Source organism: Wyeomyia smithii, chromosome 1 (genome assembly GCF_029784165.1).
Source record: "Wyeomyia smithii strain HCP4-BCI-WySm-NY-G18 chromosome 1, ASM2978416v1, whole genome shotgun sequence".
NCBI lineage: Eukaryota > Metazoa > Arthropoda > Insecta > Diptera > Culicidae > Wyeomyia > Wyeomyia smithii.
Window position 1 is genome coordinate 181880008 of NC_073694.1, and position 135780 is coordinate 182015787.

General features: G+C 40.3%; 7 protein-coding genes and 1 long non-coding RNA gene across 11 annotated transcripts in view; 5 read left to right on the forward strand and 3 right to left on the reverse strand.

Moving 5' to 3' along the window:
• LOC129718327 (early growth response factor homolog 1) overlaps window positions 1–832 on the reverse strand; it is a 1148-nt gene extending 316 nt beyond the window's left edge. Inside the window, exons 1-2 of the mRNA XM_055669005.1 lie at window positions 186–832; window positions 1–116 (exon numbers count right to left, since the gene is read on the reverse strand). The exon at window positions 1–116 is cut by the window's left edge and continues 316 nt beyond it. Coding sequence (XP_055524980.1) covers window positions 1–116; window positions 186–732 — 663 coding nt within the window. The 5' untranslated portion in view covers window positions 733–832. The remainder of the gene's footprint in view (window positions 117–185) is intronic.
• Window positions 833–27261: 26429 nt separating this feature from the next.
• Window positions 27262–63780, forward strand: LOC129728413 (probable sodium/potassium/calcium exchanger CG1090). Its single transcript, XM_055686854.1, has 5 exons — window positions 27262–27397; window positions 27573–27898; window positions 58832–59305; window positions 59370–60833; window positions 60902–63780. Exons 3-5 carry the CDS (start codon window positions 58858–58860, stop codon window positions 60910–60912), a joined length of 1923 nt encoding a protein of 640 aa, XP_055542829.1. The 5' UTR covers window positions 27262–27397; window positions 27573–27898; window positions 58832–58857; the 3' UTR covers window positions 60913–63780.
• Window positions 48622–49235, reverse strand: LOC129717388 (uncharacterized). Its single transcript, XM_055667265.1, has 2 exons — window positions 48956–49235; window positions 48622–48842 (listed from the first exon to the last, which is right to left on the reverse strand). Exons 1-2 carry the CDS (start codon window positions 49200–49202, stop codon window positions 48622–48624), a joined length of 468 nt encoding a protein of 155 aa, XP_055523240.1. The 5' UTR covers window positions 49203–49235.
• A 9665-nt stretch (window positions 63781–73445) lies between the features above and the next one.
• LOC129718028 (sideroflexin-1-3) lies at window positions 73446–76146 on the forward strand. Its single transcript, XM_055668407.1, has 6 exons — window positions 73446–73838; window positions 73898–74256; window positions 74380–74728; window positions 74796–74881; window positions 75347–75474; window positions 75527–76146. The coding sequence occupies exons 2-6, from the start codon at window positions 74099–74101 to the stop codon at window positions 75769–75771; spliced, it is 966 nt and encodes a 321-aa protein (XP_055524382.1). The 5' UTR covers window positions 73446–73838; window positions 73898–74098; the 3' UTR covers window positions 75772–76146.
• A 12511-nt stretch (window positions 76147–88657) lies between these two features.
• Window positions 88658–90968, forward strand: LOC129734055 (ran-binding protein 3). Its single transcript, XM_055695776.1, has 4 exons — window positions 88658–88814; window positions 89146–90119; window positions 90184–90279; window positions 90339–90968. The coding sequence occupies exons 1-4, from the start codon at window positions 88799–88801 to the stop codon at window positions 90561–90563; spliced, it is 1311 nt and encodes a 436-aa protein (XP_055551751.1). The 5' UTR covers window positions 88658–88798; the 3' UTR covers window positions 90564–90968.
• Window positions 90969–91004: 36 nt separating this feature from the next.
• Window positions 91005–92906, reverse strand: LOC129734054 (puff-specific protein Bx42). Its single transcript, XM_055695775.1, has 2 exons — window positions 92528–92906; window positions 91005–92468 (listed from the first exon to the last, which is right to left on the reverse strand). Exons 1-2 carry the CDS (start codon window positions 92748–92750, stop codon window positions 91042–91044), a joined length of 1650 nt encoding a protein of 549 aa, XP_055551750.1. The 5' UTR covers window positions 92751–92906; the 3' UTR covers window positions 91005–91041.
• Window positions 92907–93019: 113 nt separating this feature from the next.
• LOC129718160 (uncharacterized) lies at window positions 93020–93719 on the forward strand. 2 transcript variants are annotated; one of them, XR_008726814.1, is made up of 3 exons: window positions 93020–93125; window positions 93195–93317; window positions 93374–93719. It is a non-coding gene; the product is annotated as an uncharacterized LOC129718160 (long non-coding RNA). The 2 variants fall into 2 exon arrangements; XR_008726813.1 differs by having other exon boundaries at window positions 93032–93317.
• Window positions 93720–109749: 16030 nt separating this feature from the next.
• On the forward strand, window positions 109750–117592 carry LOC129717695 (TBC1 domain family member 22B). Of its 3 annotated transcripts, none has more exons than XM_055667791.1 (5): window positions 109750–110642; window positions 110709–111238; window positions 111284–111481; window positions 111548–111771; window positions 111831–117196. In XM_055667791.1, exons 1-5 carry the CDS (start codon window positions 110119–110121, stop codon window positions 111858–111860), a joined length of 1506 nt encoding a protein of 501 aa, XP_055523766.1. In that variant the 5' UTR covers window positions 109750–110118; the 3' UTR covers window positions 111861–117196. The 3 variants fall into 3 exon arrangements, with proteins under 3 accessions (XP_055523766.1, XP_055523764.1, XP_055523765.1); XM_055667789.1 differs by lacking the exon at window positions 111831–117196 and adding an exon at window positions 117208–117592 and having other exon boundaries at window positions 109752–110642; XM_055667790.1 differs by lacking the exon at window positions 111831–117196 and adding an exon at window positions 117208–117592 and having other exon boundaries at window positions 109753–110642; window positions 111299–111481.
• The last annotated feature ends 18188 nt before the right edge of the window (window positions 117593–135780 follow it).

Here is a 135780-nt window from a genome sequence, read left to right on the forward strand (position 1 = left end):
GGTTTGACAAGCGTATGGACGGATCCCGGTATGAATGCGCTTGTGGCGAGTCAGTTCCTCGTTTCGTGTGAACGTTTTCCCACAGGTCGGCTCGTCACATTTGAATGGTCGTTCGCCTAAATTATTAGAAAAACAAAATCGTTAGTTTTCTTCCAACCTGACTTCACTAAAAATTATCAACCTACCGGTATGAATTCTAATATGTCCTTTTAATTGACCATTGTTAGAGAAGGCCACGTCGCAGTGAGGGCACTTGAATTTCTTCGGGCGCTGTTTACGACTGCTGAGCAGTTTGGCTTTAGCGTCTTCGCTGAGCACCCGAAAGTACTCCTGTTCCATTTGCTCATAGGTTATGGGATCGATTGGCAATCCTGTAAGGTTGATGCCGGCCGGTAGAAACTCCATTCCCAACCTCTGCTGACTGCAGTAATAATAATACGACGCCAGTTCCGCTGGATGACTCAAAAACGCCCCAATAGTATCCAAATCGGGCGTGTCGGCTAGGGGAAATTTCACTGGACTCAACAGAGGTGACTTCGGTTCAGACGAAACAGGGCTCTCCATCTCCAGCCGTGATCCAACTGCGACATCGTATGGTTCCCGCTTTATCACTCTATCACTACCACAATCACTAGCCTTGCTAGGGCTGGAACTATCCTTTCCCTCGGAAGCATCCCAAGGACGAAACAAACGCGAATAGGTTTGCGGCGGCACAATCGACTTCGCAGACATTCTCTTGCACACAACCCTCACGAAGTTTTCACGAAACGGCACTTTATCAACGAATTCGCACTAACTCGAGTTCGTAAAGCGTGCGTTGTTGACACTTGGCTATCTGACTACCAACTGAAGAGTCTCGAGCAAAAATCAACAAATTTAACACAAAACCAAACAATATCTCGAAGGGTAGGAATAGGAAGGACCCAACAGACCAAAATACAATATCCTTTTCTCGTCGGCTGAAAAGATTTTTTGTCACATTCTTGTACGTCTAATTGAAACATACGCACAAGTCATGCGAAGGGACGAAAGAACGGATCAAAAAGGAAACCTCATGAAAACGCAACATCAGGGGTGAATATCGGTGGAAAGATAGAATTTGAGATAGCCGAGAAATAAGCGGAGGGTGAAACACGCCATTGCCTCCTCCCATTTTTTCGGCATTCTCCCTTGTCCCGGCTGTCCGCGTGCATCAACTGCACTGTGGAAGGGGCTGCTACGCTACGCGACTGGTACTGGTTGTGGTGAATTTGTGGTCAGAAAATCCATCCAGCCCTTCGTTGGGGTGGTGTGGTGGAACACGATGCAATTAGTTAACGCGTACGTTAACATGCGGTTCCACGGAAGGTAACAGTAAGTTTTACGCACTAATATAAAGTTATTATTATTTTACACTCTGTAAGCTGCAAAATTTGGATGCAACACGTGTGAGTTTGGTGGGAAAACTAACGATTGACAGTATTTTTCAATCGGAGCATGTATAGAGATTAAAGCTTATTCAAACTTATTTTGTTTTGGATTGCTGCCATTTTGATCACAGATTTTGTGAACCAATAAGTCGATGTGAGAAAAAGGCATAATAATAAAATTTACAATATTCCAAACTCAGTTCCATCTTCAGTTAGTTTGAAGTTTGAGTTTTCCGATCAGTAATAGAAGCATCCTGAGAAACCCAACGTGAATTTATTTAGGGAACCTATGTGAAAATATATCTACCGCATCTTAAAAGAGAATCGAAGTAGGTCATTACATTTGTGGCCATTAGACCGGCATTTGTGTACCATAAATTTGACGAATTTTGCACTTCCCAATAAGAAATATGCTGGCCTCTTGTCCTGTACTTTATATAACACAATTTCATTGCTGATGTGTAAATTCACAAAAGACGCATTCAAAAAAAACGCGTAAGAAACGACTTTAGTGTAACTGATATTTCCAATCCGTTTATCGGGAAAAATTTCAAAAATATATTACCAATTACGCTGTCGATTCTTTTCTCTTGATGCACTTGAACGTCGTTGAAAAACTTGAATGGTGAAATCGAATCACTGTCACTCCTGTCCCAGCTAAACTTCCGTGCTTCTCAATGTGCCCTACGATCAGCTGGTCTAATTCAAACCGCATTTCAACGCACATGCTTTGGTTTCTACGAGCCAGTCACTGCCACAATCATAACCTTTCTGAGTGTTTTAAAGATTTTTTGAGTTCGGCGAATCATCCCGAAAGTTTGTGCATAGGTTAAACCCAATCAAACATTTTGTAGAATTGACCCTGATTTTTTGTTATTTATTGAAAACTAGCTGTCCGGGCAAACTTTGTCCTGCCCTTTATTTAAATAATTTTAAAAATTCAAAATTGATTCCACACACATCCAAAGATTGACCTTACAACGTCATTTTAAATGATTGGTTTTATCGGAATGAAAACATCCTCTCCTTCTGGCTTCTGTACATCACCTCGATTCTCGATATATCCATATTTGGTAGTTTTCAAGAATTTTCAGCTATTTTACAGAAACAGGAAATAGTCAAAATGGCATTAGAAGTCAATTTCTGGCCTCTAAGCACTATTCTGGTTCCGGAAACACCTGTATTGTGGGGTATTCAGAGGCTGCTTTTTCAGACACCGAAAGCACCATCTTAGAATTTAAAATTTCTTCGATTTTTGGCTGCTATGTATAATCCCCCCCTGATCTCGAGGTACGATGCTGGCCTAACGAACCAGTTGTCGTAGGTTCGAGTATCGGCTCGGTAGAGACTGTTAGTGTTAGTAGGATCGTAGCGCTAGCCCCGCAATTGTCCTGTACACTTAACAGTTGGCTGCGAAGTCTGGGCACAATAACAGAATCGGAATGTAACACGGAAATGCTCATACGGATCGTAATTTTTGGCTGTTTTTCAGACGCCAAAGGTCGCCATCTTATAATCCAAAATGCGGTCTGTGATCGATTTTTTTACTTCTGTATCTCATTATGGTTCCGGAAATAACCGTACTAGGTAGTATTTGGTCACTTTCGGCTGTTTTTCAGAAACAGGAAGTCACCATTGGCATGGCATGTGGAGTAAATTTCTGGCATCTAGGCATTATTTTGGTTCCAAAAATACCGATATTTGGTGGTATTCGGTCATTTTAGGCTGATTTTCATAAACCAGAAGTTTCCATCTAGGATTTATGAGGTCAATTTTTAACAATATCCTTATCATATTGGGCTGCTTTCCGGAAAAATTGGTTGAAATATTTGTTTTATTTGTATGACATTCTAAGAAACAGGTCACATACCAGCCAACATCGGTATTTCCGGAACCCAGATGATCCCCGGAGACCGGAAGTAAACTTCAGACGCTGAATTCAATATTTATACAAGATATTCTATCGTAATCTCTGGGTGTGGTAAATCTACGTCAACTTTGTAGTCGTGACTCATACACTTTTTCTAAAAAATGGAAATCTGAAAAGTGGACCATAACATTCTGGGTTTAGTGACGATGTCAGCTATATTTGAGATACATTTGGAATAATTTCTTGTGTGGCTTCTTCATTTTCGTCTTGGGAAAGGTTCTTCAAACCTTTCAAAATTTCAGGTGGGTTAGCAGAGGTACTTAAGTTTCCTGAAGCTAATTTAAGTTTGAAATCAGTTTTGCCTTTAATTTCATCCATCTATAGAACCAGCAGAATTTTGACCTTCATACTGATGTCTACCATCGGCAATATCAAACACGCAACAACCTGCTTCCATTTGACACGGGAATGGGAACATTGTCTCCTCCAAGCCGCGTAACACGACACGAAACAATTTTATTTTGTTTTTTTTTTTTATATGAGAGCGCTATCGGTCCGGCTCAACAGAATGTCCACAAGAAATTATTTTTTGTACATCCGTATTACGAAACTGGGACAACCTGTGGGAACTTGAAATAAAGGCGGGGCTATTCAGAAGATAGCTCCAAACCAGAATGATATGAGATTCATTTTTCGTACATTAGTATTGCGACATACGAAATAAAATTTTCGAACGTTAAAGAATGGTATAAATGGAAATAAATGTGTGACTTATTTATTATGTCAGTGCGAATACCGTACGCGATTCGACCACGGCGCTATTTTTCGAACGTTGAAGAATGATATAACTGGAAAGAAAAAAGTCACGCCTTTATTTCCAGTTATATCACTCTCCACCGTTCGAAAAATTAATTATGTCAGAGCGGATATCGCACACGATCTGACCATGAAGTATTTATGCGATAATTGGATGGAAATTGCAATTGCAGTAATCGGCCTTTTTCGAGGCTACTACATGTATTTGGAAGAGCATAATGAATAGTTATTATTAAACTGCAACTGTGATTTGATGCTGCTGTGAATGCACAGCAGTGTGATGTTTATTACGATCCTTTGATACTGTGCATAACCGGCGGTATATACAAAACAAATCCCATTTCAAACAGAAAAGTTCGCACGTTTTGCTCACGGTTCATAAACAAGGATGTAACGTCTTGAAGAAGACGGTTATAGTTTGACATCACATCAAAATTTCGACCTTCATACTTGGTGCGTATCCATGTTAATGGAAGGCCTATTTGTTTCGAAGTTGATACTGGTAGCCCAATTAACGCTTTTTTAAAAGAATCTATACGATCAGATGTTTTTTTCACTAACGTTGAACACTGATGCAGAAGAGGAGTTTGTTTGCTATAACGGATCCGGATTCAGCGCAGTTGGCACATTCATGGCTGAGTTGAGATACAAAAATTATGTATCCAAAAAATTTACGTGTTCGAAGGAACTAAACAACCGTTGTTAGGGCGGCAGACCATGAGCCGTTGGAATTTGAAAATTGACTTTTGTCATGTTTCGGAAAAGGAGCCTGATTACAAGATTCAGTTGGAGCAGTTATTGAACAGATTCGCTGCAGTTTTCGAAGGTGAATTGAGTTGTTTCAAACATAGCAAGGTTCATCTGTCTTTAAAGGATGAAGCAGTTCCGAAGTTTTGTAAACCCAGAAAAGTTCCATTCACATTCAAGGAGAAAATGGAAGCGGAACTGAACCGGCTAGAACAGCGGTTCTCAACCTGGGGTACGCGTACACCTGGGGGTACTCGAAAGCCTTCAGGGGGTACGCAAAAGAAAAATCAGTAATGGCGGACAAAGCAATTTTTCTTTAAAATTCTTAATACGTTGCTCAATCTTGTTCTTAACTGTAGCAATCAAACAAACCATAGTTCAATTTGAAACCTAAACTAGACTACCATAACATGATCTACCACTACTCTCTCCTACTCAGCGAGAACATTACAAGCGAGGGGGTACAATCGATATAAAAAATATCGCTAAGGGGTACGTGGACAAAAAAAGGTTGAGAACCGTTGGGCTAGAAGAGTTGGGCATTATTTCTGTGGCGCCATCATCAGAAGCCGAGTGGGGCACACCGCTGGTCCCTGTTCTTAAGAAGGATTCATCATTGAGACTGTGTGCAGAGCAGATTATCGTATCACTGTCAATCCGTTCCTGATGGACAATCGTCATCCATTCCCTGTTATTGACGAGATTTTTCGCGGCGCTGCAGGGTGGAAAATATTTTTCGTGTTCCATCTTTCAAGCGACATTGGAGAAAGTTTTTCAAGGCTGTCGTGGTACAATCATCTACCTAGACGATATTCTAGTTTCGGGTGCAACCGTGACAGAGCACTTGGAAAATCAGAATTAATACCTTAGTCGTCTTGGGGAAGCTGGATTTTTACTCAACAAACGAAAATGCGAGTTTTTTAAGCAAGAAGTGAGCTATCTTGGTTGCATTATTGATCAGAATGGTTTACACAAAGATCCAGAGAAGGTAAAAGCAATAATGGATGTCAAACCCCCGAAAGATGTTAAGGAAATTCGAGTGTTCGTCGGTCTAGCAAACTATTATGCCAAGTTTTGTCCAAGTTTGGCGCATTGTTTGAAGCCGATGTACGAACTTTTAAAGGACAACACGAAATTTTCTTGGACAGACAATCGGCAGAAGGCTTTCGAAGCGGCAAAGAAACTAATTTCGGAAAATACAGTTTTGGCTCATTATGATCCGGAATTACCGATAAAACTCTACTGTGACGCATCCAATGAAGGCATCGGTGCTGTAATTGTGCACGAGTATCCTGACAAGACTGAGCGACCCATTTCATTTACTTCAAGGGTGTTTAAAAAACGTGAAGTTGGATACTCGGTGATTGATAAAGAAGCTTTGACAATTTATTATGGAGCTAACAAATTGAAAAATTATCTGCATGGCCGACATTTTAAGCTTATGACAGACCCCAAACCTTTGACCAGTCTGTTCAGCTCTAAGGGTGTACCAGAAACGGCATCTGGGCGTTTGCAGAGATGGGCGGTTTTCTTGTCGAATTGTGACTACGAAATACATCACGTGAAAGGAATCCAGAACATTCCAGCAGATTTCTTGTCACGATATCCTATTGAAAGCAATGACGGTAAAGAGGACCAAGATTAATCCGTAAGTTTCCTAAATTTTATCGAAATTGAAACTCGATCATTAGTCGAACGCAAGCAAATTGTTGTTGAAAGTCGTCGTGACAGATTGCTGCATGTAGATCATTGTTCGTTCCGTGGAAATGAATATTTTGTGTTGGTCGATAGCTACAGCAAGTGGATCAAGACGTATGCAATACGCTCGTTAACCTCGGGGGAAACTATCGAGAAAATTGCGGAGTTTGCAAGTAGATTTGGAGCCATTGGAACACTGGTATCCGATAACGGAGCTGCGTTTTCATCAAAGGAGTTCAGAGTTTTCTGCACGAACCGAGGTATCAAGCATTTGACAACAGCGCCATATAGTCCCTGTTCCAATGGTGCTGCTGAAAATGCGGTAAAAACTGTGAAAAACGCATTTAAGAAGTTATCATCAGATTCAGCATTCAACCGAAAGTCAGTGACGTGGCAGCTGAACTCATTCCTGGAGATGTATCGTGCCACTTATCATGCTACAACCGGGGAGAGCCCGTACAAGCTAATGTTCGGTAGGGAGATGCGAATCCGGTTTGATAAGCTCAAGGTTAATTCTGAGAGACGACACCGTGAGACAATTGAAGATCTCAACGTTAAGAAGAAGAAATTCATTTTTGAATTAGGACAAACGGTTCATGCTCGAGACTACCGTAATCCAAAAAAACCTATATGGGTACGAGCAAAGATAATTAAGAAAATTGGTGCTGTACTGTACGAGTGTGTTTCGGATGAGCTAGGTATTATCAAGCGAAGGAGTCATCAGTTGTTGAAGTACACTTTCGACGACTATGAAAACGACGCAAGCAATTCTATTAAAGCTGATGCACATCTCAATGACAACACGGGCATTGTAACGAATGACGAGTCAGTGGATGGATCAATCGAAGAAGAGTAGTAGCCTGTTGTAAGACCTGGAGCATCCAACTTGTACGTAACGAGGTGTAATCGAGTTGTGCTACCGCCAAGTCGCTCTGGAGGAGAGTAGTTGTGGCATATTTCATTCCTGCACAGTGATGCGTAGCATCAAAGAATATCGTAAAGAGCGTGGCGTTGAAGCATGGCGTTGATTTGAGCTGACTAAATCGTAGCAAACGTAGTTAACCCGTAAAGAACCGGAACGGAACTTGTTTTTTGAAAATGCTCATTCTCAGCGATTTGGGAAAACTTGGAATTTAATTCAAGAGGAATAGTAGCTCTTAGTTTTGATAAAGGTGCCACCCCCGTTTTTGTGAGACGCAAATATATCTATGTTTTTTTTCTAATTTTTCAAACAGATTGAGCAAACACTGGGAATTTTCATACGTATCAATCGCTCCATGTTTTAATACATGTCAGGTGGATGAAATATGGTTTGTAAGAGTGAATTTTGGAGTTTCCAAATTATTTCAGTATAAAAACTACGTATTTTTACAAAAATTCAAACAACAAAACCGTTCTTCAAATTTTAAGCATACATTTTTGATGTGAGGTCTCCTGAATCAATACACGATGAAATATCTATTTTAGCATGCAAATATTTTGAGCAAAACGAGCTTAAATTCACCAAAGTACATATTTTCATGGAAACCTGATTTTCTCAGTCTACCACAGTAGGTTTCACTTTAGCTCTTCAATTTCCAAGCTCTATATTTCTAGAGCGACGTTTTCTGAATCCAAAGATGCTAAAAGATTTATTCTAGCATGCACAGATTCAGAGAAAAACGAGTTTGAATTCACTAAAGTACGAGTTCTTATGAAAACTTGATTTTCTCCAAATCTGTGCATGCTAAGAAAAATCTTTAACCATCTTTGGATTCAGAAGACGTTACTCTAAAAATTTAGAGCTTGAAAATTGAAGAGCTAAGTTTCTATTCCCCTTGAACAAAATTCCAAGTTTTCCCAAATCGGCCATTCCAGTTTTAAGAACGAGCATTTTCGAAAAACAAGTTCCGTCCCAGGTCTTCACGGGTTAAATAAATGTTTAATAAAGATTCATTCTTATTATAGATTTCAATAGAACTCTTTTAAAATACCACAATACTCATGTCTACCATTGCCAATATCAAACACGCAACAATCTGCTTCCATTCGACACGGGGACGGGAACATTTTCTCCTTTCAAGCCGCAACACGACACGATACATGTTATTTTGTTGCCTTTATAAGAGCTCTGTCGGTCCGGCTCGACAGATTTGATTTGATTTGATTTTTGCACGCGATCATGTAGCATTTATGAATTAATCAGTACAATTTCTCTTCATTTTTCTTTTTTTTTTCAACTGAGTCAACTTAAGCACATCGACTAGTGCGCTTTTGAAGTAGAATTACGTCTTACGGCAACATATCTAGGGGTACAAATTGTAAAACCGAAAACATCGAGAGTGTCACGAAATTCGCCCACTTTCAAATGTTTTAAACTCAGTCAGTTTCCAACGGATTTCGTTCATTTTTAAAGCAAAAATAATAAACGAAAAAAAAAAACGAAAAAATATATCGCTTCAAACCATTAAGTTGATTAACCCCAATCGAGTGTATTTCCAAACCTATTGCAAAAAAATTATTGACATAAGACAGGCTGTCGTAATTCTACGTTAACCTTACGGATCTATCTTATGAACAACCTCTTCAACTATTTTTTTTTCTCTGATCTCTCACCGCCTAGAACAAAGAAATTAGAAGATCCAAGAGATGCATTGGAGGCATACATATGAAAAGATCAAAAAAACTCCAGCAACCGCCAGGCGGCTAAGAATCCTTGCGAAAAATCATCCGAATGAATTGGGTATTCTAAGGAAAGAAGATGGTTCTTATACTGCTAGCAAAGCATTAGAGCTAAGGAAAAAAACATACTATCGTGGGTCGACTCAAGTGAGAACTGGAACCCTTGTAAGCAGGGCAGAAATTCACGAAACAGTTAACACGATAACTGATATAGATAGAACAGGGATGATGCAATTACTTTGACCAGTCAAATTACCGTAAGTTGAGTTGAATGGGCAATAGACTCCTCTGAACCCTCTATGTCACCTGGTAGGGACGGAATCTATCCGGTACTACTACAGGAGGGCAAAGCCGTTCTAATACCCATTCTAGAACAACTCTTTCAAACTAGTTTAATTCTAGGTTATATTCCGGGAGTGTGGTGACAAGTACAATTTTTATTGCTAAGGCCATTCATAATTCATTTCATGACTCAATGGCAGCTGCAATGCAGAAACGTGGTTTCGACAATTGCATCATTCATTGGATCAACGAGATATCAAAAAAAAGGAATATCAGCGAGCCTTAGTAGCTCTTATATAAGTGTTAAATGGCGCCCGCAAGGAGGAGTGAGATATCACTACTGTGTTCAATAGTAGTTGATGATCTTCTCACAAAAATGATAGAAAAAGGTTTTGAAATAGTTGGATTTTCTGATGAGATATAGTTATAATTGTTCGTGGCAAGTATGATGATATCATCGGAAACCGAACGCAAATTGTCTCATCGTGGTGAGATAGGGAAAGCCTAAATGTAAATTCTTTAAAAACCACCTGCTCAATGATATCAGGGCTAAAAGGTGGTAATTCTTGACAAAAAACTTAACTGGAATACGCGTCTAGAGCAGGTTGTAAATAAAGCTACAAATACTCTATGCATATGTAATAAGACTTTTGGTAAACAGTGGACAGAAACAAGGGAAAAAGGTGCTTGAGACAAATTGGAAAAACTTCAACGGCTAGTCACTCTCTCAATAACGTGTGCAATGAGAAGCACACCTACCAGGGCATTGGAAGCTCTACTTTTTATGCTTCCACTGCATCATATCATAAAGTTAGAAGACGAAAAGAGTGCTTTACGGCTCGAAAGATCATTAAAACTCGTTGAGGATGACCTAACTGGTCATCTAAATATTCTGGAATTTATTCGTATCAATCAGGGCCGGCGTCACATTATTTTCCCGAGTGGGTAGTGAGCAATGGAGGGGGATTATTCCGTGTGGGTAAGTACCTACAGAGACATTTTCCGAATGGGTACTACTACCCACACTACCCACATGAACCGCCGGCTCTGGTATCAATCCCCTAGTAATCAACAATAAAGACTGAATAGAGAAATGATACAACAATTTCGAAAGATAATTTCGAATATTTGAAACTGAATGTGGTGTTTGGGAACGCGGTGGTCTTGATCTCCGTTCAGGATCAATCATTTTCTACACAGATGGTTCAAGAATGACAAATCGAATGGAAGCAGGGGTAACTGGCCCAAGAATAGACTTATCAGTTTCAATGGACCAATGGCCAACTGTATTTCAAGCTGGAGTCCAAGCAATACACTCGAACATTTGCATTATGTCCGACAATCAAGCAGCTTCAAAAGCTTTGAAGTCTGCGACATTCCAAAAACAAAACTTGTTTGGGAGTGTGCTCAATCACTTAAAACACTGAGAAGTAATAAACAAGTCAATTTATACTGGGTTTCTGGCCACTGTGGAATCGATGGAAACGGGGAAACCGTTGAACTGGCAATGCTTGTATCTTCTCATCACTTCATAGGACCAGAACTCTTCTGTAGCTTATCCACTTCTTCGCTCAGAATGGAGCTGAAAGCATGGGAGATGTTGAAGGTGGAGTCCACCCGGACAAACACGGACAAACACTTCCATTGGTAGGGAGTCACAGCGGTTCATCACACCGAACGTTTCTATGACCGGCAAAATACTGGAACTTTCAAGGAAAGAACTAAGCACATATACTAGTTTAATAAAGGGGGATTATCCGAGTCGTTATGATTTGAAGGTTATGAAAAAACTTCGAAATGATACATGTCGCGCTTGTAGTATGGAAAAAGAAGACTTGGAACATCTGTTAAGCCGATGTCCGACAATTAGACCGACGATTAAAAAAGAGGGAATATGTCACAAAATATAAACAATTAGTCACCGTGACGAAAATACTCAACACGGAAAAACCCATTTCGAGGTATCAATCAAAGAAATAGTTATCGGTTTCCGTTGGTAAAGAGCAAAGCGTAAATCCTATTTTTTTATTTGTAGTAGGTAAAAATGAAAATTTAGCACCCTTAATTGGAGTTAGGTAGGGAATTATGCGGTCGATTGTTTACCGTACCATGTTTGGGGTTTTTGGGGAGCAGATTGAATAGCCATGAGGGGTGATTACCTGCGTCTTTATTGAGAAGCGTGCATGAGTGTTGTTTATAAATTTCTAAACTTTCAGCTACGTCTAATTTCCATAAATTATTAACGGGGCGGAGGAGGTGAATGTTATCCGAAGTTAGTGGATGTTCCTCGTTAAAAATATGTTCAGCCACTTTTGATTTGAAATGATGTGGTGGGGCATTTGTTGAAACATTACTTGCTTTGGTCACTTCTGCGAAATGTTCTTTGAAACGTATCCCTAGGTTACGTTTAGTTTGTCCAATGTAGACCATGTCATAGTGACTGCATGCAATTTTATAAATTCCAGCTTTGTTCAGGGTATCAATAGGGTCTTTGGTAGACCCTAATTTTGTTTTGAGTTGGGTATTTCTACTAGTGTAGACAATATCCATCCCAAATTTTCTAAATTTTGAACGAAGTGGGCGTGTCAAGTTAACGTCATATTCAACGGCTACCCTTTTCAGATCTTCTGTTATTGGGGTGAGTGTTGTAAAAGATTTCCGAATTTGAGCACGCTTCTTTTTATCAACAATGGCTTGAATGATACTTTCATTGTAGCCATTAAGTTTAGCAATTTCGAAAATATATTCCAGTTCCTTTTGCTTGGCTACTTCACTTAGAGGTAAAGTTTCCATGCGGTGGATCATATGATGGAAGGATGCCATTTTATGCTGGAAGGGATGGTTTGAAGTGTTAGGTATTACCCGTTTTGTATTCGTGGGTTTCCGATAAATTTCAAATTCAAGTCCGTAGACTTTCTGACTACAACGACGTCCAAGAAAGGGAGTCTGTTGTTAAGTTCTTTTTCAATTGTGAAGTTTATATTTTTATGGGTATTATTAGGGGTTATGAAAAAAGTTTCAAGATCCGCCCTTTTCAAAATACAAAAAATATCATCCACATACCTCCACCATCGAATCGGTAAGATGTTCCTCATCTCTAATGTACTTTCTATATTTGCCATGAAGAGCTCACATAGAAAGGGAGAAAAAGGATTCCCCATTGGTGCCCCTTTAGTCTGTTTGTAAAATTTACCACGAAATGTGAAGTAGTTTTCTTTCATGCAAAGGCGTGAAAGTTTCAACAAACTGTCAACTTTCTTTTTCCAAGTATTATCAAAATATTGGGAAAGAAGCCAGTCCTCTAAAAGGTTTAAGGTTTCATTCACTGGAACGCTAGGAAATAAGGCCGTAACGTCAAATGAAACCATTATCTCATCAGATTGGATGTTACCCGAGGATCTTAAATTTTCAACGAAATCTCCGGTGCTCTTTACTGATCGACTTGGAAATTTATGGGGCATGGCTTGAAATTCTTTTACCAGCCATTTAGCCAATTTTTTGTGGGAGCCCCTACCGCTGAGATAATTTCTCTCATTTCATTTCCAGGTTTGTGAATTTTGGGGAGACCCTTTATTCGATGGTGATTCGATGGTGGAGGTATGTGGATGATATTTTTTGTATTTTGAAAAGGGCGGATCTTGAATTTTTTTTCATATCCCTTAATAATACCCATAAAAATATAAACTTCACAATTGAAAAAGAACTTAACAACAGACTCCCTTTCTTGGACGTCGTTGTAGTCAGAAAGTCTACGGACTTGGAATTTGAAATTTATCGGAAACCCACGAATACAAAACGGGTAATACCTAACACTTCAAACCATCCCTTCCAGCATAAAATGGCATCCTTCCATCATATGATCCACCGCATGGAAACTTTACCTCTAAGTGAAGTAGCCAACAAAAGGAACTGGAATATATTTTCGTAATTGCTAAACTTAATGGCTACAATGAAAGTATCATTCAAGCCATTGTTGATAAAAAGAAGCGTGCTCAAATTCGGAAATCTTTTACAACACTCACCCCAATAACAGAAGATCTGAAAAGGGTAGCCGTTGAATATGACGTTAACTTGACACGCCCACTTCGTTCAAAATTTAGAAAATTTGGGATGGATATTGTCTACACTAGTAGAAATACCCAACTCAAAACAAAATTAGGGTCTACCAAAGACCCTATTGATACCCTGAACAAAGCTGGAATTTATAAAATTACATGCAGTCACTGTGACATGGTTTACATTGGACAAACTAAACGTAACCTAGGGATACGTTTCAAAGAACATTTCGCAGAAGTGACCAAAGCAAGTAAAGTTTGAACAAATGCCCCACCACATCATTTCAAATCAAAAGTGGCTGAACATATTTTTAACGAGGAACATCCACTAACTTCGGATAACATTCACTTCCTCCGCCCCGTTAGTAATTTATGGAAATTAGACGTAGCTGAAAGTTTAGAAATTTATAAACAACACTCATGCACGCTTCTCAATAAAGACGCAGGTAATCACCCCTCATGGCTATTCAATCTGCTCCCCAAAAACCCCAGACATGGTACGGTAAACAATCGACCGCATAATTCCCTACCTAACTCCAATTAAGGGTGCTAAATTTTCATTTTCACCTACTACAAATAAAAAAACAGGATTTACGCTTTGCTCTTTACCAGTTCACATAAGCACTGAGGAAGACTGTACGTCACAGTCGAAATATATATATTTGCGGACTGAATTTCAATATTTATTTCCAAAAAATTTAGTAGAGTATAACGGAAACCGATAACTATTTCTTTGATTGATCTCAATCACTCTGCTAAGACGCTCGTTATAGATTTTCTACATTTCGAGGTAAATTACCGATTGTTATAATTTTGTCGCCTTCAAAGGTGATTTTACTCAGCTCGAAGTGAATTTAGAATTTCTATACTGCAGTTTCAAGCAACGTTGTCATATGAGCCATTGAGAGCAAAAGTGGTACATGTGCCATTTTTACACTTTTTGGGGTTTTTGCATAAATTGATAGAGAACGCAATAATGTACTAGAATATCCAAGAAAAACCGAGATCTGATAAGCTAAACCAAAGTTATAACCAACACAATTTATGGTAATCAACATAATCACGAATTCGTTGAGAGCAAAAGTGGTACATGTTCAGTCTGTGCATGTTAGATGAATTGTAAGTCGAGGATCTTAGGATATAAAACAATCATGTCTTCAGCAAAGTTGATCAGAGATTGAATACTTTTAGATGAAGATCTGTCTGCTTTGGAATTTTCTCATTACGTGGCGCTATTGTACCCGTAACTATTTTGTAACAGAAAGCATGTTGCCTATTTCAGTTTCAACTCGTATGCTATTACCAAATACATATACACTAGCGCCACGAAGAGACATAATTCTTTAACAAACAGATCATCATTGTATAATATTCAATCACTTGGACAACTCTGCTGAAGACATGACTGTTCTATGTCCCAAGATTAGAGAGCTATAATGCATCCTTCATGCTCACACTGGACATGTACCACTTTTGATCTCAACGTTTTTTGGTTGTCATTTTTTTCCCCATAGAACAAAAGTGGTACATGTTTTTCCATTGAAGTTTGTGTAAGTTTCTCAACCAATGCAATGATTGAGTGCAGTTATGTTGGAAAAAATTATTGAAAATAATTTACTATATGAGTGTTTTCGTTTATCGCGTCTCCTGAAATATTTACTTAATGGCACAGGTACCACTTTTGCTCTCAACGGCTCATATGTTCTACACAAACCCTATGCACAGTGGGACAGTTACACTCTAAAAGCTTTTTTGAGCTAAGCTAGCCTCGTGGGTTTGAAAGTAAATTCAAGTCAATTTAAGTTTGTTTGAAGTTAATTTAAACATGCTGGAATAAACCAAAGTGAAGTGAATTTTGTGAGTACGTGTACTTTTTTCGTTAAGTTACATTTTTTATTTTTTCTGCCAAAATGCAATGTTGACGGCCCCAAAATAAACAAAATAACATCAAAAAACCTAGAGATATGCGTAAGCACAAGAAGGTAGTTTTTACGTTAAATTTCTATTACGGAAGCATGACTGCTTTTTTTCATTTACATTTTTCAAGCTCTAGAACCTTTAATGTGCCAAAATACAACGCATGAAACGCATTTAAACCGCAGTCATATTCGGTGAAAAGCCTCCACCTAAGTTCTTGACACGCGGTTCCCGACGAGCAAACAAGAAGGAACCCCCGCGTCGATATTACAAATTACCCAATTGAGACTGCCACCACCAGCACCAGCTGCTGTCTGACAGCGCGCATCCGCGGCACAATCCCGCGTCGATCCTCCCGAGCAGAGTACTTCAATGATGCCAAGCCTCGACAATGCCTCTCCGCAAACCCAACCGCAATCGCTGCGATGGCAGGCCCCGATCGAACCCTCATCCCGGTACTCGGCGGAAAGCCGATTACAATAAATTAAAGCTCGAGCGATGAAAGACCGTCCGCCACTTCCCGCACCGTTGCGTGTTGGCCCAATGATAAATGATTAGTTTTATTCGATTCGTCCCCTCCCGGCCCGGGTCCCCGGGTGATGTACAGTGGAAGGGACATCACTTGAACATTAAACAAACAGAGCGGCTGCCAACGCTTTCGGTTGCATTTACTGGCCATAAGTGTGAAAAGAGGCTTTGTCAATGGCAACCCAAAACCATTCGGAGACCGTCCGTGCGTCTATACTCAAATGTATATTATTTATGGATTTCAAGTTCCAGACTGCGCTCCGTCATTGAAACCGCAGCCTAAAAGCGGACCCTTTCCAATCGCTGCCGAGAACAGGATCGGCAGTTCTTTTGTTGTTTCGCTCGCTAGCAGCCCGCAGTAGTTTTGAAAGTTCGATTAGAAACTATGACAATGACACTTCCAAGAAAACGCGCGCTTCTCGAAGCAGCCGTCGCTATCTTCTCCGCACCAGGATCGTGGCATGCTGCGATCGCGCATGCAGTTGCGTTGCCTCCGCTCAGGTACCAAACAGAAGGGGACAAAAAGGACGCAACTTTTCCATCCCACCTATCCAAGGCACTTCAAACTGATTGCCAAAAATTTCGAAAAAAATTCCACTCAAACTAGAGAAAAAAAAACCTGACAATTTATGATCCAATTTTTGATTCGCTTTCTGCTAAAAATGGAATTTCGACACAACAATAGAGACATGCGAACGCAAAAAGATTCATCGATCATTCGAAGCTCGTTCGACCCGAAAGGACAAAAGCCTCCCGTTCGGCTAGACAAAAAGGCAGCACCAGAGTGTCCTTTTTTCCCCTGTTCGCTGAAGCGCTTAAGTTGCAATAAAATCATCATTCGAGTCATATTGTCCGCTATTGGCCACAAAATTTCGAACTGATTTCCTAGAACCGAAGTGCTAAGGTAGTGGGTAGCGTAGCCGGGCATCGATCGATCAAAGCGTTTCGGACATATTACGGAGATGAGTGCAAAATGCAATCAGTGTCTAGTATTGTGCACTTGACGTAATCCGTCACAATTAGACCGAGGCGTCTGGAGGCTTTTACCTATAGCCGGTATGGTCTTGTGGGTTCCAGTCGCGCGCCTCAAGATGCCTGTCAAGGACTTTATGATGAATCTGGTCGACTTGGGCGCAATCATATTGTATAATATGGAGAATGATGAATGATTTCAATTGAACTTTGTTCGACAAAAAAACTGTGAACAATAAACTTCAATTCTATTATTCGCGAATGGCCGAAGCCAACGGAAAGGCCAAATTACACTAGTAAACACAGAAACGGGACGGAATCCAAGCATTATTTCATCATTGTTAACAGTATCAAATACCAATTTTTTGATAATTTTGATGCCATAAAATTCAACAGAATCATCGCAACTTGAACATTTCTATACGATGGCAGTGCTGTCAACACGGGTGCAAAATTTGACACACGCAGTTGACTTGAAACTAGAAAAAAGCAAAAACTGGAATTTTGCGCGGCGCTTCACTTTAGAAGCAAGTTTCAACTCATTTCGACCGATTTTTCGCGGGAATTAGTTACGATTGCGCTGTTTATTAGTGTAAAGAGAAAATTATACTTAGTGTTAGTGGTTACGCAACTCTCACGCGCCGGTATTTGTGGGATATGTTTCAGTCGCTACCGGCGCGAAAATATAAACAACACCGAGAGAGAAGTAATAGTGATGCGAAAAAGGGACGAATGACCGTTTGGGGTTAAAGTCTCTTCGAAAGAAATCAATCAATCAAATCGATGCGAAAATAGCAAGATTGAAACGTTTTAGCATTTTTTAGCATTTTCACAATAAATAATTGCAGGTTAGTTAAAAATTAATGGTATTCTATGAGCCATTCCAAATGTGGTAGTATGCAGGAAAAAGCCATCGGTCCTCCCATGCTTGGATTACGTCGCGTTTCACGTGAACCAATCATTTTAGCTTAAAAAGAGTTTTTTCGCAATAAAAATGTAAATAAATTTGATTCCATCAAGAAAATCAATTCAGTGAGATCTTCGAATGTTGAAAAAGATGGATCAAGCGAACAAATTGTCAAATAATTTCAATCCAAACTCCGAACACCTTTTAGGTTATGATAAACACACCGAAAAGAATATGAATCACTGCATTCAACTTTTGTTTTAACAAATACGTATTTGTATTAATGTCCACAAATGAAAAACACAAATAAAATTAGTGAAAATTTCGAAATAACATGAACGATAAATATCAATTTTTGGCATTAACCGTTAATAGAAAGTCGAAACGTTTAATATTAGCTATCACTTTTTACTAACACCTACTGTGTTAGTGGTTCGGAAATAAGAAGTTTCACATATCCAAGAAAGAAAAATTTCAATGACTTGTTTTAATAATGAGATTTTTTTTAAAAGTGTTCAAAGTTTTAATCGTATTCAAAATTGACAAAAATTCGCTCTTACCTTACATTAACTGTCAGAGTAATGATAGTTTGAAAATGGACCAAATCTCCTAGTACAATGTAAAAGTGATTTGTTATCCACACTAAAATAAATGGTTGATCGATCATTTTATAACAAGAGCAATTAGACGTCTTCAATTAAATCCACAAAACTTTAAAAAAGGGTTGTAAATTTATAAAATTATGATTGATCAGTTTAAATCAAATCACTTAAATGGGAACAACGAAGGTAAATATTATGGTAGGAAATAGACCAAATTTACTCAGCAGGGTGTCAGTCTATGACGTGATTGCAGAATGTTATGGGAACTGTTAGAACTCCTGGCCAGAGAAGAAGCTACCTTCTGGCGACAGATCAGTGCGGACAAATTGTTTCCCGAACAAATTTCCCAGCGACGCGTCCCGCTGCGCAAGGAAATAGACCCCGCTGGCGGCACTCTGTGCCGTCAAGCTGTGTCTCGTTTGCAACATATCCAAATATATGCGGTTGACGGAAGGATAGGAAATTAATTTGCACCCATCATCCGATTTTATTCCAATTACTTTTGTGGTTTATCGATTGTCCAATGCGAAGTGATTTATCTGCATGTGAAATCGAAGACGGAGGCTTTCGCAAGCATCGCCAGGGCTGGAAAAATTCCGTTTTGTGTATCTCTGCTCTTTCGTTAGTATGGATAACTCCGGCAAACTTTCACCCCACATGTTGTTGTTTATTAATTTACCAACATCTTGGTTCAGTAGCGGAACCTCCCAGCAAGCAAATGTTAGGGGATTTTTTCCACCCCTCGATTCACGTCCGCTGCCATGTTTATGCTAGAAGAATCCTTCATTTTGCTTGCAGTACCAAACTTGCAAATAACCAAACCGGCCCGATGATGCCAATCGCAGTTGGCTACGATTTGTCCACCTCAGCACAGCACATGTCAAATCAAAGTTATGTTTCCATTTTTTGCAGCGTGCATATTTTAATCTCTTGCTGGTGAGAGCATCAGAATAAGGCAAATCAAACTTTGTTTGACATTCAATTTCGTTTCGCATCTGAATTGCAGCAAATGCAAAAACACAGCACATGTCTGCCGGTTTCCCGATTCAAAGTCATGACCTGCTCTGCCTGTATGTGTGTCAGCAAGGTTTCAATTGTTTGCAATTTGCTTTTGCGTTCGCCAAAACCGGCTGTATTGATGTTTGCTCCTGTGGCCACTGCAGCTCAGCAGCAGCCAAGTAAGCTAAATTGAGGCCATAAAGTGTTTACTCATGAATAGGATTATCCGATTAGGACCACCTTCTCACGCCGGAATGAGCTTTCATTCACAGAACTCTAAGCACGGCCTAATGCAGCGCACATTCAGAAGTCAATTCTCTCGGTCTCTGCTTCCACTCGCAGTCAAAAAGATTTTCTTTTTTTCGTTCTGTCCTACTTTCGACAAGCCTCGGGAACGACGGCTGACACGAGCTATTGATTTACATAAACAGTTTGTTCCCGCATTGTGTTGGGCCTGAATATTTTATGCTCCGATAAGACTCATGCCAGCGGTTAATTGTTGACCTCTGCCGCCGGCCCCGAGGAGGGAACGCTCTTCCGATGTACACAGGATTAGATGTGTAAGCGGATTAACATATGAGTGGTAATTAAGTTAAACTTTTTCAGATAATTATTTTTCATGTTTATAATTGAATTTTTTAACTTTTTCTTTAAAAAAACAGTACCGCGCGAAAAGAGTAAAATCAAAAAACGATTTCTAGAAGCCTAACTTAACCTAATCTTACCCTAGCCAAACCAGCAAGCTGGAAAACAGTGAATGGAGAAGAGACGAACGATCCAAACCAGACAGAGCGTCGCTACACTACTGGTAACTCTGGCGCGCCATCTTTTCACCAAAAGGTACAGGAAACGATTGTCGGCTCTACAATTCCACAGTGACCAAAATATTCTCACCACTGCCAAAAGCACTCACGCGTACCCTAGACAACATTACTGAATGGGCGGCGGGCTGCCGTCAGCCAGCGCTATCATAGCAGGCGTCTGAAGTGAAGCGAAAAAAACTTTACTGCGCCCTTTTCAGTTCTTCTTGTATGCTGTGTGCCGTCGTTCGGAAGTGTCTGTCTCTACTGAGAGGACAAACAGTGAACATAATGTGGTTTTATCGGAGTTTTTAGCTTCATGTATCATCTGCATTCAAGGCTGATCCGTTTTAAGGACGCGCATTACCTTGAGCTTGCTTACTTGACATAAAAGTTAGCTTGCGAGGGGAAAATATTTATGACATTTTCCAAGCTTTCAACTCCTGATTTACTGCCACGATTTATCCCCGGCTGGTGTGACTGATCCAAATTGAACGCACTGCGGGAGTGGCTGTGAAGTGGGACTGGCTCAGGTAGGCCAACCAGAGGACACCCCTTTTGATAGCGACCTGATGAGGCTGGAACGCGCTAGGAATATCGAGATGCGATCCGTGCGTAATTGCATTAGTTCCACTCTGCTTCCACTGGAGGTCCACTAGAATTCCATTGAGTTATCAGGACAGTATGTCGTTACGGTTCCCGTAGGGGACCCTCCATTTATTGTGTATTAATTGAGAAATTTCGAAAGGCGTTGAGAATTGACGCTTACCTAAACCACCCAGTAGCAACTAACATGAGATGATCGAATGCTTAAGAAAATGGAAGCATAACTCAAAAACAGAAAAGAAATATAAGCTTTGAACTCTATGTGGCTTCATAAAACACACTCAATTTGTGTCTTTATTTTATAAGTGAAAAAATCACAATTTTTAATAAAACGAATTTAACGTGTCGTTTACATCTGTCAAGTTTCTTTATTTATGATTCATACAGTGTGCTCCAGAGGATGCGTAATTTTTTATTTATTTGGAGTTTATTTAAAAATAGTTTGGAAAGGTTCACCATCCGCTTCAAAAATGGGTCGAGTTCGTTCCGTTTCAGCAATACGACATTTCTTTTTCCCCAACCCAATATAATCTCGCGAGACTGAAGTAACTCAAAGTCGCCGAAACCTACGCGCTTTTTCTCGAAGCTTCACTGCCAGAATAGGACGAGCTGGAAGAAGTCCCTCTAAAGGCCTGCTGGAATACCGGCAGGTCAGCCATCAGCAGTGTAGCTCCGTAGACCCTTAGGCAGAAGGTTGAGCTGATAGCTGATAGCTACGCCATCTTTACCATCAACACCAAGCGTAGACAGTAGTATGTCAGTCAGCGAAGGCATTTGGATCCGGACCGATAAGCGAGACGAGCGAACGAGCCGTGGGACGGCGGAGGTTCGCTGAATTCCCCAATGGTTGCGGTCTGGGAGGAGGAGAGAAACGGAAACAGACAGAGGTATCGTCGGCGTGACGGCATTAGGTTACCGAGCTACAGAGCAGCCAGCATCGGTAGCAGAGTTCTTCCAAGAGATTGTATGTAATTAGCATGTGATTAGACCTAAGATAAAAATGCATGTACTTAGATTCAATTAAGTGTGCCACGTGGTATAGGAGAGTCAGGTTAAACCCCCCGCCCTCCTTTATCGTAAATATACAATGCATGTGAAACCCAACTGCTAGTTTCGTCCTATTGGCCGACCCTGAAAACTTCGATAACCTTGCAGGAGGTGTTCGAGAGAAAAAGAGAGACATTGCTCACCTGGTTGAGTAGCCGAGGTGACAAACGAAGACAGCAAACCCAGCTCTTCCAGAAAAAAGCGCCGCCAGAAGGAGGAGGAGTGCGACGAATTACAACAGCTGTACCGCTCTCACGAAACACGAAAGTTCTATCAGAAATTCAATGCATCCCGCAAAGGCTTTATTCCGCTAGCTGAAATGCGTAGGGATAAGGATGGAAGTATCTTGACAGATGAGCGTGAGTTGATTGAGAGGTGGAGACAACAATTCGGTGAACAGCTGAATGGCGTACAGGCAGGAGACCAGAACTCGACGCAGGAGGCTCTGTCGAAGCAGCAAGCGACGTCCATCGATGAAGAGAACAACAAGACAGCTGTGGAGGACGGTATCGGAGCGGAGCTTCTGAAGATAGAATCGGGCAAGTTGAGCAGTTGCCTGCATCGGCTGGTTATCAAGATTTGGGAAACGGAATGCCTACCGGAGGAGTGGAAGGATGGGGTTATTTGCCCCATCTACAAGAAAGGCGACAAGCTAGATTGTGAAAACCACCGAGCTGCCTACAAAGTGATATTCCAAATAATTTTCCAGCGATTATCACCACCTACCAACAGATTTGTGAGAAGTTACCAGGCCGGCTTCATGACCGGTCGGTCCACAATGGCTCTTTACTCTGCGGTAGATCCTCCAAAAATGCGGCGAATACAGAGTCCCTATGCATCATCTCTTCATCGGCTTCAAAGCCGCTCATGACAGGATTAATCGTGAAGAGCTATGGAGAATACTCGACGAAAAGTTTACCAGACTGATAAAGACGACGATGTAGGATGTGCAGTGTTGTGTAACGATCTCGGGTGGTCTAACCGACCCATTCGGATCGTCGTAGGGGACTTCGACAAGGTGGTGGTCTTTCCTGCCCGCTGTTCAATATTACGCTAGAAGGTGTTGTGAGACGAACGGGAATAGGCACGCGGGGTACGATTTTTTGTTAAATCCGGTCAACTAATCTGCTTCGCGAATGACGTGGACACTGTCGGCGGAACATTTCAGGAGATGGCAGATCAATACACCAGACTAAAATGTAAAGCAGAGAAGATTGGATTTAATATTTATCTTCAATCTCTAAAACAAACAAACATGCTAGCGGCTGGTGCTGGGCGCAACAGGGCACGCCTAGGTAGTGTTGTGATAATCAACGGTGATACGTTCGAGATGTACTTTAGCTCAATAGTCACTGAGAATAACGATACCAACCGTGAGATTAGGAAACTCCTGCCTCTGAACTCGAAGCTGAGTCTGCTGCATCAGACGTTCCTATGGGCTGCTTGAATCTGACATCGTTTGTGGTTTCTCCTGCAATGGTTATCTCTGCTGTAAGAAACTATGGAGGCATAACAAGCAGGCAGCGTCAAAGCTATTCGAAATAATCGTCAGTGATGTGATTCGTAGCCAGTCTATAAGCTACATCTCTAATGATCAGCACGGTTTCATGCCTGGGAGATCTGTTATCGCTAATTTGTTAGATTTCACCAGCACCTGTATTACTGCAATAGAAAACAAAACTCAAGTGGATGTCATCTACACAAATTTGAAGGCGGCTTTCGACAAAATCGATCACAATATACTGTTGGCCAAACTCTCTTATCTTGGATCTTCTTTGAGGCTGGTATCGTGGATTAGGTCTTACCTGACTGGTCGTGAACTTCGTGTTAAAGTTGACTCCTGTGTATCTTCGGGTTTCTGCAATTCACACTATTTTTCAACGACGTTGCTTCGAAATTGCGTTTGGGTTGCAAACTCATTTACGCCGATGACTAGAAAATATACTTGTTGATTCATTCAATTGCAGACTGCCACTGTTTGCAAAACCAGCTGAATCTGCTCACGGACTGATGCTTTCGTAACAAACTAATCCAAAATGATCCGTTCCATCACTCAAAAAACCGATTTTGTTTGATTATTGTATTAACGGGACTTCACTCCGAAGGGTTGAGAAAATGAATGACTTGTGAGTCGTTCTGGATCCAATCTGTCATACAACACTACTACATCTCGATAATTGGCAAGGCCAATTGACAACTTGGTTTCATTTCGAAAGTTGCCAAAGGCTTCAATGATCCATACTGTTCGAAATCCTTGCATTGTGCGCTGGTGAGACCAATTCTGGAGACCGCTTGGATTGTCTGGAATCCTGTTGATTCGTGCTAGATCGATAGAATTGAAGGCGTTCAGCGAAGATTTATCCGACTGGCTTTACGACACCTTCCTTGGCGAAATCCAAACAGATGCAAACTTTTGAACATGGACACACTTGAAAGAAGGCGTAAAATTCAACAGGCGTTGTTCATCGGGAAGTTGCTCAGTGGAAAAGTTGACTTCCCTCGACTACTTTCCATGCTGGATTTTCGTGTGGCTCAACGTCCTCTTCGGCACCAGTCACTGCTGCAGGAAATTTTCCCCCGTACTGTCTATGCATATGATGCGGCGATACCCTCGATGATCCGGACTTTCATGCTTGTGGAAGATCACTTCAACTTCAGTGAAACTTCTAGTCGTTTTAGAAATAATATTTCACGTTCGTTCAGTTCAATTTTGTAAATTTTTATTTATTCATTAAAACACTACTCATGTCAGAGGAAATACAGACAAATACAAATACAAATCTTATTTTTTCCATGTTTCCGAATAAATGGATTGGAGCATTATGCCCCGTGGGTGTTGTGTACCTGCTTACGTTAGCACCGTGTAATGAATATCAACACACCCGACATCATCATTGTGGGCAACTGTAATACAACAACCTATCATTCAATTTCGAATGCCGTCTATTCAAATTAAACTTTGCATACGTTTTTGATTTAACTGAAGGAGTATTCTCGGCGAGTTAAGAAATGTTTCACATTCAATAGTAGGCTTCTAAATGAAAGGTAGCATTTTTGCATGCACTTTATTCAAAGCGTTGTAGTTCGGGGATAATTGATTACATAGAAAAACTGGCTAAGAATGAGTTGCAGGTAGGGAACAAATGATGAAATTTGCTAAACCAAATATGTGTGCAAAGCTTTCCTAAAATGAAAAATGTTCGATTGAATTTTTGTGTATTTTTTCACTCAAAATATTTTTCACGTTATAATTACCGGAAAAGTTATGTGAATATTTTCCACTGTCATTTTCATGTAGATTTTACGTGATTGTCTTTTGAGTTCATCATGAACTGGTGAGATGATTTATCCTGTGAATCTTATTCAGTAGACATATGCATTTCATATGAGTTTCACGTGGAATTTAACTACCGGTAAACTGCCGCTATTCGCATAACAGTCCTATGTAAAAGTCCTATGTTTCCTTGTTTTTTGCCGAAATGGGTCTATTTTGGTATGCTCTACAAGAGTAGCCATTGCTGATTTTTTATTATTCTTCCTCACCAGGTATAAACGACATCATCTGACAAGAAAAGATCAACGCACAACAGTCGAACAATGGTTGAAACTGAATGCCATCATAAATTAAAGTCATCTAATAAACGGAAATCTCCTCTCGTGGTGACAACCCTCTGAATCGAAGTTTTCCTATTGTTAGAGCACTCAATGCCTCGGTGGATAGGCGGCGAAAAGTAAACGCAGAAGGACCTATTCGGGCAGGGGAAATGTTCGGTGGATCAAATCACCACGCGAGCAACCCTTTTGTCGGCTAAGGTTAAGGTGTGACTGCTGCATGTTTCGATGAAAAATCGGTCACCGCTAGAACTAGGTTCCTGGAAATTGATCCGAATTGAAAAATCCTGGAGCCCAATCGACGTCAAAAAGCGCATATGGACTGCGAAAGAAAGTCTTAGAATTTTGACAACTCCTCCCTTTTGCTGGTTCGGTGCGGAATCTGGTTGTAGTAGGCCTTTGTGCAGATGCCGAACAAACCAATCCTCGTCGGTCAAAAGGCTTACCCTCTGTGATGTGTTCCGCTCTGGTTGATTGTGATGTAAACTTTGTCGGGGCTGCTCATTGAAAGTTCGGTTCGCTTTGTTGTGTGATGAAATTGACTTTTCAAAGTCTAGATTACCTAGATGGCACTGCAAAAAAATAACAATCAACAAAAACTGTTGCTTTAACACCTATTTTCGCCTATTATTGTTCATTGTTGAGCTGCCGCTTTCCATTGACACATCAATGCGATCCAGAATCGCATCTCTGGGGGGTGAACAAAGGGAAAACCAAAGGCGGCTGGGCACAAAGCCCGAAACGTCGTTACCTATCGAGTCTAGGGAACCTGTATATTAGAGAAATGACAAGACACTCACCGTTAAGGCAACTGTCAACATCAAAACGGATAACGGCAATACAAAATTATTCAGCTCGCCCGTTTTGATGTTAACAGTTGCCTTAACGATGAGTGTCTCGGCGTCTCTCTGGTGTATAGGCTGACTAATCGAGTCCTGGCCGGGCCGCTTTCTTTTGTGTCACCCCCGAAAACGGTAGTGTGCAAAAAGCATTTGTGCTGTGTTTGTTTGTGTGTGTGTACGCAAAGGAACCTTAAAAGCGAAAATACAACCCCGAACCCTCCCCGCGGTGAGCAATGTCATTATTTATGTTTGTTTTCTTTTAACTTTTTAACTTGCTGCGCTCTTCGCTTTGAGTTTCCACCGACGACAGACGCTCAAGCCCGGGTGCTCCATAGGCCACTTTGATGTGGCTACGAATACATGTTATTATTTTTTCTCATGTTTGACCTTTAAAATACATCCGGAGGGTGATTCTATTTTTGTATTCATCCTTCAGAAGACGGCAATCATTCATCCATTTCCCGGAATCATTAGCAGTAAAACAACGGAGGAAAAACCCGAAAGCAAAAAGCTCACGTACAAGAAAATTGCAAGCAATTAATAATTTCAAAGACAAAACAGCATAAACTGTGATAAATAAAATCATTACACTTAAAAGACAGGAAGGTGAAGAAAAAGCGAATACTGCCTCACCATCATAATCTTATATAGAAGAAGATCACAGGTCTAACCGTCGTCATCGTTTCCGTCGTTAAGAGAACATCACATTGCGCCTGTCGATGAGGCAACCCGAAGCTGGAGCTCCACGCGGTGCTGATGCATCGCCCACAGTATACCGGACAGGCGCCCGCTTCTCTCGCGCTTTCGAGCGCGCTCGGCAGCGTTCGGGAATGTCACTCGCAGGACACATTCCGATAATTTTCGACGCTCGACGGGCGTTTAGTCAGTCCTAGAGCAGTCGTGGACGCGCCAAGGGTCATTTTCGGTAGGCTTCTTGCCCACGGATTCACCTCCCCGCGGTTCACCTCGCGCGCACTGGCCTCCTCGCAAATTATTTCAAAAAAACTGAAGGGCAATTTGCGGTAAAGTAAGTGAAAGATTGAAACGAAAATCAGTGGAATCGCGTTTCCATCCTGGTGCGATATTGGGGTGGGAGTTCGTACGGTGGAGTTTTGCTCCCTTGCAGTTTTCCATTCTCTTTCTCTCTCTTTCTCTCTTGCTCATCATCTGGCAATCTCTCGCGGTCTCGTGCTTTTCGCCAGTTCCCAGGCTCTTCGATACGGGGTAGTGTGGCGTAGGCTGTCTACCAGCCGTAGGAATAAGAACGTGAAAATTTGGTGATACGGAGTCCACGGTTACTTTCGTCTTAAGGCAAAAATGATGGGCCTTTGAAGAAAAGTTTTGTTTGAATGGAAAAACGAAAGTGTGAATATGCAACTGAGATAGCTGGTGTACTGGATAACTGAACGGCGAAACGAGCGATCAATTATTTTCAAGTGAAAAATTGGAATATCGAAGAAGAAAAAAAGAAGCAGTGCACGGAAATCGAGTGGAACAACGTTTCTTACATCATAGGGTTCGAAATTAGGTGAGCTTTTCTTTCCTCTCTGGCACACAACCAAGAGGAAATCGATTGAATGAAAGTGTTCGACGGGTGAATCGAACTCAAAAGCGGCTAATCAAATCGTTTGTTCAAAATAAAAAATCAATGACTTTTCCTGGAACCCGCTGGTTGAGAAATTAGACAGACACAACCGTTCATGTGCCTCGATATGTACTCGCGGATTTAGGTAAAGACTGCTACACAGTGTCGGGTAGCGTGTCGGTGTGTGAGTATGTATGTGTGCGTGTGGCAGGAACCTTCTTTATTGAGTGCTGGCGTAATATAACGCGGAAAGCACAATCGGAGTAGAAAAAAACGACGACGACGACGTTGACAGTGACGTCCTGCAGCTTACAGTCACACAACCCACCAACACGTCACCCGTCACGGATTGTGTTTCCACCATGCTTCGCAGCGCCTGAATGGAAGATTTTCCACAACCCACATTAAGAGCTGGTCGGCAGCCACACGAAAAAAAAAACAGGCCATCGAGCAACTAGAATGTGTGGACTGTCCTAGAGATTCGAATACGTTTTTTTTTTCTTTCATCAGACCGACAGCCTCCTTGCGGTGAAGTCTAATCCGATTACCGAGTGCTGGTGGAGTGGCAAGATTTGCGTCTGAAGTGCGTGCCGTGCATCGCAAACTTGATTGAGATTGAGAAACGTTTTGTCCGCTAGCTGCCCTACCAGTAATCGGTAGAACCGGTGAAGTGCGACGTCGTCTGGTGGCGAAAGATAAAAGCAAAGCGGTTGTGGGTGCTAAGCAAAAGTTCTCTATCAACTCTAATGGTCCCTGTTATGTTTTCGGTGTTCCGAGTGATAGCTACAAATATCTTCTGTGCTCTAATCAAATCGGCATGTTTTAACAGGTTGTTGGAGTAGTATACTTTTGCAAACCACTTGGAAGACATTTGTTGCAGTATTACTTTTGTTTTATTCTCGGTACGTTTGAATTATGGGCCCATTTATAGGGGCCGGTTGCTACTTTGTGCATGACAGTGGGAGTACTGTTAGTGAAGTGAACATACTATGTAGTTTTACTGTTAGTGTCTATGAAAATTAATGCTGGATGAATCGTATTCCTTATTCGATATTTCTCGATCGATTCGAATGAATCGAAAAATGCCCTAGCCCTTTTCTTTTTCGAATACTGTCTACTTAAAATTAGACCCACGACGTAAAATGAAAATTTTGACATTTATGACATTGTTGACATTTTTAACATCGTTTCTTTTTTCGAATGGTCAAAATTATTATCTAAAACTTTGCTGCAGACACTATACCGATCATACAAACCATTCTGGCTGTAAAAATATTTTTTTCAATAATAGTTATCGGATCAGGGAATACTCCCTGAGTTAGTTACCCGTTAGTACCGAGAACTTTGTGCTGACATATAATTCAAATTTACTGAACCGAGTGTCTGTCAATGATTAAAATATTTTTAAAGTCAGACTGGTTTGTTTGAATGATATAGTGTCTTCAGCAAAGTTGTAGATAATAATTTTGTCCATCCCAAATAAAAACACACTGTAAAAAAATTTAAAGCAAAACATTTGTTTGGAAGATTTTAATTTTTATATTTTTTTTTCTTGAAGTTCGACAACATTGTGCAGTGTTCGTAGAAAAAAAAGGTTTTTTAGAAACGAGTTTCACTTAATTTATAATGCTATTGTTTCTTTTCATTCAACTTTTTTTTCGGATTACGATGTACATTTTTCCTGGAACGATAAAACTACCAGCTACAACTTTGTCGAAGATATCTAGTAAAACATACCGTTGAGACATTTTCAGTGTTTATTTTTTCGGAAAGACAAAATAATTATCTTCAACTTTGCCTAAGACGTCACGACGATCAAACAAACCGTTCTTGCTCTAAAAATCAATCATCAATACATTTTTACATAAGCCCTTCTCAAAAATAAACCGTGATAACAAATGTGTGAAACTACACAGACGCCTTCACGAATTATAACATTGGTCGACAAAATGAAAAAAAAGTTCATTCCAAAAACTCAAACCGGAAAAAATAAAATATTATAGCTCTTCCACCATTTCTATGAACTTTGGTGCCCCTAGCCATTGTTAAGAGTATTTTGTTCGTCGCTAACGTCATGTTTACGAAATAACTCATTTAAGTCTCTGAAATGGCTAAGGACACCAAAATTCACACGAATGGTTTAATAGCTATAATCTTTCATTTTTTCCGGTTTGAGCTCTTGGGGTGCACCTGTGTTGATGTGAAGGTAAATTATAATATTCATATAATTGTTATTTACAGTGTTTTTGACTTATACATACACTACCCGCTTGAATATTACAGCATCCCGACAAGTTTAGCATCACCTGAAACGGGCAAATTTATATGTACTCTATTTAACTCTATCTTGTAATTTCGACAACCTAAAGAGTTGTGGTCTTCAGCAAAGTTGTTCAGGGGGTCAAGGGTATTGTTCGGTGCACCAATTTCGAAATTCGTCTACAATGCGGTGCTAGTGTACGTACAATTTCGAGTATTTTGGATCTAATTTATATTGTAAATCAGTTGAAAATTTGAGGATTTCAGCAAAGTTCTGATTGCTCTACCATTTGGTATGGAATTGAGTACTTTGAACTAAATTTCTCTCAATAACACAACCACTTAGAAAGCTGCGGTCTTCAAAAAAATTGTTCAGGAGGTCATTAGTTTTTGATTTATAGACAGTTTGGCTGGCATAATATCACTACGTGGCACTAGTGTGCGTTTGGTTAATGGCGCTTGGTTTTATTCCACAAAGACTTGGTTCAAAATTTACAAAAAAAAACTGAGCTATAAGTTGATGCGTCTTTGGATTTAAAATCAAAAACATGCTCCAAAAATAGTGAGAATAGATTTGAACTTGCTCTTGTTTTATTTTAAACTCCAACTTTTCAAGCCCGTTTTACTTGGAGCTAGGAATTTCAAGTTGCTCCAGTGACGCACGAAACCTACAATAAGGAAGGAAGGTTAGAATGTAGTCTTTGCTTTGTTAGAGACCGAGTATACCTTAGTATACGCATCCCTACAAAGACCACGAAAGGAATTTTTGTTAGTGGGGTGGGTTTTTGATCAGGATTCACTTTGATAAGTGATATGACCATATACATATATTGTGAGATTAATAAAGATGAATTCTTAAATACAGTCGAATCCCTCTATTACGACAATTTATATAGCGACAAATCTCTCTTTTGCGACATTCTCAATGCTCTTTTCTGCTCTATATTAATAAAAAATATACGTTTTATTGCGACATTTCTCTATCCAGCTTTTTACGCACCATAATGGCGGTCGCTATAATGCGTGTTCGTAATATGCGAACCTCTCTGCTCACGTCAGATTTACGATTTCTGAAAAATTGGCAACACAAATGTTGCCAGATATATTTTTCTTTCGATAAAATATATGGAAGACTTCGAACTGACGTAAGCAGAGTTGTCAAAAGGGTGGGTAATTTATTACGAACTTTGCATTATAGCGTCCGCCATTATGGCGCGTAAAAAGCTGGATAACGACGGTCCCTTGGCATGTCGCTATAAAGCGATTCAACTGTACAATAAGAGGTACTATGGCATGTTAAAAAAATCTCGGCCTTCAATAGCTGAAATATTTGAATTTTTAACGCAGAAAACGCCAAAGATATATTAAAAATAGATTCGAAAAACATATCGTAATTATCCGTCATGTTGTGCTAAAATAGAATAGATGAAGATATATTAGACATTTCAATAGTAGTTATTGTGCTGCTTTCGGCGGCTGAAAACAATTATTGAAATGAGTTATTAAAACGACATTGCAGCGCAACCATTGATAAGGTCATCCAAACATTGTAAATATGATCATGTATAATGTGAGATTAATAAAAATGAAATATAAAATACAAGATATATGTAATGAAGAACTCGGTTGACTGCCTTTCATAGCTAAAATTTTCAAATTTTTAAGGTGCAAAACGCAAAAAAAATAATAAAAACGAATTCGAAAAACATATAAAAAGTATCCGTTATAATGTGTTCCTAAAAGAATTGTTGAACTTTTTCTAGACTAATTCATGACATATCAATGGTTGTTGTTGTGCTCCGTTCAGCGGCTGAAAATATGAATTGAAATAGGTTATTACAAAAACATTGCAGCGCTTGCACAGACGTGTCGATCTTTTCTACGCCAATTCATCGCATAAAGTCATATAAACACGTCGAACTACGGACACTAATAATAAACTCTTCATTGAATAAACTCTGGGAGTCCACTGTATGAGAATAATATAATATTTTGCACGTTTTGCGCCGTGCTGAAGTACAAAATATATGGCTGTGATCGGGAACCTTCACACAGTTGAGAAAAATTCCATATCTATTAACCTATTTTAACTCAACAACATCCCAAACCGTCACGATGACATCAATCACCGTACTTCTCACATGTTATTGGAGTGCTAACTGGTTTTAATCCGGATATAAAAATACGATATCATTGACTGAACAAAATAAGAAAGCATTTACTTTCAAAGTCTAGACAACCTTTGTGTTGCCCCGACAGTGGGGAAATAAAGGCACTATGACAAAATACACTTAACCGACGTGATTAACCGGGCAAATGATTTGTTTAAGCCGAAAGCCAGCTGATAATATTGTGTATAATACTTCAAGAAATAGGTGTTCAAAAACCTTTCAGATAAAAAAAAAAGCATTTTAAAATCACATCTGTTATCGCTAAAGTATGTGATGCGGTCTAACTAGTCAGAAGTACACATCGCAACGCTCTATGTGCTCGTGGCAACTAATTTCCACACATTCTCTTTTTATAGTAACCCAGCAATCGGTCGGAAGTAAACGAAGGGAAAGCGAGCTTGTGATTGGTTGAATGTACACTAGAGTGGCCATTTTTGTAACATCATGCGATTTCGAAGAGCGCCGGGCGGAAAAAGTTTCCTTTTTACTCCAAAAATAAGCCATGAAAATTTGAAGTTAATCCGAGTTCATTTAATGGACCCACAAAACGCTTATATTAAAAAAATAGATTCTCATAAGAGTTGTTGTTTTTTATCTCTTTTTGAACTTTTTCGCCTTAGTTTCTTAAAATAGTTGTATATTTTGCGTCGAAATGCTCTTTTATTATAAAATCATATCATTAGGGATATTCACATATTACGTAACGCTAAATTATAGCAACTTTGAGCACCTCCCACCCCTAAATAACGCAATTTTGCATGGGGGTCTCACGCAATGGAACTCTTCGTTGAATATCCTCTTCTACTTAGTACGTTACGTAATAAATGAATGACCTCTCATATTCGTTAGAGGTTTTGAAACTGCCATTCAGTGATTATATCCTTAATCGCACTGCATTGCAGCAACTGCGTGAAGTGAACCGCCACAATCGGATTGGTGAAGAAAAATTATTAAAAGTATTAAGAACTTTTTGTATGGATTTAATGTTATTTTTAGTATTATTATTATTATTATTATTATTATTTTCTATGAAACAGTTCAGCACTAGTGATCTGAATGCACTAAGACGATGAATTTTATCAAATACGGTCGGTAGATTTCCTGTTGATGGAATAGCAATTCTCACGAGTTTCGATGGAAGTGCAAAGTTCTTGGGCGCGCTTAAAATTGATTCAAGCTACGGCAAAAATATCGCCTAAGAAGTTCATAATACGCTAGTGGATTGAAATATTTCGAAAAAGTTTCGAAAACCAACCAATATCACTGGTCCTCTTCATTTCTTTTTCGGATGTATGAGTGCTGTCTAATGTATTAATCAAGTTATGAATTTTCTACGTGATGCTTTCGCTTATGCCGAAATTGATAGTCGTCTCAGACGCTGTAACTGAAGAGATGAAGAATCGATTGTGGTATTTAAGCTCAGAATAAGTTGGATTGGTCTGATATCCCGTTTGAAATTAAACAAAAAATGATCAGGCGATTAAAAGCGAATGGTCCTTAAGGTGAAACGGTATTGAAACCACAAACAGCCAATTTCGAATCGGCATTTCCAATTTTTGGAAGCACAAGACTCGGAAATAGATAATGCATTCCCTGTGAAAACGCTATTTTATGTTTGCTTCACTGCAGCAACATGAAATAACGTTTTCCCAGGTGACGTATTAACTGTTACCGAGTCTTGGGCCTTTGAAAATTCAAAATGGTGACTGGAAGTCGGCCATTTTTGGTTTCAATACCTAATGTTAAATTTATGAAAAATTCTTACCGTGTTTCAACACATAATTAAGACGAATTTCAGTTTATATTGCATGTTGTTGATTTATACCGAAAAAATACACAGCTCATTCAAAATATAAACTTTTTAACAAACACCAAAAGTTATAGATTTTTTTTTATTTAAATTAGGGTGATAATATTACTGTTTTATGAGAATACAAGTGTATTTGAATAAGTTTATCGAGAGATATATGTTAAAAAAAGAAAAAAAAACTCCATATAATTTTCATGTCAATCGATTTCTCAAATATAAGCACTTTGTGGGTCCATTAAATAAACTCCGATGAACTTCAAATTTTCGTGGCTTATTGTAGAGGTCAAAAAGAAACTTTTTCAGCCCTGCGCTTATTAAGATCGATACTTTCAAAAACGGCCATATAAAATATGGCCACTCTAATGTATACAATTTTCAACCAAATTTTAACAAGTGTTGTAAAGATATTCCGATTATTACAACACAGTCTTCGGCAATGATTTAGTTGTCGATCAAGATATTGGTGTTTGATATCCATTCAGTAGTTGAGACACTGTAAGCATTTGAAAATGATATCATAACCTCTATAACCGCTACTGCGACGCGGTCTAACCATCGGCAAAGCAAAAATAATGAATTTTCGTAACGTTTCGTTTTCGTTTTGTGAGCTAGAAAGCCGCAGAAAACAAGCGAAGGGGAAGCAACTTGTAATTGGCTTAAAGCTGTAAAAATAAATTGGAACTAATGATTTTAATTCAACTTTAACTATTATACCAAATGATCATTGCGAAGAAGGCCAAAACCCTCAATCGGCAAATCGAAGCATTTGCTGCTACCGCGATGCTGAGATATATGCAGCCTTCTTCCGTTGTCTTGATTTTGCTGAAATTTCCTTCTCTACCTTCCAAACCCCTTGGAGAACTAGACTTTCTCTCACACAGAATAAGTAATTATCCACTCTTAGGCGCAGAGTATTTCAGTCGCAGTGTTCTTTTTCACTCTTGATCATCGCGTGTCAGGGGTAAACATTTGTTTGCTCTCTCAGTTTAAGAGGGAGTAGTTTTCGTTAGCTTCTCCTTTACTAGAAGAGAAGTTGGCCAAATCAAAACATTTAGGTTCACCTTTTTCGAATTTAATATTATAAGAAGATTCACAACTCACCATGGGTGCGTATTCTGCAGAAAGTTCGATTTTATACTGTTTTTGCCGCACTCCAGAGCGATGAGAACGGTAACGCAATGCTCAGTTGATCGCCGAGCAATTCATTTCACTTTTCTTGCGTGCGCGGATGAGCAATTCACAAGAGTTTCACTGGGTTTTTGCTCTGTCAAATAAGGAGCGTTTTTTCATCAGAGAAACTATTACTCTGCGCTCTCTCTACAGCAGATGGTGTGATGCACATTGAATGTAATCTCACAGTTGTTAAGAGAGAAGAAAACTGTTGTTAAGCTCAAAATATGAATTATGTGCTTGCACACTAACGCCACATAGTGGGAGAATTTCATACTAAGCAGCTACGCGGTTTTCTAGGAGATGGGAATCAAGAGATATGTTCAGGTCAAAATACGAAGAAATGCGTGCACACTAGCGCCACATAGCAGTGGAGTTCCGCACTGAACTCTCCACCATCCAGAAGCTCTTGAGCTTCTAAACAAGTTTGCTGAAGATCGCAATTTCCTGGAAGGTCCCAAACGAGAGTTAAGTTCTGTTCGAAGTAAAATGTGCTACACAACAGTGGAATTCCACACTTAACTGTTCACCATCCAGAAGCTCTTGATCTTATGAACAAGTTTACTAAAAATCGCAGCTTTCTAAGAGGCTGGACTCCAGAGATGAGCCATGCAGCAGTGAAATTCAGCACTGAACTATCCACCATTCAGAAGCTCTTGACATTTTGAACAATTTTGCCGAAGACCGCAGCTTTCTAAGTCGTCGGAAAAACTAGATATCTGCTTATTCCAAATGATGCCAATCTTTTTGGATTAGTGCTCCGCAATATTCACACTGGGTGTTGCAATTCTCAGTGAAGCGATTTCAAACTTACGGAGGGTAGTGTATACTGTCAAAAATGAGTGGAGTAGTATAGAAAATGTCGAATGAGTGTAACTCTCTCGTATTTAATTCCCTAAAGGTAGGCTACCATATGGTTTACTTGGGTTGGGATCTCAGGGACGTTATCTACCACGACAAACTGTTCACGGTAGTTAATAGATGCGAGTGGCTCTGAACTATCTTCTCAACTGGATAGGAAACTATCCATCACTAATCTGACAACATTAATGCGCGATCCACTGTGACAAGCATAGCTGAACGGAATCTTAAGATTATGCTCACAGGCCACGTATGCGAGGGTTCTAAACCGATACTCAAGCAACGAGGATTGTTAACCACTTTCTGGGTTAGGTGAAAGCGCAAAACAATTTCGAACGTGTATAAAATAACAAGCTTAGTGTATTATCTAGCTTGAACGACAATTTATCTTGACGGAGTGGCACTAAATTTTAGAACTCGATTATCACGTAATCCTTATAGAACTACTAACTTATGATTGGGTGAAGATTCGCAGCTTCTGGCGATGTTCTGATGGTGTAGCTTCTCTCCGTACTGTGAGGACAGGTGCTAAAACTTTGCTAAAATATGCTATAACTTTGTGAAGAGAAGTCCTAGAGATGCATGCTCCTTGGCAAAAACTTGTGTTTTGTGTACCACAACAACTCTTTAGCACAAAACTTCCGTGAAGAATGCAACTAACAAAAGTTGAGTACAAAAAAGACTCAATTTTAAGCAACTTCCACATAAAACATTCTATAGCTCTGTACCCAATGAAGATAAGGATTTTGTTTAATTAGCTAAGTATCATATTTTTACATGTTCTGAAATTTTGCCGAAAAAACTATTCCTCTATCTCTTAACACAAGGAAGTTAATTTTTTCATTTTTATAATAGAAAACTTTATAAAAGTTTTGACACTTTCAAATTATGCAGGCCATTTATATAAACTTATGCTTTGAAGATAATATCAAGCTAGAACGAAGAACAGAGACGCTATAAATTACATTCCACTTTTTGCCCTTTTGGACCACAGATCGTAATTTTCTGGAAAATGCGAATAGTGGGATAAATTATGGTCACAATACGAAATATTACGTTCACACTAGCGCCAAATAGCGGTAAAATTCCGCACAAAGCTATCCACCATCCGGAAACTCCTTGATCTTCTGAACAAATTTGCTGAAGACCGCAGCTTTTAAGAAGGTCTGAATCAAGAGATAAATTTGGGTCTAAATACGAATTACGTTTACACTAGCACCATGGAGCGACAGAATGCTGAACTAAATTATCCATCATCCAGAAGTCCTTGACCTTCTGAACAACTTGGCTGAAGACCATAGAGTTTTGTGTGCACACTAGCACCATATAGCGGTTTGATATCGTACTAAACTGTTCACCATGCAGAAGCCCTTGACCTTCTGAACAACTTTGCTGAAGACTGCAGCTGTCTAGAAGATCGGAATTAGGAGATAAGTTAAGGTCAAAATACGAAGAATTCTGTTTAAATTAGCACCATATAGTGGTGGAATTTCGTAGGATTGGGACCAATGCATTGCAATGGAACCTAAAACAATTTGTAATACTCGAGCTAAGCTTTAAAAAAGTATTGCGCTCATGCCTCCACTTGCTTCTTTTTATTCTATACGTTCCTTAAATTATTGAGAAAAAAAAGATATTTGAGCTTCTTTTCTCGATAACTTTTAGAACGTGTAGAGTTGGAGCTATAACTTTGTAAGGAAAAGTCCTGGAGATGTGTGGTCTTTAGTAAAAACGTGAGTTTTGTGGGCCCCAACAGTTCTTTACAACAACCTTGTAGAATGCATTTCCTTGTAAAATGCAACTAACAACTAAACCTAAATTTCAAGTAACTTTTATACAAAATACTCTATAACTCTGTACTCAATTTACAGATACAAATTTTGTCTATCCTGCAATGTTTCATGTTTTTACATATTCTAAAATTTTACCTTTCTGCTCTTTCGAACCAAAGCACGAAGAATTAGGTTTACTATAATTACTAAACTGTCTACCATCCAATAGTTCTTGACCTTCTAAATAACTTTTCAGAAGACTGCAGCTTTCTAGGAGGTCGGAATCGAGAGTTGTGTTAATCGACCTTAAATAAGAAGAATTGCGTTCATACTAGCGCCATGTAACAGTGAAATTTAGCACTGAACGCTGCAAAATATTATTCATCAACATTGTCCTCAAGTCCTTTTTGACATGTATACTGTCGAAATGAAGAAAAGTGATGTAGAAAATCTCAAAGAAATCATCGAAAGTTAAAATCCCCAAGAAAGTCAAGAAACCAACGAATTTGAAAAAAAAGGGAAGGAATACAAGAATATCATGGAAGTCAGGAAGATCAAGGAAAATCGAAAAATTTAATATCATCAAAACAGTTAAGATAGTTAAAATATCCAAGACAGATACAAAAAATCAAGATAATCAAAACTGCTAAGAGAATAAGGAAAGTAACGATATTTCAAGAAAATCAAGGATTCGAAAAAGTTGAGAAAGTCAGAAAATTAGGAAGACAAAAAACAGAAAAATCAATATCGTCAAGAAAGTTAATAAAGTCAAGAAAATCAAGAAAGTTCAAATTATCAATACAGTTAACAATGTCAATAAAATTAATTAGGTCAAGAAAATCGAATATCACTAAAATCAAGGAAGTCAAGAAAATCGAAAAAGTCAGTATCGGCAAAAAAGATTCAAAGTTGCCAAGGAAGTCATGAAAACCAAGTAAATTAAGGAAATAAGAAAAGTCAAAAACGTGATTAAGTCCAAGCAAAAGAAAAGAGCCAAAAAAAGTCAACACCGTCCAGTATAACAAAAATCCCGGAAGTCGGGGAAGCCAAAAAAAGTCAAGAGAGGCAATAAAGTCAAGAACTCAAAAAAACGAGATTGTCAGAAAGTCAAAAAAGTTAGAAAGATTAAAAATTTCAAAAAATCCACGAATTCCAAAAAAAAGTCAAAAGAGTGGGACTGTCAAAGAAGTCAAAAAAAATGAGAGACAAAAAACAAACAAGAAAGTCAATATTATCAAGAATTCAATGAAATCAAGAAAGTCGCGAAAGTTGAGATGATCAATACAAGATAGTCAAGAGTGTCAAGAAAATAAATAAAGTCAAGGGAGTTGAGAAAAACTCAATATCTTCAAGTAGGTTTCAAAATTGCCAAGCAAGTCAAGAGAATCAAGAGAGTTAAAAAATCAAGGAAATCAAGAACATGAGAATGGTCAAAAAAATAAAAATGTCAAGGAAGTCAGTATCGTCCAGAATGTAAAAAAATAAATCAAAAAAGTCAGCAGAAGCAAAAGAAGGTCGAGAAAGGCAAGAAAGTTAATATATATAAGAGAATCCAGAAATTCAAGAATTCAAGAATGTCAAAAAAGTCAAGAAAATCAAGAATACAAAAAGTAACGAAGCCGAGATATTCAATACAATTGAGAACGTCAATATTGATAACGTTTGCGGTAAAAAAATGGACTTTTTCAGATGGTGATAAAAAAAACTAAGACAGATAATTGAGTTGGATAAATTTCCCATGGAAAGTAATCATGTTGGCTTCCTCGCAAAAACGTATTACGTCCTTGCGTGCGGCCTTCCGGCAGTTAACCGGAACATTCGCCCTGGCGGACGAAAACATGCGTGTAGGCATGTTTTTAAGCTCTTTCTTCGTTTTTATACCAATTTCTCCTCCGTTTTCACGACAAAATTGTTGGAATAGATCTTGCGCTTCAAGTTTGCTCAGAAATTCTCGATGGGACGCAACTAGTGGACGTTGGGCGGATTCGCCGACTTCGGTACCACATCGATATTCAGCCAACGATCGCTTCCATCTCCTCCAACGATCGCTTCGAGTAGTGGGCTGACGCCAAATCTGGCCAGAATACCGTGTCTTCGCCCTTTTGGACGCAACTTCTGGCAGGCACTTCGTACTATAAATTTCCCCGTTCACGGCCAGCCCGGAGCGAAAGAAGAGCGGCTTTGACATCCCCTTCTCGCTGATTGTCAGTCGGAGCAGCCCCTTCTTGGGGATCTTAGCGTGTGAAATAAATTTCACCTCGGAGCTCACTTCCTTCGTGGGAGAAGTGAAATGCGAAGTACACTGCCATGTCAGTCGTTGTCATCCAGGGTAAGGTAGGTCTCGTCGTCCATCACCACTGCCACGTCGCGATTCGCCAGGAAAATCGACTTGACCATCTTATTCAACCGCTGTCGTTGCGTCATTGCCTGCAGCTCCGAGACCAGTGGATGGGACTGCCGCTTCCTGATATGTATGGCCATGTTTTGCAGATACTTTTTCACTGTTTTACCGCATGCACAAACCTCCCGGCCAAGTTCACGCAGCGATTTAGCCACTTTTCCGTCGGTCTTCCTCTTCAGCATCCTTTGAAGCTTCTTGTCGCTCAAGGTCGTTGGCCGTCCGGAACCGAGCTTTCTTTCGATGCTCTGATCATTGTCCAATAGTGTCAAGATGTTGTAGACGCCAGAACGGGCATACCCGGGGTTCACAAAGTGCCGCACGATGTCCATTTTTGACGCCGCAGGATACCGTTCTTTGAACGCGCACACTTCTAAACGGAGTATATTGCGTCAAGAAAGTCAAAGAAATCAAAAAAGTCATTATCGTCAAGATAGTTTTTAAATTGCCAAGTAAGTGAAACAAATCAAGTAAGTTAAGAAAGTTGGGAAAGTTAAGCACGAAAAGCAGGTTAAGAAAGCGAAAAAGGTCAAGAAAGCCAGTATCGTCCAGAATGAAAGAGAAATCAAGGAAGTCAGGATAGTCAAAAAAAGACAAGAAAGAGAAGAAACTTTAAAAAATGTCAAGGTAATCAAGAAATAGAAGAAAACCAAGAAAGTAAAAAAGCCACGAGAGCCGAGAATGTCAGGAAAATTAAGGAAGCCAATGAAGTCAGAAAAGTTCAAGATGTCAAAAGAGAGAAATTTTCAGTATGTGTTTTCAATGTGTATGAAAATCATGACTAATAATAAAACAATATCGCTTGGAAATCTCTATGTAAATCCCCTTTATGAGATGCGATATGCTTGTTCAGCTCTCATCCCACATTCCTATAGGTGGCTGCAAGCTGATAGCAGATTTTTGTTTGTTTTGTATCACGTTCTACAAGATATAAACGTTTAGATTATATATAATCTCGGAAGGAGACCAATTGCAATCAAGATGAAAATAGTATTCCGCTTATATTGATGCTTCCTCTACAGGGGGACGCCTTAACAGCCATAAAAAGATACTCCGCTTTTCTCCGCAAGGTTATATCATGAATTTTAAATATTCCTTCATATTGCTTCCAGTGAAGTTCCCGAATAAATTTCAACCGAGACAATCGATAGCTTTAAAATCTGAATCGAATCATACGAACAAAATTAGACACTCTTTCATCGCGACAAACCAAACTCAAGCTGAACGAGCGCACAGGAAGAGATGACATTCTGTCAAATTTCCTAATACTCAACATCGGTTCCGTCAGCTCCACTTCAAAATTCGTCCACATTGTCGTTTGCCTTTGTTTGCGGGGCGGTACACAATAGACCCTCCAACAACGTGTCACATGACGGTAAAACTGCATACTATAGCAGAGCACTAATGACAGCGGAACCGTATTTCATGAATTATTTAATTTCTTCTCGTACTCCTCTGCACCACGACGGCGGACGACGACACGGTGCAGGTTTGTTCCGGAAATCCATTAGTTTGAGCCGGCTGTACGCTGCGATGCTGTACGTACGTGCCTCATTGCTGCCTCATTTTCGCACGCGACAGAAGGGTCAAATGGAGGCGACCTTATCAACATAGTTTTAATACCAATTTTAAAATACCAGTACGGGTTAGCCCCAACAATTTCTACCCCGTGCAGACCCGGAATAGGGATATGATTAGTCATTATTCTAGCGAGAGACATAGTGGATACGCGTGACATGGCATAATTCTCCTATTAATCCGCCTCCGATCGCTTCGACAGACTAGATAATAGTAGTAGATAAACATGAATAAAGCATTGCATGTTTGACTCACGCTACATTCTAGTTTCATCCAGGCCCAGCCGGCAATCATGAAGCTAAATCAAGCGTGAGAATACGTCATGCAGGATTTGTACTACAATGTTAGGTGGAAATGACAATTAATATTGGGTTTTATTCTCTTTCTATTTTTTTTTTGTGACACAAACTAATCCAATTTACAATCCATTCGCAACAATCAAATCAGCTGTAAACGTATTGCCTACGTAGTAGGCGTTTGTTCGCTTCGTTGGAGACGCATGGTTGATTTGCTAACTAGAAATAACAGCATCGCTCCATCAACGCAATCTATTCGAAAATGTTCCCAGCACGAACTGGCGGTGATTCTTCGTCGCGTTTATTCGATTACCTTCCATTGAAGCTCACCCATTACCGACGCGAAGTCACGCTTGTCTTCCCTGAGGTTTGCCATCTGAACAGCACGCGGAATAGGTTTGCGAGATCTACGCGCGACGTCGCGTCGGCTGTCGCCTCGGTGGCGGTCGTCTGTTGGCTAGCTGTAATTGTATTACAGCGAACATTTATCTGTGCAAATAGTGTGAGCAGGAAACGAGATTAATTGTGATGATTATAACCTTTTATGATGAGTGGCATTCATGCTTGGTCTTCGCGCCGAGCATTTACCCTGCTTTCACAGTGCTCGTTGGAACCGGGTCACTAGTGATAAGAATTAAGAGGACCTTCATTTGAAGAGATCAAAAATTTCACACCAACTTGAAAAAGTCCCGAAAATAATTGACTTTATCCACCATTCTTTACAACAATAGGCAATCATTTCAATCGAAGTAGCGTAGTTGTCATGTCAGTTGTCAGATAAACAAGAACGTGTAAATGAAATAAATTTGCAAAACGTCGAGTACAAAAGCTATTTACGCTATTTGCGATAAGGTGTGCAGTCGGGATGCTTTTAAGCGAAGTTTCCAGTGTCGGTACTTTTTATAACAATAGTGTTTTATTATTAATGTATATTTTTGGAAAGAATATTGAGTGATTTTTGTGTTGATTTCTGTGACTTTCAACGTTGAATTTAGCTGCTTCAGCTAAATTCATCCAGGTCAGATCCTCTATAATTGGATTCAAAAGACTCAATATAAATCAAAGCTAAAACCATATCTTAACTATACTTCTTTCTCTTTAAAGCCGCAACTTTCTTTACTCAATCCAAATTGACAGTGAAATTTTCAGTTCAGTTTGTGGCAGTACAAAGATTGCCGGGTTTCTTTTTAATTCCACTGACCACCAAAATGCAAAAACAATTTTTTTATTTGGCTTCCGATTTTCCAAATGCGCTCTACCGGGCTTCCCACTCCACACTTTCTAGCAAATTTTGATGCTGAACTGTTTACTTAGTTTGTTTTATTTCTTGTTTATTGTCCATTGCGGATCATCGCTTGGGCCGCGCGTTTTGTAACGTGTTAACATTACGGTTCGTTGCACTGTTATGTATGAGATGTTGTCTAGTTTTTTTTTTAACATATGTGATGGTAAGGTTAGGTTACGTTTGAAGACACTTGTTTCTTTTCTCCATAGCTTCGGCATCCAGTTTTCGATTTTCTAATGGTCATGGTGTACTATGCTTATCTCAAACGATTTACAGCAAAATTTAATCAACAGAACACTGACTAATGATATGGTTTTCTTTGCCTAGTTATCGCAAATAATATAAACTCCACTTCATAGAATATCCAAAAATTTAACCGCATCGCTCTGGGAACGCTGGGTACTCAAGTCTCAACTATTTGAGATACTATGCAAATTTTTTTTCATCCCGTTCAACTTAGTCTGAACGACTATTCCTAGAAATTTTAAATTGTTTTGCGTGCTTCTAGGAAACAAACTAAGTTGAGCCATAAGTTCCTTCTCCTCCTCTTCTACGGGGAAACTTTTCTGCTCGGTTAAAGTGCAGCTTTGCGAAAAATTACATAATAGAATTATATTCACCCTTTCAAGTCCACACCACAGCCACTTTCGCACGAAAATATCGATTATCGCTTCAGCACTGCTCTAGCCAGAGTTAAGAACATCACAACCTGGCAGCACAAGTAGAGGGAATGCCATTCAGCCGTCAAGTGATCTTTAATAATGTAGGATTTGATTCGTCTTTTTGATTATTCAATATACATAAAAAAGTGAAAAATCAATTGAACATTGAACAGAGCATGTTGGAACCCACCATTTCCCGTTCGGTACATTCCGAAACGAAATGAATAGTTCCGGTTGCGGACCATCAGACGGTTTGCTTGCTTGCTTGCTGGTAGGCAGAGGAAGAATCTTAAACAAAAATAGATTCCGGAGAGCTATAAATATGTCATCAGCATAATAAACTAGTGCTGGGGGTTCGAGGGCACAGGAAAATCAGGACAATTTTCTTTTTACCAGCAAGGATTTGGTTCACCGGAGGCAAGAATATGTTCTTGAGAGGAAGCGCAAGCAAATGTGATCCAATTACATTTATTAAGTAGTGATCAACGTTGAACTTAGTTCATTCGATAAATTTTGTTTTAAGTTACCTCTTATTTTACCCTTAGATTCAGAATTAGAATCATTTTGCAATCGTTCCAAAATACAGAGTCGTTTTTGGAATAACTACTAAGAATAGTTTGGGACTATCAAACTGATAAAAATGATCGAGTAACTCTCACTGAAAACACTCCACTGGTGACAGGAGGTCTTTCAAAGAGGGGGCACAAGCTTAGCTTAGCGTAGCTTAGTACTGACTGTACATATCAATAGTTGCTAGTCTGTGATGGGTCCGAGCCATTCAAGATGCACAATGAATCACGACCGGGAGTGATAATCCCTTCTCAATGCGCATTATTCCGTTGACCAATAACGACCAATAACCATAGCTCAAATATTCAAATTTTTAACGTACTAAACGCAAAAAAAAATAATAATAAAAGATTAGGAAAACATATGGAAAGTGTCCGTTATGTTGTGCTAAAATAAAATAGATGAACTTATAAATCACGACATATAAATTGTTGTTGTTGTGCTTCCTTCTGAGGCTGGAAACGTGAATTGAAATAAGTTATTACAACATTGCAGCGCTTGCACAGACGTGTCGGTCGCTCTTTTCTACAACCATTCACCGCATAAAGTCATCCAAACAGATCATCCACACGTTCACGCATCTACCACGACCACGAACGTTATCGGCAAAAAGTGTGGAAATCGGAGCGACGATTCACAGGTCGAGCGAAACCGAAACGACCCTACATGGCTGTAGACCATGCTACAAGACGTTTCAGAACTCAATTAATGAATAAAACTTTAACAGAAAACATGGATTCGCTGGCATAACGCACGTAAAAGCAACTCCAACATCAGTAAATACCGTGTATCCTACCAGTTCGCAAAATGGTCATACACACCCGCTAGTGTATGTACGGTAAGCGTCACTTTTCCTCCGTTTGCTTACGCTTAAAGAATATATGATAAAAGTCGAAAAAAAAACAGGAGGAAGAACCTGATACAGCAATCCGCGACATTTGCCTATACTTTCATTGCGGCGTCGAATGTTTTTACTGAGCTCGAATATCAACACATAACAAAATCGAAACAATAATTTATACCTATCTTACTGAATCAATTGAAATTGTTGCATATTCGAGCGCCTCTACAGTCTGCAGTAACCACTCACCGCAAAAAAAAACAATGAAAAAACACTTGAAATGTTTTACTAAGCAGCAATTCACACGTGCTGACGATAGGCGTTCTGCCAGGGCCTCTTTCAAAAATAAAAAATCAATAGTTAGGAATCTAAAGTCAAAAATCAAAAGTGAAAAGTTACAAGTAAGAAGTCAAAAATTTGAAGTTAAACGCCAGAAGCTGGAAGCCAATATTCAAAATTTAAAAAAAAAAATAAAAAAACCAAATGTCTGAATATCAAAAATCGAAAGTCAAGAGTCAAAAATCAAAGGAAAAAGAAATGTGCAAAGTGAATTTATCAGAAATTAAATGTGAAAAGTCGAAATTCTAGAGCCAAGAGTCACGTTCCAAGATAGAGTCAATAATAAAAATTCAAAAGTCATAAGTCAAAATGTCAAAAGTTCAAAGTGAAAACTGAAAAGACGGATTTCTTCCCAAATCGTCTCAAGGATTGACAGCACCCTCTCCGAATTGGTTGAAACTTTTTGGGTGTGAAGACATCACCTAATTAAGCATCTCTGCATACTTACTTTTTCCAAAATTAGTCTAGACTGTCTTCTAAAGAGGGCGAAACTTTTTTTGCCGATTTTTTGTAAATCAATATAATTCGAAAACGGTAAATTGTACAAAAAAGTGTTCTATAAATAACTTGTAGGAAATTGTCTGAATTTTCTTAAAAAATATGGAAAAAATTATATACCAAGTCCTACACTGAAAAAAATGCAATTTAAACACAAAACATCGATTTAAAAAAATGGTCACCTTCGAATTGGCTAAAAAAAATTTTGGTGAAAGACAACATTTCGTTCATATATCGCAACTTGAGCATATTTAAGAAAAAAAAGTTATTCTCAAAAATCAAAAATCAAGATGCAAACTAAAACTAAGGTATATTATTTTTCAGTGTAAAACAACCTGATAGAATGAAATACTTGTTATGTTTTGATTATTTTAGTTTTAAACAATTTAGAACAAGTAAAACTCAATGCCTAATTTCAACATATTATGTGTATGGATGTACCTAAAGTTCATTGTATTACAGATGTGAATGCTTCTCACATCTTATGAACGTACCTGATAAATTTACCTATAAAAATGGTGTTAATATGGAAGCAGAAATCGATTTTACTTTATATTTCAAATGTTTTATTTTAAACATAATCACTTAGCATCTATTTCTTACTACTATTAAATACAGTAAACATTTTTGGGTATTTTCTGAACTAGAGTATCTTTTAATTGCTATTTGATTATTACTTAAAGGTACAAAACTATGAAATTTCTGTGTTTCAGTTATAGGTTTTACTTGACTGAGTAGTTTTTCTAGTTCCTCTGACATTTTTGTGTTACTTTGCATATGTAGCAGAAATTTAAATGAACTGCCCAGTCGTAAAGTTCTCTTGAAGTTTTAATAGTATTTCCGTAATCTCGGGCAAGACTTGCTCTCTCTGCTCCATTCGTTCGAGAGTACCTCCGATTGCGTCACAGGGACCTTTTCCATGTGATGTTGCGAAAAAGTGCCACTCTACTTCTAATTGATGCCTTAATTTGAAATCACACAGGCTCGCAATTTTTTTTTTGTTTTTGTAATGAGCAGCTGCTCCATCTGACATAAAAATATTTTTTGAGAAAATAATTTTCTGTTTCATGAAATCAATTAATTTTGATATGAATAGCTGGGCAGCCACAGTATCATGCGTCAAAACCTCTGATATTACAATGAAACTTACATTTCTTAATTTACCATCCCTCTTATAATAATTTTCAAATGGATGAATTGTTGCTTGAGAATTATTCCAATGATAACCCTGAGCTGCATTTTGGATAACAAATGAGTAATTTTCCGAAAAGTCGCAAATCACAAGAATTTCACCTTCAGCCAACGGATCTTTTCTGTCCTTAAGAAATGAAGACTGTTTTTTGTAGATGAAGTCATGAGTTATAAGCTTATCAATTTTCTCAACGAAATACGAAATAAATTCGTCAACAGGCTTTATAATGGTCTCCAAGTTGCAACGATCAGTGGGCACCCACTGCTGAAAAATAATATCTTCTTCAATACTTTCCTCTAATTGTGAAAGGAGTCCTTCTTCGACAGTTTGTTTGTAGGAACATTGCTTGCAAAAACGCAAATAACAATCCCAATAGAAATATTACACAACATTTTTTCCATTATTTCTGCCTGTGATACTACTTTTAAAGTGTTAGACAATAATTTAACATTTTCGTGTATTGTGCATACACACACGTTATGAGTTCCGGTACTATCAAGAAGTATGCAATGTTTGGGCCGCATCTGTGTAAATAAAGTAAACCAATTTCAATACCACTACATGTCTCTTGAAAAATCATGTACGCCTCTTTCAGAGACATAATTAAAAGACATTTTTGAACATGTTCTTTTTTGTCATTTCGAAGCTCAGACACAAAATCGTTAGTTCCTTGCATAGGTCTACTAATGTCATCATTGTCAAAAAATCTATTACCATTTTTTTATCAATTTCACTGATTCCACGCCCACATTTCCAATTAGGGGTACAACGTATACGCTGATCGTTAACAAGTGTTTTCATCTGTTTCACTATATATGGCGACGCATCGAATTCCTTCAATATTTTAGCGATGGACCACGATTTTGGTAGTACTGACAATATTTTTACCTGGTCATTCCTGCTTATAGTAGGAGCTTTAAATTTCTCCAATAATTGCATAATCATTTCATCATATGCTTCCTGCTTAGCCATGTCCGTTGAATCCGCCGAATATGTTTCGTCGCACTGCCTGCGTGATCTCCGTAGATTTTTTAACACGATAATCGGTACTTCTCATGCTCCTGGTCGAAATTGGGGAAACTTCCAGTGTTTGCACGATGCTATTAAATTTTTCCACATTGTACGAACCCTGCAGCTGATCCACTGACACGATTGACTGTAATGATGGAACTGACGGTACTGCTTCTGAAAAACAAAGTTTAAAAAATATTTATATAATAATACGTGCATATTATGATGCGTTAAAAATTAACTTATTACATTTGTTATTATTTCTTTAAAAGTAATAACGTTCTTACCTAGCATGTCATTAATGTCTTGACAACTTGTTAATGACTGCTCAGTATCAATTGTTGGTGGTTGCGGATTTTCACATGTTGATTCTTGCGGACTTTTACTTGTTGATGGTTGTGGATCTTCAAAATCTTGCGTTGCGTATTCATCCGTTCGTCGCTTTTTTTGTGAAACACTACTTCTATGCGATATTACAGCTTGACAAGAAACACAAATGTGCATCGATTCATCCAGTTGGTGGTCATAACCCATGGACCGTATTTTTTCTATTAACGTTGAGGAAAAACTGCGTGACCCCTTATGGCTGCACTTCTTATTGCCAACAGCTGCACAGCATTTCGAATATTTCAGCCGTGATATATCCTTTTGATCCATGATAACAAAACTTAGTCAAACTTCTCTTCACAATTGCCCTAAGTTGATTGAGTAGCGTTGTAGCAGTCAAAACACCAGCAGCAGCACTCCTCTCGGGAGAAAATTACCTACCGCGTTTGGGTTACATATGTTCTACAGCGGCCACGTGCTTCACGCAGGATTTTGCTTCCAGGGTCAAAAACACCACTCAACCACTGGTTCTACTATTACTTAATTTATTGACATTACACATTTACACAACATAACAAGTATTTCATTCTATCTATTTCTATTTCTATCTATTTCTATTCTGTTTACACAACATAACAAGTATTTCATTCTATCAAGAGATGGCTGAACCGATTTTCATAAAATTAGTGTCAAATGGAAGGTCTAGTTGCCCCATAAGACCCTATTGATTTGTTTTGCAATCAGAGTATTACTTTGCCTGTTATGTTTAAAAATGTGAAATCCAGCTATGTCAAGGAACATATTCCGAAGACTACTTGAACTCACTCACTTTTCTCAGAAATAGCTGACCCGATTTCCACAAAATTGGTGTCAATTAGTGTCTAACTGCCTCGTAACACCCTATTGAATTTCACTGTAATCAGACTGTAACTTCGTCTATAAAGTACCAAAATGTGAAAATCACGAAACTTCATTATCTCAGTAACTACACAACCGATTTGATTAATATTATTATGAGATGAGCGGGCTAGTTAAGGGTTAACTAATGAATTATGATTGAACACGTGGTTTCAAAGTTTGGCTGCCCTATACGTTCCCATTTCATTTCATTATAATCGAACTTAAGCAACCGTTATGTATTGAATTGTTAATAAAACAACGAAAGTCTATTATCTCAAAAATTACATGACTCATTTGAACATAACTAGTGTCATACGAACGAGTCATCTCTCAAACTTACAAATAACAAACTTCATAACAATTTGATATGTGGGTTAAAAAGTTACGAAAAGAAAAGAAATTCAAAGACTATTCAAAACTATACCTGCTTTGATCGATATATGTGGCATCAACATAAATTAAATGTGGTATCGTACTATTTGAACGTTCCAAATTCATTGATTCCTTGCGATGTGTTTAAAGTCTGCAAATGCACGACGAATCGGCCATAGGATATGAACAAATTCAGATAACAAATCGTTTGAAATGATTGGTTTTATCATGACAACATCATCGACTTTCGGCTTCTGTACATCACCTTAATCATGGGCGTAGCCAGAATTTAGATTAGGGGGGGGCAAGTTCTTCAAAATTTTAGAAGTAAAAAAATGGTATTTTGAAAAAAAAAATAGTAGTTAGTGAACAACACAGATTTGCTCGGTACTTTTGCCGCTACAATGTCCTAAGTGAATCAACTGAAAACCGGTGCAATTCCACGCAACATAGGGCAAGCATTTCAATCAATTGTTTTTGATCTGGCTGATACTTTACACTGCCCGTAATTCAAAAATTGGCTAATATGCCATTTTTACCAAAAGGACAAAACAGTTTTTCGTGATGGTAAACACTCTAAACAAGGTCCCTATGATTTTGGCTAATATCCAACGATTTTGGCGAATATCCAAAAAAAATGAGGAATTGGCTAATATCTAATATATTTCAACCTGTGGCTTGTACACGAACCAGTGTGTGTATTACTGCGATTTGTTTCGTCTAACTTTCGAAAGTGTGTGTGCATCAAATTTTGCTTTTTATACGAAGACTATTCGATGCACCAAGAATTTATTTGCAAAACTCAATTATCAAAAAACGTGACTGTTTCCTTCTGTCATAAATACTTACATTTTCAGAAATGCTATTAAGCTCTTTTATTACAAGTAATGAAGAGAAGAAGAGTGTATTCGCAGCTTTTGAAAATTACAGCGTGGTGAAGCTGCTTTTTTCCTAGTTTCAATAGCTCGAGCCTCACGTTTCCGCAACGGTCTAATTGGTTGCACGAAAGAATTGTCTCGTCGTCCTTCTCGTCCTCACTTGTGCTGCCGTATTGTTTCATTAACGTTTCTAACGTATGCGTTAAAAAATGGACTTTTTTCGGATAGTGGTAAAAAATAAATAGGACAGATAACTGAGTTTGATAAATTTCCTATGGAAGGTAATTATGTTAGCTTACTTGCAAAAAAAACTACGCTCTTGCGTGCGGCCTTCCGGCAGTTAACATGAACATTCGCCATAGCGGACGAAAACATGTGTGAAGGCATGTTTTTTAATTCTTTTTTCGTTTTATTTATCAATTTCTCCTGTAATTTCGCGACAAAATTGTTGGAGTAGATTTTACGCTTCAGGCTTGCCAGAAATCCTCGATGAGACGCATCTTGGGAACGTTGGGCGGGTTCGCCAACTTGGGTACCATATCGACATTTAGCTGTTCCATCTCCTCAAACGATCGCCTCGAATAGTGAGCCGACTCTAGATCCGGCCAAAACACCGTGTCTTCGGCCTTATGGTATTTTTCGGTGAACGACGCAACATCCTGCAGGTACTTCGTACTATAATGCCCTACCAGTCGTTGCCATCCAGGGTGAGACAGGTCTCGTCGTCCATCACCACCGCCACGTCGTGAATTGCCGGGAAAATCGATTTGACCATCTTATTCAGGTGCTGCCGCTGCGTCATTGCCTGCAGCTCCGAGACTAGTGAACGGGTATTGACCGTCCATGTTCGCCAAGCACTGTTTGATCGGTTGCACAGACCTCCAGGCCAAGCGCACGCAGCGATGTAGCCACTTTTACCTCAGTCTTCTTCTTCAGTATCCTTTGGAGTTTCTTGTCGCTCAGGGTCGTCGGCCGTCCGGAACCAGGTTTTCTTTCAATGCTCTGATTGGTGTCCAATAGTGCCAAGATGTTGTAGATGCCGGAACGGGCGTATCCGGTGTCCACGAACTGCCTCACGATGTCCGTTTTCGACGTGGCGGGGTACCATTATTTAAACACGCAAATGATTTTTTTTCTGATGACTCATGGTTTAGTTTCGTCAGTGCGTGTAGAGATAAACCCATGAAAAATTGACAACTTTTGTCCATTTTTTGGCGCAAACGTTATTAAAGTTATGGAAAATAAAATTCTGCTCCAATTTCAAAAATTAGGGGGGGGGGGGACAACGGCCCCCCTGCCCCCCTCTGGCTACGCCTATGACCGTAATTCTGAATATATTCATATTGGGTGGTATTCGGTCATTTTCAGCAAATTTTCTGGCATCAATCTGACACCGGAAATACTCATATTGGGAGGTATTTAGTTGTTTTGCTTGTTTTCCAGAAACTAACAGTGGTCGTCTTTAAATTCAAAATGGTGTCAAGGGTCAATGTTTGGTTTCTATGCATCATCTCGATTACGGAAATATCCATATTGAGTATTATTTGGTCATTTTCGACTGTTTCCTATAAGTTGCCATTTAGCGATTCAAAATGGTGCCTGTTTTTCACAAACCGGAAGTCACCATCTTGGATTTCCAAATGGTATTTAAGACAATTTCTGGCCTCTAAGCGTCATTCTGGTTGAAGAAACACCCATATTGGGTGTTATTCGATCATTTTCCGCTGTTTCCCAGCAACCGGAAGTCGCCAACCTAGAATGTAAAATGAGGTCTGTGGTCGATTTCAGCTGCTGTGTATCATTCTAGATCCGGAAATACTCATGTTAGACGGAAATCGGCCATTTTTGGCTGTTTTCCAGAAACCACAAGTTGTCATCCTACAATTCATAATGGTGTCTGAAATCGATTTGTGGCTCCAGTGCATCATTACGACTCCGGAAATACCCACGTTGGGTGGTATTTGGTCGTTTGCCGCTGTTTTTCCGAAACCGGAAGTCGCCATCTTAGAATTCAAAATGGTATCTGTGGTCGAATTCAGCTCCTGTGTATCATTCTTTATCCGGATATTATTATATTGGGTGGAAATCGGCCATTTTGGCTGTTTTCCAGAAACCGGAAGTTGCCATCTTACAAGCCAAAATGTTGCCTGAGGTCGATTATGGAACATATTTGTTACCACTAAAAACATTTACCTGCCAAATATGGTTCCATTTAGTTGATTAGTTCGCGAGATGTACAGAAATTTGTGCAGAAACATGTGCCTCCAGAAAACGGAGGGGCGTCGAACCATTATGGACAGATTTACTATCCTTTAAAACATCCACATGCCAAATTCGGTTTCATTTGCTTGGTTTGTTCTTGAGTTGTGCAGAAATTTATGTTTCATTTGTATTGGACCTCTCCTTTCCAGAAGAGGGAGGGGTCTCAAACTATCATAAGAACCTTTATCGGGACCAAAAACCCCTACATACAAATTTTCACGTCAATCGGTAGTTTTCGAGCCTATATGGATCAAACAGACAGACAGACTGACAGACAGACCGGACTACATTTTTATATGTATAGATTACAACATCAATATTTTAGAACCTAAAGAGTGAATATACATTTATTGGATTGAAGCGTTCATGTAAATCTATTTTTACAAATAAAAGTTTGAATGAGAAAGGCTGGGTCTGACCGCTAGGTGGATTAATTTAAGTTTTTTTCCTTAAATAGGCTCAAGTTGCGATGTATGAACGAAATGTAGCCATCCATTTTTTTTAAATCGATGTTTTGTGTTTAAATTGAATTTTTTTTTCAGTGTAGGACTTGATATATAATTTTTTCCATATTTTTTTATGAAAATTCAGACAATTTCCTAAAAGTTACTTATAGAACACTTTTTTTGTAGAATTTACCGTTTTTGACAAAAAATCGGCAAAAAAAGTTTCGCCCTCTTCAGAAGACAGTCTAGACTAATTTTGGAAGAAGTAAGTATGCAGAGATGCTCAATTAGGTGATTTCTTCACACCCAAAAAGTTTCAGCCAATTCGGAGAGGGTGCTGCCAACCGCGGGTTCATTTGGCGCGAAATCCGTCCATTACAGTACCGCTATCGAATACCCGAGATAAGCGAGTCAGAAAAGAACTTACTGATGCAATGAGGTATACAAAGGTGAGGAAGAAAAGACATTTGTCTGTATTAGTAACGAAAAAGAGGTAAACAGAAGCACGTGTTGAGGTCGTGACGTAGATCTCAAAAAACAAGAAAAAGCCATTCGGAATTGTGTTCCGCATTGTTTAACGACGCAGGTAGGCATTTTCAGCCGTAAACTGTCATAAAAAAAAATTCTTGAGAAAAATGTACCGAACATTAATTTTTGGGCATTGTTTTTTGACTTCAACGTCATCACTGTTAACAAAAAAAAGCCCTTTAAACCCGAGACTCAAACCACAGGGAGGCGACTACCGGTAAAAACCGGGAATATCAGGGATTTAATTTTTCGATCAGGGAAATCAGGGAATATCAGGGAATTTGAAAAGTCATCAGGGAAAATTGCAGAGGCTTGGGATTTTTTCACAAAGTTAGTTCTGAATTGAATTTATTTCAGAGCAACCCTACAACAACACTCAATAATAATTAGGTTACTTAATTTGCTGACTTAAACTATGCACTCGTACTTGGTTCAGCAAACTAAGTATTTGTTCTTGACAGATGAATTTTCCTGAACAGTAAATTTCAAGAAGAATGTATCTAGCATTGGCTTTATTCAACCCTATTCCTGCGGAGTGATAGGGTTTTTCCTCGATAAATGACCTACAAACTCTTCTTATTCAGCAACCACATGCACAATTTGCACAAACTTAAAGATCTGATCTCTAATTATTTCAAATAGTTCCAAAAATTTCAAGTATATTTGTTAAACTGTAATCAAAGTTCAAATTTCAGTTGATTTCACGCAGGGAATGCACGGGAACTTTCTGTTGTACAGTAAAACTCTCTAAGAATAAATTGCAAGGAACTGATGATACCTACAGGGATACAGGGATCGTAACGGTTAGACAATGCAACAGTAGTGTCAGTGACCAAAATATCATGAAAAAGTGACTTTAATTTTTTCGAAAAGTATCCAAACAGGTACTAACAAGTCATTCAGTAGTGCGCGCATTTTTTGCTAATTACTACTTTTTTTTCTTAAAACCAGTAATTAGACGAGATTATTTTCCAGTTTCTTGCACTTCATCATCATCACGTTTACAATTGCTACCGAACTATTGACACACCTTCTAACATCACCTGAGCAAGCTTCACTATCGCCATTGTCATATTCCAGTAATCAATAATGGTGATTATTTTCTTGCAACTAATTGACAGAAGACTCAAAGACTTGCTCAATAGTTTGAATGTGTTCATAACTCGGAATATAGTGAGTCCAAATAAAGACGAAGTCACACGTTGATGTTATCAAATTTTTATTAATTGGAATTAATTGGTACTAGCTTGAATGAGATTAAATCAATCATTAAAATTTTCAAAAGCACCTGGTGACATCTTTAAAGTTCTTCTTGAGAAATTGTAAGAAATTCCACTTTTAAAGTCGGATAGGGATTCAGCTGAGGTTTCAAGTTGTCGACCAATCAAGTTATGATGATACGAGCTAATAAATCTGAAGGTTATTCAAGTGGAGCTGCTCTTCTATACTTAGAAAAAGCATTCGACAGGATTCAGAATAAAGGTTTGATTGCGAAATTGTTAATTTCTTATTTTTTATAATTTTTACAGACAAGATTTTAAAACAATTATTCAACTGATCCAACCAGAATTCCAAATCGGATTGATTTTATTGTCAAAGTTGGTGTGTCTCAAAATAGTTAATTGCTTCTCAAAAAGTTAGTGCCCCTAGACGTTTCAGGAATGCTTCAAGTCTTCAAAGACTTCCATAGAGCTTTTCCGTAAGTAAACGTAAAAACGACGAACACAGCGAGTAATTACCCTGCGGCCTTTTGACGCACTTCTATTTTTACCAGGAGCACCCAAATGAATAGGAATGGTTAAAAAACTTTAATTTCTAGGGTACTTATTTGAGATTTGGGATATCTTTTTTTTTCACTTTTGTCGACCAGTGCAATTTTTATTTTCAATTTTATTGAACTGGACGAGTTCCTCAACAAAATATATTTTTGTTCAAGATTCAAGTTAGCAAAAGCGAAACTGAACTGTTTTTTTTATTACTAGTGCAAATTTTGGCAGGAACCAGTTTAGGTCTGATCCGTTTTAGTTTTGTGATTTAGGTGAAGAAACCTATGCTGCCGCTCATGGCAAGTCCGTCCCAATTGCATTTTTATCAATTTTGAGTTTATTTATGGAATCAATTCCTTTTTATATCTACTTTCGATAAAACAAATATTGTTGAATACTTCGTTCTGAGGAACCATGAAAAAAATAGCAAGTTGGTTTGTCCCATAGCAAAAGTGATCCCTAACCCCTGATGACCCTACAGCCAATGATGATTATGAAAAATGTGATATTTACCACAACTTATGATCTTCAGGTTTAGAATTGGAAGTCCCAAGTGATATTCGATAGGAGGTTTGATTGAATTTTACACGTTCTACATCGTGTGGCTCTAGCTGATAGTACAATGTTTTCTTCAAGACAAAGTTTCCACAAGTAGCTTCTTTCAGCTGTTGTTTGTTGACAGTGAACGTTTTAGGTGTGTTACTGTGTTGTTAGTTAAAGCATTCTTTAGTAAATACTGCTTTTCGTATTTTATCCGTATTTTATGTGAAGACGGGGTTGTGAATTGTTCAATTATTGTCGTGAATTTCGTTTTGAAGAATTTGTCAGTCATATCAAATCCTTCAGAACGCTACTTAGCTGTTTTTTAACGGGGCAATCATTTTCCTAAGCTATAGGAGTTTTTTCATATTTGCTTCCACTGCTACGTGGAAGCTGTCCGCCGTCACGAACGTGTGACCGCTCTTAGAAAAATTTAGAACAAGTTCCTACACCTCAACTGATTTTGAATTTATCAGTAGTATCAAATGTAAAAACAAAATCAAATTTTATTTTGAGTGCCGCAGTTGGTACATTGTGTTATGCTTCTCACAAAATGATTGTTTAATGAAGCACGAGAGAAGGTTATTTATGAATTGACCAGCGAGTTTCATTCCATACGCAAGCTATTAGCACCGCCATCGGTTTGGAGTAGTTTGTTTTTCATCACCGGTCGTAGCTGGCTATGGGACTAACTTGCTATCATTTTGGCTTCGTACCGTAAAAGTAATCGCATGTAAGTCCCAGCTTATGTTTTCAACAAATTTTAATTAAATTTCGGTGTTTATGCAAGTTTTATGATGCAAAAGTGTTAGATTGTCATTGCAGTACTAAATTCTGTTCATGGTCTTGATTGAAAAAGCATTTGAGTGCAAAATTTCACCTGAAGCGTTATGATTTTCAATTGCTGTTTTCTCGTCACCATCAAAACGTAAATGGGACGGACTTGCTATGAGCGGCAGTATGGTAGTCGTAGCTTAAATCAGTTTAAAATAAATTTGAATAGTCAGGGAAAAAAATTTGGAACATCAGGGAGAATCAGGGAATATCAGGGAATTCAATTTTGGAAATTGAGTCGCCACCCTGAACCATCTCCGTATCTTTCTATATTCCATTGTTCCTGATGAACCTCTCGGGCACAAAGGATCCAAACTGCTTTCAAAAAGGTTGTATTTTGAGCAATTCGTGATCTTTTTTTTATCTACTCAGACACATAAATATCCCTTTTGAAAAACCTCGGGTCACAAGTGGAGACGGTTTTCAGCGAAAATTGCTTTATTGAGAAAATAAAAAATTTTGTCAAAAGCTACAATACGGAATACGCTTAGCTTAGCTTACAAACTAAAGTATCAAACATTTATACTTTCGAATTTTGAGAAACAGGGTCAGAGATGTTGAATTGTACCCGATTAAACTAAAAAAGGGAACCAAGTAGCGATCTAACTAAATTATCTGTTGCCTGTTGCTATGAATCAGCAAATCACAAATCATATGCTGCACTGAAATATTACCTAATCAAGAGTGTGAAGTGCTTAAGCCTCAAAAGCAGACTACATTTTGCACTATTTTTCGTACTAGGTAATATTGCCACGGATACGTAACGTGAAGCACAAAATTTAAATTGTCAAAATCTTCCGTCGGTTCCTTCGATCCCCTGCCGTTGTTTACGGTGGCAGAAACCGCGAAGATAATATATAAAAAACAACTTTTCCGTTAGGTTGAATAGTGCAAAAAAGAGCAACTAAAACCGAAAAGGTTTCATTGTTTTCATTACAACTAAGTTTTCCATAGTTGAATAGAAGTGCTCTGCATTTACGTCGGCGGCATGATAAAAAACACCTTTTTTCTTCGCCCATTCGTTTGCTATCATTTCTATCACCGTTGAACGATATTTATCCTTTCAATAAAAACGAATCCTCTCAGTCAGCGTCATTTGCCACTCAATGGCATTCGCCCCCGCCGTAGCTTTCAACTCGGACGTACTGATTTATTTGCTATTTCTAGTACGATGATACCACTTCTCCATTTCTACTAGAGAACCAATCATAGTCGAGAAAGCTGTCATAAGATGGCACTAGATGTCATCGGATTGTGCGAAATACCCTCTCCCACGTGATGTTTTTTTTCTTCGTTCCTTCCCATTCCAGCTAAATAACTAAAAACCATCGACAAGATGAGACGGTCTCGCCGTGGACGCTACTGGCACATGGGAATCGTTTTCCTAATATACTCCAGCTATCGGGCATACTCGGCATCCACCACCGGTGGGAGCACCGGGTCCGATTTTGATGACCGAGAACTATCGACCGGACTGCCGCCAAATGTTTCACCGAATCCGCTCTACTTCACAACCGCCGAGAGTGGTGACTTCGAGGAGGAATCAACCACGGAACCAACCGCCAAAGAGGAAAAGATACACCATGGCCATCCGACGTGGCGACCGCGGCGTGAAAATTGTACGCCCCCGGCAATCGAACAGTTCCCCCGCCCCCTGATGGGGCCGAACGTACGCCGCCACGGTGGGCTGGTGATTCACGTCCTAGTCGCAGTGTTCACCTTCCTGGGGTTGGCCATCGTGTGCGACGATTACTTCGTTTCCAGCTTAGATAGAATCTGTGAAGGTGAGGTCGAAACGCTTTCCTCCCATATTGAATGTAATTAAAAATGGTTTTTCATTGCTTGCAGAATTGAAACTTTCACCCGATGTGGCCGGAGCCACCTTCATGGCAGCCGGCAGTTCGGCTCCCGAGCTGGCGACTGTCGTAATAGGTGTATTCTTCGCAAAGGACGACATCGGTATCAGTGGCGTCATCGGTTCAGCTGTTTTCAACATCATGTTTGTGATTTCGGTCTGTGCGCTCAGCTCCGGAACCGTGTTGCAGCTGAACTGGTGGCCTTTGGTGCGAGATTGTACCTTCTATTCGATCTCAATCCTCGTGATGCTGGCAGTAATTGTCAATGATGTCATCTCTTGGGTGGAAGCGCTTATCATGTTGCTATTCTACGTCGTTTACTGCGTCGCACTGCACTTCAACACTGCACTGGAGAAATGGGCTCATACTTTGAATCTTCCCATCAAACTTCCAACGAAAGAGGAACAATCGGCTCTGGTTACCTACAAGAATCTTCCAGACACGACCTACACCCAAGGGCAGCCCGGCATCGAGCAGCAGGCCCAGGTACAACCGGAACCACAGCAACAGCAGCAGCAAGCCGATCAAGGATATATGGATCCGAACGCAAGCTGGGATCCAAATGCGGCCTGGGATGGATCGGCTTCCGCGGCTGCTGCTCCGAACAATGCCTACGCTACGAACACATACGATCCGAACGCTGCCTGGGGAAGTGGACAGCAAAACTATGGCTATGAGGATCAGTACGGGCAGGAACAACCAAAACCACAGCAGCAGCAGGTAGCTGCGGTTCCAGCGGCGCAAACTACAACCGTCACAACCGGTGCCATCCAGCCGACTGCTGACGAATACTACAAACCGAAGGAACCCAGACAGCAGTCTGCGAAAAATCCTCTGGAAAAACCCGTAGATGGTGGTATCCTGGCACAAATATCCTGGGCCATCGTCTATCCTATTCACTACACTGCACGTCTCACCGTGCCCGATTGCAAAACGGAAAAATATAAAAATTGGTATCCATTCACCTTCCTGATCTCCATGATTTGGATCTCATTCTACTCATACTTCATGGTGTGGATGATAACGATTATCGGCTCGACCCTCGGCATCCCTGATACCGTCATGGGACTAACGTTCGTAGCAGCCGGAGTTTCCGTCCCGGACGCGCTTAGTTCCATCGCGGTCATCAAGGAAGGTTACGGCGATATGGCCGTCTCCAATGCCGTCGGTTCCAACGTCTTCGACATTCTCATCTGTCTCGGTTTGCCCTGGTTCATACAGACGGCAATCATCAAACCGGGCTCCCATGTTAATGTCATCAGCAAGGGCCTAATCTACTCCACGCTGTCGTTATTGTCCACCGTAGTTTTCCTCCTGTTTGCGACCCACCTGAACGGCTGGAAACTGGACAAACGTCTCGGAATCGTTCTGATGATTTGGTACCTGTTCTTTATAACCGTCGCCTCACTGTACGAGCTGAACTTCTTCGGTCAACTCAACCCGCCCGAATGTCCGAGTAAGTTGCACCTGAAATAGAATCTGCCCTAGATATGATGTTAACTCCTATTTTTTTAACTCTTTCAGGTCTCTACTAAACCGCTTACCGTTTGGTTTCCACTCGCCAACTTTCCGTTAACCCTGCACCTCCCACATTCATGCACCCCAGTTTGCGATGACCCCTCAAAGCGACACTCAGAGCAAAATAAGAAGACTTCACAGAGAAAAATACGGAGATATTAATCTAGTCACATTTAGTGTTTTATTCTATTTTTCTAGGAAATTATTAACCATCAATCGTTACCTCGTGGGTACAAAGTACGATTAACGGTATGTCCAATCTCGCAGTATAGCTTTTACGTTTCCTTTTCCTACAACCATGTCTTCAATCGGTAACTAGCCAGATAACGTTTATGTCGTTCCATTAGCTGAAATCTTTGCAACTGATTGCTCTTCCTTTAAGGACCAAACCTGTTATGTTATAGTACGGTTGTCCAGAACACAGCCGATCACCAATATGCACTGTTGTTTTGAATTGAACACCTTTCACCTTATTGTTTTGTTACGGTTCACGAGCATTATAGAGTTAGCAGTTAGCGGAAATGAAAAAAAAGGTAAACAAACGCCGAATGCTTCTGCGATACACCACCGATCGAAGGAGGCAGGCAGCGAAATCGTTGATGTTTACTAGGTTTCTTTCACACGTTTTAATTTGTACATACACCGTACTGTTCACATGGTATAATAAAACTTTAAATCAGAGTCGGTTAGATTCTCTCTTCTGTTTTGTATTCAATTGTAGTTTTTCAAGTAAGTAGCATTTAACAGTAGCTTATATGTTCCCTGTCACAGCACATATTTGCTGATCGGTAAATAATGCTGACGTTTCCCGCGCATGTAAAATACTATATTGAAAACGACAATACTTTTGTGTAGATTTAATATAAGTTCTAAGCCGTTGTCTACTAATAATAGAAGTTATACTTTTGATATTCGCTTGTGTTTTATTTATTTTACTATAGGTGATTACGACTCTGATTTAATCAATATCCAAAAAAAAACGAGGAACGTTTCGTAGCCTCAATCATAGGTAAACATACAACTAGTGAACCCAAAACAGCGAAAATTGAACAAAATGCAGAGAAGTTTTACATTGAATAGATAAAACAAAATATATTTACCAAAGGCAAATGAAAACGGCACTTCAAGTATCTTACGAGAATAATTATCTTACCTAGATCGTTAACATTCCTCTCCATTGTTAAGCAAACTGAACTTATTTACCTTAATTAGAACAAACCTTTACAACAACAACAAAAAATCAAAGTCAATCGTATCAATGTCAATGTTATATTTACATGCAGCCCTACTATCTTAATCTAGCTGTCGCTTGTTTTATACATATATCGTTTGTGAAACACACACACACATCCACATAAAAAAGGCTTTAAACAAAAGAATGCGTTGTACCGAAATGCCAGTAGGTCGAAATCCTAGTGTTCAGATAAGCTTCGAAGAGCGCAATTTTCGCATTAACAACACTCTACAAAGCGTTTCTAGTTCGTTCTCTTAGGACAAAATAGTGACTATAAATAGTTTGATTACATTTGATTACGTACTGATTCTGTTGATTGGTTCATTGATTGATGACGACGCGATGCACCGGTTCACCTGCTTAATCTTCAAACCGAAAATGGACGAAAAGTTCTTCGCGCCCAAAACGAAACAACAAAAAAATACATCCATTTCTACACACAGGTTTTAAGCGTCTAATGGCTGAATCAATCACACATTCACACACAGACACACATGGAGCGTAACTAACTTGTGCGATACATTTCGGTAGAAAATTGTATTAAATTTAAGACTGTACATAGAACAGAAATATTCAGTATTAATAATAAATAGAATTCAGCGGAAGTGGACAGTAGCGATATTTTATTATACAAAAAAAAAGCTATGCACCATCATTAGTACCAAAGCGGAAGCAGAAGAATAACGGCACCCCCCGCATTATTATCAACCAAAACAACAGTTGGCGGCCCAATAACCTTTACAGCCTAGGCTCTCGCTAGAACTAAACAAATCCTCTTTGACAATAGATGTCTACAACGAAAAGAAATAGCATATTTATTCTTTCTTTCGTGAAAAAAAAACTTTAAACTGTTCCACTTAAGGGCAAAGTATACACTAGAAATTACCAATGCCCTGAAGCGATTCCTCTATAATACTCTAGATATACCTAATTGTCAATTTGGAGTTTTTATGAAAAACCCTAGATTCAACTTGAAAGGTACTAAGCATAACCACAGTGTAGCCAAACTAACATCAAAAGAATCCAACGTGAAACGAAGTTAAGTGTCATTTTTTATTTTGTGTAGTAGAAACATACATCGCAAAACAAAAAATTCCGAGCACTTGTGTACTCGTTTGCGCATACCTATTATGTCCTAAGCTAGAGCAAAACAAAACAAACAAACAAAATACAAGAGTAAATAAACAACTGCACAACAAATAATAACAGCAACAGCACTCATACCTACCGGAAGATCGTGTATATTATGAATGCTAAGATTAGGAATAGCAAGGAGAAATAGATCTCGAAGAAAAGGCGACAGAAATAATCAAGCTTAATATGTGTTAGAATGGTGAGAACAATATATAGTATAAGCCAACTGTAACGTGAACAACAACCAAAAAATACGCTGAGAGAAATCTCCTTGCACCCTGCAGTTATCTGTGACCCGGCACCGAATACACCTACACTCACACATATATATGCGTACGAAAAAAAGCAAGCCAATGACAAACTTAAACATACACATAAACACACCCAGCCAACATCCAAACCAAATAAAATTACAAAAAGACATTAAAAACAAAAAAAAACAAAGAATGAAAATGCTCATAATAACATGAGATGTTAATTGTTGAGAAGTTAAATAAAAATGTATTGAAAAGCCAAACCCAACCAAGACAATGATTCGAAAATACCCGACGTTCTCTGTTAATCAGTTTTATTATTTCACGAATAATCGTTATAGCTTATAAACCCTGGAATGATAGTCTTAGTAAACTTGAACTTCTATTTTGGCCTTTCTGGCCTTTAAAAGGGGTTTTCAGCGGTGCTAAGCTAAATTTAAGATCATTTTCTATGTTGGCCTTTTCTGGCCTTCGGAAGCACTTTTCGGTGAATCTGATCTGAGCTCAATTTGGAATCATTTACTGTCCTGGCCTTTTCTGACCCTTAGAAGAACCTTTCGGCGATTCTGCGCTGAATTTGGGATCATTTTCTATTTTGGCCTTTTCTGACCTTAGGAAACACGTTAAGGCGATTCTGAGCTCAATTTGGGATCATTTTCTGGCCTTTAGGAAGGCCTTTAGAAGGGGTTTTCGGCGATTCTGAACTCAATTTGGGATCAATTTCTGTTTTGCCTTTTTCTGGCCTTTGGAAGGAGTTTTCGGCGATTCTGAGCTCAATTTGGGCTCCTTTTTTATGTTGGCCTTTTCTGGCCTTTCTAAGTACTTTTCGGCGATTCTGAGCTCAATTTGGGATCATTTTCTTTTCTGGCCTTAGGAAGCACTTTTTAGCGATTCTGAGCTCAATTTGGAATCATTTTCTATTTTGGCCCTTTCTGGCCTTTAAAAGAGGTTTTCGGCAATTCTGAGCTCAATTTGGGATCATTTTCTATTTTGATTCTCTCTGGACTTTGGAAGCGGTTTTCGGCGATTCTGAACTTAATTTGGGATCATTTTCTATTTTGGCCTTTTCTGATCTTAGGAAGCACTTTTCGGCATTATGAGCTCAATTTGGGATCATTTTCTATTTTGACCTTTTCTGGCCTTAGGAAGCACTTTTCAGGGATTCTGAGCTTAATCTGAGATCATTTTCTATTTTGACCTTTTCTGGCATTAGGAAGCACTTTTCAGCGATTATGAGCTCAATTTGGGATCATTTTCTATTTTGACCTTTTCTGGCCTTAGGAAGTACTTTTCAGCGATTATGAGCTCAATTTGGGATCATTTTCTAATTTGGCCTTTTCTGGTCTTAGGAAGCACTTTTCGGCGATTATGAGCTCAATTTGAGATCATTTTCTATTTTGACCTATTCTGGCCTTAGGAAGCACTTTTCAGGGATTCTGAGCTCAATCTGAGATCATTTTCTATTTTGACCTTTTCTGGCATTAGGAAGCATTTTCCAGCGATTCTGAGCTCAATTTGGGATCATTTTCTAATCTGGCCTTTTCTGGTCTTAGGAAGCACTTTTCGGCGATTATGAGCTCAATTTGGGATCATTTTCTATTTTGACCTTTTCTGGCCTTAGGAAGCACTTTTCAGGGATTCTGAGCTCAATTTGGGATCATTTTCTATTTTAACATTTTCTGGCATTAGGAAGTAATTTTCAGCGATTCTGAGCTCAATTTGGGACCATTTTCTAAATCGGCCTTTTCAGGTCTTAGGAAGCACTTTTCGGCGATTATGAGCTCAATTTGGGATCATTTTCTATTTTGACCTTTTCTGGCCTTAGGAAGCACTTTTCAGGGATTCTGAGCTCAATCTGAGATCATTTTCTATTTCGACCTTTTCTGGCATTAGGAAGCACTTTTCAGCGATTCTGAGCTCAATTTGGGATCATTTTCTAATTTGGCCTTTTCTGGTCTTAGGAAGCACTTTTCGGCGTTTATGAGCTCAATTTGGGATCATTTTCTATTTTGACCTTTTCTGGCCTTAGGAAGCACTTTTCAGCGATTATGAGCTCAATTCGGGATCATTTTCTAATTTGGCCTTTTCTGGTCTTAGGAAGCACTTTTCGGCGATTATGAGCTCAATTTGAGATCATTTTCTATTTTGACCTATTCTGGCCTTAGGAAGCACTTTTCAGGGATTCTGAGCTCAATCTGAGATCATTTTCTATTTTGACTTTTTCTGGCATTAGGAAGCATTTTCCAGCGATTCTGAGCTCAATTTGGGATCATTTTCTAATCTGGCCTTTTCTGGTCTTAGGAAGCACTTTTCGGCGATTATGCGCTCAATTTGGGATCATTTTCTATTTTGACCTTTTCTGGCCTTAGGAAGCACTTTTCAGGGATTCTGAGCTCAATTTGGGATCATTTTCTATTTTAACATTTTCTGGCATTAGGAAGTAATTTTCAGCGATTCTGAGCTCAATTTGGGACCATTTTCTAATTTGGCCTTTTCAGGTCTTAGGAAGCACTTTTCGGCGATTATGAGCTCAATTTGGGATCATTTTCTATTTTGACCTTTTCTGGCCTTAGGAAGCACTTTTCAGGGATTCTGAGCTCAATCTGAGATCATTTTCTATTTCGACCTTTTCTGGCATTAGGAAGCACTTTTCAGCGATTCTGAGCTCAATTTGGGATCATTTTCTAATTTGGCCTTTTCTGGTCTTAGGAAGCACTTTTCGGCGTTTATGAGCTCAATTTGGGATCATTTTCTATTTTGACCTTTTCTGGCCTTGGGAAGCACTTTTCAGGGATTCTGAGCTCAATTTGGGATCATTTTCTATTTTGACCTTTTCTGGCATTAGGAAGTACTTTTCAGCGATTCTGAGCTCAATTTGGGATCATTTTCTAATTTGGCCTTTTCTGGTCTTAGGAAGCACTTTTCGGCGATTATGAGTTCAATTTGGGGTCCTTTTCTTTTCTGGCCTAAGGAAGCACTTTTCAGCAATCTGAGCTCAATTTGGGATCATTTTCTATTTTGGCCTTTTCTGGCCTTAGGAAGTACTTTTCAGCGATTATGAGCTCAATTTGGGATCATTTTCTATTTTGACCTTTTCTGGTCTTAGGAAGCACTTTTCGGCAATTCTGAGCTCAATTTGGGATCATTTTCTATTTTGACCTTTTCTGGCCTTAGAAAGCATTTCTTAGCGATTATGAGCTCAATTTGGGATCATTTTCTATTTTGACCTTTTCTGGCCTTAGGAAGCACTTTTCAGCGATTCTGAGCTCAATTTGGGATCATTTTCTATTTTGACCATTTCTGGCCTTGGGAAGCACTTTTCAGCGATTCTGAGCTCAATTTGGGATCATTTTCTATTTTGTTTTTTTTTTTTCTGGACTTTGGAAGCGGTTTTCGGCGATTCTGAACTTAATTTGGGATCATTTTCTATTTTGGCCTTTTCTGATCTTAGGAAGCACTTTTCGGCATTATGAGCTCAATTTGGGATCATTTACTATTTTGACCTTTTCTGGCCTTAGGAAGCACTTTTCAGGGATTCTGAGCTTAATCAGAGATCATTTTCTATTTTGACCTTTTCTGGCATTAGGAAGCACTTTTCAGCGATAATGAGCTCAATTTGGGATCATTTTCTATTTTGACCTTTTCTGATCTTAGGAAGCACTTTTCGGCATTATGAGCTCAATTTGGGATCATTTTCTATTTTGACCTTTTCTGGCCTTAGGAAGCACTTTTCAGCGATTATGAGCTCAATTTGGGATCATTTTCTAATTTGGCCTTTTCTGGTCTTAGGAAGCACTTTTCGTCGATTATGAGCTCAATTTGAGATCATTTTCTATTTTGACCTTTTCTGGCTTTAGGAAGCACTTTTCAGGGATTCTGAGCTCAATCTGAGATCATTTTCTATTTTGACCTTTTCTGGCATTAGGAAGCACTTTTCGGCGATTATGAGCTCAATTTGGGATCATTTTCTATTTTGACCTTTTCTGGCCTTAGGAAGCACTTTTCAGGGATTCTGAGCTCAATTTGGGATCATTTTCTATTTTGACATTTTCTGGCATTAGGAAGTACTTTTCAGCGATTCTGAGCTCAATTTGGGATCATTTTCTAAATTGGCCTTTTCTGATCTTAGGAAGCACTTTTCGGCATTATGAGCTCAATTTGGGATCATTTTCTAATTTGGCCTTTTCTGGTCTTAGGAAGCACTTTTCGGCGATTATGAGCTCAATTTGGGATCATTTTCTATTTTGACCTTTTCTGGCCTTAGGAAGCACTTTTCAGGGATTCTGTGCTCAATTTGGGATCATTTTCTATTTTGACATTTTCTGGCATTAGGAAGTACTTTTCAGCGATTCTGAGCTCAATTTGGGACCATTTTCTAATTTGGCCTTTTCTGGTCTTAGGAAGCACTTTTCGGCGATTATGAGCTCAATTTGGGATCATTTTCTATTTTGACCTTTTCTGGCCTTAGAAAGCACTTTTCAGGGATTCTGAGCTCAATTTGGGATCATTTTCTATTTTGACCTTTTCTGGCATTAGGAAGTACTTTTCAGCGATTCTGAGCTCAATTTGGGATCGTTTTCTAATTTGGCCTTTTCTGGTCTTAGGAAGCACTTTTCGGCGATTATGAACTCAATTTGGGATCATTTTCTATTTTGACCTTTTCTGGTCTTAGGAAGCACTTTTCGGCAATTCTGAGCTCAATTTGGGATCATTTTCTATTTTGACCTTTTCTGGCCTTAGAAAGCATTTCTTAGCGATTATGAGCTCAATTTGGGATCATTTTCTATTTTGACCTTTTCTGGCCTTAGGAAGCACTTTTCAGCGATTCTGAGCTCAATTTGGGATCATTTTCTATTTTGACCATTTCTGGCCTTGGGAAGCACTTTTCAGCGATTCTGAGCTCAATTTGGGATCATTTTCTATTTTGTTTTTTTTTTTTCTGGACTTTGGAAGCGGTTTTCGGCGATTCTGAACTTAATTTGGGATCATTTTCTATTTTGGCCTTTTCTGATCTTAGGAAGCACTTTTCGGCATTATGAGCTCAATTTGGGATCATTTACTATTTTGACCTTTTCTGGCCTTAGGAAGCACTTTTCAGGGATTCTGAGCTTAATCAGAGATCATTTTCTATTTTGACCTTTTCTGGCATTAGGAAGCACTTTTCAGCGATAATGAGCTCAATTTGGGATCATTTTCTATTTTGACCTTTTCTGATCTTAGGAAGCACTTTTCGGCATTATGAGCTCAATTTGGGATCATTTTCTATTTTGACCTTTTCTGGCCTTAGGAAGCACTTTTCAGCGATTATGAGCTCAATTTGGGATCATTTTCTAATTTGGCCTTTTCTGGTCTTAGGAAGCACTTTTCGTCGATTATGAGCTCAATTTGAGATCATTTTCTATTTTGACCTTTTCTGGCTTTAGGAAGCACTTTTCAGGGATTCTGAGCTCAATCTGAGATCATTTTCTATTTTGACCTTTTCTGGCATTAGGAAGCACTTTTCAGCGATTCTGAGCTCAATTAGGGATCATTTTCTAATTTGGCCTTTTCTGGTCTTAGGAAGCACTTTTCGGCGATTATGAGCTCAATTTGGGATCATTTTCTATTTTGACCTTTTCTGGCCTTAGGAAGCACTTTTCAGGGATTCTGAGCTCAATTTGGGATCATTTTCTATTTTGACACTTTCTGGCATTAGGAAGTACTTTTCAGCGATTCTGAGCTCAATTTGGGATCATTTTCTAAATTGGCCTTTTCTGATCTTAGGAAGCACTTTTCGGCATTATGAGCTCAATTTGGGATCATTTTCTAATTTGGCCTTTTCTGGTCTTAGGAAGCACTTTTCGGCGATTATGAGCTCAATTTGGGATCATTTTCTATTTTGACCTTTTCTGGCCTTAGGAAGCACTTTTCAGGGATTCTGTGCTCAATTTGGGATCATTTTCTATTTTGACATTTTCTGGCATTAGGAAGTACTTTTCAGCGATTCTGAGCTCAATTTGGGACCATTTTCTAATTTGGCCTTTTCTGGTCTTAGGAAGCACTTTTCGGCGATTATGAGCTCAATTTGGGATCATTTTCTATTTTGACCTTTTCTGGCCTTAGAAAGCACTTTTCAGGGATTCTGAGCTCAATTTGGGATCATTTTCTATTTTGACCTTTTCTGGCATTAGGAAGTACTTTTCAGCGATTCTGAGCTCAATTTGGGATCGTTTTCTAATTTGGCCTTTTCTGGTCTTAGGAAGCACTTTTCGGCGATTATGAACTCAATTTGGGATCATTTTCTATTTTGACCTTTTCTGGCCTTAGGAAGCACTTTTCAGCGATTATGAGCTCAATTTGGGATCATTTTCTATTTTTGTCCTTTCTGGTCTTTGGAAGCGGTTTTCGGCGATTCTAAACTTAATTTGGGATCATTTTCTATTTTGGCCTTTTCTGGTCTTAGGAAGCACTTTTCGGCATTATGAGCTCAATTTGGGATCATTTACTATTTTGAACTTTTCTGGCCTTAGGAAGCACTTTTCAGCGCTTCTGAGCTCAATTTGGGATCATTTTCTATTTTGGCCTTTTCTGGTCTTAGGAAGCACTTTTCGGCAATAAAGTGCTCAATTTGGGATCATTTTCTATTTTGACCTTTTCTGGCCTTAGGAAGCACTTTTCAGCGATTATGAGCTCAATTTGGGATCATTTTCTATTTTGACCTTTTCTGGCCTTAGGAAGCACTTTTCAGCGCTTCTGAGCTCAATTTGGGATCATTTTCTATTTTGGCCTTTTCTGGTCTTAGGAAGCACTTTTCGGCGATTATGAGCTCAATTTGGGATCATTTTCTATTTTGGCCTTTTCTGATCTTAGGAAGCACTTTTCGGCCTTTTGAGCTCAATTTGGGATCATTTTCTATTTTGACCTTTTCTGGCCTTAGGAAGCACTTTTCAGCGATTCTGAGCTCAATTTGGGATCATTTTCTATTTTGACCTTTTCTGGCCTTAGGAAGCACTTTTCAGCGATTCTGAGCTCAATTTGGGATCATTTTCTATTTTGACCTTTTCTGGCATTAGGAAGTACTTTTCAGCTATTCTGAGCTCAATTTGGGATCATTTTCTATTTTGGTCCTTTCTGGTCTTTAGAAGCGGTTTTCGGCGATTCTGAAATTAATTTGGGATCATTTTCTATTTGGCATTTTCTGGTCTTAGGAAGCAATTTGGGATCATTTTCTATTTTGGTCCTTTCTGGTCTTTGGAAGCGGTTTTCGGCGATTATGAGCTCAATTTGGGATCATTTTCTATTTTGGCCTTTTCTGGCCTTAGGAAGCACTTTTCGGCATTATGAGCTCAATTTGGGATCATTTTCTATTTTGACCTTCTGGCCTTAGGAAGCACTTTTTAGCGATTCTGAGCTCAATTTGGGATCATTTTCCAATTTGACCTTTTCTGGTCTTAGGAAGCACTTTTCAGCGATTCTGAGCTCAATTTGGGATCATTTTCTATTTTGGTCCTTTCTGGTCTTTGGAAGCGGTTTTCGGCGATTCTGAGCTCAATTTGGGATCATTTTCTACTTTGGCCTTTTCTGATCTTAAGAAGCACTTTTCGGCATTATGAGCTCAATTTGGGATCATTTTCTAATTTGGCCTTTTCTGGTCTTAGGAAGCACTTTTCGGCGTTTATGAGCTCAATTTGGGATCATTTTCTATTTTGACCTTTTCTGGCCTTAGGAAGCACTTTTCAGGGATTCTGAGCTCAATTTGGGATCATTTTCTATTTTGACCTTTTCTGGCATTAGGAAGTACTTTTCAGCGATTCTGAGCTCAATTTGGGATCATTTTCTAATTTGGCCTTTTCTGGTCTTAGAAAGCACTTTTCGGCAATAATGAGCTCAATTTGGGATCATTTTCTATATTGACCTTTTCTGGCCTTAGAAAGCACTTTTCGGCGATTATGAGCTCAATTCGGGATCATTTTCTTTTCTGGCCTAAGGAAGCACTTTTCAGCAATCTGAGCTCAATTTGGGATCATTTTCTATTTTGGCCTTTTCTGGCATTAGGAAGCACTTTTCAGCGATTATGAGCTCAATTTGGGATCATTTTCTATTTTGACCTTTTCTGGTCTTAGGAAGCACTTTTCAGCGATTATGAGCTCAATTTGGGATCATTTTGTATATAAGTCTTTTCTGACTTTGGTAGGGGTTTTCGGCGATTCTGAGCTCAATTTGACATCATTTTCTATTTGGACCTTTTCTGGCCTTAAAAAGCACTTTTCAGCGATTCTGAGCTCAATTTGGGATCATTTTCTACGTGGGCTTTTTCTGGCCTTAGGAAACACTTTGCAGCGATTCTGAGCTCAATTTGGGATCATTTTCTATTTTGACCTTTTCTGGCCTTAGGAAGCACTTTTCAGCGATTATGAGCTCAATTTGGGATCATTTTCTATTTTGGCCTTTTCTGATCTTAGGAAGCACTTTTCGGTATTATGAGCTCAATTTGGGATCATTTTCTATTTTGACCTTTTCTGGCCTTAGGAAGCACTTTTCAGCGATTATGAACTCAATTTGGGATCATTTTCTAATTTGACCTTTTCTGGCCTTAGGAAGCACTTTTCAGCGATTCTGAGCTCAATTTGGGATCATTTTCTATTTTGGTCCTTTCTGGTCTTAGGAAGCACTTTTCGGCGATTATGAGCTCAATTTGGGATCATTTTCTATTTCTACCTTTTCTGGCCTTAGGAAGCACTTTTCAGGGATTCTGAGCTCAATTTGAGATCATTTTCTATTCTGACCTTTTCTGGCATTCGGAAGCACTTTTCAGCGATTCTGAGCTTAGAAGGGGTTCTCAGCTATTCTGTGCTTAATTTGAAATCATTTTCTATTTGGGTCATTTCTGACCTTAGGGAGCACTTTTCAGCGATTCTGAGAAGCACTTTAAGCGATTCTGAGCTCATTTTGGGATCACTTTCTTTTGGGATCACTTTCTTTTCCTGTCTGTAGAAAGGATTTTTAGCGGTTCTGAGCTCAATTTGGGATTATTTCCTATTTTGGTCTTTTCTGGTCTTTAGAAGAACTTTTCGGCGATTCTGAGCCTAATTTGGGATCATTTTCTATTTAGGCTTATTTAGCCACTAGAAGGGGTTTACAGCGATTCTGAGCTTAATTAGAGGTCATTCTCTATTTTGACCTTTTCTGGTCATTGGAAGCACTTTTCGGCGATTCTGAGCTCATTGTCAGACCTGTACAGTCCACGGTACAACACAGTTCAATTTTTATGAATATCACCTTTTCATCACTCTGAATAAAACTGTTTCTGCAGAATTTTTCTACAAAACTACTTACAAAACAAATCACAAATTGCCTTCCTTTCTATTCACGACATTCGTTTTCAATTATACCATATTTTTCGATTGATTATCCCGACACACTTAGCATTTACCAATCAAGGAAAAATCGTTTTCGGAGTTTTCAGTACAATCTAAGTACTGAGACTGCCTTTCAATACGTAAAGCGTATCTATTCTAAATTGAGCGATAAAAATCAAAGTGCAAAGTACATAGACTCAACATTGGAAAGTTATTAGTAGTCAAATGACAACGAATGTTTATCTTTCTTCATTGGTTCAAAGTTTAGTTATTAATATAAATTATACTCACTTGACATGAAAGTCCAATTTTCTCCTAATAAAATATTTTTTTCAATTATGTTCCGTTACTTTTTGAGTCAAATAAGAACTTCAAATGATTTCAGCATAGAATTAAATTACATTCAAAGTTAACAAATGTAACTTTCAAATAACAAATTACGTTAATAATTTCATTGTGTTTTTTTCTTCATCGACCCACTGTGTTTTCACCAGAGCAAAGAGAGAAAGAAGAGAGTCCGTCAAAAAAAAACACCAAAATGAACCCCTTTATTGATATCAATGACAAGGATGAACCTTCTCTTCTATCATGCAGAATACGTACACAGTCTCGTATGCCGAACAAAAAGCAATACCACAAACTTTATGTGCGTGACTTCCTCACATTGCTCTGTTGACCAGTGGTATTACTAAACGCCCAATACTTTCCGTCGGTAATTTAAGTACCCCGCAAATCCAGACACAGTGCTAAGCAAAAAACTTTCCACAGAACATGTCTAAAGTAATCGTCCGACTAACCACTTCGCTGCTCCTGCCGTGTTCAATGTGTTAAACTGAAATTATTATTGTAACGTTGCTCCCGGGCCAGCAGCCAGTTCGAAATCGCTTGTAATCGTGCAAGCTCTTATCAGTTTACAGTGTCAGTTCGCAAAAGCTGACGGTGCTCCTGGGGCGCAGACAGTCGTGAAAAAGAATCTCCCACAGGTGGTAGTTTAAATTAACCCGGCAGAGGCCTTAGAATTACATAACTTAATCTATTGCAGTGTTTGTACTGAAATTCGTGTGTGAGTGGCACTCGTTCCGGTGTCTGGTTTTGGAGCAACATTCTCGTTACAAAAAAACGCCATTCGGAAAGCAAAGGTCAAAATCACTACCGTCGTTGTTTACTTGACCTTGGGTTAAAAAACCCATACAGTTGATTAATTCAACAGTAGCATTTTTCGACGGTATAGTTACTGATCAACATGTCATCATTACCTGTCGTCAACCTGGACGCACCCCGATACGACCAGAGTACCTACTTAAATCGAGCTAAGCATTTTCTAATTGTAACCAATCCACTCAATGTGTTCGCCACCGAAGAACAGCTGAACCGAGCGGCTAGGATTGTCAAAGACTACCGGTAAGTCTGGGTACCCTCAACTGAATATAATATGAGATTCACGAACAATCTTCAAGTGTCATGATTTGATAAGCAATTGTTTTATAATCAGCGAATATTTATGTAACTTCATTTCCATACTAGGGCTGGTAAACCGGTGTCGGATGCAACAACGGTAGATGAATTATGGGCTGCAAAGTACCTGTACGACAGTGCATTCCATCCTGATACGGGTGAAAAAATGCTTCTAGTAGGCCGCATGTCCGCCCAGGTTCCAATGAACATGACCATTACCGGGTGTATGATGACCTTCTACAAATCAACACCGGCCGTTATCTTTTGGCAGTGGTTCAATCAATCGTTTAATGCCGTTGTCAACTACACGAACCGTTCCGGCAAAACTCCAATCAGCCAGGAACAGCTGCTGACATCGTACTGTATGGCCACCGGTGGAGCGCTTGTGACCGCACTTTCATTGAACCGACTTGTTCGGGTGAGCAGCAGATGGTAGCAAGCATTCGCATAACTCTTTTCTATGCACTCTCTTTTTGCCCTTCCAGAATGCACCGCCACTGGTGGGTCGACTTGTGCCGTTGGCAGCTGTTGCTGCCGCGAATTGTATCAACATTCCCCTGATGCGCATGCAGTAAGTATCAAAGTTAAATCATATGGCCTAAGTCGTTTTTTTTAGCGTAGTTAATGGTGCGAATCTCGAAGCGTGACGAACAATTATCACGCTGGTCCATGTGACCTTCCGATTTGTTTTTCATTTTCTTTGCTTCAGTTTTTTGCCACAACGCAAGTTTTTAAATTTAGATACGACGATGCTGCTCTTATTTTGACTTTTTCTTCGCCAACTTCATTCATAAGCTTCTAAGTAACTTTCCGTTAAAGTATTTGCGCTGTGAAAATGCAGCTCAAACTCGGGAGTACAATAATAAAACCTTCACGGCAGTAGAACAACAAACTCTGTAGTCTTATCAACATTCTCGAGCGAGGCCGTTACATGTACGCTACAAAGTTCAAGAGCAAAGTTTACGTTTTTGTTTCCATGTGTAGCCAGACCAGACGTAAAATAGTCACATTTCTTATTTTATTCTTTTTTTCGCAGAGAATTGAAGAATGGTGTGACATTGATTGACGCCGATGGTAAGGAACTCGGTGAATCAGTTCGCGCTGCGAAGGAAGGCATCGCCGCTGTTACCTTTAGTCGTATACTAATGGCTATGCCAGGAATGGGTATGTTATGTGTTACCACGGGAGTGCAAATAAATCTTTTTTAATTTTTCAGTTTTCACACCGGTCTTGATGAACTCTCTGGAAAAGCGTGGATTCCTAAAACGCTTCCCCTGGACCAATGCTCCAATACAAACCCTGTTTTGTGGATTTCTTCTAACCTTTGCCACCCCGTTATGTTGCGCGCTATTCAGCCAGAAAGCTTCGATCAGCGTCGATCGGCTGGAGGGTGAGGTACGCGAAAAAATTCGGAAGGAACGTCCTGAATTGGATGTAGTCTACTACAACAAAGGACTATAAATACAAAGGCAGCTGGAAGAATTCGTTCATGCAGGGACAATAAGGCAGTTATATGTTTCAATATTTACAATAGGAAAAAATGAGCCTGTGTGTTAGACAACCTAGATAAATAGGATACAACCTGAATGTCATCAAGTGTATTGCCTGGTGCACCATGACATGTGCCATGTTTTCCGAAGTTATCCCCGGTCCTCAAATTGTTCAATGCCAAAATTTCGATACCCAGTCCAGTGAGGCTTATAATCGCGAATGATAAATGTTGAAGGATTAAAGAGCTGCAACAAATCGATACTGGTCCGAAAACTCAAATATAGATAGCATTTAAATGTGAAATGTGGTAAAAATGCAAATAAACAAGAATAATGTGTAGCATTATCGCTCTTGTCTGATTTTTGGCTGAATTTTATATAAAACAACCTTGCTGACAAACAACAGTTATCATTTATGAGAATGTTTGGCGAATGGTGAAATTTACTGTTTCATACCCAGCGTTCCAGGCGCTCGTCGACCTCCTTCCAAGTCCATAATTCATGTCCGTAGAGCGCTACCCAGAGGATCAGAGTCCCATAGAATGCGTACGGATTTGTGGACTAGCTGGCTACGCAACCCGTAATAAGCCATATACGGTGCCGCAATCCGTCTCTTCACATCGCGGCTCACCTCGTTGCCACATGTCATGAGAATACCAAGATAAACAAATTCGCCGACCACTTCGTAAGTGTATCCCCATTCATCTCCACCACAGCACCAACACCCGCAGAACTACCACGCTCTCTGCCAGCTACCATCTACTTCGTTTTGACCGTGTTTATGGTGAGTCTAATTCTCGCAGCTTCCCTTTTGAGAGCCGTGAAAGCCTCCTCAACAGCTCTACGGTTAACACCAATTATATCAATGTCGTCCGCGAAGCCTAGAAGCATGTGCGACTTCGTGATAATGTTGTCGCTCCTCTGCACACCTACTCTTCGTATTACACCTTCTAAGGCTATGTTAAAGAGCAAGTTCGAGAGCCCGTCACCTTGCTTCAGATCATCCAATGTCACAAACGCATCCGAAATTTTCCCCGCTGTTCTGACGCTTGATGTGAAACCGTCAAGAGTCGCACGACTAAGCTCAATTAGTTTCGTTGAAAAACTAATATCAAGCATAATCTGCCACAAATCGTTGCGTTTCACTGAGAAGTACGCCACCTTGAAGTCCATAAACAGCTGGTTTGTCTACAAGTTTTGTTTTCGAAACTTATCAAGGATTTGTCTCAAGGTGAACATGTAGATCATAAACGTGCTAATGTTCACCATCAAAGGCTTCCTGCAACGGCCTCTGTCTATGAAACAGGATGCAAGAGAGTGTTGTATGCGGAAAGGGGAAGAGTTATGCCTCGATAGTTGATACAGTCGAGTCTGTGTCTCTTCTCATAGTTAAGGTATAAGTCCACCTCGTCCTCGTCCAAGGTTGGCGGATCCACAGCTTGTCCATCCTCCCTGATTTCTAAACTTTTCCCCTCGACGACTGTTTTACCTTTCTTATCGTTTAACAATACTCCGAAGTGATAGTTCCAACACCTGGCCACCTGCGACTTATCGGTAAGCAGGTTCTGCTCCCTGCTATTACCTATGGCAGGAACTAGAACGGTCTGGTTCCTGATTCCGTTTATCGCTGTATTGAAGCTTCTAGTGTCGTGCCTAGTGAGGCAGCTCTCCGCTTCCGTAAAGACGCGATCGCAATGTTCACTTTTCTTGTGGCGGTGAACCCTCTTCTCGGTATCTCTCCCGCATCTGCTCCTAACGTGTTAACGTGAACCTAGTTGTTTTCCTTCGTCACTTCTAGACAATCAGCATCAATCCACCCTTACCTTACCTTACCAAACAGTCCCAAGCCGTGGTGTGGCTTTTGCTGTACGTAAGAGTCGTCTCCATTCCACTCGGTCCATGGCTGCAGTTCGCCAGCTCTGCAGTCTGCGTAGGATCCGCAGGTCGTCTTCCAAATGATCGATCCACCTTGCCCGCTGTGCACCTCTCCGTCTCGTCCCTGACGGATTGGTTTCAAGAACCATCTTTACTGGGCTGTCGTCCGACATCCTTACGACACGCCCAGCCCACCGCAACCTGCCAATCCTAGCGGTGTGGATGATAGGTACCGACGAAGGTACGCAACACCTTCCGCTCGAAGACCGCAAGGACGCGTTGGTCTTCCACAAGCCTCTTCCTTGTAGAGGACTACCGGTCTGATCAGCGTCTTGTAGATGGCTAACTTGGTGCGGCGACGAATTCTACTCGATCGGAGCGTCCTTCGGAGGCCAAAGTATGCACAATCAATCCACCCACTGTGCATAACTCCTAGTGCCATGCCTATTACCTCTTGCACTGTTTCACTGACCGCGTTGTGGATATGCTTCCATTGTTCCTTCAGGTATCCTTCAGCTGGTTTTTTCGATCCGTTCATCAACTTTCCGAGTGTACTCTACAGCAACTCCTTCGGCCGATAGCTTCTGGATGTTGATATGTATCTTCTTGGTTTTAGTTTTCCGCAGAATGTTTCTCAATATAGTGCGGTTAGACGTAGTCCTACGTCAAAATAAGAAAGAAATGTTACCCAAAAAAAACGGGCATAGACCATTTCACGAGACGTTTCTGAACTTAATTCATGAATGAAATTTTGACAGAAAGCTTGGAACCGCTGACATAATGCACGCAAAAGCAACATCAACACCAGCAGGATCCGTGACACCTGTCAGTTCGTAAAATGGTCTATAGTGTTTAAGTAGAAGATTAGGAGAAATAAATGAATGTAAGAGCCCGTTCTCGAGCGCAACTATTATTAAACAGCAAGTAGGCCCACGAAAAAAAGGAATTTGAACAAAAAAATAATAACCGCTTGCTTTAGTAGGGATAGAAATTAAGAAGTGATACCATTCAGAAATTAATAATCGAGACGGAGCGAGTTATCCAGGAAGCAGCCAAGAGGGTTCCCTAGAAAATGCTCATTCACAAAGAGCGAGGAGTCGGGTGTCGACGGCTGAACGCTTCAAACAGCATGACGAGAAGGATGACCAATACCGAGATGGATGACGCATATCGAGAAAGCGAATTGTGACGAGAAGGAAGTCAACCACGACATGGCCAGCATCAACACAGTCCACGGTCTGGCCAGAAATAAACCGAATTATGAGGCAAAGTCTATTAAGTGAAGAGCAAGCACATACCCATCAAAACTTATGCCGCAATCACAAAAAATCCAACGAGCAAAACATCGCTACACAGTTTTGCATCGTTTTAACGATAATGTTTTTCCTTTCGCGCTGCTAATCGGGATGCGCGCATGATTGGAAGCTACGAGCAAGTTATTTGCAACCCCGTATAGTTGGCCAAGTCAAGCCAGCTGACTATCACCGTATAACGAAACCAGTGGCAATCAAGAAACGACTTCTGCCACTTGGTTTAGAAGAATGATTTTTCTGCGGGCTTGTAAAGAAACGATTATATAGCCAATACACTTTGAAGAGCCAGCCAGCCAATGGAGCCCACAACGGACGAAGATGAAAAGTTTATACATAAGGACCTTCGGACGTGAAGGGATCGAAGCAAGCTGTGATCAAAAACGGACGTGAAAATGTTTCTCGTCGGAATTTTTCATCGTTTTTTTCAAGTTTTTATAAGTTATATATTTTCTATCTGGAAAAGGGATGTGTCTACATTTATTGAATGAAGGCCGCTGTTGTTTCGGTGTGAATTCCGAGTGTTTGATTCGAATCGCGATGAAGTGTTCCGAGGGTTGTTGTGTACGGTTGAGGATAGTGCAATAATGTCGACGTATTTTATTTAGCCTTCCCGTCGCGTAATCGTTATATTTTAAGTGCAAAGGGTGGAGTTAAAGGTAATACGAAATGTGGCGGTTCCGTATTATCGGTGAGAGTGACGTCAATGTTGAAATCCGTTAAAGATTCGTGCAATTTTGTGGCTAATTTGTGAGAGCTGCATTTCTTTTTCGGTGGCGGAGCACGTTTCCTGCTAGCCCTTGCCTTGCCATAAGTGTGTGTGAGTAAGTGCAAGGTGAACAAGGGAAAGCGCGAGAAGTGCAAGTGCAGGACGACCGTTGCTCTTGCGTGCGGCACGTTCTCGCACTAGTATGATGATTCACAGAGGACGCGGGAATTAAAGGATAAGTATTAGTGTTGGTAACGTTTTGCCTGTGTTTTTTTTTTTTTGATTTGCATGGCAAAAGGGAACCACTGTTTTTTTTCTGCTTTTCACGACGCTGTTAGCTTCGTATCCTCTCCGGTATGGCATCGGCCTTGCAGTGCGTGTTGAGACTTGAGGGGTGCAGACTGTAGGATTGTCGTGAGTTTGTGATTTCTTTTGTTTTTGTGCAGTTTATATGAGGATGATATATATATATATATGTGTAAGGTATAGTTTTTTTTTCGCGTTCATCGAGCTGTCTCGTTATTTGTGTGCGCAGTGGACTGACGTCGCTAGGGATACTGTACATACCCTGCTTGCGTTGTCAGCCGTTTCTGAATCAATTGGTTTATTTATTTATTCATTTTTATTTTGGAAGATACATATCTGGTTGCATTGCTCTCAGTATATGGAGATTTGTTAAAGCGTGATTCATGGAGTCGCTTTGTTTGCCAAAGTCTATACTCAATAGACAGAATTGCTCCAATAGGAGGGATGTTTTAAACCTTTGAACACGCTGGTTTTTACATGACGGAATGAGTAGCAGTACAACATAATTTAGAAATTTATCTTTCGCGCTTCGACTGGACGGTTACGAATATTTTGAGCAGTTTTATGCCCTTGTTTTATGATTTTTCTAGCTTTTGAGTAAATACTGAAACACATAGACAACTTTTAATTTAACTAAGTAGAAATCTTGTCGGTGAGCATGGCAAATAAATTTTGACCGCAATTGTTTTGGCATTTTGTTAAATCTAATTAGTACTCGGTCTTCTTAGATATGCATATTTGCATTTTTAAAAATTTTCTAGCTATGAATGCCAGTTTTTTCATATTCAGTAGGTATCTTCGCTTTATTATTCAAGAAGTAAGTGGTAATCAACGCTAAATACCGTGTCTCCGCGCGTATGCGTCGGTAAGAGAAAATAGAGCGGTCGCGCATAACTTTCCGAAGTAAACGTGTTTTCGGCCCAGGTGAGCTTTGCTCAACTATGGATTTTCGGTGTGTTGTGACTTCCGAGGTGTACCAAACCATTTATTCGCAGACTGTCCACCCGTAGGTTCTTTTCCAGCACGCAGTGATTCGGAATAAGTTCCGTTCGTTCGATAAATATCGTAAATAATTAATCGCGACAAAACATCGTAATGAATCGCCACCAAATATCGCAATTATTTGCAATTAATATCAGGATTATACGCGACTCATCTGTCGAACGGCGATGGCCAAGCAAATAGGCCGTTTTTGAAGTTCTCTTGCTGACCGCTTGCAGTATGTGTTGAGGGCCTATATATTTACTTTTTTCTTATTTTTGGGTAATGCATATCTGGTTGCTTCGTAACATTGTGTAGTCAGCTGAGATAAATCAATGAGAGATACGTTTCGGTAGTTGCATAATGACTTCATAAACAGATTTTCGAATATTTGAGTGTGTCTTGATTAGGTTGTAGGTCCGGTATCCTCGCGTGCGCTTTTTTTTTGCGCTTTTTTTTGCGGTGTTACATCATCAACCGGAATGAGTTCGGATCGCGTTATGATTTCCGTAAAAGATATAATGAACTCGTACGCGCGATAATAACAAATATCCCGGTATTAGAACTCAGCGTATCGTTTACCAAAACGAAATCTGCTGCAAACCTTACCCTTTTCTCCAACATCCCAGTGATTTTTCGTGGAAGTGCAGAGGTGTTCTCGGCTTCCAATAAAGCGAGTATCACGTCAACATATTCCTATACACACTCCTTCTTTGACCTGCATTCGGATGCGGCCGGCGCTGGTATTGCCTAATATAAAGATTAAGGTCACCAGTTTTTACACATTGAGGATGAATGTTAATCCCAAGCGTCATCCATTGGTTCTCTGTGTAAGTACAGCTGATCTGGCAATAACGGAGTAGCAACCGCGGGCGGTCAATCATGCTCATGCTCATGCTCAAGGACCTTCGGACGTGACGGTGCGTTAACGCGTGCGTTTGGCAACAATAAGACGATTCCACCACCAGGAACAATAAGACGATTCTACAACCAGCTGATGAGAACCTTGTAGGTCAGACACGCCCCTCCCGTTTAATATCTCCCGCAACCCGGCTCGATGCATTGATTCGAGCGACGAGATCCTGCAAGCAACTTCACGAACACTACGTGCGACGATATGATGGAAAACCAGGAAAGATGGCAAAACCATTCCTTTTTAAAATTTTGTATTATATATAAGCCAGCAGCTGACCGGCGTAAGTCATCTCTTCTAGGTGACTCACGGCTCGTGAGTGGGAGGAGATGAACAGGTCTTCCAAGAATTAGGAGAACATTTTTTATTCTTGTAAAACTTTTGCATTTCATCCCCATAGACATGAATATTCTTGTATATGCATTTTCCTTGAATTAGGAATAAATCCGTTCCATATTCCGTTCTTACAGACAGGTTCTGAAATAGTAGCCGCGCATGTATGATTAATAAGCATTTTTAATGCACTTAGCAATTTTCACTTAATTCATGAGAACACTACTTTGTTATTCTTCTATAGCATTCGAACTTGAAATTCGACGCTCTGTTTCCACTGGGAATGAAACGATGACGGCCACATGGCCAAAACCTTAAAAAAAAATAGATACCGAACGTATGTGACAATCGATTAAGTAAATAACGAGCGTGTGTCCGCGAGTTAATTGAGCGAGACAGAAAAATACAAGTAAGAAGCTAAGTAATTAAAAGTGTTAGGATTGACAAGGATAGGACGAAGAATCGGACAAGAGAATTATTTCTCTCCGACTCTTTTGATGGGCAGAATTAAGTTGAGTTATTTTAATAAATTTAATCTTGTTTCATCAAGCCATGCGGAACGGTCGAATGACCATGCGTACAGGACTCTGCTGTTTTATTCCAATTTATCTCAAGTCCTGGCGGAGTCTACACGGGTATTCTCCGCAGTAGTCAAATACCCCGTTCACACTACACCGCATATCACCTGATATCAGACGATTCATGCTATCGAGGCCATATCACCATCCATATTACAGGGCCAGTAGCAAGTCACTTTTTAGTGACTTTGTCACTATTTTGAGCCTAGTCACTAAAAAGTCACTATTTACGCTAAAAAGTCACTAAAGTCACTATTTCACGACAAAATGGTCACTAAAGTCACTTTTTTAGCTTTAAATGTATAAATTAACTATTGTTGTAATGCAACATACTTAGAAAGCTTGCTTCTCATTTACAGAATATTTGGACAGTTCGGTTTGTTATTTTTGTTAAATTTTTCCATCATAGAAGTTTCATGCCAGGCAATGTTTTCAAATTTCTCATCCAAGTGAACAGTGCAGAATAGTTACGAACGAATTATCTAAAGCCTGTAGTACACTCTTTGACCGAGCGTCAAATGTTTGTCACTTTTTGACAGATAAAAATTTGGTCAAAGATAATTATTTGTCACTCTCCAATTTTAACATGGGACAAACACGGGCAAACAACAACCATGATGTCAAATAAATTTGACCATTATGTCAGAAGGTCAAATATTTGACCATTAGACAAAGAGTGTACTACAGGCTTAAGAGCTGCAAAGGAATATAATGGTTTATTCTACAAGCTACTCGCGTCTTAAACCAGTGTTGTGCGTGAAATTACGTTTGTAGTTTGATTTACTTGTCTCAAATCAACTGTTCCTCCTGGTTGAAGTGGATTCAAAAATTTCGAGCTTATATTGTGCATAGTCGTGTTTAGGTCTCAATTCGTAGGGTTTTGCTTTCATTCATCCGAACCTACCGGTGTTTACCAGATACCATTTCGAAATTCCATAATGATAACCCGTTCTACGCATATTTGTCCCATGCTCCAGATCAAACAACCGAGTGTTTAGTGGAACGAATTTGATTAGAAAATGTCAAGTGGGTTAAATATGCGTGGAAAATCATTGGGACAAACAGGCTTAGTATTGTTTTTGCAGATTTTCGGAACGAACAATGCTATTTTTAATATATTTTGAAAAACCCCTCCCTTAGATAGCTTAACCAACTTCAAACGCTTTTCGAAGCTGTCACAGGCGGCACGGATTCCCAGATTTTCTGGATAACCGCTTTACAAGTTGGAGATTTTGTAAAAAAAAGTTTATTGAGTTGAGATCAGGTGAACTTAACGGCAATTTATTTCTATTCAAAAAGTCCCTCGAATTGTCCCTATACCAACCTTGAGTCAAGTTCACAGTATGCGCTGATGCACCGTCTTGCTAGAACATATAGTAATTAGGTCTGAAGAGTTTTCGAAGCCACGGGGTAACGTTTTTTTTTTTCAGCATTAAATTCGGCGTCTTTGTAAATGAAAATCAGAGGAAGTTTACTCGCTTGCAAATTGCTCCCGAGACCATCACTAAAGCTGTACTCTGCAATCGAGAAACACGAGGTGATATCCGATATCATCTGGTATCATCTGGCGATATCAGGTGATATGCGGCGTAGTCTGAACAATGCAAAACGGTTTACGCTTTCCTCAGCCAACATTATTGTGCATGCAAAGAAAAATCGGAAGCGACGAGTCGCTCGTCTAACAAAGATTTTCCAGTGAATTTCGTAGTATTTTAATATAATGTAGTCTTTGATTCAACATTAAATGTCCCGAAATATGCGACTGTAATTTTTTCTAATAGTTTTGATTGTTTCCTAGTCGCAAAACTATGTCAATTTAATCAAAGAACATTATAACTGCATTGTATTGTGCGAGAAGTAATCATACAAAATGACATCGCTATAAATCTTCGCGTCGCTGGACTCACCAGCAAATAGGACACCTGAAAAAATGTCCAACAGCAAGAGATGGCGCTTTTTCAGTGGTAGTAAAATCAAAATTTCTCCGAGTATTTTGCTCATTGACCGAGAATACAGCTATCAAATGTCTTCTATACATTTTATTCTAACTTTCTGGTACTTACTTTCACTAAACGCAATCTGTTTTTATCAAAACACATGTTTTTACTATATAACTCCATTGCGTCTTATTACCATTCGTCCATGAGCCCGTGGGATTGATTTTGACGACGGCTCAATATTAGGACGAGAGCCGTGTGGTTGAAAGCGGGTGCGCACAATACTCATTATTGCCTTGTTCAGACTACGCCGGATATCACCTGATATCGCCAGATGATATCGGATATCACCTCGACCGTTCACATTAGAGTGAGCTGATATGATTTGACATTTGCTTTGATAATTGAACAGAGAAGAATACAAAAACAGGTCAAAGCTAAAACAAGACAACAAGAGCAATGGAACTAGGATAGAGATGTCAGCGAGTTGGCTCGCACCAACGCGAACTCTCATATGCAATTGTCAACATGTGCGGGATGAAAATAGTAAAAATATTTCCTTCCTTTTTTCTCGCATGCAACGCGAAGTTCGAAATTTGTAGGGTTGCGTCAAATGTCTGTTGGCCATGTTGCCAACTGCTTGAATTGTGGTTATTATTGGTTTTCGAACATGATATCCGCGATAGCATGTAGCCGAGGTGATATCCGTTGACAGCTCAATTGTATGGGATATCAGGTAATATGGATGGTGATATGGCCTCGATAGCACGAATCGCTTGATATCAGGTGATATGCGGTGTAATGTGAACGGGGTATAAGGTGGTTCAAGGTTGCAAAAAGCAAGCTATCTCCTAGAAATCCTCATACAAATTTAAAATGCAATTCGATAAGCGGAGTCAACCAGTAATTGACTGTACGTCACAGTCGAAATATATATTTGCGGACTGAATTTCAATATTTATTTCCAAAAAATTTAGTAGAGTATAACGGAAACCGATAACTATTTCTTTGATTGATCTCAATCACTCTGTCAAGACGCTCGTTATAGATTTTCTAGATTTGACAATGGCATCCATGCCAAATGAGCCAAATAGGTTTTTAAAGTTAAAAAAGAGCATTGCGGGTATCCACAAATCTATTTCCTTTCTTAAAAATTGTTTGAAATATCATGTCACTCCCACGAGTCATAGAGTAAAAGTTAAAAGTCCTATAGCCCCCTCCATTATGAAACATATGGAACGGGAGTGTTTGAAAAGTAGCATCAAGTTTCTTTATAGTAAACTTAGCTCCACAACTCTGGAATGTTATGCACTTCATTTAAAACTTGCCAAAGAATTTCCTTTTGAATTTAAAAATTTTCTAACTAAAGTTAAAGTAGCCGAAAAGTATGAAGGGGAAAGAAAACGAAAATTGGGATTGAAAAAGTTAAATCAACTGCTTCTACGAAATAACAGTAGTAGAAAGACAGCCAAAGTACACCTCATTGACGACTTTGTGGTCAATAGGTCTTCGTACGAGTTTTCACAACCCCAGCAAAATCTTCTAAATATGGGCCTAAATTTCGCAATTCCTTCACGACCCAATATTGAACAATCGATCATCGATATAGAAGCTGGGATGGACAGTTGTAAACTTTCCACAGAACAAACTGGTGAAGTACGCCAAATTTTTTAAAAATTACTAAGACACTGCCACGTCATTAAAATTCGGCTGATTTAAAGACAGTTGGGGAATTACGTAAAAAACCTGTTTTCTATTTAAAAGCAGATAAGGGGAACAAAACCGTCATCATGGACAAGTCTGACTATGATGAACAAATAACCCAAAAAATTGATAAAGGTCCATATTGGCAACTGCGACTTAATCCTCTTGCTGATATGGTAAAACGTGTAGAAAATACAATAAAAGAATGCAAACCCGTTTTGGGTAATGCGTTACAAAATCTTCGTGTTTCAAATCCAGTTCTTCCAAGAATAAAGGGTCTCCCCAAAATTCACAAACCTGGAAATGAAATGAGAGAAATTATCTCAGCGGTAGGGGCTCCCACAGAAAAATTGGCTAAATGGCTGGTAAAAGAATTTCGAGCCATGCCCCATAAATTTCCAAGTCGATCAGTAAAGAGCACCGGAGATTTCGTTAGAAATTTAAGATCCTCGGGTAACATCCAATCTGATGAGATAATGGTTTCATTTGACGTTACGGCCTTATTTCCTAGCGTTCCAGTGAATGAAACCTTAAACCTTTTAGAGGACTGGCTTCTTTCCCAATATTTTGATAATACTTGGAAAAAGAAAGTTGACAGTTTGTTGAAACTTTCACGCCTTTGCATGAAAGAAAACTACTTCACATTTCGTGGTAAATTTTACAAACAGACTAAAGGGGCACCAATGGGGAATCCTCTTTCTCCCTTTCTATGTGAGCTCTTCATGGCAAATATAGAAAGTACATTAGAGAAGAGGAACATCTTACCGATTCGATGGTGGAGGTATGTGGATGATATTTTTTATATTTTGAAAAGGGCGGATCTTGAAACTCTTTTCATATCCCTTAATAATACCCATAAAAAAATATAAACTTCACAATTGAAAAAGAACTTAACAACAGACTCCCTTTCTTGGACGTCGTTGTAGTCAGAAAGTCTACGGACTTGGAATTTGAAATTTATCGGAAACCCACGAATACAAAACGGGTAATACCTAACACTTCAAACCATCCCTTCCAGCATAAAATCATATGATCCACCGCATGGAAACTTTACCTCTAAGTGAAGTAGCCAAGCAAAAGGAACTGGAATATATTTTCGAAATTGCTAAACTTAATGGCTACAATGAAAGTATCATTCAAGCCATTGTTGATAAAAAGAAGCGTGCTCAAATTCGGAAATCTTTTACAACACTCACCCCAATAACAGAAGATCTGAAAAGGGTAGCCGTTGAATATGACGTTAACTTGACACGCCCACTTCGTTCAAAATTTAGAAAATTTGGGATGGATATTGTCTACACTAGTAGAAATACCCAACTCAAAACAAAATTAGGGTCTACCAAAGACCCTATTGATACCCTGAACAAAGCTGGAATTTATAAAATTGCATGCAGTCACTGTGACATGGTTTACATTGGACAAACTAAACGTAACCTAGGGATACGTTTCAAAGAACATTTCGCACAAGTGACCAAAGCAAGTAAAGTTTCAACAAATGCCCCACCACACCATTTCAAATCAAAAGTGGCTGACCATATTTTTAACGAGGAACATCCACTAACTTCGGATAACATTCACCTCCTCCGCCCCGTTAATAATTTATGGAAATTAGACGTAGCTGAAAGTTTAGAAATTTATAAACAACACTCATGCACGCTTCTCAATAAAGACGCAGGTAATCACCCCTCATGGCTATTCAATCTGCTTCCCAAAAACCCCAGACATGGTACGGTAAACAATCGACCGCATAATTCCCTACCTAACTCCAATTAACGGTGCTAAATTTTCATTTTTACCTACTACAAATTAAAAAAACAGGATTTACGCTTTGCTCTTTACCAGTCCACATAAGCACTGAGGAAGACTGTACGTCACAGTCGAAATATATATTTGCGGATTGAATTTCAATATTTATTTCAAAAAAATTTAGTAGAGTATAACGGAAACCGATAACTATTTCTTTGATTAATCTCAATCACTCTGCTAAGACATTCGTTATAGATTTTCTAGAATTGACTTCCGATAAGTTTAGGATTTTTGAGGGCTCAAATGGAAGCAATAAAATTTTGTTCTGGCTCTTTGCTATCAAGTTTTAACATTTCCATCTGACGATGAACCGCTTTAATACTCTTAGCCAAGCAACGACATTTTCGATTTCTCGATCCGTGTACGAATGGCTGTTTTAATGAGCCAAATATTTATTCGGTGTATAAGGCAATACCCTTCTGTCTGACAGTTCTGCTGCTCGTTCCATGATTTTTCCTTCGCCTCAGCGCCTTTACTCAACCCAGCGCAGAGGGCATACGAGAGAAGAAAAAAAAGCCAAACTTTCCGCACTACACAAGTCAAGTAATGGCGAATGTCGATCGTAAGTTTTGCTTGGCCTTTGATTTTGTTGTCTTGTAAGAATGTAGCTATGTGTTTCAGTTTTTTTTCTCGGTGAATGAAAAGTTTAATGAGTTTGTTTTAATTCAGTGCTGCAAGTGCTCTGTAATTAAACAATGGTTTTGCTTGCAATTTGTCTTTTGTTATAGTTTTGTTTATAGTTGCAAACCTTAGCGTTGGCAATCATTTTTTAAGAGCAAGTTTTGAATGTTATAAAAGTTAATGGTTTGCTGTTTAATCAGAATCGGTGTTAAGCTTGAGAAAGACGAGTGGAACGAATTTTGTTAATAATGGTTTCAAACCTTCACCAACAGGAGACAACATGCTAAACGAAGAACAAGAATCGTCTCAGTCGAATAGTTCCAACGGATCCGAGGCCATCCTACACCACCATCAACAGCAGTCTCTGTCTGGTGGGGGTTTCCAGTTGAAGTCGAGCATTCTTCGTCAACCAGCGACTTTCGGTTCTGGACCTGGTGCCGGAGGAGGGCTTGGTGGATTGTTTGGCAGCTGCTCTTCGTCTACGGGACCGATCAATAGTTTTAATCTAAAACCGAGTGTACTCAAACCGTCACACTTTGGTGGGTTCGGAGGCTTCGGGGGAGAGAAAAAGAATGCCGAGAATAGTCAAAACAGTGACAATACTGTTGCGTTGAATCCTTTCCTTAAAACACAAATCAGCGAAGAAGAGCCAGAAGCGAAAACGCAAAACGACGATAAAGATAAAGAAGATACTGCCGATCCACTGTCAAAGCTAAACCGCGCAACATTGCCGAAGTCTAATCTTTTTGCGAACGTGAAATCTATCAGCGAAAACACGGGATTTGTGTTCGGGCAAAATGTTCACGAAAGAGTTACCGGAGAGAGTGTCCAGACAGACGGTTCGAATCCTACGGCCGGGCTGTCCTTTTCGAGCACCGTTACCAACAACAGTAACGATTCGAATTCATCCAATCCGGCCGGGGTGGTCGGAGGTAATGCTGCGGCCGGCAATGCCACCTCCGGGAGCAGACTTGATGGATCTAATGACGAAAGCCTGGAGGAAGCCGCCCGCCGATATGAGGAAAGTAGAGGTGCCCTGAAGCGAAAGTTTGACGAGGTGGAAACCATAACCGGAGAGGAAGATGAACGGAATGTGGTCGAGATCAACTGCAAACTGTTTGCATTCGCCAAAAGCAACTGGGAGGAGAGAGGGCATGGCACACTGCGGCTGAACGACAAAGACAGCAAAGAGTCGCGAGTCGTCTTTCGACAGTCCGGTAATCTTCGTGTGCTTATCAATACTAAGGTGAGCTGGAAATAGATTGTTTTTTGATGGTATTCTATTTTATACTCACTCTTATCGTTTTCAGGTTTGGGGTGGAATGACTGCCGATCAGTCCAGCCAGAAGAGCTTGCGCCTAACCGCCATGGATACTAATGGCCAAGTGAAGGTGTTTCTCATAATGGTAAATGACAGTCTCCGTTGAGGATTTTTCGAACCTAGTTAAAACACGTATTCTTTCAGTCCCGACCGGATATAATCACTAAATTGCACAAAGAGCTCACCAAGCGCATTCAGACGGCTAAGGAGCTAGCCACGGAAATTGATCACGAGGATGGCAAGGAAAATAATGTGGAAAATGTTGCCACCGGCAAACCGAATGACGATGAGCCGCTGGACACGCCAACGAAGGACGAAACGGGCAATGAAGAGCCAAGTCCAAAGAAGCGCCTCAGCTCGTCGTCCTAGATTTTCTCTGAAATCTTCAACTTCTCTCCCTATCTTTGTCTTAGCCCTCGCTGGCACTGGTGTAGAAACAAAATCTCGAATGGCTAAGCCGGAGAGCCGTTTTTCCAGTCTGTACTCTTGATTGCAAAATTTCCCGTTCGGTTTTTGTCTCCGATAGGTGTTGTTATTTTAGATATTGAATAGTTCCGTAACGAAATCCATTTGGGAGATGACACCAGATCAAAAGCAATTGGAAGAAATCACACCTCATTCACCGTAAAATCAATCAGCGTCTTCTAATGAAGAGCAGTTGAATGTTAATCCACACATAAAACAAAATATGTACTATCGCAAAAATGATTCAAATAAAATGTGCTGCATTATGTACTGAAACTCATTTCACTGAAAAATACAGTTTCAAAAATATTTGAACTTTCTTTTATTAACATAGAAGAAAACCCATTAATCAAGTAAATCTTTATTGAAACAATTTCCAGCTCTAATCCCGTCTCTTTTTTCGATCCTTATCGCGATTGCTGCTACCTCCGGCCATGGCGTCTTCCTTGCGCTTCGGTGCTTTCTTGGCCATGTTCAAGAACTGATCCAAACCGAACGGATCCTCCTCCTTCTCGAACTGCACCGGTCCCTGGCGTGCGGCCGGAGCCGACCGATCCGTACCGCTGAACTCCTTGTCCGGAACGAAACGTTGCGTGCTAATGATCTGATCCAAGTCCGCCCCGTACGCTTCGTTGTCAATCGATTTACTCGGTCTGTACAGATGCGTGCCAAGGGTACCGGAATCACGCCACGGTTTGTCATACACATTGTACGCTTCATCGTCCCCATAGCCGGAGTCCATGCCCTTGGAAGTGTTAAACAGACGCTGATCGAACTGCGCCTCACCGGAGAGGGAAGATTTCGCTGGCATGCCCAGTGCGATCTGCTCGGAAATGTCACGTTCTCGCTCACGCTGCAACTTAGACCGCTTATCCGGTGCGGCACGAGCCAAATTACGATCGCGAGCACGTTCACGGTGTCGTTCCGCTCGTATTTCATCCCGCTCGCGCAGTTCCGCTGGAATGATTAGTGGATCGCCACTAGGACCTGCCGCCTCACCCGGATGACGAATGCCAGCGCGTTCCTCACGGGCACGTTGAGCCATTTGTCGCAACATATCCTCTTTCTTTTCCTTCTCTTTCTGCGCTAGTTTCTTCTCCAGCTGAGCTCGAGCTTCCACGCCTTCACGAGCTTTACGATCCGCTATGTACAGCGATTCGGCCAACTTTGCAAATTTCTCATTGATGTGAACCTGCTGCAGCCCACGTCCATCCGCCGCCAGACGCTTGTCCAGTGGAATAGTGTAACCTTTGGCGTTCTTCCAGTTGGAGATGCACGGTGGAACTTTCCACTCTTTTTGTTCCTTTACCGTCACTTTCCGGGTTGGTGAGTGCAAAACTGGAGCAGGCGGCGATGGCGGACCCCGAGGTATTTTCTTATTAATTCGAAAGCGTGGCGGTTCCATAGGATCCACCTGTGCCTCTACCATACGAATCACTCTCTGCTTCGCCCCGGAATTAAACGCATCGCCCTGCTGGGAAGGCGTGTATCGAATATACTGTGCCGGAGCTTGCTTCTCGGCTGCCCGCACTGGCATAGCCGAAACTATCTTTTGATTGGTCAATTTTTCCAAAGCTTTCCTAGTGTTCTCGGTTATATCGTTGATAGTTTCCTGGTCGGGAAGTTGCAATTCCTCAGCATCCTCCGCCAAAACTTCCGCAGGAAGCAACTGATTTATATTAGAGTAAACAATCTTATCCTTCGAGTGTCCTTGTCGAGCGATAGCGTCATATTTGACTTTACCACTCTGGTCCAGTTGCACGGCTAGTGCATTGGATTTCTTGCTCGCATTTCCCGGAGCACCCAATCCTTCAAAAAAAATATCATTCATTCCACATTCATCACTCATATATAACTTAGGAACTTACCGAGTGGATATTGTGCTACGTGGATTTCGGGAAAAGCACCACCATCACCGAAATCCGCTTCCGTTCGTGGAATCCATCCCTTTCGTTGGCCATACGGTGGGGCTGCAATCTTTGCACTCACTAGGGCACCCATCGAAGGAGTGCCCTTGGCAATATGTTTACGTTCATCGTCTCGATCCCAGACGGGATTCGACGGCGCGGGTAATATGCTAGACAGGGACATTATACTAACGGCATTGGTAATTTACCGAATAACCCGAATTAAGACGCACTTTACTTGATTCTAGCAGGAAAAATGCTCGCTTTACTTTTTGTTACTGAAATTCTTCTCTAGAATCGAGAGAGAAAAGAAAATGTCCACTTCGATTTAAACGTCAAACGGGGACGGGTGGTAGACAATTGTACCGACATGAATGAGGCCCAAAAGCACTTAACTGGGAACGTCATTTAATGATATTCCCACAATCCCACTATATTAACTTCACGCACAGACTTCACGTCTTTGCGAGATTCAATAATTTACTCTTCGCTGCTTTATTTTAACTCTAATCTGATTAGGATCTACTCAGTTTGGTATTCTTATGCAAAATGTCAAAAAGTGAGTAATCGAGTACTGGACAATTGAGTAACATTAACCCAAATTTTCATAATTACCATGTTTACTCAGTTTTGAGTTATTATCCATGATGTTTACTCACCCCTGAGTATATGTATATGTCAAAAGTTTTCAACAGCAATATTATCGGTTTCCGAAGAACAATTGGTGTCGCTTTTTATTCGTTGGCTAGCAGTAAGTATCTGATCTGTCATCAAATCAATAATTTCTTAATCAATTAATAATTTCAGCCCAACATCAGTATTGCAGAGGATTTGAAAACACCTAAAAGATCTCTTCAAAATGAACAACCGCATGTTGTATGTTCTACGATGCCGTTTAAAGCCGGACTTTTATTCGTGATAACAAACGGAAACATTTGTATTGATGTACAGTGCTCAATAATCGATGCAATTTAAATCCTTCACAGTATTAGGTGACGAATGATGACGGATTATCTGGCACAAAAAAGTAAGTCACAGTTCACGGGCAACTGTCAACCGGTTGGGTGCCGCATTCAATGAAGACACGGGAATGATTTAGTAAATTTTCTAATGTTTCGATGAAAAATAAATCTGTGTTTTTGATTGTTCTGAATTTATTTTATTCATTGAGTCAGATTTACAAAAAACAGAAATCATTAAATTTCCGTATTTAGGCAAACTGGGTAACTTGTACTCATTTTCGTTAATTTGTGATTTGCATGAACAGAGTAGATTCTACTCAGTTTTTGACGTATGACGCCCTTACTCAGAAGTGAGTAACCGTAAAAGTACCCTGATTAGGGTACCTCCACTTTTTTCAAAAGTGGGTGATATCTAACTCACTTTAGAGTAACAAAAAATGAGCTTGTACCGTAAAAGCAGTTAACTTTGTAAGTTTGTAAGTCTGGTCCAGAGCATTTCTTTGTTCCACCAGCTCACCTCGTTTTGACCTAGAAGCAACCTAACTGCTGTCAAAATTCTTCTTTATTAGGTCGATTTTTACCCAGTTTTGTCCTGCCGTGCTGCCCAAGGCACTCTTTAAAATTTGTCATCTTCAACCCACCACAGCACGTGCTAAGTTCGTAAACAATTATCTGGCATCTCTTTCTTACTTGCGTCGTAGATCGCGATGTCGTTGCTTTATTCCTCGGCAGTTTTGCCCTGACATAGTGGAATATAGATATTCACTATAATGTCGAAATTATTCAATTCATTAGGGTACCGTAAACTGGAGTGACTTTGATTACTTTTTTGAATGTATCTTAAATATTTTCAAAATATACTGAATACAATATTGTTTGATATTTTTAAAATAGACTTTGATCACTTCATTATTTAGATGAATTTGGAGTAAAACTTTGCTGCATCAATTAAATTCAACAGCCGAAACCGACCTAAATCTTCTAAACATATAAAAATGCAGCTCTGTCTGTCTGCCTGTCTGTCTGTCTGTCTGATTCATATAGGCTTGGAAACTACCAAACCGATCGGATCGAAATTTTGTATATAGGGGTCTTAGAGGCCGGGAAAGGTGACTAAGATAGTTCGAGACCCCTCCCTCTTCTGCAAGGGAGGGGTCCCATACAAATGAAACACAAATTTCTGTGGGGTCCCATACAAATGAAACACAAAACTAACCAAGCAAATGAAACCAAATTTGGCATGTGGATGTTTTTAGGAGTAACAAATATGTCCATGTTGGTTCGACACCCTTCCCTCCTCTGGGAGGGAGGGGTCCCATACAAATGAAACACAAATTTCTGCACACCTCGAGAACTAACCAAGTTAATAGAACCAAATTTGGTAGGTAAATGTTTTTAGGTGTAACAAATGTATCCATAATGGTTTGACACCCCTCCCTTTTCTACAAGGGAGGGGTCCCATACAAATAAAACACGGATTTCGCAAAGCTCGAGAACCAATCAACCAAATACAACCAAATTTGGTATGTGAATGTTTTAAGAGGTAGCAAGTATGTCCATAGTGGTTCGACTCCCCTCCCTCCCCTCCCCCTCATAACAAATGAAACACAAATTTCTGCTCATCTCGAGAAATAACCAACTAAATGTAACCCCTTTCTCTTCTATAAGGGAGAGGTCCCATGCAGATGAAACTCAAATTACGCACAGCTCGAGAACCAATCAAGCAAATATAACCAACTTTGGCAGGTGAATGTTATTAAGTGTAACAAAAATGTCCATAAAAATATCCAAACCAGAATGACGCTCACGGGTCAGAAATTGTCTCCAAATGCCATTTTTAAATCCAAGATGGTGACTTACGGTTCCTGAAAAATAGCCCAATGTGATCAAATACCACCCAATATGAGTATCACCGAATCCAGAATGATGCGAGGAGCTATAAGTTGACCTTAGCTGGTGTCTAAGTTGAAAAATGGCAACTTCTGGGAAACAGCCGAAAATAACCGAATACTACTTCATATGGATATGTCCGTAATCGAAATGATGTAGAGTAGCCAAGCACTGACCCTGGACACCATTTTGAATTAGAAGCTGACCACTTTCATTTTCTTTAAAACAACGAAAATAAGTGAAATGCACCCAATATATATCCGGAATAGAGGTCATGTACGAAAGCCAAATGTCGAGGATGTGGTTATTCCGTATAAACCAATCATTTTTAAACGATATAATTCAATCGCAAGGAATCAATGAATTTTGAATGTTTGAAATTATTAAATTAAACACTAAAATAGGCGGGACGAAGTTTGCCGGGTCAGCTAGTGAGTCTATAAATATGGAGAGCAATTTGGGGGCCATTCACATTCTACGTGAACAGTTTATGTTGACGAATGTCCAAGATTCATACAAAATTTTTAAAATATAAATGAATGAATATCCACGGATAAAAAAGTTGATCCAAAATCATCAAAAGCTAGTCCACGTGAAATATGTCTTATGCAATAGGGCAGCGGTTCTCAACCTGTTTTTTGTTCGGGTACCCCTTGGTGATATTTTTCATATCGATTGTACCCCCTGGCCTGGAATGTTTTCGCAGAGTGGGAGAGAGTAGTGATAGATCATGTTGCAGTAGTCTTGTTTAGGTTTCAAATTAAACTATGGTTTGGTTGATTGCTACAGTCATGTTTTAGAGCAAGATTGAAAAACAAATGAAGTATTTTAGAGAAAAATTGCTTTGTCCGCCATTACTGATTTTTCTTTCGCGTACCCCCTGAAGGCTTTCGAGTACCCCCAGGGGTACGCGTACCCCAGCTTGAGAACCGCTGCAATAGGGTGTTTTAGGGTTATTTATATTATTTTTACTTTTGATTAGAAATGTCAAAAGAAATACATATTCTACTGACTTTTCTTAATTTAAACAGCAAAACTATTGAAAAAATCGATTTCGAATTTTAACAACTGTAAGTGGTTTTAAGACATACCCTACCGTTAAGAAGTCATGACACAGGGAGGCCAGGTCATTTTTCAAATATCCACACTCCACAAAACAATGCCTTTATACATAGGAAATCTGTAAACACGGTCCCCGTTGAAAGTTCACAAAACTTTCAGTGACACATCAAATCGAGTGCGGTTAATCAACCGACTATTAGGCTTCCACTTATTCACACGCGCTCCAATGTTTTCAATATCAAGTCATGTCTACACATCTGGCATCCCTATCATGACACGTAAACCAGGGTTATATTTTCCATAAGCCAGCAGCAGAAATGTCACTTTGCTTACTATCAGAGTGATTTTCCCCAAAAGCCAGCAACAGCAATGTCACTCTGCGCACTACTTGCCAGTTAGTGAAAATTTAAAACAAATATATTTTTCAATTTTAAAATCAAAGAAAACTCGTAGATCATTCGTTGTTTTGCTTTCGTCTCGATTAGACGCAAATTGTTCATCTCCGTTTGAGTTTGCAAAATAACAATACACGAGTTATCGTACGGGTGTTTTTTTGTCGATTTGTTCTTGTGCTGCGCGATAACAATAGCCGGTAGTTTATCGGCAGAAACATCTTCTGCACACTGGTAGGGGCAGGCTACCCCGCCAGTGATCCGATACGCAGCTGATATATCAGCAAGAATAATTCTCCCGCACCGCTGTTACCCCGCTAGCAGCACGGACCACCATACGATCGAGCGAGTGGAAGTCAACTACAAGTGGCATCTACAAGGTCGCGTGTAGGATACGGCCACTGTGTCACAACACGAAGCTGGATCGTCATTGTTTGTTCTGCGGAGACGTTCGATTAATCCTACTATCAGCCGTGAGGTCGTGACTTAGACGTTCGGTGAAGTATTCACTTTAGAATTTTTATCATTATTATTAATAGTATTATTATTATTGTTATTATTATAATTAATATTACTATTATTATTATTATTATTATTATTATTATTATTATTATTATTATTATTATTATTATTATTATTACTATTGTTATTAGTATTAGTATTACTGCCTTTTTTTTATTTTGATCCATTGTAGTTTGAAAAATTGTTTTAAAAATTTAATAGCAACTACTTGACCCCCCCCCACATTCGAATATTTATCGTTTGTGTGCGGTAGAGCGTAACGCTCCCGCAAAATGGACGACATGCAGGTGCAACTATTCCTGGATGTGGAAACAACTGGGGAAGAGATTGAGATCTCCCCCATCAATTCCCCTCTACCTTCCCCGCTACCTAGCCCCGTACCAAGGGTACCGGCAACACGGGTGAAAGCTTACCCAGATGCTTCGAAAGGTCCGTTCGTAGTTTACTTCAGGCCCATAAAGAAGCCTCTAAATATAATTCAAATCGGCAAGGACCTGGCAAAACAGTTTTTGGACGTAACCGAAATTACAAAGGTTAGACCGAACAAACTGCGAGTTGTTGTGAGTAGCTTGAAGCAAGCAAACGCAATTGCTAGCTACGAGCTCTTCACGAGAGAGTACCGCGTGTACATCCCTGCCAAGGACGAGGAGATCGACGGTGTGGTTACCGAAGGAAGCCTCACGGTCGATGACATTTTGCGTCACGGGGTTGGCTGCTTCAAGAACCCCCTGATTCAAGATGTAAAGATACTGGATGTCAAGCAATTGCATTCAGTATCCATCGAAGAAGGGAAGAAGAAATTCTTCCCTTCGGATTCCTTCCGTGTAACATTCGCCGGATCCGCACTGCCGAACTACATCTCTTTGGACAGGGTTCGTCTGCCTGTACGCCTGTTCGTACCGCGGGTCATGCATTGCCAAAACTGCAAGCAGTTAGGTCATACAGCCACCTACTGCTGCAACAAGGCACGCTGCAGCAAGGGCGGAGGCAATCATGCTGAGACCGCTTGCAGTGAGGATACTGAAAAGTGTCTTTACTGCGAGGGAACTCGGCATGACCTTTCGGCGTGTCCCGCGTACAAACAGCGCGAGGAAAAAATAAAGCGTTCCCTCAAGGAACGATCAAAGCGCTCTTTCGCAGAAATGCTGAAGAGTGCTGAGCCACCCTCGACAGGAAACATCTTTTCCTTTTTGCCAACCGATGAGGGTACATCTGACGATCCCGTCGAAGGGTGTTCTTATGCCATGCCAGAAGGATCTAGGAAGAGGAGAATGATCAACTCTCCTAATCTTTCTCGCAAAGGTCGCAAGATAACCCCTAGCGGAATGACCAATAAGCCAACACAAGAAGGAAGCGGTGAAGAAAAACCGAAGCAAGTACCTCCCGGTTTTAATTTTAAATCAAACCAGGAGTACCCACCGCTTCCTGGGGCACCAAAAACCCCTCGTGCACCCATTTCTCGATCAGAAGATAAAAAAGAAACAGGGTTCATAAAATTTTCTGATATTGTGGACTGGATATTTAAAACATTCAACATACCAGATCCCCTACAAAATATTCTTCTTGCCCTTCTTCCTACAGTGAAAACCTTTTTGATGCAACTAGCAGCAACTTGGCCTCTCATTTCAGCTATCATATCTTTCGATGACTAATACGGCGAAAGAGGTTAGGAATTTTATCACTGTATTACAGTGGAATTGCAGAAGTATCATCCCCAAATTCGATCTATTTTCTCATTTAATAAATACATACAATTGTGACGCATTTGCGCTCTGTGAAACCTTTCTCAATTCAAACGATCAACTCAATTTCCACGATTTTAACATTATTCGTCGAGATCGAGACTCACACGGTGGAGGGGTACTTTTAGGGATTAAAAAGTGCTATTCCTTCTTCCGAATCGACCTCCCCTCGATCTCGAATATTGAAGTCGTTGCCATTCAAACGAATATGAATGGAAAAGACCTATGCCTTGTTTCGTTATATATGCCTCCATCCGCGCGGATTGAACAGAAGCATCTCACTGATATAGCAGAGTTGCTTCCTGCGCCTCTCTTGATATTGGGAGATTTTAATTCTCACTGTTCGCTATGGGGGTCGCTGTACGACGACAACCGATCTTCTTTAATCTGTAACTTGATCGACGACTTCAATATGACAGTTTTGAATACTGGGGAAGCGACACGTGTACCTAATCCTCCAGCACGTGAAAGCGTGCTTGACCTATCCCTTTGCTCGACATCACTAGCGTTAGATTGCCGGTGGAAAGTAATCAACGATCCCCACGGTAGTGATCATCTTCCAATCGTTATATCAATTGCTAATGGTTCAACTCCCCCGAACCCAATCAATATTTCCTACGACCTTACACGTAATATTGATTGGAAGTGTTATGAGTCTATTATAGCGCAATCTATCGAGACTCACGAGGAACTTCCTCCGGAGGAAGAATACGCGTTCTTAGCTGGCTTGATAATCGACGCCGCGACTCAAGCTCAGACGAAACCGATACCCGGGGTAACGATTAGACAGCGCCCTCCCAACAAATGGTGGGACAAAGAGTGCTCTGATCTGTACGCGCGAAGGTCCGCGGCGTATAAGGACTACCGGGAGTACGGCACTGTCAACCTGCTTCGAAAGTACGAGGCACTGGGCAGGCAGATGAAGAGCTTAGTAAAGGCGAAAAAACGCGGGTACTGGCGGCGGTTCGTAAACGCGTTGTCCAGGGAAACAGCGATGAGCACTCTTTGGGATACCGCCAGGCGCATGCGGAACCGTGACGTTTCGAATGAAAGCGAGGAGTATTCAGATCGCTGGATACTCGATTTTGCCAAAAAGGTCTGTCCAGACTCTGTACCGGAACAGAAAACCTTTCGCGACGCGTTATTAGTAACTACGGAAGAGCCTCCATTTTCGATGTTGGAATTTTCAATGGCTCTCCTGTCGTGCAACAATAAGGCTCCAGGGTTAGATAGAATAAAATTCAACCTGTTGAAGAACCTACCCGACTCTGCAAAAAGACGCTTGTTGAATTTATTCAACAAGTTTCTTGAGCTAAATATTGTTCCGCATGACTGGAGGGAGGTAAAAGTCATTGCTATTCGGAAACCCGGGAAACCTGCCTCTGATCACAATTCATATAGGCCGATTGCGATGCTCTCTTGCCTCCGGAAATTAATGGAGAAAATGATCCTCTTACGGTTAGACAAATGGGTCGAAACAAACGGGTTACTTTCAGATACTCAATTTGGCTTTCGCCGGGGCAAAGGGACGAACGATTGCCTAGCGTTGCTTTCTACTGAAATTCAACTAGCCTTTGCTCGAAAAGAGCAAATGGCTTCTGCGTTCATGGATATTAAGGGGGCTTTTGACTCTGTCTCTGTAGAAGTTTTAAGCGCGAAACTCCATTCGCAGGGACTTTCACCAAATTTGAATAACTTTTTGCTCAATTTGTTGTCAGAAAAGCATATGTATTTCTCACATGGCGATTCGACAACTTCCCGAATTAGTTACATGGGCCTCCCCCAGGGCTCATGTTTAAGTCCTCTCTTATATAATTTTTACGTCAATGACATCGATGAATGTCTTGCAAATTCATGCACGCTAAGGCAACTTGCAGACGATAGCGTTGTATCCATTACTGGTAGCGAGGCTAGCGATCTGCAAGGACCATTGCAAGATACCTTAGACAATTTGTCTGAATGGGCTCTTAAGCTGGGTATCGAATTCTCTCCGGAGAAAACTGAGCTGGTCGTTTTTTCTAGGAAGCATAACCCAGCTCAGCTGCAGCTCCTACTAACGGGTAAAACGATCTCTCAGGTTTTAGTCGCTAAATATCTCGGGGTCTGGTTCGACTCCAAATGCACCTGGGCTTGTCATATTAGGTATCTGACACAAAAATGCCAACAGAGGATTAATTTTCTTCGTACGATTACCGGAACTTGGTGGGGTGCTCACCCAGGAGACCTGCTAAGGTTATACCAAACAACGATATTGTCAGTTCTTGAGTACGGCTGTTTCTGCTTTCGCTCCGCCGCGAACACGCACATTATAAAATTAGAGAGAATACAATATCGTTGTTTGCGTATTGCCTTGGGTTGCATGCAGTCGACCCATACGATGAGTCTTGAAGTGCTAGCGGGTATTCTTCCGTTGAAACATCGTTTTTGGAATCTCTCTTACCGGTTGCTAATTCGATGCACAGTTATGAACCCATTAGTAATTGAAAATTTCGAGAGGTTGGTCGACCTTCAATCTCAATCCAGATTTATGACTTTATATTTTGACTATATGGCTCAAGATATTAATCCTTCTTCATACGATTCCTCCAATGTCGCACTTTTAGCTACTTCTAATAATGCTATATTCTTCGACACCACCATGAAACAAGACATTTCTGGTATCCCGGATCAATTGCGACCCCAAGAGATCCCTAAGATTTTTTCCAATAAGTTTAAACATGTTAGTTATGATAAAAGGTTTTTCACTGACGGATCTAATCTAGATGAGTCCACTGGCTTTGGTGTTTTCCACGAAAATTTTACCGCCTCCTACAAACTCGATGCTCCTGCTTCCGTGTACGTCGCAGAACTTGCTGCTATTCAGTACTCTCTTGGAATCATCGAAACCCTACCCATAGACCACTACTTCATCTTCACAGATAGTCTCAGTGCCATTGAGGCTCTGCGATCAATGAAGCCTGTGAAGCACACCCCGTATTTCCTGGGGAAAATACGGCGGTTTTTAAGTGCTTTAACAGATAAAAATTACCGGGTTACCTTAGCGTGGGTCCCTTCTCATTGCTCGATTCCGGGTAACGAAAAGGCTGACTCTTTAGCTAAGGTGGGTGCTATTGACGGCGATATTTATGAAAGACCAATTGCTTATGATGAATTTTATAGCATTTTGCGTCAGAGAACACTCAACAGTTGGCAATCATCATGGAACTCAGATGAACTGGGACGGTGGCTACATTCCATTTTTCCTAAGGTATCGACGAAAGCATGGTTCAAGGGGTTGGATGTAGGTCGGGACTTCATTCGCGTGATGTCCAGACTTATGTCCAATCACTACACGTTAAACACGCATCTCTTTCGTATAGGGCTTGTAGACAGTAATCACTGCGTTTGTGGCGATGGCTACCATGACATCGAGCATGTTGTTTGGTCGTGTACCGAATACTGTGGTGTTAGGTCTGAGCTTATAGATTCCCTTCGGGCCCGAGGAAAACAACCGAACGTACCCGTTAGAGACATTCTGGGAAGCGGTGATCTCCAGTACATGACACAGCTATACGTTTTCATAAAACACGCTGGTATTAAAATATGAAACTCTTCTATCTATTTGTTAGATTACCATTCCCGCTACACGCTGAAAGAAGATGATACACTAAGCTGGAGACACCCAAACGAAGACTCGGCATCTTCATGTTCACGCAGACACCTCAGTCCAAACTGCTCAAATAGAACATCACTGCTTAGCCATGTACAAATAAATAAATCGTATAACTCAATATAGTTAAAATCAAAATTGTAACTCCCCTCCTCTCACCTTAAATCCCCACTAGCTCGTAGTCGGCCGCGAGAATAAAGAAAAGGCCTCCCTCTTTTCCCTGCTAATTTAGAATTTAAAAAAAATGTACTTGGCTCAGTTAAACATAAATTGTATCGTGCCGTGTCAAATAAACTATTTAAAAACCAAAACTCGTAGACAAAGACAAATTACATAATGCCTACTGAATGGTCGGTTATCGATTAGTATAAGAAAAAGCAGGTATTTTTTCAAATTAAAACCCCCTATTGTTCAAATTTGCATGTTACTCGTCTTGGGTTGTTGTTAAGAAAAATATATGTAATACGCTGGGGAAATTATTGGGACAATGTTGACATTGCCTTCGAGAAAAAAAAACTTGCAAAAATAATAATGAAAATCTTCGTTATAATATTTGTTTATCTTAAGAACTAAGCTGGAAACAAAATAAAAACACTTTACGCGTTGCAACTTGTTGTTTTGAATCTCTTTGAACCGATTGTTTGTATGCAACGAAAATCCCCAAAAATACCCCTTATTTCCAATTAATATTTTAGCACGAAAAACACTTTTTAAATAGCAGGAAACGCATAAATATTAGCAATGTAGACATGTATCAACACAATCAGTGGAGATTACGACAAATCTCAAGCACTACGAGCGCCTTTTTAATACACTGTGAAAAAAATCACGTCGAAGTAAAGTGATTTGCTGTTGAACTCGCACTACTTGCCTAACATTTCAGAGTTGAATGAAAATCTTTCGAAATATATTAATGCAAAGAACGATGAAATCAACAGCAAATCACTTTATTTTTTGTTGTTATGTGATTCTCTGTTAATATGCTTATGTTTGAGATACGGAATGTCGATCAGTTGGATAATTATATAAATTCACAATAAATTCAAGAAACTTTTTTTATTTAAGATTTCTAATTTTTATTTTATTTTACATTTTTAATTTAATAACACGATGATCCTAGAGATGATCCCTGTCACTGTATCGATGTAATCGTTTTCAGGATCTGCAAAAGAGTCGTTTTATTGTTATTTTAATTTAAAAGATTCAATAAAACTTACGCTCAAATAAAATTTTGATCTCTAGGTTAGTGTGCTGCTTGCGCCGTTTGCCATCGTCACTATTTTTGTTTCGCTTTATGGTTATGACGTTTCCCAAGCAGCACGCATTGTTGCAATAAAGCAAATGCAACTCTCAATGCAGCATTCAAAGATTATAATAAATCGCATCCGTTACTTTTATTCAACTTGTTAATAACCGAAAAAGCGCAGGAGGTGGAGCCTAAATGCAACTAACAGTGCTATGTGAATCATCATCTGTCGCTGCAGTATAGGAAGAAAAGAGAGGAGAAATAAAGTTAAGTTTGTTTACCTTTACTGTCATTACTCTTCGGTGATGGTGTCGCGAAGTTTCATATAACTACATACATTACAAAAAACCTCAAGTATATCGAACTTTTTCTCTACTTACGCTTCTGATAGGTATGTAATTCTACCTGCGATTCAAAATTTACCGTGCAAAAAAAATGTTTTTATATCGTAATTATTCATGCGCCTTTTATAAGGTGTTGTAGAAGAAATTTTACGATTCAAACTCGCCAAATTATAAACAATGTTTTGGGAAACGATAGTTCAGAAAACCTTACTCAGTGGATATGCAGTGTTAATCATGCGGAATATGGAATAACAAAACCATATTTCCAACGATAATCATTTATCATTCATTTATAATAAAGATGGCTGTTTACTGTTTGGTAATTTTAGCAAATATATGGTTCAACAAGATGTTGCTATACATTTTCATCACTAGTTTGCTTTTCTTAGAAGAAAACATTTGTGAAACAGCAATATGCAACATCATGTGACATTATCGTTATTTAAAAGCATCATGAAATATGCAATTGGAAATAGATTGCAGAAAACTATTGAGCAATTTCTAGTGTTCAGTTACGAGAATGATACACGTAAATAACAAAATGTTGTGCAATTCTTCTATATTTCTTTAAAGTAACCGGAAAAGTTTCTTGCACCGTTAAAGAAGTTTTAAAACAACAAATATTGAGTAGTCTCATTTGAAAACATGTTGCAAGTGCTGCTTGGGTTGTCAATTGGAGTTGCAGCTGTAATTCAATTGATTTAAACAGTGGTGATAATACAAGAGATATTCATTATAATACAATGGTGATTTAAAAATGATTTTGCACTCTTTTTGGAGGAACAATGATGTCTATTGCAAAAATATATTCGAGAACATGACGTGTTAACTTATACAGGCACCTTGTGCATTTCCTTATAATCACATACCCCGAGATTGCGAGAGTTTACACTGAAATTGCGAATATCTTAAAAACGGTTAAATTTAACTCAAAACGGACGAAATTTACGCCACATAAGGGGAACTGAATGAAAAAAAATGGGTCCAGCTGAATTTTTCTCTGTGGTATAGTGGGGCACCGAAATGTCAAATTTTTTATACCAGCATTAATACTACCGAGGGGCTATACAACGATGCAATAGCATTTTTACTTTTCTAAGTTTTTACAACATTTAGTGAAAATTTTAGGAAGAACCCAAAGTCAAGCAATTGACGATAAGGCTAGTATACTTTTGACGTAGGACTACGTCTAACCGCACTATACCGAGATACATTCCGCGAAAACTAAAACCAAGATGTAACGACGGAATGAAAGATTTCAAACGGTTATACTGATGTAACCACATGATGGACCACAATAATCGATATGTCGTTGGATTGATAAAATGATGGACAATTTTGTGATTCTTCAATTTTCATTATCACTTCATTGTTAAACAGTGAAAATTGAATAAAAGTTTCAAGGTCGAATTTTCACCAACAATGTACCAATCATATGCGAGCACGCCTAGCACAGACTTCATGAATAGACACCAACTGCCTGCAGTGATATCCTGTATAGCAGTGGCAAATAAAATTTGACAGAATCTCCCCGTCCCAATAGGTTAACTTATGTTAGCTTCCATCAGCCTAGACTAAATTGATGTCTTGAAGGTAAAGCTTTTTCGGAAAGTTCGTAACCACCTCCACTACAAGACAGTTTTACGTTCTGCTGTTAACAAATATGTTAATGTTAATAAAACTGATGTCTTGAAGGAAAATATGATGGCACAGGCAACAGTACTGCACCAAGTAATGTATGAACAGAGCGCTGGTTACTCGTCGTCTATCAGTGCAGGAAAACTTGATATTCATTTTTGTGCAGTCAAGCCAAGTGAAAACTACATTGCCACTGTTGACGCACAGTGGGGCGTGGAACACAATCGAATTGCCGTTTGAATTGTCTTCTTCTTCTTCTTGTTTCGTATAGCAGCAAATATCAGAAATCAATATAATTTTTCGGATGTCGCAAAATAGGCTGCGCCGCCGGGGACAACAAAATGCGTTGTTTATTTTTTGACTCTACACTCTGCCTTTTTTTAGATTTATTTAAATTACTAAATATAAGGTATTTTAAAGACAATAGAAAGCCAAAATGCTCCGTACAGATCTTTGAATAGGTAGTTAAACGAGCTGTACTGATGATTATATTTTACTAGCTAAATGAATTTAGTCCAATATGACAATACTAGTTGCATCACGCGGCGGCGGTTTAGAGAAAAACCAAATTCATTTCATCTTGATATTAGAGTTCCGATGTAGTGTTTGTATTTTTCAATTGAAATTTTTTTGAATTAGCATTTGCAAGAAAATATTACTTTCCAAAACCTTACTTGTAATTGAACAACGCTATGCAAATTAATTAATTGCTGAGGCTAATGTTGTGCATCACTCTAGCCCAGTTTATTTTCGAAGATAACGGACATATAACTTTCAAATATGGTATCTTCGTTGTTCTTTGGTATCTTGAAACTGATCAAATTTTTTTCTGATTGATTCTGTATACTAATAAAATGTTTAAATTGACCTGAATTGAATGTTAACATGTTCATAAAATTCTATGTCAATTTCAAATTTTCTGTGAATATACATTTTCTACTAAAACTGTGAATCGTTATCGATATTTTTTCCACGAGCTTGTAATTACAGGAAAAAAATTTATGTGACATCTTTGCCGCTTTGTGATCGGTGAGTGAGCCAACTTCAACAAGACAAATAGATATAGAAGGAAGTTTAATTTCTACTAAATCGTACTCAATTAAATAGTTTATAGAAGGTTGCCTTTTCGCGCATTAAAGAAAATTCGCTGTATTAGAATGAAAGGTATTCATCAATGGTCCAGAAACCAAATTTAGGGGAAAATCAAGTATCTAACTTTTTTATTTTTGTAGATAGAAAACCTTGTTTTACAATTTTATAGCTCCAATAATTTTAAGTAACTTTGTAAAATAAAGTTTTTTTTTCTAAAACATTGCTATAGAGCTCTAGACCCAAATTTTCTCCTAAATTTGGTTTCTGGGCCATTGTGAATGTTAAAGAGAATATTTTTTCTTCTAAGATAGAGTGCTGCAAAGAAATAATCAAAATACAGACCCCGTTCGATTTTGGCAACACCTCAGAATTTTGTCTGTTGCCAAAATCGAACCATGCCAATAATGAACGGTTTTTTTCATGACTTTTTTGACTTTTTAAATGGTCAAAGACGACCTTAACAGTAGAAATGGCCACCGGAACCAAAACACCTTCCTTTTGGAAGATGTTGAGCTTAAATTGGTTAAAATAAATCAAGCAAACTACAAAAGTAAAACGAGCTCAAATCAAACATAGCTTCAAAATAAAATTATAAAATTATTGTAGTCCTACGTCAACTATGCGGTCGTGTCTTGGTTACCACCCTCCTACTATTTTTTATACTGTTCATACAGAACAGTCACCAGACCTGACTGCTTCTGTTGAATAAAAAACCAAAATCTTTTAGTTTTATTACGAGTGCGGTATAGTATGTACTTATATACGAAATGATAGTATGTAAGTATTTATAGCAACTTGGAGTTACATTTTCGGGATAACCATGACTTATTGAAAGGAACATTTGCATCTTTTTGAAAAATGAAACAAAAACCTGTCGAAACACCCATTTTTGGGTTGGCATGTAGTAGAAAAACAGTAAACCACACTGAATAAAGTAAGGAATACTTTGAGCCCAGTATGTTTTAAAGGTTTTGAATGATACAGCGATGTTCACACATAACACGGTTGTAGACCTTTTCAAACTTAATGAATTTTACGCGTCAGCCGCAGAAACAACACCAAAAGCGTGAAGATATTCATGCATTAAATACATCTTAGATTTTAATCTCCTAACAATATTTGTGCTCACTAAATTTACTTATCAAGATAAATTTATTGGAGAGTTAGAATTTTGGTTTTCAAATAAAATCTCAATTTACAAACATATCCGGAGTACTTCGTGATAAGGGCGAATCTAACAAACTGTAAACAAATAGAGATTTTACCGAAAACGTATGAAGTGAGCTACTATCTACCTTAAAACTTAGAAAGAAAAATGTATCTCTTTTCTAACTATTAAAAAGTACGATGTTTGTTAAGGGCGAAATCTACTTTATCTCAAAACGAGATAAAATGAGGAATACGCCCTTTTTGTTGTTTACGTTAGTAAAAGGCGAAACTTGACTTCGTCTTGATGAATGGGCGAAATCAAAGTAGTCAACAAAATAAACATTAAAAGCAAAGGGCGTATTCCAATACAATAACGTAAACACGGCGTATAGTAAAAGGCGATACTGTCGAGCAAATGAAAATAAGGCGCATAGTAAAGGGCGATACTGTCGAGCAACTCAAAATAAGGCGCATAGTAAAGGGCGATACTTTCGAGCAGATCTAAATAAGGCGTAAAGTAAAGGGCGATTCGCCCTAATCACTTCGTGTAAGATTCGCCCTAATCACGAAGTAGTCCGGATATATAGTTTTCGATGGTACTAGAGTTTCCAAAAACATAACCCTTTATTTTATTTCAATATCATATCACAAGCGGTACAAAAATCTAAAATCAGTTTTCTGTTCTCGGCAGTATTTTGATGATTAATCGATCAATTTATGGAAATATTTTTCAGCAAAATTATGTTATTGAAAAGCTGAAAAAAATCAATTTTTGCACCCCCCAGGCATATGTTTTGTTCTAAAATTGCTTACGTTAAAAATTAGACCTTTAGGCCCTCTGTGCCACCTCTAGAGCTTAATGAAATTCAACCAATTTTTTACATGTTGCTTATCCAGCTTTTTACGTCAGTTTGAAGTCTTCATACAATTTATCAAAAGAAAAATATATCTGGCAACATTTGTGTTGCCAATTTTTCGGAAATCACAAATCTGACGTAAGCAGAGAGGTTCGCATATTACGAACACGCATTATAGCGACCGCCATTATGGTGCGTAAAAAGCTGGATTGAACCCCAAGGAGGTCTTTTTGCCTGGGAAAACAGGTCCCGCGAACATATTTGAAAATAAGCCCCACCCTAGTTTTCATGATGAAAGTTAATGAAATTTTTAGTTTCTGCTTTTGAAAAATATTTTATTTTTGGTGATGATTTCGATATTTAAAAGAAACTCATCAAAATTAATTTGAAATGAGGCAAACTTTATAAACCGCAACACTGAATGCACAATCGGCTGTTTTTGCTATTCCAGTTCATACATTTTCAAGTTTCACTGCAATTGGCAGTATCTTTGAAAACATTGCAGAGAATAATATGAAATATAAAATTTTGACTAATCTCATCTCAATGTTCGTGAAATATTTCCACGTCACACAAACGTCGTCGCTGCTTGACACCTCGCGGCACCCTTTTCAACCCACATCCCGCCTCACCCCACCTCTAACCGCCTGTTGATGTGGTACTGTCAAATCTGTGAAAATTTTAATAGGTTTTCCTCTGTACGCTCTAAATTGCTGTATTTACCTCCTTTTATAGCACTCAAATTATTAATTTTATGTGATTCTCGAAGCTAAACTCGAAGATTAGGGGTTCCGGTCGACAGTGGAAGTGGTTTGACCGCTGCTGGGTTTTTTCCCATGCGATAAACGATGACCAACCCAAACTCGCGTTGCATCAATCTCGTCATCTGCAGTGGCAGCCGCACTTCGTCAGCTAATTATTAACTTGTTCAATTGTGTTGGCGTTTATGTTTTTGTTTAGTACCAGTGTGTTTTATGTTTCAAACCAAAAGTTAAAATCAAAAAGTTATGAACAGCAGCAGTAACGACGGAGGTTCTTCGTTCTGGAAAAATAATTCTGGCCGAATTCCGGGAAGACCCACGATGGCCACAAGAATGGCACCCGGTGGAGGAGTACGCAGTGGTTCAGGTGGTTCGACTTCCGGTGCAACCGGTAGTAACTCTTTCCAGGACTACCAGGAATCAGTGAGCGATGCCTGGGACTTGGGTGATGACGAATTTTGCATCATTTCCACCGTAGTGGACACACCCCGAATATCTAAGAAAGTTTCCCAATCGGCGGCGTTGAATGTCATCAAGACTCACAAAAGCGGTGGCGAGAGGAACCGCACGGGAGAGGCTGCGATGATGCAAAGATCTGCTGCTCCCGAGATGGAAAGTGTGGCGAATTCGCAAAGCAGCAACAGCACGGTAGCCGTAGCGGAAAATCTTGATAGTCTGAAAATAACTCGAAGCGTACGTGCGAATGATGAGCGGAATATAATGCAACAACAGCTGAAACAGACTGCGCTGAACAATATGAATGACCACAGGTAAGTTTTTTTGGGAAAGAAGTAATTAGGTTTAGATGCATCTATGTTTATCGTTTCATTGCGCAGACTGCGTCAAAGGTTTCATGCCTATCCAGGCCGTCCGCAGTTGCTAAAACTTTCGTCCAACGTAGCCTCGAAAGATGTGGAGTGTGAATCTAAGTACGAAAAGTTTACTAATATCCTCGACGCTCCTCTCCTGAATCTGATTGCATTGAAGGAGCTTAGCTGGTCTGGGATACCGCGAAAAATGCGCGCTGTCACCTGGCGTTTGCTGTCCGGATATCTGCCAACAAGCTTAGAGCGACGTAACACCGTCCTTGAGCGAAAGCGACTAGACTACCAAAAGCTGGTTCAACAGTACTTCCACGTGGACAATCGGGATGAAATTCAGCAGGACACCTACCGACAGATTCACATAGACGTTCCTAGAATGAACCCACACGTGGCCCTTTTCCAGCAGAAGCTGGTGCAGGAAATGTTCGAACGAATTCTTTTCATCTGGGCCATTCGTCATCCAGCGTCTGGCTACGTACAGGGAATTAATGATCTCGTGACACCTTTTTTTATAGTGTTTCTCCAGGAATCGGTCGGAGCTGGTAAGTGGGGTAAAACTAACGTTTTATATTGATTTTTATAAATAGATCACTACCAACTAGATAAAGATCTGGAACAGTGCCAATTGGGAGATCTTCCCCTAGAGCAGCGGGACATTATTGAAGCGGATGCCTTTTGGTGTTTATCAAAATTTTTGGACTGCATACAAGATAATTATATTTTTGCTCAGCTGGGTATACAGGAGAAAGTGAACCAGCTGAAAGAACTTATCCAACGGATTGATGGTAAGAATGGAGCTTCGTTTTTTAGTTAGAATACATATCAATGATGTCGTTTTTGTGTTTTCGCAGGAACCCTCCACAGGCATCTGCAGACACACGGAGTGGACTATTTGCAGTTTTCCTTCCGCTGGATGAACAACTTGCTAACCCGCGAACTGCCACTATATTGCACGATTCGGCTGTGGGACACCTATCTAGCGGAGTCCGACGGCTTTGCCGTGTTTCAGCTGTACGTGTGTGCCGCCTTTTTGTTGCACTGGCGCGAACAATTGCTGCAAGAAAAGGATTTTCAGGTGAGTCTCTCGGTTTAGTATGCACGTTAGTTTTTTTTGAAGTAGAATACTTCTCTCAGGAAGTTCGGCTACATAGGGATGTGAAATGAAAATCTAAAACCGAAAAAAGTGAAAAATATGTCCAATTTCAAATGCTAATACATCGGTTAGTATTCGATGGATTTCCTTCGTTCTTGTAGCAATAGATTGGAAAATCTTCCAAGATTCTCCCCAAAAGAAGATAATTGAAATTTTATTGTGGAAATGCGAGCTGCAACGAATAAAAAACGCGGCGTTTATCGAAAATCTTAGTTTATTATCTTTGAGCAATCAAACACGCGTCCGTAGCTTAGGGTTACAACTCGAAGACTGCTGCTCTCTCTTTCTTCTCTGGAGATGGAAATGTTAGTGATGGTTGAATTTATAGACTGGGAAAAATCTATCGCCACATGTGCCCCCCCAGTTACACCAAGAAACGAACACGGTGTCCACTTGGTGTGACTAATGTACGTCGATCGTCCTGAGGATGTTCTAGAAGGCTTTCAGCGCATATATGAGCCGGCTTAATCCGATTAATTGAAACCGTCACCTTTTTTCCCGAGATCAAAATATCGAAACATTTCTCGTTCCTCGCTATCACCTTGTAGGGTCCTTCGAAGGGTTGCTGGAGTGGTTTTTTGACAGCGTCTACGCGAATGAATACATGGCTGCAGTCCTTCAGTTTTGGATGCACGAACGCTTTTTCATTTGTGTGGCGAGATGCTGCGGGCGCTTTAAGATCCGCGAATGTTTTGTGTAGTTTAGCAGCTAGTTCAGTGCGATCGATGTTACTTGCCGGTAAATCATAGAATTCGCCGGGAACTCTAAGCGCTTGACCGTATACCAGCTCTGCAGATGAACACTTCAGATCCTCACGATAAGCAGTTCGAAGACCGAGCAGAACCAATGGGAGCCGATTATGCCATTCTTTAGCGTCGGTACACATGATGGCGGCTTTCAACGTGCGGTGGAATCTCTCCACCATTCCATTCGCTTGCGGGTGGTAAGCTGTCGTATGAATATGGTGGACTCCCAATAATCGAGCTAATTCCTTGAACAGCTCGGGCTCGAACTGTCGTCCTTGATCGGTGGTAATCGTTTCAGGGGTACCGAACCGCGAAATCCAACTAGCATAAAGCATAAAAGCGACTGTTGGTGCAGTCATATCGCTCAAAGGGATGGCTTCTGGCCAGCGCGAAAATCGATCAATTATCGTTAGCAAGTATCGGTAATTTTGAGAGGGCGGTAAAGGACCAACCAGGTCTATGTGGATGTGACGGAAACGTGCGTTAGGAGTCACAAATGTTGAAAGGGGAGCAACGGTATCACGTGAAATCTTTGAACGTTGGCATTGCAGGCATGTTTTTACATACTGATTGACATCTTTGTTCATTGATGGCCAAACGAATCGATCTGCTAACAATTTCCGTGTTGCTTTAGCTCCAGGATGCGCAAGGCCGTGTAGCTGGGACAAAATATGGACTCGGTGACGCTCAGGAATGTACGGGCGAACTCGATTTGGTCCTGAAACATCACAAAAAATCGGTTTAGTTAAATAAGGTAATTTTCTCGGTTCCAGCTTTAAGCCGGTAGCTGGGGATTTTTTTAATTTAAGCAGTTGCTCGTAATTTTCTTGATCCTGGGCTATAGCGTTATAGTCGATACTTGCAACAACGGTTTCTAATCTCGATAAGGTATCTGCTGCAATATTATCCTTGCCATTGATGTGGCGAATATCCGTGGTGAACTCTGCCACATAGCGCAGATAGCGCTCTTCGTGTGGCAAACGACTACTAGGGTCACTATTTATTGCACAAGTGAGAGGAAAATGGTCAGTGTAGATAGTAAATTGACGTCCTTCGATTAGATATCTAAAATATTTAACAGCAAGTTTCATTGCCGTTAACTCACGACCAAACGTTGAATACTTCTGCTGGCTTGACGAAAATTTGGTTGAAAAAAATCCTAGGGGACGCCAAGCGTTTCGATCAAACTGCTGAAGAACTGCCCCTGCTGCAAAATTTGAAGCATCTACCGTTAAAGCCATTGGCTTCGAGGCATCAGGGTAATGCAACAGAGCAGCGTTTGCAAGAGCTTGCTTGCATTTCATAAAGTCCTGCTCTGACTGTTCATCCCAGCTAATCTTTCTAATATCGTTTTTTTCTGTTATCGGGGATCAGGTTTCGAAGGTTTCCCTGAACTTCGACAGCGTGTGGTATGAAACGTTTGTATACATTTACTAGTGCAAGAAAACGACGCAGATTTTTTACGGTAACAGGAGTGCTGTATTCTAGAACTACTGCAACTCGTGACGGAAGCGGTCGGATTCCTGATTTGTTAATCGTGTAACCCAGAAATTCTACTTCTGGCTTTGCGAAGTGACATTTATCTGCATTTATCACCAGCCCGTTTTTCTTCAGTCGTTCCATGACTATGCGGACGTGACATATATGCTCTGTTTCATTTGCTGAAGCTATACAGACATCGTCTATAAACACAATGACGAAGTCCAGGTCCCCGAACAATTTATTCATGAAGCGTTGAAAAGTTTGGCTTGCATTGCAGAGGCCAAATGGCATCCGCGTAAATTCGTAGAGACTAAACGGAGTGATAACTGCCGTTTTTGCGATATCGGATTCCTCCACTGGTATATTATGATACGCTCTCACTAAGTCGAGAGTAGTGAATGTTGCCTTACCTTCAAAACGATTAAGCAGATCGTGGACGTGAGGTACTGGGTATCTGTCTGGAACGGTCGCTTTGTTCAGTCGTCGATAGTCTCCAACACAATGAAGTGGGCTGGCCCAGCTACTACTCGATGGTCGGCATATCCCAAGTTCACACATTGTCCGAAACTCCTCTCTGGCTGCTCTCAGCTTTTCAGGATGCATTCGCCTGACTTTCGAAGCTATTGGCGGGCCTTTTGTGACGATATGGTGCGTGACATCATGTTTTACTTCACGCTGAACAGTAGATGGTACGAGGATTTCGCGATAGTCAGCCAAAATATTCCTCATTGGATGATGCGCGTCGATAGTTTTAATTCCGTAAACTTTTGCCGGCACAAGATCTCCAGTCGCGCGAATCTTGGTTGCACCATCCACCATCTGCCGATTTTTCAAATCCACCAAAAGACCAAAATGCGATAAAAAGTCGGCACCGATGATCGCCTTCGTTACGTCCGCAACTAAAAATTTCCAAGTTAAACGACGACGTAAACCGAGATCGACTGAAATATATTTGCTAGAGTATGCGTTGATTTTTGTTCCATTTGCAACGTGCAATGAGAACGGAATTGGTCCAGACAGTTTTTCATGCCGTGTCGCTGGAATGATGGAAACGTCGGAGCCCGTGTCTATGAGAAACCTGGTGTTGCTTGTTCTGTCATAAATGACCAAACGACGACTTTGCATTATATCTTCACCCACTTGCGCCGATTCAAGCGGGTGTTCCCTTAGTTTTTTTGACGATGAAAAACACACGGTTCGCGGCAATATTGCGCACGAGCGCCATAATTACGATGATACCAACACATAGTTTCTGTTTCCGTAGCATTCCTGTTTGGAACGAAACGACTCCGGCTTCTTCGCGGGCCTGTTTTGAGGCGGCGAATTTCGGCGGATAGGACTTCGATTTCATCCCTCAAAGTAACGATTACTGCAGCTGAGGTAGCCGATGATGACGCGTTCACGATTTCGACACTGCTGGACGACGAATCCACCATTTTATCCGCCATCTCTGCCAATTTCAAAAGACTGCCATCACTTATGCTTAGCACAGCTCGTACGCTCACGGGCAAACGCTTCAAAAAAAACATTTTTATTAATTTTTCGTCTACGTTAAGTCCAACGGCTATTTCTTGCATTCGAGCGAGCAAATGCGTTGGTCGCAAATCTCCCAAATCACACGATCCAAGCAACTGTTCCAATCGAGCTTGGGAGGAAAGAGCAAAACGTGCAATAAGGCGTTCTTTTATAGCGTTATACTTGTCTCTAGCTGGTGGATTTGCGACCAGATCAGATACATTGCATATCACACTTTGATCGATCTTGGCGATGATATGCCAGAATTTCGTTTCGTCTTTAGTAATTTGTGCCAAGTAGAACTGAGCCTCTGCTTGGGCAAACCACATGTGAGGATCACTTTTCCAGAATTCGGGCAGTTTTACAGCGACTGCGGCTGCCGCTTGCGGCAATTGTGGTTCGTCTTGTTCAGAATTAGACATTTTGAGGTTATAATCGTGAAATGACGCTTCCCGTTTTTGTTGGAATAAACCGACGATTTTATCGATTTAGCGATTTATAACTCGCGTCGGGGTCACCAATTGTGGGAATGCGAGCTGCAACGAATAAAAAACGCGGCGTTTATCGAAAATCTTAGTTTATTATCTTTGAGCAATCAAACACGCGTCCGTAGCTTAGGGTTACAACTCGAAGACTGCTGCTCTCTCTTTCTTCTCTGGAGATGGAAATGTTAGTGATGGTTGAATTTATAGACTGGGGAAAATCTATCGCCACATTATTATTCGCACTATTGTACCATTGAAAATAGTCAAGCCTTGTCAAAACGAAAAATTCGACCTCTGATTGGTCGTTATATGATTGCTTCCCAAGCACGGTCGACAGAATCATATACCTTGCAATTGAAAACATGCTATTTGGCCTATATAAGAGCCTGTTTCAGCCGAAGCAGCTCATAATAGTTCTAGACAACGACAACAGCAGTCGTCCTTCCTTAGCAGCAGCACTAGCCCTGTGGTTGGTCACCACGTCTCAGGCCTCTGCCAGGCTGAACGCGAGCGATCGGGCGAGATTTTTGCCGTATACCAGCCGGCACTTCCTCTAATGGAAAAGTTGGATCATTTTGTTCAGAAGAATATAACTGTCGGTAATATTACAGAGCTGCGATTGCATTATACCCGATATGGAATTGAACAATTGTTCTTTTGAGGACAAATAAAACACTTACTTTGAAGAGTTAATAGCTTTGGGTACCAGTAGCAGTATGGTAGCAGCCTCAGCGGTAAGTGCAGCCGGTGTTTCCCTGAGGCCGATGTTATAAGGAAGTAAATGGAAGCGGCACGGCGAAACAGTTCGGGTGTGCTTAGACGCGCGTCATTTTTCATTGTTGATATTATTCCCCACATGAAACGACGCACTTTCGTACGATAGCGGCGGTATTAGCGGTAGATGCATTTGCCAACACTTACTCCAGTAAAGCCGTGTCTAATTTTCAATGTGAAAACACCTTTCTATTGTGTAAACGCGAAAAGCGGCGCGAACCGATTCGCCCGGCCGTAGGTTAATGTACAGCCGTAAGTAGAGCTGTGTAAAAGTATTCTACTTCTACCTTGCGGTCGTGGCTTTGAACACAACCCTCCTGTGATTTTTTAATTCGATTCTCCCTTCTCCATTGTAGGGTCTAATGCTGCTGCTGCAAAACCTACCCACCCACAGCTGGATGGATTCCCATATTGGCGTCCTGGTGGCGGAAGCGTTTCGTCTCAAGTTTACGTACGCCGATACGCCAAAACATCTGGAAGGCAAAAGTTGACAGCTTCATGGTGGGCGAAACTATAACAACTACTGTAAAAACTATCTCTATAAGTTTATCTAACTCCGCCGGTAAAGCCGTGGGAAAATTGTGGCAATAGTGTTAGACTGTTTGAGGCAACAGTTACAGATTTTATTCAGGTTTGTCAGGATGTCGAATTTGCAATGTTCCTGAAGAGAGCCGCACTTGAAAACCAACAGAGAGAAATAAGTTTTCTCTCTGCGAATACATACTAGTTTGTTAAAACAAAGTTTTGTATATAAATCAAATCCTGAAACTTCCATGAGAAGAAAAAAGAAAACCTTTACAATATTATTATCAAGTAGTGTAGGATGGAGTGAAATATAATTGTCTTTTAATTTTTCCTCATCATGTATCATGTAAAAAAAACTAACAGGTGGACTGAGAAGTGTAGTTAGCTAACGGATTTCGTTGCGCTCTGCAACACGAGAGTTATTACAGATAAAGTTAGCCAGCTGAAACATGTGACTGAAGAAAGCAAGAATTTTACTGTACACTAGATCATGTTGCGAAACTGCCTCCAGTCACATTGGCGAATTGTTCAGTCAGACCAAAAATCACGTCCAGTATATTTTGCAAATCTTATTCAATTCAGGATGTGATGAAGATTAACGTATATCAAAATCTGTTGCGGTAAACAAGCAAGGCAATTGAATTTGTTTTTTCAGTGAGAACATTAGAAACGAAAAGTAAAGATAATTTTCTAGATACAGACTATTTGTACAGAGACGGTGAACCGAATCTGACGCTGAGTAGAACATCTATAAACTGCGGAGAACTGCTTCGACATTTAGGAATATATTAGAATCAACTAGTTTAAGCGTATATAATGAAATACCAACTACAGAGTAAGTATCGAATAAACGTTATAAACAAAAAAAACTAAATTTCTTTATTTATAAGAACGATCCCGTGACGAATTCAATGATGAGGTTTACGTAAGCTTCTCTTTCTGTCATATTGAAGAACCTTTGATATTGAAGATTTTTTTAACTGAATGATCCGGAATTTGGGTTCCCCGTCATAGTCAACGAAAAAGTCACCCGACCCGATGAGACAGCCTACACGTCGTGTCTGAATATAACGGCCTTCGGTGCGTTAACTTTACAGCCTCTCGTGGTATGGTAATCCGAAGAACCTTCTTCCCATATTCATATCCACCTGGAGATCACCTGACCAACAGACAACGTAACCGCATTGCGAATATACCTTCAGACCATTACCTAGTAGCTGTGTGTATGCGCTCGAAACTCTCAACGGTGTATAATACCCGCCGAAGTCGAACGCTGCGACCAAATGTTGAGCAACTGCGGGACGCCAGGGTTGCACAGTAATAGTTGCTGGAGGCAGCGCTACCCACGGAAAAAAAGCTTGGTGCAGTTGGCCGGAGGAGCTCTTGAGGATGGTCGGAAGAGCATTCGATCCACCATAGTCATCAATGCTTCCAAGCCGAAGTACATGGAAGAGTTCAAGTCGGTGGTGATGAAATCGAGGTAGTCGACGAGTTCGTGTACCTGGGCTCACTGGTAACTGCATACTTTGGTCTCCGGAGAACGCTCCGATCGTGTAGAATACACCGTTACACCGAGTCGACCATCTACAGGGCGCTGATCAGACTGGTAGTCCTCTACCGCCATTAGACATGGACTATGCTTGTGGAGGACTAACGCGCCCTTGCAGTCTTCGAGCGGAAGGTTGATTGTGTAATAAATGTTACAATTTTGCTCAGTGCAAATTCACATTACCCATCCTCACACTTATACACGTGCATTGTCGTAGGGACACTTTTGTGTAACACAAGAAAAACTGCGTCAGTCAAGAAAAGCTCATCGAATTCAACAGATGTACGACATACAAGTTAGAGCCAATAAATGATATACGACATACAAGTTAGAGCCAATCAATGATATTTATAATCTAAACCAGATGTATATGATAAATCTTACATGGTGTCAGAAGTGGGGTAACTGAATATGCCCCAGTATTTTTGTTGGAACTTGAAATCTCGGAATAACAAGTTGTAAGCGGAAGAAAAGTTCCTCTAAAAGGAAGTTAAAGATGGCGTCTGGATTCGATATGCGTTTGCCACAGCCACTTGATACTGTAAATCTTGCAAAGGAATGGCCGCGATGGAAACAAGCATTTGCTATATATTTGAGAGCAAATAACAAAATGAGAGAAAGTGAAGCTAATAAAATTGCTACCTTTTTATGGATGGTCGGACCACGCGGTGTGGAGATATATAATACATTGTACCCAAATGAAGTAACCACGGAAGACATGTTTGGGAATGATGAAATAGCTGTGAATGATGTTGATGTTCCTGCTGCTGCTGCTGCTGCTGCAGCTGTTCCTGCTGGTGCTGCTGCTGTTCCTCACGAACAAGAAGATAACCGCCGCAATATACAACGAACACTAGCAGAGGTGATTTTGGCCTTTGACAATTATTGTTTGCCGCGTAAGAATGTGGCAATGGAAGCATTCAAGTTCAACCAAATAACACAGAAGGAGAAACAATCTTTCGGGGATTTTGAGACTGAGTTTAGAATTCAGGTGCAATATTGCGATTTCAAATGTTCTGAATGCGAAATGTCATATGCCGATCGAATGATTCGGGATAGAATTGTTATTGGCATACAAGATAAAAAACTGCAGTTAAAGTTGCTGGATGGGAAAGACGACCCGCTCGCGCAAATCATTGAAACGTGTAAAATTTTCGAAGCAGCAACAGATAAAAGGCAGCTACTCGAACGAAAAACCGGACCATTGGAAGTGAAATCGGCAGAAAATAAAGGTATCGGTAGATAACTCGCAATATTTGCTACAATTGCGGAAAACCCTATCATCGCAACCATCGTAAGAACTGTCTAGCCGTCAGAGCCGTGTGCCATACATGTGGAGAAATTGGACACTTTAAAACGTGCTGCCGCAAGAAAGAAGGAGGAAGCCGAAACCAGTTCAACCAAGGAACCTCAACTGGAAGGGCCGACTATAGGATCAAGCAGATGACGTCAGGCGGAGGGTTAGAAAACCGGATGAACCAAGCGTCTCAATCTGTAGCTTCGAAGAAGACTGTACACACAATGAATTGGGCTGACGCAGGTAAGCTGAATGTGACTGATAATGCACGTAGTGTGAAATATGACTTTCTAAATGGGTATTACAGAATAATTTCTCACCTAAATAACAGTGAAAAGATACCTAGATGGAAGAAGATTTATCATATTAACAATATGCCTGTAGAATTTAAATTGGACACTGGTTCCGATGTAAACTGCCTTCCTCTTAATATTTTTAAAAACATTAAAGCCCCTGTCCAAAACTTTGTTCATGAGTCAGTCTACGATTACAACTGCAAACAAATAAACATTCATGGTAAAGCACAATTGATATGTTTTGATCCCGTAGCAAATGTTTCACGCTGTGCCCAGTTCCTAGTAGTTGATGACGGACTTGAACCTCTCCTCGGGCTGCAAACATGCAACGAATTCGGGTTGATCAAACGACTGTCTAGTGTTAACAAAGTTGACAAAGTGATTATACCTATAAACAAACACGAATTTGTGAACTGTTTTAGTGATCTATTTGATGGTTTGGGTGAGTTTCCTGGAACGAGTACAATAATTCTTAAACCCAATTCAATTCCCAAACTGCACTATAAAAAGCGAATTCCTCTTTCACTTCATAGTCGTGAGAAGGAAGAATTAGAACAGATGGTAAACAAAGGTGTCATCTCCCCTGTGGATTACCCCACTGACTGGGTAAGCAACATGCAAGTGGTTGAAAACCCAAATGGAACATTGCGAATTTGTTTGGATCCTAAGCCATTAAACTCGTGTATCAAACGAGAACATTACTTGATTCAAGAGGACCTTTTCAGTCGTTTATCCGGAAAACGATTGTTCACAGTATTAGATCTAAGTAGTGGATTTTGGCAAATGAAATTGGATTCATATAGCTCAGATTTAACAACCTTTATGACGCCTTTCGGTCGTTTCCGTTGGAACCGGGTACCGTTTGGTCTAAATAGCGCGCCTGAGATGTTCCAACGACGTATGGTACAAATATTTGGGGATATACCGGGAGTTGAGATATATTTGACGATTTGGTAATTGCAGGCGCTGATGAGAGGGAACATGATTACATTCTTTCTCGGGTAATTGAAAGAGCTCGAGAGAATAACGTTAAATTTAATGCTGACAAATTGCAGTATCGTCAGAATCGTATGAAATTCATGGGACACATGATTGGAGAAGGAGAGATTTGCCCTTCAGATAAGGATGTCCGCGCTGTAACAGAAATGCCCAAACCAAATAATGTAGCTGATGTTTAACGACTACTTGGACTACTAAAATATTTAGCAAAATTTATTCCTAATCTTTCAACGCGTACTTCCCATCTTCGTAATCTTACCCGCAATGACGTAAAGTGGCAATGGACGAATCTTCATGACGCTGAATTCAAAGATCTTTGTTATTCATTAGGCAAAGCTCCTGTTCTTGCTATTTTTGATCCCAAAAAACCATGTACAGTGCAAACCGACAGCTCCAAGGATGGACTCGGTTGTGTACTATTGCAGGAAAATGGACCACTCGCGTTTGCTTCTCGTACCTTAGCAAAGAACGAACAGAAATGGGCACAAATAGAAAAGGAATTACTAGCTGTGGTTTTTGCTTGCTCCAGGTTTCACAACTTTTTATATGGAAGAACTTTTGTGGTTGTCTTATAAAACGCGACATAGACGATGTAACACCGCGATTGCAGCGAATGTTTTTGGCACTATTAAAATATCCGGGATTAACGCTAGTATATGTGCCTGGTAAAAGTGTGCTTGTGGCAGATTGTCTTTCACGCGCTGCTCTTCCGTCAACGGATGAATGTGATTTACAACTTGGAGGTACTGTTCATGCATTGACAAAACGTGCCTGTATGTCTCAGGAAAATTATGAACGTTATATAGAAGCTCTTGATAGTGATGAACGATATATGCGAATTGCACAATACGTGCAAAAGAAATGGCCATCATATCATGCGTTAGATGATTTTTGAATTCTAAAAATATCGCCATGAGTTACACTACGAGAATGGTTTGCTTTTCAAGAATCATAAACTCGTCATTCCAAATAAATTGCAAAGTCTGATCTGTAAATGGCTGCATGCACCACACATGGGAATTGAAAACATAACTTGTTGCATAACTTGTGAAAAATTCAGGCGTAATAACCAGAAGGAGCCTCTTGTACAGGACACGGTGCCGGATTATCCGTATCAAAAGGTTTCAACAGATATATTTTAATACGGTGGGCTCGATTGGTTGGTAATAGTTGACGCTATTCGGGATTCATTTGTTGTGATAGACTCAATAATAAATCAATGTCCAGAGTATGCAAGCTGTTTGATAAGTTCTTTCTCTGTTACGGCTATCCAACTGAAATACGAAGTGACAACGTACCATTTAATTCGTTGGAATGTGAACAATATGCTAACCTAAACAATATATCCCTAAAATTCTCGAGTCCTCGTTATCCACAGAGCAACGGTCTCGCTGAAAAGGCTGTCGCAATAGCAAAAAATATTTTAAAAAGGTGTTATGAAGTTGGAGAGGTAGATCAGTATCAATATAGAATCCTTGAGTACAATACGACTCCAGTTGCCAGTATGCAGAAGTCACCCAGTCAATTGTTCTTCGGGAGACAAATAAAGACTCGTATGCCAATTAATGAATCCTTATTAGTTCGACTAGCTGTCGACAACCCTTCGATTCAGAGCGGGGGCCTAGTGTGGTTGGTAACGTCTCCGCCAACCACGCTCGACGCCTGGGTTCGAATCCCACCGCCGACATAGGTGTCGATGGTTGTGAGGTGGCGTGATCCACACACAACCAACCCAACTGGTCTAGATTCAATCCTAGCCGACACCGGGACATTTTCTGAGGCGAAAAATCTCTGGGATCACGCCTTCCATCGCATGAGGAAGTAAAGCCGTTGGCGCCGGTCCGTTAAAAACGGGTCGTGAGTTAGGGACCTGGGTGTGGAGTCGCCTCCCTGGGCGTCGGTAGTTGGCCACAACAGTGGCGGAAATAGACCGACGGAAAATAAGCGAGAATAAAAAAAAACCCTTCGATTCGCATGAAACATGAAGAAAAACGCCAAAAGCATAAGGAATATTATGATAGATGTGCGAAGCCTTTGTCTTCATTAATTGAAGGACAGAAAGTATTATTCAAGAAAAATGATAAGGATTGGCACTATGGTAAGGTCGTTCGTAGAGTAAATGATCGTTCTTATATTGATCGAGATGGCTTTGGAAACCATTTTCATCGAAACCGACGGTTTTTGTAGCCTACTCCCAACAACGAGCTTAATTCAGGAGAAGTATTATCGGAAATCGTTAATTCAGAAAAAGAAAACCAATCCCAAAGTGTTCAAAGATCTTCATCGCGTGCTGGGAGCTTTGAGGAAGAGAATAAATCTGTTGGCGCTTGTGACGATGCTTCATTAAGCGACTCTTATCACACTGTGGATACTAGCGAGTATTTTAATGATACACACGAATCTAATTCTTCTTGTGATTCTGAATCTGACATGGACTCATACTCTGATAAATCATCTGATCAGCCCGCTGTGGTAACACGCAGTGGCCGTGCAGTTATTCCCCCAAATCGATATGGACGTTGGCAATACTAAGGTATCTTTCCATTGTTTTCCTTATAAAAAAAATGCGTGTAATAAATGTTACAATTTTGCTCAGTGCAAATTCACATTACCCATCCTCACACTTATACACGTGCATTGTCGTAGGGTCACTTTTGTGTAACACAATAAAAACTGCGTCAGTCAAGAAAAGCTAATCGATTCCGCGTCGAACACTCGACAGAAACGGACGTGCAAAGTGGTCGTTCTATTACAATCCGGTCCGTGTGTACGAATTGCCAAACAAAAGAGTGTATTATTCTTTCGAGTTCAAGGCCATCAGTTGACAGTCGAGTCCGTGTGCTGAGTGATCTCACACCCGGCTCACTGCTGGTGGCTGTATTGGTGCCGCTGTACTGGTGCTGCTGGCTGCTTTGGGTGCAGCTTCGAACGATCGGACAACCACTGCTGGAAGGAAGAAGTAAAGAGGTACGTGTTCTTGTCGGCGCTAGTGCGCTAGTGCGCTACATTTAGCGCGATGGATATAGATCCCTCGCCTCCCGTGCCACCATCCCCGAGCCCCCCTGACCCTGACCCTTCTGTTGCCCCCTCCCCTGTTCATTCTCCAGTCCCCTATCGCCCCAGGCTTTACCCGGACGGATCTCAACAGGGCAGCTATACTGTTTATTTTCGTCCAAAGGCAGGAGTGAATTCAAAGCGATTAAACATACTGCAAATTTCTAAAGACCTGACGAAGGGGTACAAGGCCGTGACCGAAATTTCCAAGGTCCGACTTAACAAGCTCCGTGTCGTGGTCAGTGATCTGGCACAGGCCAATGCTATCGCTTGCTCTGAGCTCTTCACACGCGAGTATCGCGTTTACATACCCGCACGAGACGTGGAGATCGACGGTGTCATAACCGATTCAAATCTGTCTGTCGAGTGTATCCTGAAAAGCGCAACCGGTTGCTTCAAAAATACCGAAACACAGGCGAAGATTTTGGATTGTAAGCAATTGCGGTCCATGTCTCTCGTCTGCGGTAAAAAAGTTTACACTCCGTCAGACTCGTTTCGCGTTACGTTTGCCGGATCTGCACTCCCTAGCCACGTCTCGATCGACCGGGTTCGTCTGCCTGTGCGATTGTATGTACCTCGTGTTATGAATTGCACCAATTGCAAGCAGTTAGGCCACACAGCCGCCTACTGCTGCAATAAGGCACGATGTAGCAAGTGTGGGGAGACTCATGCGGAAGATTCTTGCAGTGTTAATGCTGAAAAATGTATTCACTGTGGGGAAAACCAGCATGAGCTCTCCACATGCCCGGTGTACATGCAGCGCAAAGATAAAATCAAGCGGTCTCTTAAGGAGCGTTCAAAGCGTTCTTACGCTGAGATGCTGAAGAAGACCGTGACCACTTCTACCATAACATCGAACCCCTTTGATCTGTTGCCCTCTGATGAAACCGATTCTGACGATTCATCAGCGGGAACATCTTATGCCAATCCTGGGGAGTCTAGGAAGAGGAAAAATGTTTCTTCTCCTAAACTTCCTCGTGAAGGTCCTAAGATTTCCCAAAGTGTAATGAAAAGTACGAACAAACCAAACAGTGCTGCGGAAAAACCGAAGCAAACTCCTCCTGGGCTTGCAAATTTAAAGTCCCAGAAGGAGTTTCCAGCACTGCCAGAAACATCTAAAACCCCAGTTGTTCCTTTTGCACATCCAGTTGATGAAACAAACTCTGGATCAGTGATATTTTCTGACATTGTGGACTGGATTTTTGAAAATTTCAATGTACCCGATCCAATTAAAATTTTTCTTACAGCATTCCTCCCAACAGTTAGATCATTTTTGAAGCAGTTGACTGCCCAATGGCCCCTCCTTGCAGCGATTGTATCCTTCGATGCCTAATTCAACTGCGTATATGAAGGATTCTATCTCTGTCTTACAGTGGAATTGTAGAAGTATTTTACCAAAAATTGATTCGTTTAAAGTTTTGATAAATAAAAACAAATGCGATGCATTTTCCCTTTGTGGAACTTGACTTACTTCAAATATTGATCTCAACTTCCATGATTTTAATATCATTCGCCTTGATCGAGACACCCCATATGGAGGAGTACTTTTAGGGATTAAAATGTGCTATTCTTTCTATCGTATTAACCTCCCCTCGATTCCAGGCATCGAAGTTGTCGCATGTCAAATGACAATACAAGGTAAAGAGCTTTGTATTGCCTCAATATATATTCCTCCCAGAGCACAGGTTGGGCAACGGCTGCTCTTTGATTTAATAGAACTTCTTCCCTCGCCACGTTTGATTTTGGGAGACTTCAACTCTCATGGTGTGGCTTGGGGCTCCCCTTACAATGATAACCGCTCCTCTTTAATCTATAACCTTTGCGATGACTTCGACATGACTATTTTAAACAACGGTGAAATGACACGTATCCCGAAACCTCCAGCGCGCCCAAGCGCTTTGGATCTATCCTTATGTTCGACGTCGCTACGGTTGGATTGCACATGGAAGGTAATCCTCGATCCTCACGGTAGCGACCATTTGCCTATTCTTATTTCAATTACTAACGGGTCAACTCGCATGCGACCAATTGACATTCCGTATGACCTCACACGGAATGTCGATTGGAAATTATACGAGGAAATGATTTCAAAAGCGGTCGAGTCGATTCAACATCATCCACCACTTGAAGAATACAATCTCCTCGCGGGCTTGATTCTCGACGCCGCGTTGCAAGCCCAAACGAAGAAATATCCCGGCGTAACGATCAAAGAACGGCCTCCCACTCCGTGGTGGGACCAAAAGTGCTCCGATGTCTACACGCAAAGATCCGACGCGTTTTTGGCTTAAGAAGAAAGGTATACCTGGCGACTATATACGGTATTCGGAGCTTAATACCAAGCTTAAAAGCTTGGCTAAAGCAAAGAAACGCGGATATTGGCGTCGGTTCGTGAACGAGACGTCGAGGGAGACACCGATGAGCACTCTTTGGAACACAGCCCGAAGAATGCGGAATCGCGTAACGGTCAACGAAAGCGAGGAGTCTTCAAGTCGGTGGATATTTGATTTTGCCAGGAAAGTATGTCCGGACTCTGTTCCTGAGCAAAACATTGTTCGCGATGCGTCTCCGGGCCACGACACGATAGAATCACCTTTTACGATGGCAGAATTTTCAGTTGCCCTCCTGTCCTGTAACAATAACGCACCTGGGTTAGATAGAATCAAATTCAACTTGTTGAAGAATCTACCCGGCAATGCCAAGAGGCGCTTGTTGAACTTGTTCAATAAGTTCCTGGAGCAAAACATTGTACCGCAGGATTGGAGGCAAGTGAAGGTGATCGCCATCCAAAAACCAGGGAAACCAGCTTCTGATCACAGCTCTTATAGGCCGATTGCAATGCTATCCTGTATCCGGAAATCGATGGAAAAAATGATACTCCGTCGTTTAGACCATTGGGTCGAATCAAATGGCCTACTATCGGATACTCAATTTGGCTTCCGCCGTGCCAAAGGGACGAATGATTGTCTTGCGCTGCTTTCAACAGATATTCAGCTGGCGTATGCTCGCAAAGAACAAATGGCGTCTGCGTTCTTGGACATTAAGGGGGCTTTTGATTCCGTTTCTATTGACATTCTTTCGGGTAAACTTCACCGACAAGGATTTTCTCCAATTTTAAACAATTTTTTGCACAATTTGTTGTCCGAAAAGCACATGCATTTTACGCACGGCGATTTGGCAACTTTTCGCATTAGCTACATGGGTCTTCCCCAGGGCTCATGTTTCAGCCCCCTTCTTTACAACTTTTATGTAAATGACATCGACGAATGTCTGGCAAATTCATGCACGATAAGACAACTTGCAGACGACAGTGTAATCTCTGTTACAGGAGCCAAAGCTGCCGATTTGCAAGGACCATTGCAAGATACCTTGGACAATTTGTCTGCTTGGGCTTTACAGCTAGGTATCGAATTCTCTCCGGAGAAGACTGAGATAGTAGTTTTTTCTAGGAAGCATGAACCTGCTCAGCTTCAAACACAATTAATGGGTAAAACGATTTCTCAGGTTTTGGTACACAAATATCTTGGTGTCTGGTTCGACTCTAAAGGCACCTGGGGTTGTCACGTGAGGTATCTGATGAAAAAATGTCAACAAAGAGTGAATTTTTTTCGTACAATATCCGGACAATGGTGGGGAGCCCACCCAGGAGACCTTATAAGGCTTTACCAAACAACGATACTGTCTGTTATTGAGTACGGGTGTTTCTGCTTCCGCTCCGCAGCAAACACACATTTAATCAAACTGGAGCTGGATATCGTTGTTTGCGTTTTCCAAATTTTTTCCAATAATTATCGAAACATCAACTGCGACAATATGTACTACACTGACGGATCACTTCTTGATGGGTCCACTGGCTTCGGTATCTTCAATAACAATTTAACCGTCTCCCATAAGCTCGATAATCCTGCTTCTGTTTACGTCGCAGAATTAGCTGCAATTCAGTACACCCTAGGGATTATCGAAAAAATGCCCACGGACCATTATTTCATCTTTACGGACAGTCTCAGTTCCATTGAGGCTCTCCGATCGATGAAAGATGTTAAGCACTCTCCGTATTTCCTGGGGAAAATACGGGAACATCTGAGTGCTTTATCCGAAAAATCTACTCAGATTACCTTAGCGTGGGTCCCTTCTCACTGCTCGATACCGGGTAATGAGAAAGCGGACTCTTTGGCTAAGGTGGGCGCAACAAACGGTGATATTTATGAAAGACCAATTGCCTTTAATGAATTTTTCGCATTTGTACGTCAGAATACGATCATCATTTGGCAAAATTCTTGGACCAAGGGGGAACTGGGGAGGTGGTTACATTCCATAATCCCCAAGGTATCGACGAACCCGTGGTTCAAGGGCTTATGTCCAATCACTATAGATTTGACGCGCATCTCCGTCGTGTTGGGTTCGGAGAGTGGTATCTGTGCCTGTGGTGAAGGTTATCACGACATAGAGCACGTTGTTTGGTCATGCCCTGTACACCGTGACGCCAGGTCTAGATTAATAGCTTCCCTGCAGGCCGAAGCTAGGCAGCCGGCTGTCCCTGTTCGTGATGTCTTGGCGAGCCGTGACCTATCCTACATATCCCTTATATACCTTTTCCTGAAATCCATCCACGCCCCAGTTTAGTCCTATCCCCTTCCGCCTACATCCAACCAAACGACAAGAACACGTTAAGACCCCGGATCCGGAAACAGCAATCAGACCCGCACGATACTCTCAAGGCCCGATGGAAACAACCCAATATGCCAGTCCGTAATATCTTGGCCCAGCAGCGGAACAAATTTAATATGCTGCTTACCCATGGCAATGAAAACCATCAAACAGCAAACCTGTGCTTTTAATGCAAAATATTCTAGCTTTAAGTTAGATTTAGTTTCAGCTCGTAGTCGGCAGCGAGGATAAAAAATGTGCTTTTAGTTATTAAGATACTTTAGAAAGTAAGCTACCAGATATAATTGGCGCCGTTAAACATTGAATTGTATTTGTGCCGTGTCAAATAAACTATAGATGTAGAAAAAAAAAAGAAAAGCTAATCGAATTCAACAGATGTACGACATACAAGTTAGAGCCAATACATGATACACGACATACAAGTTAGAGCCAATAAATGATATTTATAATCTAAACCAGATGTAAATGATAAATCTTATAGATTAATTGCTTGAATATCCATTTATCGCTAAGATTGGTATGTTACGATAGACTGAACATGCCGTAAGGATGTCGGACGATAGCCCGGTAAAGATGGTTTTTGAAACCAATCCGTCAGTGACGAGATGAAGAGGTGCACAGCGTGCAAGGTGGATCGATCAGTTGAAAGATGACTCTTACGTACAGCAAAGGCCACACCACGGCTTGGAACTGTTTGGTGGGGTAAGTAGGGATCCTAGTCAAGCATGGAAAAGTTCACTCACTAGCAATATTTCATGCAAATGTGTTCTTTGATTTATCAGTTATCGTTCAACTATTTCCACTCGCGTATAAGTTTCCCATAGAAACGCTGCTGATTGTTTTTCGCTTCTAAGAGTTCCGAATACCATAGAATGAGACTGAATGATTCAAACACGATAGTATTTATTGTATCCAAGTTCACTTGCATTCAACATTATCGCGAGAAGCTTTGGGATATTATCGCCAGTGATACAAAATTATGAATCCACATGAACGTTAGATTGCGTTCAATTGTTTGCTTGCCGAAGCAAATAGGTATCATTAATGCTTACGGAAATTGTAGCATGGTGCATTAGCATCTGATACTTGAAATCACCAAGAATCATCGTGGTATATCACGGTGAAAGCCCGACGTGGAGTAGCCGAATTACGCCTACAAGCAATTAACATTTGAAAGAATCATTGCGATCGCTTGAGTGCAATCGTTTACGATTCTTTCGTGAAACACTCGCTATATGTTGCTCGCTCCGCCTAAAGCAGGCAATACTGAAACAAAATCATCAAAGAAAGCTACCATATATTTCTTTGCTCTAAGTTGTCTCTTGCAAGCTTGAGAATGTGTAACTTTTAATAGCGATGGTTTGCTAGGATTGAAAGCTTATAAATAGCACGTTCAGAAATGATACCCGAATGATTGTTATGCGATACGAGTTTTTCCATCCTTGATCCTAGTTAATTTTAGATGACAAAGAAGCAACAGTTGGAGCTTTCGATGTTCTTGAAAATCTTGGACACTATTTCTGGCATTGGTCAGGTTGCTGAAGAAAAGCGATTCCATAGGGTTGTCGTCCGGCATCCTCCCGACGTGAACGACCCACCGCTATCTATTGCTTCGTATTGTACTCGCGCATAGGATATCGAAGCAGACCCTCTGCTTGCTTTTTTCGCACACTTCAGCATCGATCTTGCAGAACCAAATGCTGCGCGTGTTGGATTTTCTCAAGTGTTAGAAAGACTCTATATTGCACTGAGAATTAACGAGTAATTTATTGAATAATATTTACATCGAGTCATATTTACATGGTATGGTCTGTTCTTCGTTTCGCACACGCTGTATCCTCCGTCTTGCACGGAGGCCCGCACACGGTAAGAGTCGAAAACCCATTAATGGGTATTGTTGTACCCATTTTTTTCTGTCATATGCGGCTGTCAAAAGAATGGGTAAATTTAAAAATGTGGATGGGTAAAATTGTACGCATTAGAAAGACATGTTCTTAGAAAAAAAATGGGTCGTTTGTTTACCCATTAATGGGTGAAAAAATACTTCAAGCATCGTTTTAGTTTGCTCTGTCGATTTGTTCGCACGCGTTACTTCTACGATCTGTTTTGTTTATTATTTGTCAACAATTGTCATGGAAGGACTTTAAGAGATTCGATACTGCGTCGTTTAAGGTGAAACGGGATTGTGGCCTTTTCCTATACAATTTTGAGGTTAGAATTCTTTTTACTTCTCTATTTTGATCGTAAAAAATTCGGCTTCCACTAAATAAACAGCACTCAAATTGCTACTTCAGGCATGCAACAGTTGTGAAAACAATTGATCAAAGTTTCATGTACGTAGTCTCCATGAATCAAGAAAAAATTAGATTGCAAAATTCGAGTTGATCGCGACCACGTCCCGTTTCACCTTAAGAAGTTGCAAGGTAAACAGTATGTTATATCAAGTATTGAATTTTACAATGTGAGATTTTTTTTATATTAGGTCTAGAATGTTCACTCTCCGCCTGGTATTGGCTTTGTTGCAGAAAATAGCGATTCTGACAATTGATGATAGCAGATAAAATACTCCTGTTTTCGTAAATAAGAATAATTTTTGCAAATAATTAAAAATAATTGATTTCACTTTCACTTCTTTTCATTTTTTGAGTGATAATCACAAAGTTTCCGTTTATTTAATAATGGGTAAAATTTCACCCATTTCCTTGAGAAAATTCATTTCTCAAAATGAGTGATTTTGTACACAGTTTTTGACGTTTAATCGGTCTACCCGTTAATGGGTAAATCGAGTTTACCCACTAAATGGGTTGGCTCACTTTTTGGCGAAATGATCGAAAAAGTACCCATTAATGGGTTTTCGTCTCTTACCGTGCACTGCGAAGGTCGGCTACCGCGTCAATCCACCAGTAAATCGGTGGCTTCCCAATCCTAGGTTGGCGAGTCCTAGGCATGGTGGCGTCGCACGCCCGCGGTAGCATGGCAACTAGTTGGTCAGCAGTCGGGTGGAGCCAACTGCCCCCTCACGCTCTCCTCTCATTGCCTCTTCGAATACCTCGGCATCGGATTGCGATGTCTTCCACCCGTGGACGGTCGGAGTGTTGACTCTACCCGTTGCTTGCCGCTTCTCGTTGTTGTCTACACTATAACAAACCGACTGATGGTCGCTATTAGTGTAGCCATCGACTACTCTCCAGTTCTTAATCGATCATGGGCTGGAGAACGCCATGTCGATGATCGAATCCGCACCATTTCTGCTGTATGTACATTTGTTCCCAACGTTGGCCAGGTCTAGGTTGAGCTTTGCCTAAGCCTCCAACAAGATCTGACTCCTCTAGTTCGTGAAACAATTTACCCACTCAACAGTCCAAGCATTGAAGTCGCCCGCCACCACCAACGGCGTTAGGTCCGTTAGCTGCATGGATAACAGGTCGACCATCTGGGTGAACCTTTCGGTAGAGCAACGTGGCGGAGTATAGCAACTGAAGTAGAACACTCCGTTCACCTTGGCAACCACGTACCCTTCTTCTGAGGATGAAACAACCTCCTGAACCGGAAACTTGCTCGAAACAACCTCCTGAACCAGAAACCATACTGGACCTATCCGCAACCCAGTTACCGTTTCCGGGAGGGATGCGGTAGGGGTCCGATACGATGGCGATGTCCGACAACGACTCAGTGCCTGTTTGGTGCAGCACCTACTATGCCGCGAAGCATTGGTTCAAATTTAGTTGCCTCACCCTTACGCCCGTAGTATGGCAGTCGCCTTACCGGTTGGGCACCTGGGGCCTTCCATATAATGGTTGGCTTCCTGTTCACCGGAACATACCATACATTTGGAAGACCCTCCGCAGTCCTTCGCTTTATGGCCTACACCACCACATTGCCTGCATTAATATCGTGCCCCTTGCAGATCCAGCACTTATGTCCTCCCTCGAAGCACCGAATGCAAATGTCCGGTTGCTGTAGTATGCTTAGAGGGTATACAGACCAGCCGACCTCCAGTTTACCATCCTTCAGTGCCAGGTTAGCATCCGCCGACGCAAGTCGGAAGGTAGCTACCTCGGTCCCCACCGAACCTTTCCGGAGGCAGATTGACTCGGTAGCCACTTCCAATTCGCACTTCGCTTTAAGGGCTTATGCAAGGTCACACTCCTTGGTGATTTTGTCCAGGTTTTAAGCTGTAAAGTCACCTCTGAGGTGAGTGTCCGAACTTGCACATCCTTTCCCAGGACCTTCTCGTCTTCTGTCTTGTAGGTAGCTCCCTTATTCTTGGCGTCCTTCCAGGGCTCAAGTATCATCTCGCCAGTGCGAGATAGGTGCATACTCCGCTCGTCCGCCTCCAGTCCTTGAGTACTTTGACCTATCCGTCTTAGATCCTCTACGGTAATTGTTCGGTATGGGAAGGGAAAAGACGTCTTGATAGCAGCTTACTAGCAGCTTCAAAAAGCTGTCTCCTGCTTCGTCGATTCTAGAGGAATGTACGTAAATGGTCTGGAATTGACAATTGACTCTGCCTCGAGAGCCCCAGTTTCCAACACCTCGTCGCTTGGATGATGTGGGTGATCCGCAATGGTCACCATAGCCACCCTCACGGAGCGCACCATGCGCTCCCAGGAACCTCCCATATGAGGTGCTGATGGTGGATTGAAGTTCCAGCTGGTACACTGTTCGTAAACGTAACCGCACAGTCTTCGTGGATGTCCTGGATTTGATTTCGCAACAGGTTGCTTGCTCCCAAGAAATTAGTCCCGTTGTCGCTGTAGAAGGACTCTGGTGATCCCCGACGTACTACGACTCGCCCGATGGCCATCACGCAGGACTGAGTGGACAGGCTGTAAACTACCTTCAAATGTACGGCGCGTATGCGCGTATCGTGAGGCAGGTGAATAACGCCACCCACCTTTTAACCAAACTGCGGCCTTGCTTCACCAGTACCGGTCCCAGATAGTCCACTCCAGTGTGTGTGAACGGTCTAACCATTCCTGTCACTCGAAACGTTCGATGTGCTGCCATCCTAGGAGGTGCTGGTTTAGCTTTTCTAACGCGGCAGGTCATACACTGCTTTGAAAGCTCACGAATCAAAACTCGTAATCAAGGTATGCAAAACAGCTGTTGCATCTCATTACCAACAGTCTCGCCGTTTGCGTGAAGAAATCTTCGATGGTAGCTTTCAGCTAGAAGGTAGACTCCATGGTGTTTCCTTGGTAGCACGATCGGATACTTCATATCATTCGTCAGGGACGGTGTAGTATAGATCCTGCTGTTTATTCAAATGACGCCACGCTCGTCTAGAAACGCTGAAAGACCATACAGTGGACTCGATTTCGGAATAGAAACGTGATTTAGGGGACTCGCTAGATTGCGCTGCAGAACCGGTTTCGGCTTGAATCTATGTCCATAAAGAGGCTTCTGCGTCAGCTAACTTCTCTTGCGACAGAATATACGGTTTGGACGGATTCTCTCCTCTGAATCCACGCACAGCTCGTAAAACATAGGCTGTCGTCCTCAATAGTCAATTCAAATTGGAAAATCTAGTGGATTTCACCGCAACCGCATTTTATTATACCGCAATTATACCGTGAAACAGGAAAGCGGCACGTAGTTCGCTTTCAGTCTATGTCCGTTTTTCTGGTGCCTCCGGCGGATACTTCTCTTTTGTTTGGTACAGGAATTCTGGGACACTACACCACGGATCGTTTAGGTCGAAACTTGCGACGTCTTTTCGTGGCTACGTCGGCAATGTTTACTTTCGACGGAACGTGACGCAACTCATCCAAGCTAGTGGTGGTGAGGATTTCTTCTACTCGGAAACCTTCAAAATAGTGGTAGCGTCGACTATCGGAGCGTAACCAGCTGAGAACCGTTGAAGAATCGGTTCAAAAGAAATGCTTGCTTACTTCTAAGTCTAATGAGCTCATGGTGGAATCAATCAATCTTACCCCGATCATCGCCGCTTGCAGCTTCAGACGTGGGATGGAAAGTGGTTTTGTCGGTGCGACTTTCGTTTTTGCGGCAACCAGAGCACATTTGATTTTTCCATTGTCTACGTATCGGAGATACAAGACCGTAGCGCAGGCCAGTTCGCTGGCATCCACAAATAGATGAGCTTTCGCATCTTTAAGGGCCGCAATGGCAACCCCATTGAAGTAGCACCGGGGTACCTTTACTTCGCCCGAACGCTGCACGCACTGGCACCAATGGATCCTTTATGCTTCCAATTCTTCCGTAATAGATTCATCCCAGTTTGTTCCGGTTCTCCAAATCTGTTGCATCAGAATCTTCCCATGTACGACAAAGTGGGCGATAAACCCCAACGGATCGAACAAGGACAAAACAGTTCGCAGGACTTGTCGGAAGTGGTTCCAGTTGGCTCACATCGAAGGTCAAAATATTCTCCTTCGGCTTCCAGATCAATCCAAGCCCCCTCTCCGATTACGACGCATTGTCCAGGTTTATGAACACTTTCTGCTGGGCTGCTGGTTCTCGAATACTCGCCAAGACTTCAGATGAATTCGAACAGAAATTACGAATGTTGAATCCGGCTTGT

Coding starts and splice junctions, on each gene's coding strand:
- LOC129717388 (XM_055667265.1), bottom strand. CDS start 49,202: ATGGGTTATGACCACCAACTGGATGAATCGATGCACATTTGTGTTTCT. Junction 48,843..48,955: donor AGACATTAATGACATGCTAG/GTAAGAACGTTA, acceptor TTTGTTTTTCAG/AAGCAGTACCGTCAGTTCCA.
- LOC129728413 (XM_055686854.1), top strand. CDS start 58,858: ATGAGACGGTCTCGCCGTGGACGCTACTGGCACATGGGAATCGTTTTC. Junction 59,306..59,369: donor CTTAGATAGAATCTGTGAAG/GTGAGGTCGAAA, acceptor CATTGCTTGCAG/AATTGAAACTTTCACCCGAT.
- LOC129718028 (XM_055668407.1), top strand. CDS start 74,099: ATGTCATCATTACCTGTCGTCAACCTGGACGCACCCCGATACGACCAG. Junction 74,729..74,795: donor CATTGAACCGACTTGTTCGG/GTGAGCAGCAGA, acceptor TTGCCCTTCCAG/AATGCACCGCCACTGGTGGG. Junction 74,882..75,346: donor ATTCCCCTGATGCGCATGCA/GTAAGTATCAAA, acceptor TTTTTTTCGCAG/AGAATTGAAGAATGGTGTGA.
- LOC129734055 (XM_055695776.1), top strand. Junction 90,120..90,183: donor GTGTGCTTATCAATACTAAG/GTGAGCTGGAAA, acceptor TATCGTTTTCAG/GTTTGGGGTGGAATGACTGC. Junction 90,280..90,338: donor TGAAGGTGTTTCTCATAATG/GTAAATGACAGT, acceptor GTATTCTTTCAG/TCCCGACCGGATATAATCAC.
- LOC129734054 (XM_055695775.1), bottom strand. CDS start 92,750: ATGTCCCTGTCTAGCATATTACCCGCGCCGTCGAATCCCGTCTGGGAT. Junction 92,469..92,527: donor CGTAGCACAATATCCACTCG/GTAAGTTCCTAA, acceptor TTTTTTTTGAAG/GATTGGGTGCTCCGGGAAAT.
- LOC129717695 (XM_055667789.1), top strand. CDS start 110,119: ATGAACAGCAGCAGTAACGACGGAGGTTCTTCGTTCTGGAAAAATAAT. Junction 111,482..111,547: donor ACTTATCCAACGGATTGATG/GTAAGAATGGAG, acceptor GTGTTTTCGCAG/GAACCCTCCACAGGCATCTG. Junction 111,772..117,207: donor TGCAAGAAAAGGATTTTCAG/GTGAGTCTCTCG, acceptor TCTCCATTGTAG/GGTCTAATGCTGCTGCTGCA.